Source organism: Mirounga leonina, unplaced genomic scaffold (genome assembly GCF_011800145.1).
Source record: "Mirounga leonina isolate KUSES-001 unplaced genomic scaffold, KU_Mleo_1.0 Mir_115, whole genome shotgun sequence".
NCBI classification, from domain to species: domain Eukaryota; kingdom Metazoa; phylum Chordata; class Mammalia; order Carnivora; family Phocidae; genus Mirounga; species Mirounga leonina.
Window position 1 is genome coordinate 62106270 of NW_023270268.1, and position 119271 is coordinate 62225540.

The 119271-nt window shown below is 38.7% G+C and overlaps 2 protein-coding genes across 4 annotated transcripts in view; both read left to right on the forward strand.

Moving 5' to 3' along the window:
* The first annotated feature begins 1294 nt into the window (after positions 1-1294).
* On the forward strand, positions 1295-69207 carry PRKCI (protein kinase C iota). The gene is made up of 18 exons (XM_034998795.1): positions 1295-1583; positions 18000-18121; positions 33195-33284; positions 34952-35002; positions 38418-38503; positions 40004-40144; positions 42628-42682; positions 43755-43813; positions 50428-50604; positions 51035-51132; positions 52130-52216; positions 54041-54176; positions 57486-57573; positions 58835-58960; positions 59515-59594; positions 61899-61988; positions 62370-62485; positions 66582-69207. The coding sequence occupies exons 1-18, from the start codon at positions 1483-1485 to the stop codon at positions 66667-66669; spliced, it is 1791 nt and encodes a 596-aa protein (XP_034854686.1). The 5' UTR covers positions 1295-1482; the 3' UTR covers positions 66670-69207.
* Positions 69208-99024: 29817 nt separating this feature from the next.
* SKIL (SKI like proto-oncogene) overlaps positions 99025-119271 on the forward strand; it is a 30107-nt gene continuing 9860 nt past the window's right edge. Inside the window, exons 1-4 of one of the 3 annotated variants that reach the window (XM_034998801.1) lie at positions 99025-99175; positions 100782-102530; positions 117189-117286; positions 118915-119147. In XM_034998801.1, coding sequence (XP_034854692.1) covers positions 101433-102530; positions 117189-117286; positions 118915-119147 — 1429 coding nt within the window. In that variant the 5' untranslated portion in view covers positions 99025-99175; positions 100782-101432. Of the gene's footprint in view, positions 99176-99457; positions 102531-117188; positions 117287-118914; positions 119148-119271 lie in introns of those variants that run through there. The other 2 variants (XM_034998805.1, XM_034998800.1) reach the window with 2 other exon arrangements.

Consider the following 119271-nt stretch of genomic DNA (forward strand, 5'->3'; position numbering starts at 1 on the left):
TTGGTTAAGCATCTGCCTTCAGGTCCCAGGGACCTAGGATCTAACCCCCCCTCCGAGATCTCCCTGCTGCTCAGCCGAGAGCCTGCTTCTCCCTCTCCATCTGCTGCTCCCCCTGCTTGTGCTGCTCTCTCTGTCAAATAAATACATCAAATCTTTTTTAAAAAGTGTTCATAACCCAAGTTTGTAGCAGTTGAAGGACATCATGTCAGACCGTCAGACATAACTGATGAGTCAATCCTCCATCCCTATTTTATCATAGTGAAGTTATTTCCTTGATTATTCCAGCCTTTTTAGCATGCGTTGGTGCCAGGACTGATACAGAAGCTGGATTCCTGCTACCTGTAATTTCAGTATGTGACAGAGCCAAGATCACTGGAAGGTCAGAGACTAGGCTACAAGGTCGGATCCTTTATACTGTAATCTTTGGCAAGGCAGTGATAGAAAAAAAAATGCTGATGGATGGATTGGATAAATACTGTGCACCTGTGCCATGAGACGGCCCTATACAAGGGCCTAGGTATGGGGGCTGCAAAGAAAGAAATGTCGGTCTTTCATCATACCTTCTAGTTGAGTTTCCTCCTTTATTACGTTATTACATTTGTTACATATGTTATTAAATTCTTTCCATAAAAGAGCTTGTGCTGAGCCGGTAACCAGTCTTGTTTCCCAAAAAGGCACTCTATTATGGAGATGATTTATGCAATTGGAAGGGAGAATTCATCAGGCAACAAACTGTAGATCGTGACGAAACCCAGTCATTTCCAGTGACCTCAGATGCCCAAGCTACATTCAGGATTTCCAAGCCGAACACTCCCGGCGGCGTGCAAGCTGGAGACAGACTCGCTCGGCTAGAAGGGGAGGATGGTTTCCTACGTAAAGAACCTCCAGTCCCAGAATCCCATCGGGACTCCAAATCCCAGAAAGCCGGCAGGGCAAATCTATCCCAGTCCCTAGGCGGCCGACCGCGGACGCGACCAAGTTAGGAAACCGGGGTGAGATGCCGCAGCCTTTGTCCCCTAATGTTTTCCCTGCAGAAAGGGGGCTTTTTAGGGAGAACTTTGGCATTCTCTCGTCACAGCTCCCAGGAAAACCTCCCTCCCGGCCTGCTTGATACGAGAGCCAGCGTCTCCCATCCTCTCTCCCCCTGTTCCTAGCCCCCGTAAGAATGGTTCGGCCGGGCGGCACGGCGCCTCGAGGTGGATCGCTGGTGGCGCCCGCCCTCCCCCGGAATGTGGGCCTTTGGAGCGAGCGAGGTGGGAGGGGCCGAAGCGGGGAGGCGTGCTGGGCCCGGGCGGCGGGAGGAGCCGTGCGGTTCCGGCTGCCCCGGCGAGGCGACCCGTGGGTCCGCGCCGCGGGCGGAGTGGACAGGTAAGCAAGCGGCAGCCGCGGCTCTGGGAGAGGCTCGGGCAGCCGAGACCCCCACGGCGCCCGGCGCCCCCCCCGCACCCTCGGCCTCCGGCGTTGAGGCGGGGGAGTAAGGAGATGCCGACTCAGAGGGAGAGCAGTACCATGTCTCACCCGATCGCAGGCGGCGGCAGCGGGGACCATTCTCACCAGGTCCGGGTGAAAGCCTACTACCGCGGGTGAGTGTCTCAGAGAAGGGGTGGGAGGGGAGAGGAAAGGCCCGCTCGACCTGGACTGGAGGAGGGGAGGGTGAGGGGCTGGAGGTGTGGTGGGCGAATTGCTCCGGGCAGGCGCCTCTAGGGACTTGGGATCGGTCGGGGTGGTCGGGGGAGGAGCATGGGGCGCTACGTTGGGGCACCCCAAGGTGTGTTGCAGGGTGCCCGGGAGTCGCGCGGCTGATGGTCCCGCCTGGGGTCCGAGGGAGGAGTCTTGGAATAGAGCAGGTCCACCTGGTGGGTTCGAGAGAGACTCGCCGACTAAGAGATTTACAAGGGCTTTACGTCATCAAGTCTGGGTGTGTTTGGGGTTGAGAGTTGATTCCGAGTGATGCCTCAGTGAACTAAGTTTGCCATGGGCTTAAAAGACAGTACTACCTGTTTGCTGGCTCTTTTGATTACCAGAAGGCCTAAAGCCTCTGGTTTTCTAAGTCAGGTTTACCTTCCTCGCCTAGAAGAGTTCACAAAGTGCATCTGGACTATGGTCAGGCTGCCTGTGTATTAGACATAGGAGTTATTATTTAAGAGTAAAGTTGAACCGTTTTTAGGGATGTGCGTTAGGTACTTATGTTTCGCCAAGATTAAGTAGTATATGTGTAAATTAAAAATTTGTGAAAGGACCATTTGATAGGGGGAAACACTGCAGGAAGAGAAGAGGACGAACGGAGGCATAGTTTTAAAATCTGATCTGATCTTTACTCATATTGTTACCCAAGTTATAACTCCTGTGCTTACCAGGAATAATCCAGTCCTAATATTGTTGTATTAGATCATGTTCTATAATCAGTGACCTGAAATATTCCCCTTCCCTTGAATTCAGTTGTGGTCTGAAATATGGGATAATTACATTTAGTAGCATTCGTAAAGGTGAAATGTTAGTGTGAACATGAAGATTTGAAGCTAAGGGTTAACTGAAAACCCAATGGCTTTGGCCTGTCTTACTATTTGTCCAAGCAGAAGTAAATTGCTTAAAAAAAACCTCAAGCACTAGGAGGTTGAAACTGCAATGCATACTTTTACATTCCTGAGGGGATCAGTGAAGATAGCAAACTTTCAAAACGCCTCTCTTGTTTTGATTTCAAGGGACATAGAAGGCCTAAATGTGTTATCGATTTATGTAACGACTTACTAGTTCGCTTGCTGCCATGTAGCCTCTGACCTCTTGTTTATTAGCTTGACTGTGTTCAGCAGTAGTTTATAAGAATTATTTTGGACAGTGTCAGTGTTTTTGCTTAAATCGATCAAGGAGGTCTTCTTTTTAAAACAATACCAAGAAGTGTGTGTGTTTTTTAAAAGTTTGTAGTGGTCACAAGAACTGTTTTGACTTGAATATGGTCAGCTATGAACTTTGGACTGTGGGGGAAAGAGAAGCTTTGCTTCCTTTACCTTACCTTTAATTTGAGAGATGAGATATTTCACTTTCCCTTTTTTTTTTTTTTAAGAATATTCATTGGTCATACAGGCTTTTTTTTTTTTAAATAAGATTTTATTTATTTGACAGAGAGTGAGGGAGCACAAGGAACAGCAGAGGGAGAGGGAGAAGCAGCTCCGCACTGAGCTGGGAGTGGACTTGGGGCTCAATCCCAGGACCCTGGGACCATGACCTGAGCCCAAGGCAGACACTTAACCGACTGAGCTACCCAGGAGCCCCTCACTTTCCATTTTATAAAGTTGACAGTCCATGAGTTATAAGGCTCAGAGAATGAAATATATAGTGGGTGTTTCTTTCTTTTTTTTTTTTGAGGTGTCTCATTATTGACAATTTAAAAAAACTGGATTAAATGAATATACTCACATGGTAGGAATGTGCAAATTGTACAGAGGTATAAAATAAGTGTCTTCCATCCCATCGTCCCAACTTCCAGAGGTATCCTGTTGACAGTTTATTTCTGGTCTTCTGGAGGTTGCCTTTATTTAAAAGTTATACTTCTGTTTCATGATTCAGCTTTAGATAGTACCTATTAATCCCATCCTCTCAAAGATGAGAAATTGGGTGAATACTACCTTTTGCTTGCTTTTCTCCTGGTTGGTGTATCTCAATTTTTGATAGTTAAACTATTATTTTCAGTTCTCTGGTTTACATTTATGACTTTAAACAATGTAAATTCTTGTCTTATTAAATTTAGATAATTTCCAATGATTTTAACTATGAAGAGGAAGAAATTTAGTTCCCTCCCCCATTTTTGCTGGTTTGATAAATGTAAATAGGCCTAGTTAGTAAATTAAAATTATTATAAACTTCTCCTTTGGAAAGAAATCAGTCTGATATATATTAATAATGTAGGTGTCATATTGTCTTGGCTTATTGCTACAATTATTTTTATAAAAGAGAATAAAAAAGGACATATAACCCTTTTAGTGCCTGACTAAAATTTCTCCAAGACATTCAAGTTAACATTTTGCTTTTTAAAATCAGTGAATTTTTGCTAAAGAATGAAACAATCAAGCCCTTGCCCTTTATTGCTTTTTATTCATTGAAAGCTTTCTAACAGTGCCTTTATTTCAAGCCTCATTTAAAGACAACATCAGCACTCTCTAAATTGTACCAATTTCTGTCCCCTGAAATTAGATCTGTTAAGATTATATGTTTATTAACAATAGTCTAACCTGTTGGTTTTGATATTAGGTAGTTAGCTGCTCATTACTACAGATGAAACTAAAATGAGTCACCAATGAGGATAGCTAATAAACAGGTTGGCTAACTAGAACACCTACCTGATTTTAAAATAGAAAATCCTTCCTTTATATCAAGAAATGTAAGGACAACGTGCATTTGAAAAAGGTTTCTTTTCTTTCAGATCTTATGAAAGGTCATTATCAGAAAGTTTTCTCCTTATCCCCTTCTAACAGTATTTCTTTCCAGTGAACATTGAATCTTGGAATAGCCAGAATTTTTTTTTTTTAAGATTTATTTATTTGTTTGAGAGAATGGGAGAGTGAGAGGGAGAAGCCGACTCCCTGATGAGCAGAGAGCCCGATGTGGGACTCGATCCCAGGACTCTGGGATCATGACCTGAGTCAAGGGCAGACGCTTAACTAACTGAGCCACCCAGGCGCCCATAGCCAGAATTTTTTAGTGAATAAATTGCCTTCTTTCAAAGATGTGTATAGTGTTCTCTCATTCAGTTAAATTTGTTCTTAGTGCAAATGTGATGTCCCTCTAGATATAACAGAGATTTAATTAGATTTTTTTCTAGTTTTTAAGCAGGAGATTAATAACATTGAGAATCTGACTGTATTGGGGTGCCAGTTGGTTAGTTGTCGGACTCTTGATTTTGGCTCAGGTCATGATCTTGGGGTGGTGAGATCGAGCCCAGCGTGGGGCTCCATGCTCAGTGGGGAGTCTGCTTGATATTTTCTTTTCCTGTCCCTCTGCCCCTACCCCCAGCACGCACTTGAGCTTTCTCTCTAAAATAAATAAATAATCTTAAAAAAAAAAAAAAAAGAATCTGACTGTGTCACGGCCTATACACCCTTCTTTCCTTGACATGGGAGCTTGTCAGTGAGTGGCCTTCCTTCTTCAATCATTACCTAGTAGTGTTAGGAGGAAGAGAAACAGGTTTTGTTGGTTAGGGATAAATTGCTATTGTATGTACTTTTCCTTATATTGAAGTTACTTGGTATTATGGGATAGAGTTTAACAAGGAAATGTCTGGACTACTTATTTCATTTTACGTTATAAATGTATGGGAAATTTTGCAAAAAGTTTGTAAAAATGCTTTTTATACCACTGCCATTGAACGGTTATAACAATCTAGAGGATTCTTTCTGTGCACATCTACAAATAGGAGGAGATTAACTCCTTGTATATTTGGATTGTATAGCTGGTTCAGTGAAGCAGTATGCAGGATTTTTCTGTGAACAAGTCTTGGCAAGACTTGTTTTTAAAAGTATTGCAAAATAATTTCAGTAGTATAAAGCATATCTCTATAATGTTCTAAGGAAATACAAATAGTATATTGAGTTGGGAGTTGAGAGAATGTTAATTATTGGTCCTGGAGCTTCTGGCAGGGTACCTAACCACAGGACAACTGATCATAGCTTTATCAGAGAAAGAGAAGGGACTTGGTGGCCTGGTGCCAAAAACCAAAACAGCTCACTCAGAAATTTGAATCAGATAATATAGAGATAAATTGCTTGTTAGCAGTGAAGACTGGAGCTGAAGAGTTAAGGGAGAGGCTAGTGAGGCCAAGACCAACCCTGTGCAAACGTCAGGTCTGAGAAAGCAGAGGAGAAGGAAGCAGTTTTCTGCAGAAAAAATTCTTCCTGGAGGTCCATAATAGCTTTCTAATACAACTCCCAACCCTCTTGTTAAGGTAACTTGAGTGTTTGGGTTTGTTTTTTTTTTATGGTTGAAATGAGCATAATTAAAACCTGAATTTTTAAAATTCCAGTCTTGCTTAGGATTCCACATATTACCTAAAGTGTGTTTAAACTCACTTTAATAAATATTGTTGAATACCTACTGCCTACTCTAAGGTAGGCACATGGTGCTAGGGTGGACACAAAGGGTGTAGAGATGAATAATCTAAGGCTCTGCCCTCAAGGGACTGAGAAACTTCTAGGAGGAAAGACATAGAAGAGTTAATAAAGGAGTGTGTATGTGTTTATGTGTAAGGTGCTTGCAGGGATGGGTATTGGGGAGGTGTTTGGGTTTGGGAACCTTCCTAGAGGATGAAATGTTTGTGGCTTTTAAAGGATAAATAGGTTTGCCTGGTTGATGAAGATGTTGGGTGGGGGTCATTCCAGGCATTGCACAACTGCGTGGTATGTTTGGGGAATTCAGATCAGTTTAGTTGTTAGTCCCATAGTCATTCCTTATTAGGACATAAAGTTTGAAGTGGGCACTGATAAGAAGTGAGGCTAAGAAGAAGGCTCACAAGCACTACTCATGAAGATTCTCGAATATCATACTTTGGGTTCGGACTTTTTTTCATTGGTGAGGGTTTTAAGTAAGAGATTCATGCTTACATTTTCATCTTAGAAGGATCACTCTTGGAACCAGTATGGGCGATGAATTAGCAGTGGATGAAGACTAATTTGGAGGCTTTGGAAGTAGTTCAGCTGAGAGATTCAGAGGAGGAGAAGAGAATATAGATTGAACAGCGATTTTAGGGGATAGAATCAATGTGAATTATAGATTGATTCCTGTGGGGAAGAGGAGTCTGACAATAATAGGTTTCTTATTTGAGAGAGACTAGGGAATATAGGAGGAAGAGATTAGTGAGAGGAGGTAATTCATTACCTGGAACAAGTAACCGAATTTTGAGTTCATCATGCTTTGTGGGCATCCAGGTGGAAATGCCCAGAATTAACTGAACAATCATTTATTGTGTGCCTGCTGTATGTCCCAAGCCCTGTACCTGGCAGCTAACCTATGTAGGAATGTGGCTGAGAATGATGACAGAAACAAAAATGTCACCAGTGACCAAATGCAGATGACAAAGGCAAGACACTAAAACTAAATTTTAAAAATACAGACGTACAGAAAGTGGAAGGTTCCCCTTGTAGCCTCTCACCCCCACTTCCTAATGGTACCCATTGTTAATAGTTTGGGGTAGTCTACATCATATTAATATATCTATAAGTATAGATATTGTGTACACACATACCCTTTTATTTTTCAAGTAAACAGATTCTATTTCTACACATTTTTCTGCAACTTGATTTGTTTTCATTCATGATCATCTTTCCATGTTAAGGTAGACAAGGATAAATAGATACATATATAGAGAGCAATCTGCTTACTTTATAATTGATATATAGTGTTCTATAGTATTGTTATACCATAATTTAATCTTTTTCCTGATTGATGAACATAAAAAATTACTTTCATTAAATCACTATTTCAAATTATGCTGAAGGAACCTCCTTTTTATTTAATATATATTCTTGCAAACATGGTCCAAAATTTGCCTGTTTTAAAACTTGATATTGTCCTCCAAACACTTATCAATTTATGTTCCAAACAACAGTGTACAAATGAAGTGTTTTCCTTGTGTTCCCATTGCATATTATTGGTCTTTAAAAATTTTCCCAGTAGGGGCGCCTGGGTGGCTCAGGCAGTTAAGCGTCTGCCTTTGGCTCAGGTCCTGATCCTGGAGTCCTGGGATTGAGCCCCACATCGGGCTCCCTGCTCAGCGGGGAGCCTGCTTCTCCCTCTCCTTCTGCCCCTCCCCCCCCGCTTGTGCGTGCTCTCTCTCAAATATATAAAATCTTCAAAAAAAATAAAAATTTTCCCAATAGGCAACACATGCTAACTTTTTTATAGCTATCTTTTTATACATTACTGATCATTTGTAGTTCTTCTGTAGTTTGTTTATTCATGTCTTTTGCCCAGTTTTTCTCTTGGATTCTGTCTCTCTATTGTGCTCTCTTTTCTATCTCTCTGTCAAATAAATAAAAATATTTTTAAAAATTTTATTTTTTCGTCTATTAATTATGCAGCTTTTCAAGTGATTATCTTTTCAATAAATCTGATATTTGGGGTTTAATTATTTGTGGTGTACTGATACAGCTTAGTTTTTTAAAAATGTATTCTAATATTGTTATTAAATAGGTTCTTTCACCACTGAGTTGAAGGACAACTTTGTTCTATACTAAATTTCTCAGATTGAACATAAGTACTTTTTATTCTGTTTCATTGATTTTTTTTTTTTAAGATTTTATTTATTTGAGAAGCGAGCACAAGCAGAGGGAGAGGCAGAGGGAGAGAGAAAGGGAGAAGCAGACTCTCCACTGAGCAGGGAGCCCGACGTGGGATTCTATCCCAGGACCCCGGGATCATGACCTGAGCTGAAGGCAGACACTTACTGACTGAGCCACCCAGGTGCCCCTGTTTCATTGATTTGGGGGAAAATCTGTTTTTGCACATACCACCATTGGTTTAATTATTATAGTTAGTTTTGATATATACTATGGAAAGGCCATTTCATCAATTTTCTGTTTCTAAATTTTCTTGGCTATTCTTGTACATTTATTTTTTCTTTCAGGTCAGTTTTTGAAGGTTTTTCTAGGTTTCAGAAAAAAAATCTTTTATTTTTATTTTTTTATTTTACTTTATTTTTTTTTTTAAAGATTTTATTTATTTATTCCAGAGATAGAGAGAGAGAGCAAGCAGGAGGAGGAGCAGAGGGATAGGGACAAACAGACTCCCATTTATGCATGGGACCCAATGCGGGATTCGATCGCAGGACCCTGAGATCATGATGAGCTGAAACCCAAGAGTCAGACGCTTAACCAACTGAGCCACCCAAGTGCCCCCAGAAAAAAAAATCTTATTGGTATTTTGATTTGGAATTGCTTTGAATTTATAGGTTAATGTGAGAACGGATAGTTCTATAATATTGAGCTTTGCCTTAGAAGTATAATACCTATTTATTGATCTTTTTCACGTTTTTCAGTAAGATTCCTGTCCCTTAGATCTTACACATTTCCTGTTAAATTTATTCTTAAATGTTTTATAATTTTATTGCTTTTGTGAATGGGATCTTTTGTTTTCATAGGCTTACTAAATACCATCTATTTTTGAATATTTAAGTGGTCACTCACCTTATTCTAATAATTTCTTAGTTAACTGTCTTAGAATTTATAGCTAAATAATGTCATCTGCAAATAACAATTGTGCCTCTTCTTTACTATATATCTCATTTAATTTTTCTTATCTTTACTATTTGGCTAGGGTTTCTAGACAGTGCTGAATTTTAGCAGTGATTCTTTTATCTTTTTTTTTTAAGAGAAGGAAAGGGGGAGCGGCGAGGGGCAGAAGGAGAGAGGGGGAAAGAGAATCTCAAGCAGGATCCATGCCCAGCATGGATCCCAGTGCGGGGCTGCATCTCAACACTGTGAGATCATGATCTGAGCCGAAATCAATGGTTGGACGCTTGACTGACTAAGCCACCCAGACACCCCAGCAGTGATCTTTTATCTTAATGAAATATTATCATTAGTTAGAAAAATTTCTCCAAATTATCTTCAAACATACCCAGTCTCCTTTCCCCCCTTTGAGATATGCTAAAGAACATAGAAACTAATCTTTATAATGTACTCAGTTGTTCCAAGAACTATGATAAGTGTTTTTTTTAATTTAATCTTCATGACAGTATTCAGAGGCAGATATCATTATCTGCATTGTGTGGATGGTAACATTGAGTCTTACCCTTCAGAGAAATTTTTTTCTCCTTTTACTGTATTGATAGGGTTTTTAAAAATCACTTTTTTGCTTTATTGTTAAATTCATACTTCACAGTTCTTTTTGAGCTAGTTTTCTATTTTTTTTTTTTTTTAAGATTTTTTATTCACTTGAGAGAGAGAGTGAGTGAGCACAGAGAGGGGCAGAGGGAGAGGGAAAGAGAAATTCCAGCAGACTCCTCCCTGAGCTCAGAGCCTGACAGGAGTGGGGAGAGTTGGGGGGAGGGTGGCTTACCTCCATCTCAGGACCCTGAGATCATAACCTGAGCCGAAACCAAGAGCTGGACACTCAACCAACTGCACTACCCAAGGGCCCCGTCTATCGTCTTGATCATTAAAAAATGGAAGTTGCTTTATGACTTTCTTATGAATAACAATTAATTTGAGGAGTAATACTATGAGATTGTATGAATATTCTGTTTCCTCAGAACCTTTAACCCAGTGATTTTACCATCCATGGATAATTCTGTCTAAATCTATTGTATCAGTGATTACAAATAAGACTTTTTTCTCTTTATACTACATTTAATTTGGGAGAAAAGCTTATTTTGAGATAGCAGAAGGACTGAACTGGTGGTTCTTTTTTCAGGTTTATTTTTAAAAGCAATCCTACAGAAAAACTTTAGAGTCTATATTTTAGAACATAGGAACATAATGAATGCTTAAAGCAGTTTGTCTTCTGAAGCCCAGTAGCAAAATTAAAACTGCCTTTTTTTTCTACTTTTTAAAAAATTCAGCTAAAACTATATCTAAATTTGCCATTTTGGGAATCTTTGTGGTGAAGCAGACTATATTCTGTCGAAGACCAGTGGTAAGATAATTTATGCTAACACTGAAGTTAAAACCAGAAAAAAAAAATCTTTCATGCATAATTTGTTTTATACCTTTAGAATGTAATATCTTTATTTTGCAGCTCATTTTTAGCTTTAGTGCTGTAATAAGGATCTGGTGTTTGTAGAGGGTATGAACATGGTGCTTTCTTAATTACTTAGAGAAGTGTTTATATAAAACTCCCTTAAATGTTTTAGTTCCTGGAACTTAAGGAGTGGCAGTTGTTAAAGCATGACTCCTTCAGTGAGTCTCTTTAGGATATTTGTACTTATGTTTTTTAAGGATTATTTAAAAAATATTTGTTCTGATAAATATTTTTTAGCTCTTGAAAAGTAAGATTTCTTAAAAGTCCCTATTGTTTACAGACATGCTTACGTATGTGTTAATTGTAAATTCATGTGGACTTTAATAAGGAAGTCATATTTTGATGATATCTGATACTAATTTTTTCCCCTTGCATTCAAAAAACATAATGCCATACTTGTTCTTTGCCAGAGAAAGTCTATGGAAGCCTTTCCTTCTCTCATTTTATTCTAAAATACATTCTCTCAACCCTTACTCCCTCATACTAATACCCTTGAGGGTATTTTGAAAGAAAAATTGCTGGGGAGGTGGACAGGAGGATGGGCTAATTGGGTGATGGGTATTAAGGAGGGCACTTGTGATGAGCATTAGGTGTTATAGGTAAGTGATGAATCACTAAATCCTACTCCTGAAACCAATACTACACTATATGTTAACTAACTTGAATTTAAATAAAAACTTGGAAGAAAAAAAATAATATAAAAAACTAAATAAAATTGAATTAAAAAAACAAAATTGCTTTAAGGTAAGCATATTCTCTTATAATGTTGTTAGAAGAAAGAACTATTTTCTTTTTTTTCTTTTTTTTTTTTTAAGATTTTATTTATTCATGAGAGACAGAGAGAGAGGCAGAGGCAGAGGGAGAAGCAGGCTCCCCAAGGAGCAGGGAACCTGATGCGGGACTCAATCCCAGGACCCTGGGATGATGACCTGAGCCAAAGACAGACACTTAACCATCTGAACCACCCAGGTGCTCAAAGAACTATTGTCTATTTTTATTTTCTTTTTTAAAAATAAAATTTTAAAATATTTAAAACAATTTTATTCATAAAATTCATTTTAAATTTTGTAAATATTTTATTTATATTTTTTACTAGAAAGTAAATTTTATAATAAAATCATACCTTTATGTGGTAGATAAATTAATGATAATCTATACCATTTAGAAGAGTCTAAATTCAAAGTACATCTTCTTTCCATCTCTAATCTCTCCCCAATCCCCAGTTCCACCACCCAGAGTTAACTACTTTTAAAATTTTGTTTTGTTTTGAGGTGGCTGGGTGAATCAGTCAGTTAGGAGCCCGACTCTTGATTTCAGCTCAGGTCATGATCTCAGGGTCCTGAGATCGAGCCAGCGTTGGGCTCTGCGCTGGGTATGGAACCTGCTTAAGAGTCTCTCCCTCTCCTTCTACCCCTTCCCCACTCCCCATGCTCACTCTCTCAAAAAAATGAATACAAATAAAAACCTATAAAATTTTGTTTTATTATATCCATTGCTCAATACGAAAGATGAGGAATTTAGTACTTCTTTATCACCGTCTCTCCTATTTTTAGTTCCAATGGTTATGTTTGTAACTTAAATAATGTACCTTCTTCTGCTTTTCTTTTTAATTGTGGTAAAAAAAAACCCACTAAATTTACATCTTAACCATTTTTAATGTACAGTTCAGTAGTGTTAACTATATTCACTATGTTGTGCAACCAATTTCTAGAACTTTTTCATTTTGTAAAACTAAAACTGTACCTGTTGAACAACTCCCCATTTCCTTCTCCTCTCCCCAACCCCTGGGAACCACTGTTCCAATTAAATGGAGTCATACAGTATTTGTCTTTTTGTGACTGGCCCATTTCACTTAACATAATGTCTTCAAAGTTCATCCATGTGTCAGAATGTCCTTCCATTCATTCATTCATTTATTTAAGTTTATTTATTTAAGTAATCTCTGCACCCAATGTGGGGCTTTAACCCAGGACCCTGAGATCAAGAGTCGCATGCTCCTCTGACTGCTCCAGCCAGGTGTCCCATAATTTCCTTAAAGGCTGAATAATATTCCTTTGTGTTTATATATCACATTTTGTTTATCCATTCCTGTTAATGGACACTTGGGTTGCTTCTACCTTTTGGTTATTTTGAGTAATGCTACTATGAACATGGGTGTACAAATAATTTGTCGGAGTCCCTATGTCTGGTTCTTTTGTACCTGTACCCAGAAGTGGAATTATGGGATCAAATAGAAATTCTGTTTTTAATTTTTTGAGGACCCTCCATACTGTTTTCTGTAGCTGCTGCACGTTTTACATTCCCACCAACAGTGCACAAGGCTTGTGTTTCTCCACATCCTTGTCAACACTTGTTATTCTGTTTTGTTTTGTTTTGTTTTTGATAGTAGTTATCCTAATGGGTATGAGGTGATATTTCATTATGGTTTTGATTTGTATCTCCCTAATGATTAGCGAAGTAGAACATCTTTTCATAAACTTGTTGGCTATTTGTATATCATTTTGAAGAAATGTCGGTTCAAATCCTTTGCCCATCTTTTATTTGGGTTATTTGGTTTTTTCTTTTTCTTTTTTTCAATATTTTATGTATTTATTAGAGAGAGAGAGAGAGAGAGAATGAACGGGGGAGGGGCAGAGGGAGAGGAAGAAGCAGACTCCGTGCTGAGCAGGGAGCCTGATGTGGGACTCAGTCCTAGGACCCTGGGATCATGACCTGAGCAGAAGGCAGATGCTTAACTGACTGAGCCACCCAGGTGCCCCTATTTGTTTTTTTCTTGTTCCCTGTTTTTATTTTTAAATTATTAGTTTTAGACAGAGTATTGACTCTCTACTAGGAAAGAAACATTTTGAATTTATACTTTTATTTTCTCCACATCTTGATTTTTCTTAGTAATTTTTACATTCTAAAAGTTTGTAACATTATTCTGTTCTTTAACTTACAAATGTTTAAAGCAATTTTAAAAAGCATTTATGGGGCACCTGACTGGCTCAGTTGGTGGAGCGTGTGACTCTTGATCTTGGGGTTGTGAGTTCAAGCCCCATGTTGGGTGTAGAGACTACTTAAAAATAAAATCTGGGGGGCGCCTGGGTGGCTCAGTTGGTTAAGCGACTGCCTTCGGCTCAGGTCATGATCCTGGAGTCCCTGGATCGAGTCCCGCATCGGGCTCCCTGCTCCGCGGGGAGCCTGCTTCTCCCTCTGACCCTCCCCCCTCTCATGTGCTCTCTCTCTCTCATTCTCTCTATCTCAAATAAATAAATAAAATCTTTAAAAAAAAAAAATAAAAAAAAAATAAAATCTGGGGCACTTGGGTGGCTCAGGCAGTTAAGCATCTGACTTCAGCTCAGGTCATGATCTCTGGGTCCTGGGATCAAGCCCTGCATTAGACTCTGTGATCAGCAGGGCGCCTGCTTGTCCCTGTCCCTCTGCTTTCCTCCACCTCCGCCCCCCACGCTGGTGCTCTCTCACTCTCTTTCAAATAATTAAATAAAATCTTTTAAAAAAATAAAATCTTAAAAAAAACAAGCATTTATAATGAATGCTTTTGTAGGTGTTAAGCACTTGAAGAGCCAAGTAGTATGAGTAGATGCTTAAAGAAGGAAAAGTAATCTTGTGTAAATAAAACTTTTCTCTTTTATTTATTTATTTATTTTTTTAAAGATTTTATTTATTAATTTGACAGAGAGAGACACAGCGAGAGAGGGAACACAAGCAGGGGGAGTGGGGGAGGGAGAAGCAGGCTTCCCGCCAAGCCCGACGCGGGGCTCGATCCCAGGACCCTGGGATCATGACCTGAGCCAAAGGCAGATGCTTAACGACTGAGCCACCCAGGCGCCCCAAAACTTTTCTCTTTTAAAGATTCACTTAACTTCGTTGTTTGGGGCTGGTATGTTTTCTTCGTCACTCTTATGGCATCTGTTTTCAGTCATCTGGGATTTTTACTTTCTGTTCCGCTGCTGCTGCCTTTTCTGATTTCTAAGACTTAATTTGCCATTTCAGTTTTCTGTTGTTTCCATGGGCCCTTCAGATGAAGGGATATAGATATGTGTTCCCTCTGCCATATTAAACTAGAAGCATCTGTTGCCTCTGTGTATTGCTTTTATTTTTATTTATTTATTTATTTATTTATTTATTTAAAGATTTTATTTATTTATTTATTTTTTTTTAATGTTTTTTTTTTAAAGATTTTTATTTATTTATTTGAGACAGAGAGAATGAGAGACAGAGAGCATGAGAGGGAGGAGGGTCAGAGGGAGAAGCAGACTCCCTGCCGAGCAGGGAGCCCGATGCGGGACTCGATCCCGGGACTCCAGGATCATGACCTGAGCCGAAGGCAGTCGCTTAACCAGCTGAGCCACCCAGGCGCCCTAAAGATTTTATTTATTTATATGACAGAGAGACACAGCGAGAGAGGGAACACAAGCAGGGGGAGCGGGAGAGGGAGAAGCAGGCTTCCCGCGGAGCAGGGAGCCCGATGCGGGGCTCGATCCCAGGACCCTGGGACCATGACCTGAGCCGAAGGCAGACGCGTAACGACTGAGCCACCCAGGTGCCCCTCTGTGTATTGCTTTTAGAAGGTTAGATGGGGAGGGGGAGCGTCAGATCACAGTGTCCACCACAGGTGTCATTAGATTTGGATTTGAAGTCATATTCTATTTTTTTAACTGGGAGAGACTGGCAAATATTCCTTTGTGCTTTGCTTTTTAAAATCTGTAAAATAGATTAGTATGTCTGGTTTGACAGATATTGTGAAGGTTATGCAAGATAAAGTTTGTTTCAACACCCAGAGTACACTCAGTATTCTATAAATGCTTACAGGCAAAGGAGACATAAACCATGATATTGCCTTGTCAGAAGTGCATTTTCTGGAAGATGGGTTTCTTCTAGAGAGTATTTCTTCTGCATTCAGTTAAGAAATGTTTGAGTCCTTATTATGTTAATAGTTATGTGAATCTATGAAGAAGTCCGAGAATTTTTGTCTTCCAGTTGTGTACACTTAGTTGAGGATGTGTTATCAGCATATGAGTTAAATAACAGAAAATTGAACATAAGATACGTGTTGGGCAGGTTTATAAGTATAGACCACTGGGCTTGTGTGGTTGAAAGAGGTTTAATGGAAGTTGGTGTTGAAGCACTTCTTAAAGAATTGATCCCCACCTCCCTATATAAACTGGGCCTTGAATTGCAGAAAGGTCAGAATTAAAACTTGGATCATCAAGGTCTTATGTGTGGAGGTTATGAGTAAACCAGATGTCTGTAGAAGAGTATTTGTTTTGGGAATGGTGGGTTCAACTTGAAAATAGAACCAAATTATCAAAAGACTTAAATACCACACAGAGAGCTAGAATTACAGATTTAGAAGACCCCTACACAGAGATAGTAGTTAAAACATTGAATGTGAATTAGGTTTAGAGAGAAAGGAAGAGTGACAGAATGAATGTGAGCGAGGGTGTAAAGAGTATCTTGTGATTGAAAACCGAAGGAGACTTGAGTTCAGAAAAGCAGACAGAGAGCCAGGGCAACATACTATTATGAAAGCCAAGGCAAGAGAGTTCTGAGGCAGGGGCAGAAAGCTATGAGATGCTTAGAATGATTATCAAGAAAAGGCCAATTTTCATGTCCTGCTCTCTATTTACCTTTGACAGCCCCTAAAGACTATAGTTTTTTAACTTTTCTTTTTTTACAGATGACTTAAAATTCTAAATTCCTTATTTCCCACTCTATGTTCTGTGTTCTAGCTACCCATGTCTGTTCACAGTTCCTTCCTTTCTTCAGTGAGTATTTGTCAAGAATCCATTCTGTGCCAGACACTGTGTCTAGGTGCTGTGTTGGCCACTAGGAATATAATGGACAAAACAAAATCCCTACTTTCACCAAACTTACATTCTAGCTGGGGTAGATGGTAGACTATAAACATTGGTTTACCTGTTGAAGTAGTAGAAGAGGTTGGTCGGAGAGGTAGTCAGGGCCTGGTAGACCCTGCTAGGGACTTTGGATTTGACTCTGCATGGGAAAGAAAGGTACCTGAAGAGTTTAAAACAGGAAGGATATGAACTACATTATCTTTGTAAAACCGTTAGAACAGTCTGACACCCAGAGACCACTCTAAGAGTTTGTTAAATTAGAGTCATTCAGTCTATCTGACTTAACGTTTGAAATGATACTGTAGCTGGCTACTGGGCAGAGATTGGATCATAGGGAACCTTCTCCTGGCTCCTTCGAGGAAACCCCAGGCCTCTGCTCTAAACATTTGGGGCGCCTGGGTGGCTCAGTCGTTAAGCGTCTGCCTTCGGCTCAGGTCGTGATCCCAGGGTCCTGGGATCGAGCCCCACATCGGGCTCCCTGCTCGGCGGGAAGCCTGCTTCTCCCTCTCCCACTCCCCCTGCTTGTGTTCCCTCTCTCGCCGTGTCTCTCTCTGTCAAATAAATAAATAAATAATCTTAAAAACAAAAAAAAACATTTTGTTACAATTTTAAGTTTTATAGTGAGTAGCTGCTAGATAGATTTATTTGAATACTGTTGCTTATTTTACAATAAAACAAACATAAATACACATTTATGTCTATTCCTATGTATTTTGGGTATCTACCTTAAAATATTAGTCATATTATAAAACCAATGTGGCAAATGGGAGTTTTTTGGGAAAAGGTGAAAATGAAGGTGTGAGGTCTAAAAATCATGCTGTACAAAGAATGGGTGACAGTCTTATGGGTGGTTAATCTGTGGAAGTGAGGGCTGAGGAAGAGGACATATCAGATCTTTGTCCAGTTATTGAAGAGCCATCTCTTAGACGAAGGATAGACTTCTTAAGGAGGGGAGATCTGGGACCAGCGATTGGAACAGATTTCAGTTAAATATAAGGCAGAAGCTAATCAATAACTGAGCTATTCATCTGTGGAGTTCAGTGCCTTACAAGAGTGCACTTCTGAAAACTAATATTAAAGCAAAGTGGGATGACCATCAGAGCAGTTAGGGTGGGCTTCCTGAAGGAAGAGGGAGATTGAATTAAAGTTCCTCACAAATCCACTATTTTTATTTTTTTACTTTTAAATTTTTTTATTTAAATTCAATTTAGTTAACATTCCACTATTTTTATTTTTAAACATTATTAATACGGCTTTTTTTTTTTTTAACTTTACAGGGATCGTTTACTGGAATCAATGCAATGATATACTCACAAAATATCTGACATTCTTCGGATTGTCAGGCATTTAGTAGTATGGAGAGCATCATTAGTTTCAGTCATCTTCAAACTTAAAACTATTTTTCTTTTTCAGGGATATCATGATAACACATTTTGAACCTTCAATCTCCTTTGAGGGCCTTTGCAGTGAGGTTCGAGATATGTGTTCCTTTGACAACGAACAGCTTTTCACCATGAAATGGATAGATGAGGAAGGTGAGTGATAAAGAGAGGGCTATGTGTGTAAGCATTTGATTTAAGATACTATTTTGTCTTTTTTTTTTTTTAGATTTTATTTATTTATTTTTTGTCATTTATTTTTAAAATATAGTAAAGGTCCTAATTAATTAAATTAGGACTATTAGGTAAATTAGAAATTTGATGCCATTTTAATTTTGCTTCAAGTACTTAAATGAAAAGAATATCAAAGGGTACAATCTTTGTTTTGTCCTTTTTACCCCAAAATAGAGTGAAATTAAGGTGACTTTCTTCCACCATTAACATAAACATCTCATCAAATTGTGTTATATTTTACTTTAATTTTGAAAGTGAATGTTAGAGATTACCTTCAATAATTGGGTAGTATTTTTTGCTGAATATTACTTCAAAGAAAATGTTACAGAATAAAAGTGATTGTGACACCATGATTTCAAAGATGGTGGCGCTGATGCCTTAATGACTTGGACTCAGAAAACATTTATTGACTATCTGTGTGCTGAAGATAGATATTTTCTATCCTCAAACTCATTGTCTCATAGGGAGATGGACATGTAAATAACAAATGTGATAAGTTGAACATAAATGCGTAGGGATCTTGGAATGCAAAAGAAGTAGCATCTACATGTGCCTGAAATATTTGTGACATTTGGACTAAAACAGTAACAAAGAATAAAAGTTTTTGAAGTAGAGGTGAAGGGAAAACCATTTCTGACGAAGAGTAAGACAGAAAAAGGACAGAGTTATGAACAACATGGTGTGTGTGGAAGAGCGGTAATTCACTAAATTAAAGTGTGGTGAGTGGTGTGGTATCAAGACTAGATCCTTGCTCCTGAGTGTGGTCTGCAGAACTTTTAGAAAAGACCCCATCACAGACTCCTGGATCTGAACCTGTATTTTAACAGGAATTACAGGTAAGTCGCATGAATATTAAACTTGGAGAAGCTTAGGGTTGACTCAATCCTGGAAGGCTTTGCAAACCACATTAGACTTTATTTTACATGATAGAATGTCATTGAAGTATAGCTTAAAGATACCCTAAATACGCTAGCTTTGTATTATGGCCCTCTATTAATTGTAATGCGAATGGAATTTCTTTTTAAGGAATGTCATTATAATATGTAACTCAATATTTGGGGCCATTTCTATGTTTCCTGATAAGAAGAGGCCTGGAAAGATATTATCCCAGATCCAAGCTATACGTAAACTCAAAACCCATTTGCACTTTTGAAACACATTTTTTTTTTTTAAAGATTTTATTTATTTATTTGAGAGAGAGAATGAGAGAGAGAGAGAGAGCATGAGAAGCGGGAGGGTCAGAGGGAGAAGCAGACTCTCTGCCGAGCAGGGAGCCCGATGCGGGACTCGATCCCGGGACTCCAGGATCATGACCTGAGCCGAAGGCAGTCGCTTAACCAACTGAGCCACTCAGGCGCCCGAAACACATTTTTTTTTTAAAGTTTTATTTACCTAATCTCTGTGCCCAGTGTGGGACTTGAGCTCATGAACCCGAGATTAAGGGTCACATGGTCCTCCTCCTGAGCCAGTGAGGCGCCCCTTTAAAGACATTTTTAAAAGTTTCCTAAGTAATCCATGTTTGCTATTTGGGAAAAGAAGTAGTACAGGTGTTTTGAAATTTTAAAAGAAGTCTTCCGTTTGCCCTTTCTCTTCTTTCCTTCCTCATCAATCCCAGGCGTAAGAGAGAAAACCACTAGTAACAACTTAGTATGTATCCTTTGAGATATTTTCTCTGTATATACAAATATTTTTGCTTCTGTACATTATTTATAAGTGTACTTTTTTTATACAAAAAGAATTAAATCATACAAACCATTAAATGATATTTTCCTTTTACATTGTGAATTGGATATTTTTTCATTTCAGTGTCAATGAAATTATATCATTACCTTTTTTTTAACGATTTTATTTTTTTTAAGTAATTTCTACACCCAAAGTGGAGCTTGAACTCACAACCCCAAAATCAAGAGTCACATGCTCCACTGACTGAGCCAGCCAGGCGCCCCTACAGCATTACTTTTTATTATTTTTATTTATTTTTATTTTTAAAAATATTTTATTTATTCATTTGAGACACAGAGATAGAGAGAGAGAGAGCATGAGTAGGGGGAGAGACAGAGGGAGAGGGAGAAGCAGGCTCCCCGCTGAGCCAAGAGCGCGATGTGGGGCTCAATCCCAGCACTCTGGGATCATGTCCTGAGCCAAAGGCAGACGCTTAACCATCTGAGCCACCCAGGTGCCCCTACAGCATTACTTTTTTTAAATGCTGTATATTATACCACATCATTGTAGGTATTTCATGATTTATTTATTTAATTCCTTATTGATGGATGTTTGGACTATTTCCATGGGTTTTTTTGGTACTATAAGCGATACATAATGAACATCTTTGTATGTAATTTTGTGCTATTGTATGGGACTTTGTATAGCACATTCATAGACTATGCACATCATAAATTTTGATAGCCAGTGACAGTTTGCTATCAAAAAAAGTTTAAACCAATTTATGGCACAATTACTTTGAATGAGAGCATCCCTTTGCTCTTGCCCTCAGTAGCCTCAGATATTAGGAGTCTTAAAATGTTAAGACTAAAAAATGTTTTGAAGTCTAGTAAGGGAAATACTAACTTGGTATTTTAAATTCTGTATTACTTACGGATAAGACTATCTTTATCTATTCATCCACTTTTGACCACAATGTTAGTTTAAATATTGTTAATTCTAAATGGTGTGGATATCTCACAGTATATCTTCAGCCTGAACATGAGACTATATAATTTAGCACAGTATATACAATATAGTTAGCATCAATAAATTGATTCTTATCATGAACTAATGTTATTCTCATTTTTTTGAAAGTAAACTCTATACCTCGTGGGGCTCGAGCTCACGACGCCAAGATCAAGAGTCTCATACCCCACCAACTGAGCCAGCGAGACACCCCAATGTTACTCTCATTTTAATCCTATCCTGATCATTTCATGCCATTTATTTGCCATTTAGGATTTTTTTCAATTGGTGGTTTTCAAGCTAGTGCACATAGGAATCATAGATAATGCATTTTATTAAATTGATCTAGAGATAATCCATTAAAAATTGTTATAGTATTTGGTGTGCGTGGGTGGCTCAGTTAAGCATTCAGTTCTTGATTTCGGCTCAGGTCATGATCTCGGGGTTGTGAGATCAAGCCCCAGATCGGGCTTAGAGCCTGCTTAAGATTCTCTCTTTCCCTCTCCCTCTCCCCCTCCCTCCATCTCTCTCTCTCTCTCTCCCTCTCTCTAAAAAAAATATAAAATAAAATTTATAGTACTCTTATACTTTGTATTGCCGTTACCTGGGCCAAATTGTTATATTGTTGTCTCTTTCCTGTCATTCAGGTTACTCAAATGTCCTGTCCTCCAAGAAGCCTTTCACTCCTATTCCCTTTATGTCTTACTTTATGGTAGAACGTAAGCCCCATGAGAACAGAGATCTTGTCTTTGCCGTGGAGCTCCAGTGCCTAGAGCAGTTCTCAGTAACAGTAGGCTCAAAACATGTATGAGTTGTAGAAAAGACTGATAGCAAGCCTTTCCTGCAGTTTTATGTTCATTATTGAAGATTTAAGCATTGGGACTTGTGGCTTATTCTATTTTTTCTTAACATTATAGCATATTTTAATTAACAGATTCACATAGTAAATTAAACTAATTCTCTGGTGAAACAGTCTTATCCTTTTATAATGCAATTCAAAGTTCTTTGTCTCTAAATAGCTATTAAGTGTCCTAATTTTCTGGGGAAAACTATAAAACTATAGCCTCATTCAAGGAAAAGGTTAAACTTTCTATTAAAGTCTGCTGATTCCCATGTGATCCTTCTTACCCTGGTTAATTTTGATACTAGTCTCTTCTTAATTTTAGGCATATAGAGCCAGTCGTAATTATTTTTAAGCTCCTTGCAATTATTTTTCAGTTGTAATTTTGTTACCTTTATTTTTAGCCAGGTGGGCATTGGGGCATGCTTATCTAGAGAAAAAAATTCTCTCTAGAATCAGTGGAACAGAGGACTATGATTTCTCTGGTTTATGAGCAACACTGTGTAGAAGCTAAGCTTTTAATTGTGGGATTTTTTTATTTTAGAGCAAATAGTGATCATAAACTTCATTTCTTTAAATAGATCTATGACAGTCGTTCTTTTTCCTTGTGTTCAAAACCAGTTTTACTGATTTGTTTTGATGTGCCTGTGGAAAAACTGGTTTGCTTAATCTAAACATTTTAGAGTGAATAGTAATTTTGTAACAATTATACCTCCCTTTTCAGGTGAGAAGAGAGTATGGGACAGAGAAGGATAAATGACTTTTTAGTTCATCATATTTTAATTGTGACTGTTTTTCCATAAGAATATGCCTTTTTATATTCACAGTCTAATATTAAGTATTTTCTAAATTTCTAATTCTGTCAATTTCTAATTTATTCAGAGTCTGATTACCAGGTTTATATTTAACTGCTTGTATTCTGTCACTTCTCTTTTTTTTTTAGATTTTATTTATTTGTTTGATGGAGAGAGAGAGAGCACAAGCAGGGGGAGCAACAGGCAGAGGGAGAATCAGGCTCCCTGAGGAGCAGGGAGCCCAATGCGGGGCTCGATCCCAGAACTCTGGGATCATGACCTGAGTTGCAGTTGCTTAACCCAACTGAGCCACCCAGGCACCCAGTCACTTCTCTTTTATTAGAAACTAGCCTTTTGATATTTTATTTCTTAGTTAAGTTTTCATTAAGAGTGGTGCTTGCTTTTTAACAAAAATATTGATTTGTTTGAAGGAAAAAGTAACTCTGAGGATCCTCAGATCCCCCCAAATAACTCCTATAAACAAATTGATGATGTCTATTTTGGTGAATATACAACTAGAAGGGATAGGGTAACAATTTTTTTCTTTCTTATAAATAGCCAGGTATCATACAAGCTGTTATTTAACCCACCTTTTCACTTAACATCTTGTGGATTATCTTTCCATATCAGTGTATGTAGATTTATATAACATGGTTTATATAATGTTTATATAACATGGTTATACCATAATTTATTTAACCAATCCCCCTTTGATGGATATTTGGATTATTTGTAGCATATAAAAATATTAATGCAGAGAATATCTTTGTGCATATGTTTTTTGGGACACCTGCGCTGTATTATTTATAGGGTAAATTCCCTGAAATGGAATGTGTCCTTGATAATAGGTGGTACCAAATTGACCTCCAAAAATATTGTACCTTTTGTTATACTTCTCACCAATAACATATGTAAATTATTATTTCATTTACACCCTGTAAGAGACTACGTGAGAGAAAAAGTAGGTGATTTGCAGAGAGTGGGAAAGGATTTTATTCGGATGTAGTTCTTTAATTCATTTCCTTTTGGCTTCAGTAGGTGAGATTCATGGAAATTTGAAATGCATGTAAGCATTCTTTGATGTAAAGAGTATGTGTGGAGTGTTTCTGAATTCCACAAGGTTAAACTTCTTCCTGTTTGCCTTATTAAATCTGATGTGTTCACAGGGGGGATAATTGAGTGTCAAGATGTAACAAAACCACACTTAGGATGGTAAGAAACATACTTCTCTTATGTGATATTTTCCAAACATCTTTAGTCTGATGTACTTTTAGCTGGTGTGTAAGGAACAATCATTCTTCATACTTTTTCTTTATCACCTAACACTGTTTACTGACAGTGTCAGAAGAAACAGTGAGGAGAAAATTTTTTGACTGAATTCAGTGTGACTTCACTTACTTAGATAGCAGTATTACGGATCAAAACTGGGAAATTAAAAAATGAAAATTGATATCAATAAGAAAAAAATCTACTCATTGAACAGATCTTGTTTTGTAACTGGTATTTTCCTTTTAGAGAACTTTTTTTAACATATCCTGTAGTAGAGGTTGGTGTTTGATTAATTCTTTCCTCTTTTTCATATCTTTATTTCATCTTTTTTTTTTTTAAAGAAAAAACAGCTTTATTGGGGTTCCTAGGTGGCTCAGTTGGTTAAACATCTGACTCTTAATATCAGCTCAGGTCCTGATCTCAGGGTTATGAGTTCAAGCCCTTCTGTTCGGCTCCACACTAGGTATGGAGCCTACTTAACAAAAAACAAAAAACAAGAGGCACACCTGGGTGGCTTAGTCGGTTAAGCATCTGCTTTTGGCTCAGGTCATGATCCTGGAGTCCCGGGATCAAGCCCCACGTCGAGCTCCCTGCTCAGCGGGGAGTCTGCTTGTCCCTCTCCCTCTGCTGCTTCCCCTGCTTGTGCTCTTTCTCTTTCTCAAATAAATAAAATCTTAAAAAAAAAATTAAAAAACAGCTTTATTGAGGTATAATTGACATACGATATACTGTACATATTAAAAGTGTACAATTTGATGAGTTTCGACACCCAGGAAACCATCATCACAAGCAAGATAGAGACCATATCCATTACCCCCAAGTGTTTCAGTGTGCTTTGCAATTCCTCACTCCTACCCCTCCATGCCAAGTAACTAGTGATTTGTTTTCTGTCACTATAGATTAGTTTACATTTTCTAGAGTTTTGTAGGTGTGGAATCATACAGTATGTATTCTTTTTTGAGGGGCGGGCTAGTCTGGTTTCTTTCACTGGGCAAAATTATTGATGTGTGTGTTGTGTTTATCAGTAGTTCGTTTCTTTTTATTACTGAGTGGTATTCCATTATGCAGATATACCACAATTTTTTAGCTGTTCCTCTGTTGATGGACATTGAGGTTGTTTCCAGTTTGGGGCTATCACAAATAAAAGCTCTGTGGCAATCACGTATAAGTCTTTGTATAGATATATATTTTCTTTTCTCATGGGCAAATATTTAGAAGTGGAATGGCTGGATCATCTGGTCGGTATAGATCCTTTTTTATTTATTTATTTTTCTTTAAGATTTTATTTACTTATTTGACAGAGAGAGAGATCACAAGTAGGCAGAGTGGCAGGCAGAGGGAGAGGGAGAAGCAGGCTCTGCACTGAGCAGGGAGCCTGATGCGGGAATCGATCCCAGGACCCCGGGATCATGACCTGAGCCGAAGGCAATCGCTTAACCAACTGAGCCTCCCAGGCGCCCGGTCACCTTTGTTTTTGAAAGATAATTTTGCTGGGCAAATAATTCTAGGTTGGCATTTTTTTTTTTTTTTTGCATTCTATATACTGTCTTCTAACTTGCATTGTCTCTGATGCAAATCTGTAGGCAGTGACCTTAGTTCTCTATGTAATGTGTCTCTTTGGCTGCTTTTAAGATTTTTCTCTTTATTGTTAGAAAAATTTTGGCCATTATCTCTTCAAATTTTTTTTTTTGGTCACCATACCCCTCCTTTAGGGACTCAATTACATGTATATTAGGCTTCTTGAGGAGTCCTAAAGCTCACTAATGCTCTGTTCATTTTTTTCCCAATCTTTTCTCTGCATTTCATTTTGGATGGTTTTATTGCTGTCTATTTAAGTTCACCAGTCTTTTCTTCTGCCATTAATCCCATCTAGTATAGTTCAATTTGGGCCTTTTAAAGTATCTTCCATCTTTACTTGACATGCTCAATACCTACAGCTTCTTGAGCATATTGGATATAATTATAATAACTTTTAATATCCATTTCTACAAATTCTTTCATCTTTCAGTTCAGGGTCAGTTTCAATTGATTGATGTTTCTCCTGGTGTGGGTCATATTTTCCTGCTTCTTCACATGCTGGGTATATTTTATTGGATCCTGGACATTGTGACTTTGGCGTTATTGGGTGTTGGATATATTTGTATTTTTCTAAATATTTCTGAGTTTTGTTCAGGGATTCATTTAAGTTACTTAGAAACAGTTGATCCTTTGTTGCTTATTTCCAGTATCTTGAATCATTTTTTTCACTTGTTTTGTAAAGTTTTTTTGTGTGTTTTAGGTGGAGGGTTAAATCAAGTTCCTATTACCTCATCATCTCCAGAAGTGGAAGTTGAGGATGGGCAACTTGATAGAATAGCATATGCTTCTGTAACCGCTGATTTCCGCCTCCTAGAAAAAAGGAAGCGAGAAGCCAAAATCCACTACTATTGTGCCTGGGCCTAATATTGAAAGGATGGCCACTTAAACACTATAGCGTTCTTGGACAATTTTTGCAAATCTATATTTTAAGCAATGCAACCCTTCAGAGTGGGGAGTGCGGGAACTTTCACAAGTGGTATGTAGTGTTCTGAACCCAGTTTCCAGAGGTGGGTCCAGTGGGAACAGGCTAAGTCTGTAAATCTGTGGCAGACTCAGACATCAGGGAGAGGAGTGTGGTGATGCTATCTCAGACAAATGTTAAAGGTTGCCAATTTTGGTTGTATGCCGTGTTGATTCTTTCAAGTGTGGGGTACTGAATTGAGTCATATGCTAAAATACCCAATATAACTAGTGTCATATATGTGTTTTAAGTTCCGCATCTTGTCAGGTTATCGCATAAATAACTGAATCTTGCATACTTATCAAATACTTGAGGTCCAGTGCCCAAATTTGGCTCTTTCTTTTTATAGCTGGAAGAAAATATAGATGCACTGAAAAAAAGACATGATCTGCTGGTTATAATACACAGATTTTATTATCTTGAAATGCATTGACCTGAGCATATCTCACTCTGGCTGTATGCCTTTCAGGATGTGAATTTGGACTTTAGTAATAGAGTGGGCCTTGAGAAATAGCTTTTCCTCCTATCTTTGTTTCATGACTCTTCATGGAATGTTTTACTTCTGAGTTACGTGTCCTGCTTTATCAGGCATTAAACAGTTGGCCCAGAAAGGTAATACTTGAACCACAGACATTCAGTCCAATAAAAACAAGATAGATTTGAGTATAGGTAATGTCAGTAATTAACTCCCATTTTCACACTTCTTTGTGATTATTCAAAAGTATCAATCTCTAGGTAAATACTGAATACAGGTACTTTCTTCACCTGGTCTAGGTTTCAACCAACAGCAAACAGGTACTAGTCTGGCAAAAAGACAATGTCTAGCAGAAGGGAAAGATTGATTTTTTAAAATATAGTTATAATGATACTTTTAACAATAGTTAATTCCATTCATGGCATTTAGTCAAAGCACAATAATAAAAGCCACATGTTTAATGGACCAAGCATACTATGAGTCACTTTCAGTATACGATCTTTAGTTTTCCTATCATCCTCACAATATAGATAATAGGCATGCAGAGAGCGATAAATAGATATGTATACACACACACACACACACACATGCATATATATACATATGAATGACATATTACACACGTTCATATGTGAAAATTTCATTATTTTTTATGTTGCTTTTTTATTTTTGGCTTATACGTAAATCAACTTCTGTAGAAACAAAAGTTTTTTTAACCTATGTAAAAAATGGTATGTAATTATATTGACTTTCACTTTCATAAATGTGGCAAAATGGGAGAAATTTGGGTAACTGAGAAAGTGAGTCTCTGAATGAATTACTTTATTTCTTTGATGCAAACTAAAACTTTGCTTTTGGACTAGAATGTTACTTTGCTATCAGACTCACTTTTATAAAAATGCTGCAGTAAACATTTTTTCTAAAACATCTTCATTGAGATATAATTTATTATTTAAAGGGGTTTTTAGTATATTCACAGAGTTGCACAACCATCACCACAATCAATTTTAAAACATTTCATCACTCAAAAAATAAGTCCCGTGCTCATTAGCATTCACTACCTATTTCCCCCTAAGCTCTTTACCCCCCACAGCCCTTAGACCTAGGTAACCACTAATCTACTTTGTGTTTCTATAGATTTGCCTAATCTAGATGTGTCATATTGGTACTTGTTCAATTGATGGACATTTGGGTTATTTCCATTTTTTGCCGGTTATGAGTAATATCACTATGAACATTTAGTTACAACTTTTTGTGTGGCCATATGTTTTCATTTCTCTTGGGTATATGCCTAGGTGTAGAATTGCTGGGTCATATGGTAACTATGTTTAATCTTCTGAGGAACTACTGAACTGTTTGCCAAAGTGGCTGCACCATTTTACATTCCCACCAGCAGTATATGAGGAGGATTGGTTCCAGTTTCTTTACATCCTCACCAATACTTGTTATTATCAGTGTATTGAGTGTTGATCCAAAAATGGTGTATCTGTGTAACCTGACTGAATCATTTTGACTCACTATTTTTCATGTAGCATTTTAAAGATATCAATAACACTAAGTTATAAAGTGGGTATATGAGAGAACCAGTCTTTCTTTTATGTAGATTATACTCAGAAAGTATATCAGAAGAAAAGATTTCATCCATAGTAACAACAAAAATTTTTTTTTAAATCTAGAAATAAACTTTAAAGAAATGTGAAGAGGGATGTCTGGGTGGCTCAGTCAGTTAAGCATCTGCTTTCTGCTTGGGTCGTGATCCCAGGGTGCTGGGATCGAGTCCTGCATCGGGTTTCTTGCTTGGAGAGGAGCCTGCTTCTCCCTCTGCCTGCTGTTCCCTCTGCTTGTGCTCTTTCTCTCTCTGGCAAATAAATAAATGAATAAAATCTTTAAAAAAAATAAAAATGTGAAGAAACCATGTAAAGAAACTGAAACAAAAACAACTGGATGCCATAAGCAAAACTTAAAATGAATGGGGTTAGGAAGAAGCATCGTGTAAAATGAGAGCTCCCTACAGATCAATCTATAAAGAGCATGATACTTCCAAAAAATTCTAATGGGAATTTTAAAAAACTGGAAAAATAAACAGGAAAATTCTGAAAAAGGAAATGTAAAAAGGGAAGAATTTTCCTAATTTTGTGTGTTAGAAAACACCATAATCACAGATATAAGAATAGTAACAACTGACAGAAAATATTTGTAACATTTACAAAGGATTGCTATCTCTAATACAAAATAATTAGGTCAAAAAAATAGATGAAAAATCTACTTAAACAAGTGTAGATAGCTAATTCATAAATGACCCAAAAAAGCTCAAAAATTACTAATTTAAAAAACCAAAGATTTAAAAATAAGACATTTTCACCTATCAGATTAGAAGAGATTTAAAATTTAGTAATTATAGGGAGTTAGGAAAGATATGCTGTTGATTGTGTATATGATAACCTTTTGGAGTTCCTGTCATTCTAAATTTTGGAATAATTGTCAAAATTTTAAATGGGGGCACTTTATTTTATTTTTTTAAAGGTTTATTTTAGAGAGAGAAAGAGCACGAGCAGGGAGAGGGACAGAGAGGGAGGGAGAAGGATAGGGAGATAATCCCAAGCACACTCTCTGCTGGGAACGGAGCCTGTTGCATGGCTCGATCTCACAACCCCGAGATCATGACTTGAGCCGAAATCAAGAGTTGGAAACTTAACCGACTAAGCTGCCCAGGCACCCCAAATGGGCACACTTTAAACCAATCGATCCTACTTTTAGGAAATCATCATGAGAAGTTATTCAAACACACAAATACTTCAAGAATATTTGCTATATTATTCACTAATAAAAAGGATTGAAGTACTGATACATTGTACAACGTGGATGAACCTTGAAAACATGTTCAGGGAAAAAAGACAGACATGAAAGACCACATTCTGTATGATTCCATTTATATGAAATGTCCAGAAAAGGCAAATCTAGGTACTGAAAATAGATTAGTGGTTGCCTAGATCTGGCAGTAGGAGGAGAGTTTGGGGGGAAATGGAGAGTGACCGCTATGGGCAAGGGGCTTTTTTGAGGAGGAGATAATGAAAATGTTCTAAAATTAATTATATTGATAGTTGACAGCTCTGTGAACATACTGACAACCACTGGACACTTCAAATGGGTAAATTGAATGCTATGTGAATTATATCTCAATAAAGATATTATTAAAAATTAGGTTATCCTTAAGCTTTTCATAAAATGTGAAATATTACCTCCTGAGGTAAGGCTGTTCAGAATAGGTGGCATTTGTCCTGGGTCTTGTAAAGATTCACAGAATTTCACGATTTGACTTAAAAGTTGGTGGTAAGTTGTTGGTTCCATAACAACTCACCTCAAAGTGTAGTAGCTTTAAAAAACCCCCACCACTTTATTTTATAATCTCTCACACTTCTGTGAGTTGACTGGCTCTGCTGGTCTCACAAGAGGTCTCTCATGCAGTGGCAACCAGAGGACAGCTGGGTCTGGAGTCATGCACGCTCACCAGGGACGCTGGCCTGGTTGGTTCTCTCTCCCTCTCTGTGTAGTCTCATCACAAGGAGGAGGTATCTCATTGATTTTCATTTTCTTAATGATTGGTGATGTTGAACATCTTTGTGTGTGCTCATTGGCCATTTGTATATCTTCTTTGGACTAATGTTCATTTTTTTTCTTGCCTGTGCTTTTGGTGTCAAATCCAAGAAATCATTGCCAAACCCAATGTCATGAAGCTTTCTCCCTATGTTTTCTTCCAAGGATTTTATAGTTTTAGCTCTTAAATTTAAGTCTTTCATCCATTTTGAGTTAATTTTTGTGTATGGTATAAGATAAAAGTTCAACTTTATTCTTTTGCATATGGTTATGTTTGGATATTTTATAGTGAATTTTTGTTAGTCTTTATAGGTTTATAATGGTATTGTGATTATAGGAAGGAATTTTATTTTATTTTTTTATTTTTTTAAAGATTTTATTTATTTATTTATTTGACAGAGAGAAACAGCTAGAGAGGGAACACAAGCAGGGGGAGTGGCAGAGGGAGAAGCAGGCTTCCCGTGGGGCAGGGAGCCCTTGGAGCAGGGAGCCCGATGCGGGGCTTGATCCCAGGACCCTGGGCAGACGCTTAATGATTGAGCCACCCAGGCGCCCCTATAGAAAGGAATTTTAATCTAGAGTTACAGATTTTTGTTCAGAATGATAAGGTAGAAGGGAATAAGTGAGTGGATATGTAGGGGGAATCCAGATTTGGTAATATGTTTGAAAATTTCCCAAATGAGGGACACTTGGGTGGCTCAGTTGGTTAAGTGCCTGACTCTTGATATCAGCTCAGATTTTGATCTCAGGGTCATGAGTTCAAGTCCTGCACTGGGCTCCAGGCTGGGAGTGGAGCCTACTTTAAAAAAAAAAAAGAAAAAGAAAATTTCCAAAATGAAAAGTTAAAAAGGAGAGTTAGTAAACCAGGAGAATGGTGTTTAGAAACCTAGGTGCATGTTGGTGGAGGGATGGGGTAACTGGGTGATGGACATTAAGGAGGGCATGTGATGTAATGAGCACTGGGTGTTACATGCAACTGATGAATTACTGAACTCTACATCTGAAACTAATGATACACTATATGTTAACTAATTGAATTTAAATAAAATAAGTTTTAAAAAAAGAAACCTAGATGCAGAGTTTCTATAGTCAGTGGGCAACTTTGTTAGATGCTATAGAGAGGTCCATTAGAGTAAAGACAGAAAAGGTCCTGTTGATTTTAGCGGCTCTTTTCATGACCTTGGATATAGTAGTTTTAGTAGAGTGTGTGGACTAAAACCGGTTAGCGGAATTTTGAGAGGATAGGAACATGGAGAAAGCAGGGTGGGGTCACTCTTGATATATATATATATATATATTTTAAAGATTTTATTTATTTATTTGAGAGAGAGAGCACATGAGAGGGGTTAGGGTCAGAGGGAGAAGCAGACTCCTTGCCGAGCAGGGAGCCCGATGTGGGACTCGATCCAGGGACTCCAGGATCATGACCTGAGCCGAAGGCAGTCGCTTAACCAACTGAGCCACCCAGGCGCCCGGGTTGCTCTTGATATTAAGAAAAGTTATTTCTAATAAGTCTAAAAGATTATAAACCTCTGACTAAACTCACGAAAGAAAAGTATGAGGTCAAAAACCGAAGGCCCTTCTTCCCCTTCTTCTCACCCACCCCCTCCAGTTTCAGTCTTCAGTTTGCTCTTGAGACATGTGGCTACTGAATGAATGGCATGGCAGCCTGAGTGTGAGGGAGATTATTGAGAGGGAGACTCAGACATGCCTTTGCCTGAGAAGAGCTAGTGGAAGGAAAGAAAAAATGAAAACGGAACTGAAGGGGACTAATGGGATAAGGCCCAGAGAAGATAAAAGGAAGAGATTCAATAAGGGAATCTCCAAGTTGGAGAAAGGTATAGAAGCACTCATTTCTCTGGGACTGCAGGAAAGGAGATGGCTTCATTTTTCTCTCTTGAGTAATAGACATAGTTCTCTGCTGAGAGTGATTGAGGTTTGGATAAGGTTGGTGGCATCTTGTGTGTGGTCACATTTGGTGTAACCACAGGAATGTGCAAAAGCATTGCAGTGTGGAGGACCCAGCTCAGGCCCCAACTGTGATCAAAATGACTTTTTCATTGAGGAATGCCATCATCTGGGGAGATGTGCCATCTCATTGTTTACCAGGGATGACTCAGTTCTTTGGCTGGTTGACTAGGGAGGTGTTTCTCCCTTGGCCTTTTTGTGGGTAAGTTTACTAAAACTATGCATTCACATTTAAAAGCAGCTCAAGCAGGACTGCTCTTTAGTCCAAAGTACTTTAGTAGCTGTGCTTCCTTTCTGTGAGCCTCTTGGGTGAAGAAAGGCTCTCAGGTGAAGGAAAAAATGGACAGAATGATTACATGGAGGCCTCTAACCAACCATATTATGGCAGTGAAACCACTTTCACTTCCTCCTTTGAAGAGGTAGGTAACAGAAAGCTTGTCCCTGGCCATTAGTCATATTGTAGTAACAGTCCAGATGTGGTCAGGGTAGATTCCGTTTGCTATATTTTGAATATACATGTTATTGAGAATTAAATGGTTTTTATATGTATCAAATTTGGTATCGATGAGGCTCATGTAATATTTTGTAGTGATAGTTACACTATCACTGTATATGTTAGGGAAGTTATGTTACCTACTTTAGAAAATAGAATTGTCTAAATAAGTATCTAAAATTTGTCCTTGTCAGATACTTCTCTATGTATATATATATATTTGTTTTTCTCAAGATTTTATATAATGGAAATTGTTATTGCTCAAGATTTTATGCAATGAAAATTGTTTATTAAACATTACATTTTAGAGGATTTAAAAAGTGAGGTTTGCTTTATTTTTTATATTTTTTAGGAGACCCGTGTACAGTATCATCTCAGTTGGAGTTAGAAGAAGCCTTTAGGCTTTATGAGCTAAACAAGGATTCTGAACTCTTGATTCATGGTAAAGGAGTAGTCATTTCTTACTCTTCTAGAGCTATAATTTTTTTTAAATAACGCTATATTCTTGACCATTTTAAAACATAATTCTGATGTCTTTTTCTTAATCTCTATCCCTCACTGCTATGTAATTGTTCGTATTTAGTAGCTTCTCAAATGCTAGAGAAAATAAAATCAATTGTCTTATAATATTGGGGAATTTGTTATTTGGGTATGCCTTCATGGATATTAAGCTGCTCATCTCTCAAGTGTTTCACAGCAAAGTTTAGGAGAGAATTTAAAATTGAGTGCCTAGTAGAATTTTAAGTCATTCCCTTGCAGTTTGGTAATGTATGCAAATAATAATCTCCAAAGAGAAGGTATCTGAAATGTCCTTTCTTTTATTTGAGGGTTAACAGTGAAACTACTTACATAGTTATAGAGATCAGTGTGTTAAACATCTGCGGACCCACAAGCTGGATAGTGGTATAGAAGAGACAAAACTCAGCCATCATGTAATGGTGCATTGTAGACCTGGGTATAAAATCTAGGTATTCTGCTTCCAAGTCAATGTTCTTTTCATTCTACTATGCTACCCCTCAAATTTTTTATGTCATGTAAAACCCACTTATATATTGCATTTCATTGGCAATATTTCATGTAACATTTTTAGGAGACCAGACGTACAGAACTCTTTAAAACTTGAACAAATATAAATCTCCCATAAGTATAATGAGTCAGCTCCTTGTTATGATTCCTATGTACTTTTCTTTATAGTGTGTTTTTTAAAAATCAGTAGCTTAATATTTTTCTACCTTCAGAGTTTGACATAGTGACTCCTAAGGGATCCATAATCTAACTTATTGAGGTCCTAGCAGAACTTCAGAAGTCATCCATTTTTGGAGTCATCTCTTTCTAGAATAAAACTACAGTGAATGTTTAAAGAAGTGAATTTATCAATAGTATTAACAGTTTGTTTTAAGTTTTTATTATTTTTATACCATATCACAGAACTGTTTTTAGAAGTTAGCTTATATTTCAACTTTTAAGAATATATTGGGACCTGAGCTTCTCCTCATACATCGTGTTTTGTGTTTTTTTTAAGCCATGTCCTTTTGTACATCATAGACTACAAATAGTTGGCTAGTTCATAAATACACTATGTCTTTATATTCTCTTTATAAAAATGGTCTGAATTAGCCTATTTATAAATTTATAGTTCCTAAGATAAAACTTACATTTTTTGGATTTGAGTACTCTTAGTGGTGTAAATTTTTTCCTAAATTCAGTATACATCATTTAAGAACTGTAATGGTTTATGTTCATATTTGTATATATTTTTGTAATTCAGTTTTAATTTTTCATTGTAGCAAATTTGACAGTACAACAAAGATTTAGGGAAATAGTAGTTAATGATTTCTCTAAGGACAAAAAAAAATCAATTGGTAACATAACAGGGACTAGCATGAATAATTTGAGCTTCTAGTGTGCTTGATTTTGGCTGTTCACTTTTCATGAAAACTTCTTTCATATAGCCTTGATAAATGAATCCCTTGAAAAAATATTACTGACCACATGCTAAGAGAGAGTCAGGTTGAAATTTGGGTCAGTTTTTTTGATATTAGAAATTAAAATTCTTTGTAATTTGTATGTTTTTAATTTGCTATATTAATTTAATTTAATTTCTTTCAGTCTTCCCTTGTGTACCAGAACGTCCTGGAATGCCCTGTCCAGGAGAAGACAGTGAGTGTGTATACACTTCACATCTTTGAGTGTAGAGTTACTTACGGCACAATGGCACAAGTGAAAGGAAACCAGAAATAGAACTTTTAGTCTATTTGATTTCTTTTGCATTCTTTAGTCTAATTTAGACTATCTTAGCAACTGCCTAAATTCTCTGCTTTTGCCAGATGAAAATCAGGCAGTTCTTAGTTACAAGTTACTGACGTAAGGGTCTGTTGTGCATTTGAAAGGAAAATTAAGTGAATTTTAAGTCATGTTCCTTTCTGGTTTTTAATTTTGGAAATTTTCAAACCTATGGAGAAGTTGAAACAACATTGAAAACAAAGACACAAAGATATCCTTTGCCTTCATTGACCAATTATCAACATTTTCTGTGTTTGCTTTATCTCTGCATCTGTATGTGTTCACACATAGGCATACATGTATATACGTAAGAAACATGCTTGTTTTATTTTTATTTTTTTAGTGTACCATTTGAAAGTAACATGATGCTTCCTCTCTAAAGACTTGAGCATGTGTAGTTAGAAATTGTTAGGGATTTTCTTTTGAATGTCTAGGCTGATAGTTATCATTAGTGAGAAGAACTAAAAGAGTCAACTCTCTGGTCTGATGGAACTTAAATACGTAAACTTACTTATGATCATAAGTTACTGCTTTTGATATTCAGTATAACTTATTAGTTGTGGATATTACTCATTTTCATTTCTGGTTTCTGCACATGGCCATGACTTTAGAAAGAATAGTGGTGTTTTCCCTTGAGTTAAGTAAAGTAGTTCTAAACTTTTAGTTCTGTGACTCTTTTGTTGTTGTTTTTTAAGATTTTATTTATTTATTTGAGAGAGAGAAAAAGAGAGAGCGCACAAGCAGGGGGAGCGGTAGGCAGAGGGAGAAGCAGGCTCCCTGCTGAGCAGGAAGCCTAATGTGGGACCCAGTCCCAGGATCCTGGGATCATGACCTGAGTCGAAGGTAGACACTTAACCGACTGAGCCACCCAGGCACCCCAGTTCTGTGACTCTTCCTGCAACTTGGTGAAAAGGAAAAATTAAAGAGCTATGAATATTTATATAGAGTTGAATGGGGGCCATGTACTATATAGGAAATGGGGAAATTTAAGGAAGTAGGTAGAACCCTGAAGCAATAGTAAAAAATTTAGGTCTGGATTCAGTTAAGAATATTTTGCCGGGGTTCCAATGATGGATGGATCAAAGACTGAGCCACCCAGGCACCCCTAGGTTAAGATACGATTAACAGAAACTTTCTGCTTTGGTTACTCCTAACAGAGTAAATAAATAAATAAAAATAAAAGCATCTGTTTTATTTATTTATTTATTTCAAGATTTTATTTATTCATTTGAGAGAGAGAGAGCACAAGCAGGGGGAGAGGCAGGGGGAGAGGGAGAAGCAGACACCCCACTGAGCAGGGAGTCCCAACGTGGGGCTCGATCCAGGCTCCCCAAGCATCTGTATTTATAGTTCTGTATTATGCTATCTTAAGATTTCTAATTCAGAGCATTTCAACTCGTTTTTTCTATCTTAATTTTAAATGATAAACCCAGTGCTACATCTGCTTTAAAATATGAGTTTAGAAACCTAATGGACTCTTTCTACCAGTATATTAACTATTGCTGTGGAATATTAATGACTAATAGACAGTATGTATAATAGTGATTGACTTACTTAACCAGAATTACACAGGTCAACTAGATTTGGTCTTATGGAACCTCTTAGTTTGTTTAGAAAAAGTATTAATATAAAAACCATTGGATTAAAGATTAATGGGGAGGGGCGCCTGGGTGGCTCAGTTCGTTCAGCCTCTGACTCTGATTTCAGCTCAGGTCATGATCTCAGGGTTACGAGATCAGCCCCACCTTAGTTCAGTGCTGGGCGTGGAGCCTGCTTAAGATTCTCTCTCTCCCTCTCCTTCTCCCTCTCCCCCCCTAAAAAAAAAGATTAATGGGGAAGGTATTCTTGTGGTTGCAAAGTGTCCCTTTTATTTTATTTTATTTTATTTTTAAAGATTTTATTTATTTATTTGAGAGAGAGAATGAGAGAGAGCAAGCACATGAGAGGGGGGAGGGTCAGAGGGAGAAGCAGACTCCCTGCCGAGCAGGGAGCCCGATGCGGGACTCGATCCCGGGACTCCAGGATCATGACCTGAGCCGAAGGCAGTCGCTTAACCAACTGAGCCACCCAGGCGCCCACAAAGTGTCCCTTTTAGAGCATCTATGAAAGTAAGTAAAATATACCTTTACAATGAAGAGAAGAAACAGTCACTGCCTTTAACAGAGTGGTTGAACTGGGAGTCAGCAATCTGACATTTGTTTATCTCTTGATGTGATACAAGCAATACATATCACCTATATATTATTTTTGCCAAAAATATTTGATACTGATTCTAATGAGGAAACAGACAAATCCGGAATGTAGGACATAATATAAGACAACTGCCTGGACTCTTTAAAAAAAAAAAATCAATATCACAAAGAATAAACAACAGCAAATATGGCAGCCTGACCGTTTCAGCATACATTCATGAGACAAAAAAAGTATAGCAACCAAAGGCAATACTTAGTCTTGATTGGATCCTGGAGAGAAAAAGAAAGCTATGAAAGATACTTTGAGGGCAAACAGGGCTATTTGCATTTGAGCTGTCTATCAGATGATATTGAATTAATGTTGATTTTCTAAGACATGGTAATGGTATTAGGGTTAAGTAGAATTAGGGGAAACGCCCTTAATCTAAGGCAGTGAGTGGATACTTAGGTGTTTAAGGGTGAAGTGTTATATCTGCAACTTACTTTTAAATGATGCAGACATAAAAAAGGCACGTGTATAGAGAGGAAAGCAAATGCGGCATAATGTTAGATATTGGTAAGTCTACGTGAAGGATGCAGCTGTTTATTATTCTGTTCTTTCAACTTTTCTGTGGGCTTAAGATTTTTCAAAATTAAAGGTTGGGGGAAATTTTTTTTTTTTTAATTTTATTTATTTTACTTTTGTAAGAGTGAGAGAGTGAGCATGAGTGGGGGCTGGGGGCAGAGGGGGCAGAGGGAGAAGCAGACTCCCCCACTATTCAGGGAGCCCAATTCGGGACTTGATCCCAGGACTCTGGGATCATGACCTGAGCTGAAGGCAGACGCTTAATCGACTGAGCCACCCAGGCACCCAAAAATTGGGGGGAAAATTAAAAGACAGAGAAGACTGAATAGTAATTTTTAATACATTTTTACTCCATGGGCTTTGTTTTCATTTAGTCCCTTGGTGAATCTATTTTATTTTTTTCACTTTCAGGTTTTTATCAGGGTATTTTTTTCTTGAAGTGAATATCATGAAAAAAAATCACAGACTTAATTATAAAAAGACTTTTATTCACAGTTGCTCTTTTTTCTTTTTTTAACTTTTTATCTCTCTTTAGAATCCATCTACCGCAGAGGTGCACGCCGCTGGAGAAAGCTTTATTGTGCAAATGGCCACACTTTTCAAGCCAAGCGTTTCAACAGGGTAAACCTTAGTTTGTTAAATATTAATAATTTGAGATAACTATTTTTTTCCTCACTACTGTGAAAGAAAAGTAGTCTTGTTTTCCCTTTTAAAGGAGTCAGTAGGGTGACAACATTCCCAGTTTGCTGGGGCAGTATTCCTGTTATCTTCAGGTAATTTTTAATAGCATCTCCTTTCACTCTTAAAAATACCCCTGACTGGGGCGCCTGGGTGGCTCAGATGGTTGGGCGTCTGCCTTCGGCTCAGGTCATGATCCCAGGGTCCTGGGATCGAGTCCCGCATCGGGCTCCCTGCTCACCGGGGAGCCTGCTTCTCCCTCTGCCTCTCTCTCTGTGTCTCTCATGAATAAATAAATAAAATCTTAAAAAAAAAAAAAAAAAATACCCCTGACTGAATTATATAGTTACCTTAACTAAAAGAAAGTTGGCTTTTTTACTATAATTCCAGACAACCAGAAAATAAGCAAAGTTTATTTTGCAAACCTTTTAGTGTAATTTTAACTTCCACTGTTTCAAAAATAATAATTGCAAACCATTTACCTAGCTTTTACTATGTACCAGGTACTTTTCCAAATGCTTGACATCTATTGACCCATTTAATCTTTACAACAACCTTGTGAGATAGGTACTATGTATTTCTGTTTTATAGATGAAAAAGCTGAGGTGTGGGTTGGTTAAATAACTTGCCCAAGATGACACAGCTAGTAAGTGGCAGAGCCAAGGTTTGAAAGAAGTCGATTGTTTTTAACTACTCTTGATATCTACAAATACATGGACCCTATTTCCATTGTAAAAGTAGTGCCATGTTCTGAATTCATTCACGTAAATAAAAGCTACGACCCGAGGTTCCCAAAATCCTTTTCCCAGTAGCCCTGATATTTAAAAAGCTTTGAAATGAGCAAGTCACTTCAGGAATTGCTCTGAGAGCAGGGCTTTGGTTTGACCTCTGGAAGGTTTATGTTTGCTTGGGAGTCCTTGCATAGCTTTTTCTGCCTATATTTTTCAAGTTTAATTCACTTTTACTATTTTCAATACTCTGAGTTTATGTGAAGACTAAAAATTCTTGAACTTATAACAAAACAACATGGTTGCAGATTTCATTCTTGCAAATAAAACTCTTTTCTGTTTATTTTTCTGTGACCATCATAGCTTTGGAAAAGTTATGTTTGATGAAGGGAATTGAGTTAGAGAAGAAAGCCACTTATTTTCACTTTTTTTGTTTGTTTGTTTGAGAGAGCGAGTGAGTGGATGGGGGTGGGAGGGGCAGAGGGAGAGGAAGAGAGAGAATCCCAAGCAGGTTCCACACCCAGGGTGGAGCCCTGACCCAGGGCTAGATTCTCACCACCCTGAGATCATGCCCTGAGCCGAGATCAAGATTCAGGCACTTAAACTGACTGAGCCACCAGCCACCCCTTATTTTCACTATTTTATCAGCAAACTGTTGGCAAATGATTATGACTTTTTATTTGTTAATAAAATACTGTTGAATTACTCTTTCCAGCGTGCCCACTGTGCCATCTGTACTGACCGAATATGGGGACTTGGACGTCAGGGATACAAGTGCATCAACTGCAAACTCCTGGTTCATAAGAAGTGCCACAAACTTGTCACCATCGAATGTGGGCGGCATTCTATGCCACCGGTAAGACACAACTGTCTTATTTTAATAGAACATTTTCAGTAACACTGCTAGGACAGAGAGCTAAAATACAGAGGTGGTAAGGAATCACAATTCAACAGTGTTGTTACAGAATGTAACTTTATAGTCCAGTTGACATATTGTGAGTTTTGGAATTGTTATTATAAATTTGTTTATGGTATGTAGTTAACTTCTTGATTTAATCTGCTACAAAATCTAGTTAAATTAGGAAGAGGTAGGGAGAACTATTTAAGAGACTTTTTTTCTCTTAAGATAAACTCAATAGTTTGTAGCTCTCATTGTTTTAGCATCTACACTAAACAGATCAGGTAAGAACAGTCAGAGGCTTCATGTTTGCTATTTAAAGTGTGAGATTACTGGGGAGTTTTTGAATTTAAAATTTTTATTTTCACTTTCTATTTTATTTCTTATTTTTTAAAGATTTTATTTATTTATTTGACAGAGACACAGTGAGAGAGGGAACACAAGCAGGGGGAAGTGTGAGAGGGAGAAGCAGGCTTCCTGCTGAGCAGGGAGCCTGATGTGGGGCTCAATGCGGGGCTCGAACCCAGCACCCTGGGATCATGACCCGAGCCGAAGGCCAGACGCTTAACGACTGAGCCACCTAGGCACCCCTCGCTTTCTATTTTAAATATGCAGTTACAACATGTTCATAATAGAAAATATAGATAAAGAAAGAAAAATTACATAAAAATCCCCCATGAGATCTACTGTCTAAAGGTAATTGTCTTCTGGTGTATATCCTTCCAGAACTTTTTCTTTGCAAATTTATATGCATAAATACTTGAAATTTTCCATATAGAAAATTTCTATATGGAAGATTTTCTATATGGAAAAATTTTAAATATTTTTGTAGATATAACAGTATAATGAACTTCCGTATACCAGTCACCCGGCTTCAGTAGGTACCAGCTCATGACCAGTCCTATTTCAGTTATGTCCCCACCCATATAACCTGCTTTCATCCTGTATTATTTTGAAACAAATCTAAAAGATAAGGACTCTTTAAAAACTAAAAAGAGAATTCCTTGTTCAATGTTCAAAATTTAATTTGCCTCATAAATGTGAAAATTTTGTTTTTACAGTTTTCATTCTGAATCAGGATCTAAATGTAGTCCATATCTGCAGTTGACTGATATGTGTCCTAGATATTTTTTAACTTACTGATTCTTCCTTCCATCTCTCTCTCTCTCTTTCCCCCACCCCTTAAAATTTAAATATAGCAGAAATTATGTTGTCATTTAAAGTGTTACAGTATTTTTCTCTTTGCTTCTTTATGGTTATGTTTAAAATGTTCCCCTGTCCTCTTTAATTTCTGTGTATTACAGTTGGATCTAGAAGTTTTGTAGATTGTTTTTGAGACTGCTTCATAGAAGGTGGAGTGTTTTTCAGAATGTGCATAATGTTTGAGTCTCATTCTTTTACATAGTTTTTAACAAAAGTGAGATATATATACTGTTTTCTAACCCATTTTTTTCACTTTATATCTTGGTCATCTTTCCATATCTATCTATATCCTTATCAATTTTAGAATAATTTGTTATATATCTATGTCATAATTTACTTAACCTGTTCCCCATGATTGTACATTTGAGTTGTTTTCTACATTTTCCTGTAACAAAAATCATAAATGAACTTTCTGGTAAATAAATCTTACTATTTCCTTAAGGATCCAGAAGTAAATTATTGGCTTAAAGGATATGCATTTTTAAAAAGATCTGAATGCAGGGGCCTGGGTGGCTCAGTTAGTTAAGCATCTGCCTCTTGATTTCAGCTCAGGTCATGATCTCAGGGTTGTGAGCTCCATGCTGCGTATGGAGCCTGCTTAGGATTCCCTCTTTCCCTTTCCCTCTGTCCCTCCCTACCCCGCCTGAAGAAAAAAAAAAAAAGATCTGGATGCATCTTTCTAAATTGTCTTCTAGAATGAGTACACCATATTTATTCATAGTATCTTCTTTGGACATTGTGAATGTAGGTTATTATTGGTGGCTCTTTGGCATTAGAATTATTTAGCTAGTTCATATAAACTCGGGGGGGGGTTTGTCGTTAGGGAGGTGAAAATCTCATCTTAAGGAAAAAAACAAGGCCAAAAATTGTGAACATTATTTAGGTTACTGTTGATATTCTTGAGTAGTCTTTTTTTTTTTTTTTAAAGATTTTATTTATTTATTTGACAGAGAGACAGCGAGAGAGGGAACATGAGCAGGGGGAGTGGGAGAGGGAGAAGCAGGCTCCCTGCTGAGCAGGGAGCCCGATGCGGGGCTCCATCCCAGGACCTTAGGATCATGACCTGAACCGAAGGCAGATGCTTTTAACCTACTGAGCCACCCAGGCACCCCAAGTTATATCCTTTCAAGTTTAAATTTTGATATGCTGTGTCGTTGAAATAATGTTTCTGAATTTATAGTGGTGTTGGGATTTAGAAAGAACCCACTAAGTCACTGTGTCTTTGGAAATGTTTGCAGGAACCAATGATGCCCATGGACCAGTCATCCATGCATTCAGACCATGCACAGACAGGTAAGAATACCATTGTTCATCAACAGAGTATCATTTAAAGACTTCTTTAGGTGATTCTTTAACTTAAGTTTAAAACCAGTTATGTTCTTCCCAAATTAAAAGTTAGTTAACCCTATTTTGTAGTGGTACTGTCAGTCACAATATTTAACATATACCTTTGGCGTTTTAAGAAGACAACTGTGTAAACTACAACAAATGACTCTTTTCTCTAATTCAGATAAATTTCTTCTAAGACTTTTTTTAAATTGAGCAAACCAGTTTTTTTCAACAATGAAACATACGGATTTTGTGGGTCATGTTGAATGTTCGGGTGATCTGTTTTTATTAAAAGCTTTATTATCAGAAGTGAAATTATGTAAAAGACACAGAGATGCAGTATTGAAAATTCAAAATAGATCATGTGACCTCAGATGTCAAATAGATACAGAACCTTAAATATATATCTGCGAAGTTTGGGGAGCAATTAACTGGGCAGAGCGTACTGATCTCAGATGAATCCAGAAAGGGAAGGTGAGGGAGTTTTTCTGGAAGGACAGAATATAGTTTCTTGTTCATGCAAGAAGCTGGTTATATGAAATGTGGGGGGTTTTTTGGCCTGAAGTAGCTTTAAGGAATAGATACCTAGAGTTCAATCTTTGTCAGTTCTTTACTTGACCTATGTGGTTTGGTAGTTAGGAACATTTTGAGTATGAAGGAAGTGAGGAGTAAAAACCAAAGGCACCTATCTCTATGCCTTAGTCATATTAAAATAACTGAATAAGGTTTATAGAGTCACCCTTACAGAAGGAATTGATTAATTTGTGAAGAGGAGAAATATTTTCAAAATACCAGAAATATTTGTTAAGATCAGTACTTGGCTGCTAATTGGTTCTTGCTCTCCCCTCTCATTAAAGATTAGGATTTAACTCACGAATACATACAATTTATTACTAGTAGACAGATACTCAATTTTAAATAATGAAAACTTATTCTGAAAAACTTAAATCATGAGAACATTTTAAGTCAAACTCAGTTAATGGGTGCTATGTTTTTCTTTTCTTTTTTTCCCCCATGTTTGGGATTGTGTTTTCAGTAATTCCATATAATCCTTCAAGTCATGAGAGTTTGGACCAAGTTGGTGAAGAAAAGGAGGTAAGATAATTAGTTTTATTTTATATTACATCATCAGCTTTTTAATAAGACTTGACAGTTAAAAAATATGACAATTAACTTGCTTAGATTTTAAATCATAATGGTAAAATGCAGGAATGATGTTTAATGATGCTAAAGTTCTATTCTGATTTAATCTAATAATTATTAATTTCATTTAAATTAAATCTGGTGAGATAACTTCTCTTCTTTTTTTAACAAGAGAAAATAAAATTTAATAGCATACAGGGATAACTTATTTCATTTTAAGATAGCATAACCTAAAAAATATAATTAAGAATGAGGTTTAGAATACTTGGTAGTATTGTTAAGATATATTATAAATCCTTCCATCTTATGAGCTAATTGTTTATTTAAAGTATAAATGATAAGCATCTTAACTGCTATTTTTTCTATTAAACATTTGATCAGCTTTTAAAGCAATAGGTTTTTTAATTAAAATGTGTAATTAAAATTTTTTTGTTTTGTTTTGTTTTGTTTTTTTTAAAGATTTTATTTATTTATTTGAGAGAGAGAGAATGAGAGACAGAGAGCATGAGAGGGAGGAGGGTCAGAGGGAGAAGCAGACTCCCTGCTGAGCAGGGAGCCTGATGTGGGACTCGATCCCGGGACTCCAGGATCATGACCTGAGCCGAAGGCAGTCGCTTAACCAACTGAGCCACCCAGGCGCCCTAAAATTTTTTTTTTTTTTAAAAGCTTGTAGTAAAAAAGATTTATCATGCCTCACACCTTTGACTCCCACTTTGACTTCTGCGAGGCAACTCTTTTTAATCATTTGCAGTTGTGCCTATAATGTTTATACCTTTGTTTTTCGGTTTTCCAACTTTATATATTTTAGGCCATCAAGATTTAGTTCACAGTACCTCCCCCTTTTCCCTTCTCTTTCGTTTGATAGGTGCATTATGTTTTACTCATGGTTACCTTAAAAAAAAAAAAAACCCAACGTTTTATTATGGAAGATTTCAACTGTAGTTAGAAGTAAACAGAATAGTATAACAAAGCCCCTTTATCCATTACCCAGAAAAAACAGATTGTCAGTGTACAGCCAGTGTTGTTTTGTCTGCCCGCTTCCTTCACTCCTGTATTACCTTGAAGCACATCTGTTGATTCCGTGTTTAATCTCCTATCCTAGTTTTTTGTTCTGTTTAAGTCAATACCTTGACTCTCCTTTAGCTATTCCTTCTCTTTCTTCCAACTTTCCTCTTTTACATACATACATACATATTTATTTATTTATTTAATTTTTTTTTTTTTTTTAAGATTTTATTTATTTATTTGAGACATAGAATGAGAGACAGAGAGCACGAGAGGGAAGAGGGCAGAGGGAGAAGCAGACCCCCTGCTGAGCAAGGAGCCCGATATGGGACTGGATCCCGGGACCCCAGGATCATGACCTGAGCCGAAGGCAGTCGCTTAACCGACTGAGCCACCCAGGCGCCCCATTAAGATTTTATTTATTTATTCAGGAGAGACAGAGAGAGAGAAAGAGGCAGAGGGAGAAGCAGGCTCCCAAGGAGCAGGGAGCCCGATGCGGGACTCGATCCCAGGACCCTGGGATCATGACCTGAGCCGAAGGCAGCCGCTTAACCCTCTGAGCCACCCAGGCGCCCTACATACATATTTATTTTTACATTGCCAAGGTTGTTAACGTTTATAATCTGTCCTGCAACCGTAACTACATCTTCCGTATTTTGTTCACAAGTTGAATGAATCATTCAAAAGAAGAAATTCCTAATGATAAGGAAAGAATTCTCTATTCTTCTAGCACCATGAATTGCTAATATTTCTTTTCAATCCTTGACACTCTTTTACAGCTTTTTGTTCTTTTTGGAGTTTCTCATTGCCTTTATTGTTATTGTTTATTGGTTTGGTTGTTTACCAAAGACTCATTTGTTTGTATCATCAAGATTTGTAATATATTTTAAAATTGAAGAATGACATACAATGAAGTACACAAACCATGAGTATATAGCTAGATGAATTTTCAGAGTGGACACTGTGTAATGACCACCGTGATCAGGAAATAGGATCTACTAATATCCCATGAGCCCATCATGTGCCTTCTCCCAGTCACTAACACCCCCTTCTCACTATGGTCTTTACACCAGAGATTAATTTTGCTTTTCCCCCAAACTTCATATGAATGGATTCATACAGTATGTAGTTTGTGTGTGTGTCTGGTTTCTTTTGCTCAATATTGTGTTTGTGAGATTCAGTCATGTTTCATGTAGTTGTATTTCATTTATTTTCACTGTTGTTTCAATTTATGTATTTTACTATTGATCCCCCTCCCCCCCCGATTAGGATTATTATGATATGCTGTTATGAACATTCTTGTAAGTGGAGTTTGGCACACATACATAAACATTTCTGTTAGGTATATAATTAGTGGAATTCCTGAGTCAAGAGTAACTGAACTTTAGTAGATAATACCAAACAGTTTTCCAAAGAGCTTGTATCAATTTATACTTTCACCAATAATGTGTGTTCGATTGGCTCCACAAATCTGTCAGCATTTTGTATGGTCTATCTTTTTAATTTTAGTGAATCTGTTGAATGTGTAGTGGTAGTCATTATAGTTTTTTAATGTGCATTTCCTTGCTGCACAACTTTTCATATATTTATTGACCATTGGGTATCATTTTTAGTTAGGTGTCTTTTTTTTAAATGAGTGGTCTTTGTTGTGTTGATTTAAAGGACTTCTTTGTATTTCTTGACATTATTAGCCTTTTATCAGTTATATTTGCAAATATATTCTCCCACTCTATGGCTAGTATTTTCACCTTGTTAATGGTATCTTTTGGTGAATAGATGTACTTGATTTTTAATGTAGTGAAATACATTCATCTTTTCCTTTTTGGTAGTGCTTTTGGGCCTTAAGAACTCTGTTTTTCCCAAGGTTATTGAAGATATTGAAAAGGCTGTACCTTTCCCCATTACTCTGCAAAGCTATCTCTTCATCAATTATATGCTCATTGCATGATATAATTCTAGATTCTTTTATTTTTTATTTTATTATTAGCGGATATCATGCTTCATGATTACTATAGCTTTATAATAAGTCTACCTAGTAAAATTCTTCTACTTTGCTGTTCTGGGGCTTATCTTGGCTACTCTTTCTGGCTTTTTGAATTTCCATGTAAATTTTAGAATCAGTTTGCTGGTTTCCACAAAATCAAGCAAATAAACCAAACCTATCGATACATTTCAGAAAAAGTGACATCTTTACAATATGAAATCTTCAACCATGAGCATGATATATTCCTTCACTTATTTAGGTCTTCCTTAAATTCTGGCAATGTTTTATAGTGTTCAAAGTCTTTGAACTATAGGTATTGGATGTAAATGGTATTATTTTAAAATATAATTGTCTATTTAATACTGTTATATAGAAATAAGGTTTTTTTCCTAAATTGCCTTTTTTCCCGACACCTTGCTACCTATTAATTCTGATAGCTTATCTATAGATAACTTTAGATTTTCTACATATATAATCATCTTATCAGTGAATAACAGTATCATTCCTTCCTTTTCAAATCTTATAGACTTGTAGTTTTCTTGCCTTATTGAATCAGCAAGGACCTCTACAGATGACCAAAATGATGTTGACAAGTAGTCATCAGATATCATTGTCTTGTTATATATATCAGAGGAAATCTAGTATTTCATCAATAAGTTTGATGTTTGCAACAGATTTTTATTTTATAGATACCCCTTATCAAAATGAGGGAGTTTGTTTCTAGTTTGCTAAGACTTGTGTCTTTATCATGACAAGACAAGATTTTATCAAAAACATTTTATGACATTTCTGGAGTTGATCATATGTAAATTTCATTAATTTTCAATTGTTGAGCCTATTTTTCATTTCTGGAATAAACTCCATGTGTGTCATGATATATAATTCTTTTATATACTGGTGGATCTGATTTGCCAATATTTAGGTTTTGTTTTTTATTTTCTTTTAAAAATTAATGTGAGTCATTGACCTGTAATTTCCCTGTTTTAAATTGGATTGCCTAGTTTGGTGTCATAAAACGATTTTGGAATTTTTTGTATTCCTGAAAAGAATTCCTATAAGATTGCATTCGTTCTTCTTCTTTTTTTTTTTTAAGATTTTATTTATTTATTTGACAGAGAGAGGGTACAAGCAGGGGGAGTAGGAGAGGCAGAGGGAGAAGCAGGCTCCCCACGGAGCAGGGAGTCCAATGCGGAACTCGATCCCAGGACTCTGGGATCATGACCTGATCCAAAGGCAGACGCTTAACCGACTGAACCACCCAGGCGCCCTGCATTATTTATATTTTTTAAAAAGTTCATCAGAAAAGCACTCTGGGCTTGGAGTTTTCTTTTTGGGAAGGATTTTAATTCTGTAATTTATGTCTGAATAGATCTGGGACAGTTTAGATATCTCTATTTTGTCTTGCGTTTATGTTATTCTTAGGAATTTGTTTAACCTAAATTTTCAGGTTTTTATTGACATAAAGTTGTCCATTTCTGAGAATATGAAATGACATCCTTTTTTATTCCTGATAAAATTTATTGTGCATTCCCTTTTTCTTCATCATTCTTGGCAGGGGGATATCCATTTATTAGTCTTTTCAGAGAACTAACTTTTGGTTCTTCTCTATTGAATGCTTATTTACTATTCTAGTGCATTGATTTCTCCTCTGATTATCTCCTTATGCTTTTTTGTCATTCACTGTAAAGTATATCTTAATCTCTATTATGATTTCTTCTTTGATCAGAGCATAACTTTAAAGTATACTGATTTTTACATATTTGGAAAATTTTTTAACTTCTAACTTAATTCCTCTACAAATCAGAAAATGCATTGGGTGTGATTTCTGTCCTTTAAATTTTGTTGAAACTTGCTTGAAGGCCAAGCACATAGGCATTGGTATATGTTCCATACGTATTTTCAAATACAGTATGTTTTATAGTTATTGGGTGTGGTGTTCTGTACAGGTCAGTTAGGTCAAGATTATTAACAATGTTATTCCATCTCTGTGACCTCACTGACTGCTTGCTCTTTCTCAACCACAAGGTTACATTATAGCTTTGTCTGTTCCTTGTTTGTTTTGTTAGCTTTTGCTTTATATATTTGAGGCCATGTTATTAAATACATACAAATTTAGAATCATATTATCTTCTGTTGGATTAACACCTTTTCATCATGAAATATCCCTTTCTGTTTATAGTAATGCTTTTTGCCTTAAAGTCCTTATGTTAGATAATTGCTATGTAACAAATAATCTCAAAATTTAGTGACTTAAAACAACAAGATTTATAATGTCATAGCTTCTATGGGTCAGGAATCTAAGCATGACTTATCTGGGTCCTTTGCCCCAGAATCACATACAGGTGCTGGCAAGGACTGCTTTTATCTCAAAGCTTGACTGGGGAAGAAGCTGCTTCCACACTTACCTAATTGTTGGCAGGATTCTGTTCCTTGCCAGGTGGGCCTCTCTGTAAGGCAGCTTACAACAAAGTAGCTTGCTTTATTTCATCAGAGCAAGTAAGCAGTAAGATCCAGAGGGAGTGAATGCTAGCAGAACAGAACTCAGTCATGTCATTCTCTTTTATAGTTCCCAGTTAACCATATTTAAAGTCTGTATATTGCCTTATCTTCTTACCATTCTGTGCTTTCTTAATCTGCTCTAATCTGATTTCTTTCACTCCTCTTTATTTATCCTTGTTACCACATCGGATTTTTGTTTCTAGATTTTTGTAAATGACCCTTCTCTTGAAAAATCATTCTCCTTCAGTTTTCATAATTTTTTTTTTCCGATTTGTGCTTACTCGTTTTTCTTAAAATTTGTTCTTTGCTCTTCTTGATACTCTTCACTTGAGAAAATTCATACTTAATTCTTATGGGTACATCTGTTGATTGTATGTGGAGGATTTTGCAGATATGTTTAAAAAGATTATCTTCGGTCTTCTCTATAAATTACCAGAAGCCTAAGTTTTTAGTTGTAAATGAATTAAAAGGCTAATTTTCTCATTCCAAAGGAGCCTGGATACTATGTAGAAAAAAATGTTTTCCATTAGTTAAGCTGCCTCATGCTTGTTTTCTGTCTATAGCTTCTAAAAATGTCTCTGAATGTGTCCTCCCATTAGTTCAGATGTCATATATCAAGCTTCCAGTAGACTCTTTAATCTTGATATCCCATTGTAGCTTGTATCTTCAGGATGAAAAAGCAAGCCTATTATCTCAACAGCTCTGTCAATCTTATCCTGTGTGCACACTTTGTTTTTCTGTCAGTAGTACCTCCAATCTCCCGGTCATCAAAGTTAGTGTCATTTTTTAAATTCATGTATCTTCATTGCCTCCAGACCCAAAATTTGTCAGATCTTAAGATACCCTTTAACACTTCTCAGATGTCAACTTCCTATCATTATCCCTCTGACCTCAACTCATGAATTCATCCTACCTGTTGCGTAGTTAGATTATATTGTATGATGTAAGAAAAGAACTATTAAGAACTTAAATCAGAAGATATTTTAAAATCATCTTAGGTATAACCAGGGCTTAGAAATATAATGTATTATGCAAAATTCCTCTAGGTATAACTCTTTGATGTAAATGTTCTCAACAGGCAATGAATACCAGGGAAAGTGGCAAAGCTTCATCCAGTTTAGGTCTTCAGGACTTTGATTTGCTTCGGGTAATAGGTAGAGGAAGTTATGCCAAAGTACTATTGGTGCGATTGAAAAAAACAGATCGTATTTATGCAATGAAAGTTGTGAAAAAAGAGCTGGTCAACGATGATGAGGTAAGCACAATGATTTATTATTTCTGAACTGTTAAATTGGCTTAGGTGTACTATTTCAGAGAAAACCTCAATGTTTGTGTCTTATAATTTCAGTCTATTCTAAATATATGCTTCAAACAGATTACATAAGATAGATTTAATGTAATGTGATGATTACTAGATTTTTAAAAAATAAAAATCAAACCATATTATTATCAAGGGAAAGTACAGGAGCTTTGTAAAAGTTTTTTAGACTGTTTCATAATACTGAAAGATTTATTGGTGGTGTTTCTCTATTTGTATATAAGCTCTTGTTTCATGATTATCAGTGCTTTTGGTATTTAGCCTAGTTAGTAATTGCGTATGTGGTAAATGAATTACTAAGAACAAATTTATCATAGTTTTGATGATAATTCAGTTTGACATAGATTTCTTCCATATTTTGAAATAGGATATTGATTGGGTACAGACGGAGAAGCATGTTTTTGAACAGGCATCCAATCATCCTTTTCTTGTTGGGCTGCATTCTTGCTTTCAGACAGAAAGCAGGTAAGATTGAAAGATAATGGAATAATTACTGGGCTTTACACATTTTGGTATATTAGACAATGACAGTTGCTTTCTATTGTAAGCCTGAAGTGGAAGACGTGGAGATGGACACAACAGTACTATGCTTAAAATTTCCTACTACTCAGACTCCAATCAGTGATACCATTTTAACATTGGAGTGGCATTAGGAAATTACCCACTTTAGGCAAAAAAAAAAAAAAAAAAAAAAAATCAAGTCATAAATATCTCCAAGATTCTAGTTTTAGTACTTAAAGTTTCCTAAAGTTTAACTAGAGGGAGAAATCCTAACTTCTTTACCTTAAGTGACAGTTGAAAATGACTTATCTTGCAAATGCTAAAATTGGGGTGAGAGTGAGAGGCTCTGGATTGCTAGTGGTACTACTTTCAAATAGAAGACACAGTTTACACAATTATGCTGGTTTATTTTCTTGTATCTTCTGTGATTAAACAGCTTTCGACTCCAACTACCCTTTGTTTCCACCAAATTCCTGGAATGTTTGTTAAGGGTAAATCTATAGAATGCTCTCTATGTTGTAACTGGTCTCTGTAGTATTTAAAATGCAAAGTGACAGTGCCTTATTTTGGATCTTGGTTTCATGTGCTCTCTCCTGTATTTATTTATTTTTTTTAAGCCTGACATGTAAAGTTCCTGGATTTAAGCCTTGCTGATTTTCTTTTCTTTTTTTTTTCTTAATTAAAAAATACTTTTTTCCTCTAAGTTTTTATTTAAATTCCAGTTAGTTAACATACAGTGTGATATTAGTTTCAGGTCTATAATATAGTGTATCAACACTTTCATACAACACCTGGTGCTCCTTGCAAGTACCCTCCTTAATCCCTACCACCTCTGCCCCTGCCCACCTCCCCTCTAGTAACCATCACTTTGTTCTCTAGAGTTAAGAGTCTGTTCCTTGGTTTGCCTCTTCCCCCCACCCCACATTCATTTGTTTTGTTTCTTATCTCTCCTGTGTTTTAGATTGTTCTTTGTCATAGAGTATGTAAATGGAGGAGATCTAATGTTTCATATGCAGCGACAAAGAAAACTTCCTGAAGAACATGCCAGGTAAATATGTACTGTTTGTGTTAGATTTTTGCTGGAGGTGGGGCTGGGTGGGGGGAGGGTTGGGGGTAGGGAATGCTATGGGACTTTTTATGTGCCACTGGTTGAAAAGATTAGATAAATTATTTATTTTGATGCTAGTTTTTTGTAAGTCATGTAGGGGCTAAGCTAAAAGTTAGTTTACATTATAATATATATTAATATAAGCAGTTGAAAAGTATAAACAGTGTTAAAGGGAGAACCTTTAGTTTACTAAACCCAGTTATTTGAAAATACTTTGTCTATTCAACGTCCACAACTGAAATAATTGATGAATTTACACTTATTCATCTAGGGTTTGCAGTGATCTCTGACAGTTTTTCATTGATTCTTATTCATATATACTAGAGTAATAGAACAATTCCTTTTAAGCTATTATGTAATTCTGACTATTCTTCCTGTAATTATAATTTCTGAATTTTTCTGCCTTTGACTTGTTTTTTCTCTCATCTCATGCCTGTCGATAAAAAAGAGAAAAGATCATTAAATATTATTTACTTATTTATTTTGTGTCTTTAATTTGATATTATTATATAAGACTGTAAATTGCTTATATGTTGGAGGAGTTAGGTGGGGAAGGATCATGGCCTTGGATAAGTTTAATTCATCTGTGCCATGTATTGCTTTGTTTTTACTCAGAATTAGGAATAATCCTCACCCTTTTGTGTTCCATAAAAGTAATGCCAAAATGAAGCATATGAGTTTGTATATGCATGTAATAGGTTAAAGATATTATTTTTATAAATACTTGTTTCATGGAAATCTTGCAAGGACGTTGATTATTTCTTGTCAAAAAGAGATAATATCCTTCAATTTTATAAGGTAGAAATTGTACTAATCTAATCTTGGACGAAACTGTGTTTTGTTTTGTTAATTTCCTGTATTTAGTCTTTATTAAATGATCACCCTTTATAGCAGAGCCACAAATGATATTTCTAATTGTGACCATAGCCTGTATTTGTTCCTTGTTTGTTCAGTGGGACTTGGGGAGAGTAGTTTCTACTGTATTCAAGTGCCAGTTCTGGTTTTATTTCATCTTTACTTTTCTGGGAACCAAAGTGCAAAATAAAGGCTTAGGTTCTCTATGCATAGAATTAAGTAGCTGAGAAGGTATGTGTTAAGCACCTCGAACCATGATCATGGTAACATTCACCAAAGTAGCCATAAACCAACTTGGGTGTTTCGTTTTCATTATTCAGGTCAAAAGTTCTCATTATCACCAATGAGTTAGTTAGTGGCAGTTCTAAAAAGCTCTTTAATATTAAATGGTATGGTTGTAGAATAATTTAATTCCCTCTCTAGAATTTTGGTATGGATTTTATAGTTTGAGTAGAACTTTTAGTATTTTTTCTATTCTAGACCAATCAGTGACTCTTAGCATTTGGGGAGAGCATTGGTCTCTTAGAGAAGTGATGAAAGCTGTGGAAACCCTATAGAAGCGGTATAAGTACTCATGTACATACCACCGTGCCTCTGGTTGTAGCAGCAGAGGTCTGGCCAAGGACCCAGATTAAGAACTTCTGTTCAAGACTTGCAAATTAATAATTTTATGACAAGTACGAGTTTCATGTAGACTGGAACTTTTAATTTTAACTTTTAATTGTCTTCTGGGCTTAGATGTTTTAAAGTGGTACTTCAATTTGTGTTTTGGTATTGTTTCTAAAAACATTGGGAGAAAAAAAATCTTTTGACATGATTTTGGTGTTTTCATCTGCAGGTGGGGGTAGGACTTCTAGAAACTTACCACAATTTAAAAATTTGAATCAAATAAGTTATTTTTCATTTTAGATTTTACTCTGCAGAAATCAGTCTGGCATTAAATTATCTTCATGAACGAGGGATAATTTATAGAGATTTGAAATTGGACAATGTATTGCTGGACTCAGAAGGACACATTAAACTCACTGACTATGGCATGTGTAAGGTGAGGGAAATTTCTAGTTAATCAGAAGATCTCAGCAGCTCATAAAATTGTTTTGGTAAAATAACAGTATTTAAAGTTGAGGAAATGACTGCTACTTTGGGATACTTTTTGGGATTTTAGCACAAGGACAAACATACATACTTTCTAACCATTTACAAAATTCCGTATTTTCTGTGAGTGTTATATGTACTATAATAATTTCTTTTTATTGTCTGTAACTTTTTATCTTGAATGTTGTGATACTATAGAAGAAAATTTGGAAATAAAAATTGTCTGCAATCCCATGACTTTAGCATAACTACTTGCATGTCACCTTCCAGTCTTTGACATTTAATTGTAACTCTTGATAATGCATTCAAGATTTTCCCAGGAAGTCTATCATTTTTTATATTTAAGGTTTAAATATCTGACATAAGGTACAGTAGAACAAAATAAGAATTTCAGTTACTGTCAGGACAATATCCTTTATTTCTTGGTACTTTATTCTTTTTGTAACAGTGTTTCATTTAAGGGTCGAGTGTTTTTGCACAAAATGTGTAGGGAGCTACTCTCCTTGTTAGAAGTAGCTGGGGCAGAATTATCCTCACACAGTAATATGGCAACAAGCAGGGGCGCCTGGGTGGCTCAGTTGGTTAAGCGACTGCCTTCAGCTCAGGTCATGATCCTGGAGTCCACATCGGGCTCCCTGCTCGGCTCAGAGTCTGCTTCTCCCTCTGGCCCTCCTCCCTCTCATGCTCTCTCTCTCTCATTCTCTCTCTCGCAAATAAATAAAATCTTAAAAAATATATATATATATATATGGCAACAAGCATGTAAATGTATGAATTACACTCCCCCATTCACCTGAGGGAAATGCCTCCAGAGGTTGGAGATTATTTAAATGTTAACATTAAGACACTCTAATAGTATTGAAGATTTGACCTTATTATCTGTTCAGCAACATTAGAAAAGAAAATCTTTACCTAAAGTGTTTTTGCTTTTAGGTACAAAACTCAGTCATTTATCTTTTTTTTTTTTTAAGATTTTTTTTATTTATTTATTTGAGAAAGAATGAGAGAGAGTGAGCATGAAAGGGGGGAGGGTCAGAGGGAGAAGCAGACTCCCTGCTGAGCAGGGAGCCTGATGCAGGACTCACTCCTAGGACTCCAGGATCATGACATGAGCCGAAGGCAGTCGCTTAACCAGCTGAGCCACCCAGGCGCCCCTCTCTGTCACCTTTTTCCCCCAGTGGATTTTTTTCTTATTTCAAAAGAAAAATGACAATAATATAAAAGTCTTATAATTTGTCAAAGGAAAATAAAGCTGAACCACAACAAAAAAACATGAAGAATGCTAACCTTGTTACAAAGTATACACATTAAAACAATAATGAGACTTCATTTTTGCATGTCAGATACTGGTTTTTAAAATTATAATAGTCTACTTACAAGAGTTTAAAGAAATGGGTATTCTCCTGTATCAATGGTGAATGTATGCATTGTTACAATCTTTTGGAAAGTAGTTGGTGGTGATGTATCAGAAATCTTAAAGATGTACAGCCATACTTTTTTATCTAGTACTTCTGCCTCTGGGATATTCTGAGTGAATATTTTGGTCTATGAGGAAAAGTTTATGACCAAAGTTTTTTATTATAGTTTGTGATAAATATTATATATAATCTACATGGCCACTGGTAAGGAGAATGATTAGGGAAATTATGGCATGACTACAGAACAGAGCATTATGAAGTCATTAAGATGTTTACCAAAAGTTCATAACAATGTAAAATGTTTATAATATCACATTAAATAAAGTTCTAAAGTAGAGCATTGTCTAATTCTTTATGTGTTGTTCTGTTATGTAGCATTACACATTTGTTTACTTTTACATATTTTTTAAGTTACTATAATGGGCATGCATTACTTAAACAATGAAACTCATGAAAATGAATTGTCTTTCTCTTGCTTGTTTAATTGTATATTTAATATTATTTGTCTTGTTTTTAAACTATCTTTTTATTGTTGATTTCTTATTTAATTGCCTTGTGGCCAGCAAATGGTATGAATGATACAGGTTTCTTTGAAAATATATTGAGGTTTCCTTTGTGACTTAGCATTTGATCAGTATCCCACATGTACTTAAAAAAAGATATATAATCTCTTGTTTCCATGCAAGGAGTCTCTCTGTCCTTCACTCTCTTTCTTTCCCTCCTCCCTTTCTCCTCACATGCACATAGATTATACATATTCTCTAAGTATATATATTATATTTAGCTCTAGCTTTTGTCTAAATCTTTTTCTGCTTACTAAATTTTTTTGTCTGTATGATATATCATTTTCTGATACAGATGTGTTAAAATCACTTGTCATGATTGGGGATTGTATTATCACTTCAGGCTGCTGTATCAATATACTGTAGACTAGGTGACTTAAGCACCAAACATTTATTTCTCACACTTCTGGAGGCTGGGAAGTCCAAGATCAAGGTACTAGCAGAACTAGTGTCTGGTGAAGGCACTCTTCATGGTTTGCAGATGTGTCTTCTTGTTGTATCCTCACATGGCAGAAAGAGAGAGAGGGAGCTCTCTTCTTCTTATAAAGACAACTAATTCCATCAGGATTAGGCTCCAACCTAATGACCTAATTACTTCCCAAAGGCCCCATCTCCCAGTGCTATCACATTAGGGCTTCAGCATATGAATTTTGGGGGCATACAAACGTTCATTCCATAGCAGGGATTGTGAAATTCTCCTAATTTATCTATTTTTACTCTTTGTGTTTTGAGACTGTGTTGTTAGGTGCATGCAAGTTTCTTATAACTTTTTGGTGATTTTTCCATTGTCATTGTGTAGTTTCTCTATTTATACACATTAGTATGTTTTGCCTTAATTTTTTCAATTGAAATACAAAACAAAAAAATGTATGCCTTAGGAAAAACAACCAGAAGGAAAACATCATTATGGCAGCAGTGCTTGTGTTAGGAGATGGGATATACAGTGCTTCTTTTCTTCATAAAATATGTTGATTCCTTTTACTCATACAAGTTAAATTTTTGTATTAAATTTTTACTTGATTATAAATTATTTCAAGTGCAATTTTTATCTTAACTGAACTCTGCCAACATCTAATGAGGACAGGTTTTCTTTAAGCTATTTAGTGGCAACCTGTGATTTTAATAATATGGAAAACTGCTAGTGGTATTTTATTTAAGCTTAATATATTACCTATAGATGCTGAGCTTATATAATAGATGAAATAAAAGAGATGAATTTAGAAGATAATTTTCTATCTTATTATATCTTTTTTTTCTTTTCTTTTTTTTTTATAAAAGGAAGGATTACGGCCAGGAGATACAACCAGCACTTTTTGTGGTACTCCCAATTACATTGCTCCTGAAATTTTAAGAGGAGAAGATTATGGTAATAAATAAATAGGTGGCATTTTAGCTATGTGCTAGATGAGTGGTTAAATGTGGTACCAATTGCATTATATTATACTGTAGTATTTAAATACTAATCTTATTAATATAAACTTTCTTGATCCCCTTAAAACCTACATGAAAACCCTAGTATGAAATTGGAGACAGTAGGATCTTAGCAGTATTTGGGGGTACAGATTTGAATAATATCTTATTAATGGCAACACTAAAAGTACTAGGCACTAATATAAGCAGTTTACACATATTAATTAAGCCTCTCAATAATCCTAGGAGGTAAGCACTGTTAATTCCCATTTTACAGAAAGTTTAAATAACTTGCCCGAGTTCATACAGCTAGAAAGTGGCAGAGTAGGGATTTATATTTTAGCCATGTGACTCCAGAGTCATGAACCCTTAGAAGATTGTTCATATTTCCTGGGATGTTTCCTCCAGGAATCTGAAAAATGAGGGAAAGATTGTGAGGGTGTTATAGATAAGAGGGTGACTGCTTGTCAGGAACCAGAGGATATATTTATCTTAAGAACACATTTGACTTCTTGGGTTCTGGCCCTCTGATTTCAGCAGATGTAAAGGAGGATGGGTACTTCTGACAGCTGTTCATAATCTCATTCCAAGGTCCTTCAAGGATCTTTAAGCAGCTAGCAGAAGATCAGGTTTCAGACCAATGAAAGTTATTCTCAAGTACAATTTAATTATATCCTCAAAAACAACATGTTAGAAACAGATCATGAGTCTGAAATTGCAGGCATATTTGGGAAAAGAAATTTATGTTTCATTTCCAATATTTTATTTTTTTAATTTATTTTTAAAGATTTTATTCACTTATTTTAGGGAGAGTGAGAGAGAGATAGCCTATGCAGGTAGGGGGAGAGGCAGAGGGGGAGGGAGAGGAAGAGGGAAAGAATCCCAAGCAGACTGCACTGAGCCCGGAACCCGATGCAGGGATCAAACCCATTCCCTGAGATCACGACCTGAGTTGAAACCAAGAGTCAGGTGCTTAACTGACTCTTGGGTGTCCCTCCAATATTTTATTTTTCAAGTTATCTTTTAGTTACCTCCCCTTGTTGATAAGTGAATTATTCCTGTAATCTTCGGTGCCTACCATGATAGTTATAATGCATTTAGAGTTTAGGTTTTCATTATGTTTATTTTTTCATTATATAATAAAATGAATCTCAAGTTACTGACTTTCAAGAATGCAGAATAGATAATTTGTTGCTTCAAAAATTTCTTTTTTGAAGGTTTCAGTGTCGACTGGTGGGCCCTTGGAGTATTAATGTTTGAGATGATGGCAGGAAGATCTCCATTTGATATTGTTGGAAGCTCTGATAACCCTGATCAAAACACAGAGGATTATCTCTTCCAAGGTAATTTACAGTATTTTACAGAGATTCTCTGTGAATAACCTATTCTAGAGCATGAATGAGGATGGCTCACGTTTTTACTTTGGGTAAGAAAAAGGAAAATAATTTGGACAGTGTACTTCTTAATATGTGAGTCTTAATTAAAAAAAAATATATCTTCCTACCTCTGTACTTTCAGTCCATTTGCCAACTATTTTCTCATACTCAAAAATATAACAAAGAGGTTCATTCAGATTTTATACCACAGAGATTGGAGGAAGGAATCCTGTGGCTAGAGAGGACAGTCTTTTCACATGGACCCTGTGAGTGCATAAGTCCAAGAACAATATGGAGAAAAAGTAGGGTACCAAGAATATAAGAGGATCAAAAGGTGAAAAAAAAAAGGGCCCACGATTAGAAATACAAAGAATCGTACTGGATAAAAACAAGCAGACGCTGAAGTGATATATGTAATGTCTTATTTTTTCTGCTAGAATGCCTTATGCACCTCATAATAAAAATGTAAAGATCGAAGCCATGTAAAAGTTAAATATAATGCCATAATTTTATCTTTCTAGTTATTTTGGAAAAACAAATACGCATACCACGTTCTCTGTCTGTAAAAGCTGCAAGTGTCCTGAAGAGTTTTCTCAACAAGGTATAAATTGTGTATAACAATCTTTAGTGGTTTATCTGTATATAATAAATGAAACTATAACTAGAGGTTCAGGCAGTGTAACATTCCAGAACATCAGAGTATATAATTTTTAGATCTAGAATTTGGCTCTTCACCAGAGGGTAATTTGACAGCATTAGATCCTGAGATGAGTTGTCCTTTCCATTTCGGCAATGTAATTCACCCCCAGCTATATACTACGTATGGTGTTTTTAATGTAAATGATATATATCATGTACACAATTAGAGAAAAATTACAATCTTTGGGGATAGCCGCAATCGTACTTATAGCTCTATTATTCAGTTTTCTCTGGGTTATTAGTCATAGAATCTCATTACTTACTGAGCACTTGGCAGTAGTGTTTCCCGTAGATTATCATGTCAAAAGCCCTAGATAAAATTCAGAAGAAATGAAATGCTGTCACTGGTCTTAAAAAATCTGAAGACCATTCAGTTATTTGTTGTGGTCAGTAGGTTAGAAGAGTTTTAGGACCTAAGATTATGATTCTGAACAGTTTTTACTCACAACACTTCTAACACCAGATGTGTAGGTTTTTTCCACACCAACAACCAATTCTCCCAACTCTCCAGACATAGTGGGGGTCCTACACAATTCATTTTTTTTTCTGACACTAACTACCCAGAGTTACCATCAGATTCCAGGGGTTTAAGGGCTCAGTCCCACAAGACTGTCTTCACTTCAGATGCCAGTCACAAGTACCGAGTACCCACACTTCTGTGTGACTTGGTTACAAAATTGGGGGTTCCCACAGCCCTCCCACTTCAGGTTCAGTAATTTGCTGGAACGGCTTACAGAACTCAGGGAGATAGTTTACTTACTATCACTGGTTTGTTATAAAGGATACAAATGTACAACCAGATGGAAAGATACCCAGGGTGAGGTCCAGAGGGATCCTGAGCACGGGAGCTTCTGTCCCTGTGGAGTTGGGGTACACCACCCTCACAGCACATGGATGTGTTCACCAACCGAGAAGCTCTCCAAACCCCAGGGTTCAGAGGGTTTTGTGGAGGTTCCGTGACATTGGCATGATTGATTAAGTCACTGACCATTGGTGATTGAACTCAATTTCCAGCCCTTCTGAAAATGAAAGTTACAACTCTAATCACATGGTTGGTTCTTCTGGCAACCAGATCCCATCCTGAAGCTATTGCAGGCCCACCAAGAGTCACCTTACTAGCATAAACTAAGGTATAATCAAAAGGGACTCGTTATGAATAACGACACGTCTGTGACTCAGGAAATTATAAGGGTTTTAGGAGCTCTGTGTCGGGAACCTGGGACAGACCCCAGATATGCTTCTTATAGTATCACAGTGATCTTGGCAGTCATAAATCTTAGTTTAAATAAATTGTAGGTTAGACAGTAGGTTGGTGTGCATTTACCTTCTAAGGTACATATAGATAAGATAATGATGAATTTTAATAGAATAAGTTGAAGCTTTTGAGTACTTTATATGAAGAAAGATTTAAAATGGAAATCTAAGTATTAACACACTGAGAAATGAAGGTGAGAGGTTTTAATATTAAATATCTTTTATTGGAAAGGAAAATAGTAACATGTTCTCATTCACAGTAATGAATAAGCTATGACTTTTTATAAGTTGCAGCCCCTTCTCAGTCCAATGGTTCACATAATGGTTGTATCACTGTTGTATACAGATTATGGTTTGTTGCTGTAATTGGGCATTGGGCTTTTAAAATGAGCCAAGAACAAACTTGTAAAGTTTGGGGTTTGTATATTTTGACCAGCACTCTAATCTCTGCCAAAGAAATATCAGGGTGCTGCTCAAATGATTCTGCTGCTTTTCTTTTTTTTTTTTTTAAGATTTTTTTTTTTCTATTCATGAGAGACAGAGTGAGAGAGAAAGGCAAAGGGAGAAGTAGGCTCCCAAGGAGCAGGGAGCCTGATGCGGGACTCGATCCCAGGACCCTGAGATCATGACCTGAGCCGAAGGCAGACGCTTAACCATCTGAGCCACCCAGGCGCCCAGATTCTGCTGCTTTTCCTCCCATTTTCTTTAGCAAGGAGTAGTGACCTATGTCCACTATAATCACATGATAGCTAGAGAGAGCCATGAGGAAATCTTGTCACAAGCTTCAGATACTCATTTAAGTCTAGTGTTGTACTATGTAGAAATGAAAGGTAGACCATTCTGATTTCAGATATAAGGTATCATGTAATAGACACGAAACCCAGGTCACAAAGATGACTTATTCTAAAACATGATATCCACCTACTTCTTGAAACATTTCTTCCCACCGTAGGACCCAAAGGAACGATTGGGTTGTCATCCTCAAACAGGATTTGCTGATATTCAGGGACACCCATTCTTTCGAAATGTTGATTGGGATATGGTATGTAAATTTTCATTGTTTTCTATGTTAGGTTTCATTATTATCTTGGGCCAAATTTTATTATCTTAAAAGAATGTTGAAAAACAAATATATCACAGCTTTAGTAATAACTTAAAACCACTCTCTAAAGTGCTTTTTTAAAAAGCTTTTAAAACAGTAAAAGCTTAGAATATTAATTTAATGGAGCAGGTTGTAATATTAGTAAGGCCTGCGTCAGTGTTCAGTTTTGTAAATGATTTTCATCCTTGTGAATACTGTAGAGCCATGGCTGAGAACTCACGGGGATAGGCCGAGGAGGCATCTGAGGGCAGAGGAGAAATGTAGAGGTGGAATTTTTCTGAGAACGTAGGCTTGAGCTGTCATCTAATATGTCTTTCCTAGATGGAGCAAAAGCAGGTGGTACCTCCCTTTAAACCAAATATTTCTGGGGAATTTGGTTTGGACAACTTTGATTCTCAGTTTACTAATGAACCTGTCCAGCTCACTCCAGATGATGAGTAAGTAATTCTATAGACTGAAATATTTCTAAAGTTCTTTGAAAGTTTCATTGTTAGTGGCTACACAGTGCTTCATTATGAGATTATAATATACTTTACTTAGCCATTCAGTTACGGGATTATTTGAATCTATGAGACTCTTATAAATTATAACAACTGCCCTCTTCTACTTTCCCTTCCGTGCCTTATCTCGAATTCTCACGACAACCTTGTGAATCTACTTATTGTCCTCTTCGTCTTACAGGCAAGGAAACTGAGGCTCGGAGAGGGGAAGCAGAGTTTTAGAGTTGCCAGGTGGCTGCCAGGCAGCGGCGTCAGGACGCAAACCCCAGTCTGCCCAAGTCCACGCACTTGCGCTGCCCTGGACTGCCCTGTTGTGCAGGCCGCCATCTTTGTCAGAGTCCCTGCGTGTTACCTTGAGATAGATTCCTCGAAAGGGTGTTAGTCCAAGGGGATCAAATGTTTCAAGCTCTTGATATGTATTGCCCGACTGCTTTTAAAAAGATTACATTACCCTACCAAGTCCAGCCAGCAGTGAGCTGACATATTTTTTATGTTTATGTTGAATCTTTTAAAAGTAGGGTTTAGAATAATTTGGGGACATTTGATCATTTACCTGTCATTACAGATTCGTTCTCTGATCTCGAGGAGGCCCTTCCTCCTCGGCAGTATTTTTACTCACATCTTGTTAATTCCTACCACATTCTTCGTGCCAACTGTTCCAGACTGTCTCGAAATTTCAGAAGCCTTCAGTCCTACCCCCACGACCCCCACTGTTAGTGGATCAGCCTTGCCTTAACCTTGACTGCAAGGATGGGGACCCCGTCCCCCTCCGGTGGGAGCTTGCTCCCTTTTCAGATCTCACCAGACCACCTCGAGGCTCACAATTGCTCTCTTACCTCCTCTTCCTTCTTCCCTGCGCTTGGGTGTCCCTCGCTTGCAGGGGGTGCCCCGTGGCCCTAATCTGTTTCCTTAGCTTCTGCCAGGATCTCATTTTGTTAGTTACGTCCATTCCTCTACCTCCTTTAATTTCTCTTTCCCTGCTGCATTTCTGCTACTTATCAACATGCCCAGAAATCCTAGTTTTTCCCCTGAATCTTAGCACATCTTTGAACCATCACATTTTCTTCCTTCATTTTTTCAAAATAGTTAATAGAATCTCATGGTAAAAGAGAAATAGATAAGCAGTATCTCTCTCAGACTCCTTGAGAATAGTCAACGTTGACTGGGGCTTTCTTACTACCGGCACTTTAACTCCTTACAGTTTAACCTGTTCCTTCAGCGTCTGAAGGTTGCATTGACTGGTTAATTTCTGACTTTTAAAGCATATTCGGAGCAGTCCTCATCTCCCCTGATGTCTGTACGGCATTTGGCACTCACGGCCTTGCTTTGTTGGCACTACCCCTCCTGGTTTTGCTGCATCTGTGTGACCACTTGTCACCCCTTTTTCCCTGTCCCCAGTGAGACTGGGATGTTCCACAGTTCCGTTCATGACAGCCTTCTCTTTGCTATATGCAGTTTGTGCCTTGGAGAGTTCAGCCAGCCCCACAATATTGATACCAGCTATTTAAATGACGCCCAGCTAAACTGGGAAACAGTTGAGCAAAAGGCAGTGTACTAAGTACTAGACATTCAAAGACGATTAACATGTAGGTGGGTCTCACAAAAAGCTTACTATTTACTAAAGGAGAGAGAGGTGTACCAATATAATTACTTCTGACAGCGTCATGTATTAGAAAGAATACCAGATTCGATCAAAGGACAGGAATTTGAGTCCTGACACCACCTCTTACCAACCGGGTAACCTGGGTTTGAATTTCTTTCTTTCTTTTTTTTTTTTTTTAAGATTTTATTTATTTGACGCAGAGAGAGAGAGAGCACAGGCAGAGGGAGAAGCAGGCTCCCCACTGAGCAAGGAGCCCGATGCAGGACTTGATCCCAAGACCCTGGGATCATGACCTGAGCCAAAGGCAGATGCTTAACGACTGAGCCACCCAGGTGTCCCTGGGTTTGAATTTCCTAACTTCTCTGAGCCTGTTTATTTTCTTACTGCCTCCGTCACAAGGCCACTGTGAAGAATAAATGAACGACGATTCTGAAGCACCTAGCCTCCACCCAGTATCTCTTCTGAGCTGCATTTCTGTCTGCTTGTGTAAACATCTCCCCTAGGTCGCCAGATAAGCACCTCAAACATACAAAATCTAAAATACCTTTAGTAATGACTCTTGAGGTTCCTAGCTGGGTCAGCCAGTGGAGCTTGTGACTTGATCTCCGGGTCGTGATTTCGAGCTCCATGTTGCTTATAGAGATTAAAAAAGAAAGAAAGAAAAGAAAAGTAATGATTCTTTATGGTCTCTTTTTCTGTTGTTCTCAATCAGTTCCTTGTTTTTATTTACCCTTTTCTGCTCATTATGCTATCACGTATTCGTTCAGATTCAAAATGTCCGTGATTATTGACTCTTCCTTTTTCTTAACAAACTGTAACATACTCAGCTGCCAAGTCCTTGTCTCTTTTCCCTTTACTTCATTACTCGCATCAGATCCTTCATTTCCATTCCCATTGCCATGAGTCTAGTTCACATCTCTTTTAGATCATACCCAGAATATTACACTATCCTCCTCATTGGGCACCTTCTTTGCTTTGCCACCCATTCCACACATCTCAGTAGCACTCCCTTGTCGGAAGCCTCCAGGAACCTCCTGCTTACCTAGCAGATAAAATCTGTCCCCTTGGCCAGCAGTGCTGGCCTCCCACCATCTCCTGCCTGACCCCCCGGTCGTCTCTCGCTGGCTCTAGCACAGATGCTGTGCTCTGACCAGTCTCCGTTACTGTGTGTCCTCTGGTAGAGTGCTCTGACCTTCGCTCATGCCGCTCCTCTGTCAGCACCCTTCATTTTTACGTACGGAGTCTTCATCTGTCTGAGCTACCTCAGATGCAGCCACATCTTTGATGAATCAAGGTGAACCTCTTCCGTGTAAACAGCACCGGCTGCTTTGAGCTAGCCATTACCTTCCTTCCAGATCATCTGTCATTTGACATGCTTCTGTTCCTGTGCTTTCAACTCTAATAAATTACTTGCATTTTTCGCAGACCCAACATCATCTTTCATAATTCCGTTTGGTAAGTGTTTATACAATGAATGCTGGCATTCTCGATTTCTCTAACTAGAAGTCACCCCCCCCCCCTTTTTTTTTAGAACTGTGGTTAGATCAGGACTTAGCTGTCCTGTATGAAATTTAGCAGGTACTGCTTTCTCTTGTAGATTTTCATTATACGAGATACCTTCCCTCCTTAAAGGAGGGGACTATATCCTGTGTAACTTTGTGCTCTGCAGTACGGTGTGTGCATTTAAGTATTAAAATATTCAATAGTACTACTCTTATTGCATATTAAAGTAGAAGCTTAGTGTAGCAGAATGCCAGCGTCTCTACTACCTCCCTGCAGTATCCGCTCCTTATTTCAGGTCTGTGTACCTGTCCCTATTGCCTTTTCCTTTCAGTTAACTTCTCCTGGGCCTTGTCACCATCTTCCTGTTGAGGTGATGACTAAATTGAATGCTAATTCAGACCTGGATGTTTACCTATAAATACGAATGTTCAGGTCAAAAGTTAAAATTAACTAGACTTGTGACAGTTTGTGACTTTTTTATTCCTAGCCTCCAATTTTGGACCACCTTTTAGTTCCAAACTTGCCTGTGGGATTGTTAGTCTTATTTTCAGTATTCTTGATTCTTCTAGAAAATGTTTTGGAACTAATCTAAACACTTAAGAGATTTTTTTCCCCCATAATCTATGTAAATTAGCCTTATTTTTTTTGTTTTTTTGTTATTTTTTTTTCTAAGATTTTATTTATTTGACAGCACGAGCTGGGGGGAGGGGCAGAGGGAGAAGCAGGCTCCCCACTGAGTAGGGCGCCCAACGCGGGACTCAATCCCAAAACCCCAGAACCTCATGACCCGAGCAGAAGGCAGACGCCCAACCAACTGAGCCACCCAGGCGCCCCTGCTTTTTTTTTTTTTTTCATTTTATTTTACCAATTAAGTAAAAAGTTGAAGAAATCTAGATTATGAAAATTAATTTATTCTTCTCTCAACAGTGACATCGTGAGGAAGATTGATCAGTCTGAATTCGAAGGTTTTGAGTACATCAATCCTCTTTTGATGTCTGCAGAAGAATGTGTCTGATCCTCATTTTCCAACTATGCATTTTGCTTGTGTTGCCATTTAATGCATGAATAAACTTGTTACCAGCCTGGATACCATGAACCATTTTATATTTTTCACCTACAAAAAAGCACTCAATATCTTCTGTTATTGGCTGTAAGAGTCAATTATTACATCTAACTATGAAAAAGAAAATGAAACTAGTTTCCAGACAGTCGTGTCAACACTTAACTATACTGGTAATCCAGCAGCCTACTGATGAGTAATGAAGTCGTCCTTTTGTTTAAAGGAAATACTTACACTGCTTTTAAACAGCATATCCGTTGCATTAAGGCACCTGGTGGGATTACGTCGTAAGCCTCCCGTGATTTTTTTGTCATTCTTCATTCACTTCATCTTGAAGTGTTTAATTTTGATATAAAAGAATAATTCAAAAAACAACAATTTATTATATTACCTATTACTTTCTGAGTTGTGTTTAAAAATTCAGTTGTAAATTTTATTGCCTTGGATAATTAAATTATTGATTTTTAAGGCAACAGTTATTAAACTGGTAATCAAAGATGTCGTTGCTTGCTTAGAATTAGGGATACAAATTCTCCTTGAGGGAAAAAACAGGCATATTGTATTAAGTATCAGATTCCAAATCATTAGCTGTTTTTGAAAAACTGATTAGAGTGATTTCTTTAGTATATGGGCATTAGCTTCTGAGCTTACCCCTTTAGCCAGAACTTTAACTGGAATGTTAATAAATGTCACTCAAAGAGCCCAGGATGCATTTGAATGTAGCATTTTTCAGTATATAGAAAGGAAAAAAATAGAAATTTAAAATAGATACCGAAAAGTAAGATTGTGAGATTTATTTCCTTATTAGCAAATCCCACAGTTATTTTTTGTGATTTGGTTTAGATAATAAGGAAGCAGTCATTATCAGACTTGTAAAAGCATTCCATTATCCAGTGGAGACAGAACGTATGCTATTTTTTCCTTATAATTTAGTATACAGAAAAAGTATTTATCTTCCAAATAGTGTCTTAACCATACTCACTTAAACATACTCACTTCTTCACCAAAGCCCCATTATCCATACTTTTGGACCCTGCTTATGGAGTCTTCAGTGAAACTTTTAAAAATAAGGTACACATGAATAAATATTAAGGACATGCACATACATACCCCACAGTTCCAGCTCCTTAAGTGAGTTTTTATTAAGTAGGTAACACATGTAAAAAGTAGAATACATTTCAGGGGCAGAGTTCTTCAGATTATTTTTTATTAATATTAGTGTTTAGCAATTTATTATTTAAAGGGATGCCAATGATAGCATCTGTTTATTTTGAATATTTTTTTAATATAAAGGGATGTAAAAAGTAACCATAATCATCTAAGTTACTGTCTAATCTTAGTAAAATTGAATTTTGGGGAAAGCTATCTAGTCTTAAATTTAGAATGATTTAAAATTTATAGGCATTTAATAAATTATCTCTTTTGGATGCTACATTTTATTAGAAATGTAATTTTTCTGAAGTTTCTGGCCATATACTCATTTTTCTTGAAATAACTAAATCTGAAAGCAATGAAAACCTCAAAGGAAAACGTTTATATACATTCCCATGTTTATGTAACAGGTATATATGTTTTTCTTAATACCTGAAACTTGTTTAAAGAAACAGAATTCACTGCAAACCATAAACTCATAGAAAATTCGGACATATCAGAAGTATATTTATGATCTTGCTTTTAAGTGGTACTGTTTCCCTAGGGCATTAGTTCTCAAATTTTAGAATGGGGAACAATCACCTGGGATATTTGTTTAAAATGCACATTGCTGGGCCCACCTTAGAATTCTTTCGGGTCTTTGGACCTTATTTTGAGAAACACTTTCTTTGAGCTATTCTTTTATTTTGTCCTGTAGTTATATATTAGAATATTCATGATAAGTGTTGAGAAAGGGGTAGGCAGTGAGTTACTATCTTATCTACAATTTTAAATAAATTTTGAATGACTTCTTCAAGTTAGATATCTCCCCTCCCCCCAAAATCCCATCTATTTTCTATCAGTAATGTTACAAATGATGAACATTTTTCTGTGATGAGGTTTTAACCATTATTCAGGGTGGTCTTTTGTTTTTAAATATTTTTTTTAACAAGATTTACCATGTATATTTTATACAAAATTGCATTACAAATATGTTTTTAATTGTGTTCTGTTTTTTGTAGTTTTTAAGTGCCATGCCAATTCCTTTTATATTATATAGAAGTTCTTTCAAAATACTCAACGGGAATAAGGCAGTTGACAGAATGGTTGGAATTTTGGTGTTCTAAGAAAAAAACTTATTTTGCATAAGCATGTCTGTGGTCAGATCATTTTATGTGTATGCAGCCTGAATTGCATATCCGGTATTATGCTTGTTTGGTACCTGTATATTTACTTTTTAAATTTTGTTCTGTTTTGATTTTTGTCATGTAGAATACTGCCTTGGTCATCATAATGTAATCTGTATTTGTGTACCCTTTTTTTACTTTAAAATCTTTAAATAAAATGTTTAATACTCACCAAGACTGGAACAGGTTTAATATGTAGCATTTCAGAAATTTGCGTAAGCACAGGGTGCATCAAAATTTGTTCAAGGAGGAAAGTAGAAATTTTAGAGTTTGGAATTTTGCTTTACTTAAAGTAGCATTCTGGTAGTGCTAATGCCATATCACAGACGTTCATTCATAAAATATCGTTCATTGTATTTTTAAACTCACTCTTCTATGCATCCCTGCTTATTGGGAAACAAATTAGTAAAAAAATCAGCTGTGAACATAGAGCATTTTAACTAGCTTTAAAACTGAAGCGAATTTAAACAGATTCAGAACAGGTTATTCCCAAATTATGTTGTACAGTGACTTAAAGTTCCAGAACTTCTCCTTTCTCGGATGTACCTGGTGTCTATAAATAAAAGGTATGAGCCTGGCGCCCCACACTTAACAAACCTCTTTACCATAACTTAATGTCTCCTTCCCTTCACCAGGAGAATAAAATCTTAAGTGCCTTTACTTTTTTTCTTCAGTGGACTTCTCAGAGAGCTAGTGCTTATATATTAAAACCACCAAAGACTGATCTCCTGTGTCTTATTTTTTTAAAGATTTTAAAGTAATCTCTACACCCAACATGGAGCTCAAACTTACAACCCTGAGATCAAGTCACACACTCTACCAACTAAGCCAGCCCCACACCTCCTGTGTCTTATTATTTTATCCGAATTTCAATTCTTCCTTAAAATGGAGTTATAGACAGTATTAAGCTCTGCTCAAGCTAGCCCCTGTATCAAATCATAAATTTGGTTGTTTTCTTTGAAATAGTAAAATCCCAAAGCAGAGTCCAAAGAGGAGTTTGAAGCTCTAGGGAAATTGTGCAGTAAGGCGACCAGTTTCTCCCTGGTAAAGCCAATCTCCAGTTTTTAACATTCAGCAGCTTGGTTTCTGGACAACACCCAACAGTGAGTTGTTTGGTATATTGATGGCCTGTATCTCCCTAGATTTACCCTCCTCTGCCCTAGTGCTTAAGGGATCAGTTAAGACCCAGATAGTCCGAGTAGTTGGTATCTATAGTTTACTGTTTCAGAATATACTGTAATTTACTATGCACGGCACTAAAAAAGAATCTCTGGCCTTGGCATTCAAGACAGAGCATGGACATGCTGAGAAAGATGTTCGTGTCTACAACAAATAGTCCAATGAGAGGAGCCAAATAAATGCAATAAAATCTACTCCTAATAGTTTATCAGCTTCACCAATGAAACTTGTCTGAGTTTTACTTGACATTTGTATGTGATTTATGCTAGACATTTTTCAGATGTATGGTAGATTCCACAAAGCTTTCAGAATTCATATATACACAATAAGAATTCATTTATAAACACTAAGAATCCATATATATACATATATGCACTTGTATATTTACATTTGATTGTTTTTGGCTCTTGTGCCCAGAAATATGAATGGGAATGGAAGACAAAATTGTTAAATGCTTCTGCTTAGATTGGATTTTGTACAATTCATCTTTGAAATTTACGATGAAAATGAATCTGGCTCAGAATTTGAGAGTGATTTCCGGCAGTCAGTCCACCTTCATGTAGCAATTTGTGCCTTACTGGCATTGACATGATTTTTACTCTAATTACTATTCTTAATGTTTTTATTGAAGAAAATGAAATTCTAATTTTTCTAAGAGTTAAGTGATTAATTACTTGGTGTGATCTTTTATAGGATGTCTGAAATTTAAAACCCATGCCAGATGGATTTGAGGTTTGAGAGAGCTTTAGCTTTTTTTTTTTTTTTTAAAGATTTTATTTACTTATTTGACAGAGAGAGGGAGAGCACAAGCAGGGGGAGTGATAGGCAGAAGGAGAAGGAGAAGCAGGCTCCCTGCTGAGCAGGAAGCCCAATGTGGGGCTCAATGTGGGGCTCGATGAGGGGCTCGATGAGGGGCTCGATCCCAGGATCCTGGGATCATGACGTGAGCTAAAGGCAGACGCTTAACTGACTGAGCCACCCAGGCGCCCCAAGAGCTTTAGCTTTTCATTGACAGTTTAGCTGATCAGAAGCAAATTCTAATTATATGGGAAAATCCGTTAGAAAAGAAAAAAGCCAGTTGAAAAGCTCTACCAAAATCCATGAAAAATTAGATGCTGCTTTTTTTTTTTTCCATAAAAGGTAAGTGCTGGGTTTCTAGAGGTAGTGACACGAAATGAGATTTAAAACTTACATGATATAAACTGTCTGCAATGTGGGTGGTTATACTTGGTGACTTTTTACATTATTCATAACATATTTAGGGGAAAATCAGGTAAAGGTAGTTAAGTACAGGAACCTATTTTAACTCACATTTTATGGCCTTTTACAGAACATTTTCTTTCTAAGCCAAATTTTTTTCTTGGCACTCTAGGTTTTTATTTAAAAGTCAGGTTTTTAAATTTAAAGATCATGAAAGGATGTGCATTTGTGAACAGTTCGAAAGTTTACCCAGTTTGAAACAATATTTCAGTGAGGAAATCTAAGTCACTGTGGCAAAGACTTGATATTTTGCTAAGTTATTCCTTCTTTAAGTTTAAATTTTTAATTATATTTATCGGAGGCGTTACAATGTGTCTAAGCACTCTGTCAATTCCGCAGGATTTAGAAACATTTTATTATGAGGAATTTTTTGTGATCTAAAGAATAAATGCGTTCAGAAAAGTTGACGTAAGTTCAAAAGAAAAGTCTGTGTGCATGTTATCCCTTTAGGTAGGGGATATTTCCTATGATTAAAATAAAGTTAACATTCTCCCCCAGGCAGTGAGGTCTGAAACACATGGGAGGGAGAGACAGCCGTATATCCGTCTCTCAGAATGGTGATTCTCTTTGCTTTACCACCACCAGGGGCCAGTCTGTTGCTGTAATCAGGTCAGAGTTACCAGCACCTTAGCCCTCTGGAAGAGGCAGTATGTTCACTGCAAGCCAGTGAACAAGAGGTTCCAGGATTTCATTGGTGCTAAACATGTGTATTGTGACTTTACAGAACTATCAGAAATCAACATTTGAACTGCTCTTCTGTGGGAAGTCTCAAATATGTTATCTGGGAGGCTGGTAAGTTTTCAGAGAAGTGCTTTGCCTCCTGGTGTCAGAACTTTTAGATCTATTAAACACAAGTGAGGACCTACTATGTGCCAGGCACTGGGGATATATCAAGCAAGAATTTCGTCATATCATATCTCATGCTTCCCCTCTATGGAGGGTACCTTCAGCTGAAAATAAAACCAGAGCTGTTTTCAGCCACTTAAATGTTGAGAAATTCAGTGAAAACAAAATCCAAGAAATGGCCCACATTCTTTAGTTGTGGAACTTTCTATATCAAATATTGGGTGGCACCACAGATTTAACCCATGAATGTTTGTAGACCCTCAGATTGTCCATTAAAAACATGATTTCAGAAGAATTTTGACTCTGTTGCTATTTCAAAAACACTAAACACTTTTGTACTGGAGGTAAATGGTTGAAAGCATCAGTTTGCCAAGAAAAGGCATTTTCTTGTTAATCCTGTTGAAAATTAATTTCCACCATGCCTCAACTCCAGGCAGGTATTTACTTCATTGCCCAAAATAACTGATTGGATGATGTGCGTAAGTTGCATTAAACAACCTCACACCTTCTCCTTCACAACTTTTCATCAACAAGTTTTTTTAAGCCTGCTTGTGTTGTTGACACCACTTTATAATCTGCACATTGTAACTTGGTAGTAAGAGTAACTAGGAAGTATGATAGCCGTCCACTTGCACAGTATTCTTAGAAGTACAAGAATTCCTTTCTGTTTTTTAAAATAGTTTTTAAAAAAGCTTGTACTTTAGAATGAGGCCTGGCATTTTTTTGTTTTGGTTTTGGTTTTTTTGCTTCTTCGTTTTTTTTTACTTCTGTTTGATTTTCAGTGATGCCAGAGGAAGTTACATTTCCCGAAGAAAGTTGCTCCTCCATGTTGGGTCCACCCAAAAAGGAATATTATTTATGGATTTTAATAGCTGACGTGGGCCAGGCATATGCTAAACATTTTGCATTCAATCCTAAAAATCCTCTGACAGTGCATCCCACCCCAGAGGTACTAAACTGAAATCTCTGGAGGCGGCACCTGAGACTAGCATCTCAGACAGAGTCAGTTTAAATTTTGAGAACCACGAGCCTGTATTAATATGTACTACTATCACTACTCAACAGACGCAAAAAAAAAAAAAAATGGAGATTTAGGAAGTAACTTGCTCAAGGTCCCTATGGCTCCAGTACCTACTGCTTCTCAAGAGAGTTTATGTAAAGTTTGCTCTAAAATCTCAGTCTCCTTCTGAGAAATGACACACAAAGAATACACTGTCTTGCTAACTCGAAGGCCATCTCTGCGGGTCTGTTTAAGGCCTTAGTCTGTTCTCCGCAACGGTGTCAGCTCAAGCCTCCCAGCCTTTCCCATTGCTGTACTCTGTCTTTCCGTAATTTGAGCCTCCCACTTCATAGACAGCCCAGGACCCTTTCCTTTCAAGCATGCAGAACCGTGCGGTAGTCCATCAGAAACTGTTCCCATATCCAACATTGGGTGTGAGCCTGCCTAGTGAAAGAATCCTGTGGCTGGCCTCCTCACCCAACTCGGACACCCTCAGATCAAGAAGTCCAGGATGCTGCTGGTTTCTGGGAACTCAAGGTGCCCTCTGAAACACACCCATCTTTAATGCACTAGGTGACTACGGGGGTTCGTTCTTTTAGCTATCTCAGAGTTCATTGTGCCCATATGCCGGTGATCTGTGCTGACCGCCCACCTTGTGACTCCAGTGAGGTAGCCTGCCCCATCCTCGCTTTCCCATTCTCTGTTCTCACCCTTCCCAAACTCAACCTTCCCTCTTCCCTGCCCTCCTACCATTTCTCCAGTGCCCACTGGGACCCTCCTTCCTGGGTCATGGAACATCATCAACGTTCTCAGCCTATTCGTCACATTTTCCTTCTCCTTCTGACCCCCCTGAGGACATTGTTTTCCCTGCCACACTCTCACGTGGAAGCTGCTTGTTCTCTGGATGGCTCTTAGCGCAGGGGTCAGCATTCTTCTGGATCCTTAATGCCACTGCCTACTATTACTCCTTCACCCAAGTAAGAAAATCCCACTTCTTCGGGTTCATGCCATGTGGCTCAGCCTCTTTGTCCTGTAACGTACTCCTGCTTATTCCATTTCAACTGAGGAGGATTTGGCACCTGGTGCATTGCTCTCTCTACCCTAAGGGCTGCCTCCATCCCAGGACCAGAGATCATGACCTGAGCCGAAGGCAGACGCTTAACCGACTGAGCCACCCAGCGCCTTGTTCGTTGGCTTATTTTATTATCATCTGTCACTTCCACCAATCTGGGAGTTCCAGAGGACAGGGGCCGTGTCAGTTTCATTGACCACTATAGTCCCAGCACCTGGAGCAAAGCTTGGCACACAGACCCTCCAGAAATATTTATTAAATGAATGAATAAATGAGCGAATGAATAAACATTAGCCCTGTACTTTGGAAAGAGGAAGCTCCCGGTGGCTTGTGGTTTCCCTCTGAGTGGAGACTGTCAGGGTAACTTTCATTGCTGTAGCAGAGTTGAGGCTAAGGAGCCAGGACTTTGAAGAGACCATGCAGATGGCTTTTATGCTTTAATAGGGACTGGAAAGCTGAGCTAGGAAAAAGCCTTCACCCACACACTGAATGCTGATCTAGGCTAAAGAAACGTTTTGCTACAGTTGGGAAGGTGAATCATTCTGGGGTTTTGTGGGATTCCCCAGCACTGATGTCAACGGAAGCTTTTAGAGAAGGCCCTAAATTTCTCAGGTAATACATGGAAAGGGGCCTTCTGAAATACTGTAGAAACTGCAAAGCATAGACCGGTTTAGTTGATTATTAGTTTTCTGTTTTGTAGGAAGAATTTAGGAGAGGAGAATTTCAGTTTATAGGTTGCCTCGATTGCCTTAACCAGGTGAATCCCATTGAAAATCCTCAGTGGCAGCACATTTCACACTTTGAAGATGGATTTGATTCTCAGAAATACTCAAAAGCTATTTGGAGCCAAGTCCCATGTGGGTGGCAAATCTGGGAAATATCGTTCTGGAAACTTGGACCTTAATTCTGCCTCCTTTCTACCCCCTGATGGAAGAAGCTCTGCTGGAATGACTTGGAGGTAAATAGGACATTGTACTTCTTTTCTTTGGCCCACAGAGGAAGACTTACATTCTCAGGGGAGAAGAAATGATGGCCTAGAGAACATCTTTTTTTCTCTCCAGCACAATGATTCCCCAAAGCTGTGTCCTTTGTCTTTGTGTTCAGCCCACTGGCAAAACCTCAGGTGCTTGGCCGGGACCCGGGGGGTGGAGAGGGTGTACTTCCAAAGCTCTTCTCAGTCTATATTTGCAGAACCCAGATGAATATTTAATTAGTTCTGTACTCCAGGCTACTCATAACAGGATTTCACAGGGTTGGGATGTGGGGATGAAAAGAGAGGCCTTGCACCTCTAGTTTAGAATCCTTGTCCCTAGAAGCTTGCACTATCACAGGGTCTCGGCCACAGGCCTGGAGGTGTTCTCCCATGGGTGCTCTCTATGATGGCAGAGAATGTCCCACTCAGAGTCCCCCTTTCTCTCTTCTCGTCCCCCATCCTTAATCTACCTCCTTTACCACATGAGTAACTGCTATTCTTACCCCACATCCCCTCTCTGCTGCTCAGATGAGTAGGGGAAACAGGCATTCTGGGGTTGGAGGGGGGCAGAAAAGAATTGCCTTGCCTTTGTTTTCTGTGTTGTTTTGTTTTGTTTTGTTTTGGGTGACTTCTAAATTCCTTTTTCTAAAAAATCGGACATCTTGCATCGTGAGGATTAATACCCTGTGGCTACATCTCCAGGTTTACAATTAAGACTCATACTCTCTCTGCTCACATGGTTCTTGGGCCTTTGGGACTTAAAAGAGCATCTGCCTCCTTTTAAAACCTGGAGTAACATTACCAAGTCCCTTTCTATTAATGTGAGCTTAACAGAAACCACGTCTGATTTCCCCTTCTCAATTTCCTGTTTTCTTCACCCTCCGACATCAGACAGAGATGTTATAAATGATGGTGGCCTGTATCGAATTACTGCTTTTGGTATTGTAGTTTAAGCAAGCCTAGGTGTGAGGACCTACCTGCCATTTCTAACACCATCTACATGGGGGAAGATCTTCTATGTTCCAAATAAGGACAGACAGGCAAACTAGTAGACCTAGTGTTACCGTGGAAACAGTCTCTATGTGTATGCATGGGTGGTCATACACATAACACACATAAAGGCAATGCTCTGGGCCATTCTCTCTGTGACAATCCTTTTGGGGCCTTGGCGAATCTGTGGCCTCACTGAGTATTACTTTAAGGTAGGCTACACTGCTCTACCAAGTAGACTCGTAAGGTAAGGGAAGTTTATTTCTTCCTCTCTTAAGAGTCCAGGACAGATGCTCTGGGTCTGGAGCTGGAAGGATGGGGTTCTGTTTCCACTGCCACTCAGGGGCCCAGGCTGATGGTGGCTCCGCCATCTTCAAGCCATAGGAAGGGGAAAGGCTGGGAGGTATATTCACGGGAGGTGTGATGGCCCAGGCCCCGAAGTAGCTTGCCTCACTTAGGCTCACGTTACTTCGGTGAGAACCCAGTCCTTTGCCTTTCGTAAAGCCTGGGAGGCTGCGGATTGCCAGCCAGCGGTGCGCCTAGCAGGAGGAGGTGGATAGATAGCGGTGGCCGCAGGCTGCTTCTGCCTCGCTGCGGCAGGACTTCTTTCAGACTGAGTCACATCAGGCGAGAGGCCCTGAACTGACCCTCGGCAGGACATCAGCATATGTTTCAGACTGTGACAGATCGGTGGGAAGTCCTGAATTGACAATCAGAGGGTCACCAGCACGGCCCCCTCTTGGGTCCTGGTGGCTGCAGGTGCTACGCTTTGCCTTCCTTCTTCAATCCCTGGCTCAGCTGGACTTCCAGGTCCTTCCTTGGCTCTCCTCCTGTGCCCTGCTCCCCGGCAGTGTGACCTCAGGCTCACAGTCTCTCCTTGCTACCCAGGATCTGCCAACGGAGCTTCCTGGTCCCTTATTCAGCTGCCTGCTGGACTCCTTGGCTTTTGGATCATGTACCTTGTGAGTCCCCTTGTGTTCCTTCTAGTGCAGAGAACAGCTCTGGGGCTCTGAGTCCTTGTCGTCATGCCCCACGCCCGGGACACTGCGCTTCATGGCCTCCCATTGGCTTTGGCACTTTGGTTTCCTCCTTTTTTCTCCTCACCTCCATCTGACCTCCCTCCGGGCTGGTTTGGACTTCTTCTCTCTTCTATCTTCTTCTCCTTCTCCTTCTCCTTCTCCTTCTCCTTCTTCTTCTTCTTCTTCTTCTTCTTTCTTTTTAAAGACTTTATTTTATTTGACACAGAGAGAGAGACAGCGAGAGAGGGAACACAAGCAGGGGGAGTGGGAGAGGGAGAAGCAGGCTTCCCGCTGAACAGGAACCCGATGCGGGGCTTGAACCCAGGACCCTGGGACCATGACCTGAGCTGAAGGCAGACGCTTAATGACTGAGCCACCCAGGCGCCCCTCTGGTTTGGCCTTTTTGAAGTTGTCTCTTTCACACTGAAACATGCTCAGCTTTTTGCTCTCCCAAGCTGCAGACTGTGTCTATATTGAGGGCCTAGAGCTGAGGCCCTAGCTCCTCCTTCCTGTGAGGAGCCCCCTAACTGGAAATCTTCTGTGGCCCAAGCAGTTCAGAAGACATAGAGACATAAAATGCACTCAGTAAGAATCCTCACTTCACATATATCAACAGCCTTGTAGTGGTGGGATTTATTTATTTATTTATTTTAGATTTTATTTATTTATTTGACAGAGAGAGAGCACAATCAAGGGGAGAGTTAGAAGGAGAGGGAGAGAAGCAGACTCCCTGCTGAGCAGAGAGCCCGACCTGGGGCTCAATCTAATAACCCAGAGACCATGACCTGAGCGGAAATCCAGAGTCTGACACTTAACCAACTGAGCTACCAAGGTGCCCCAGGAAATTCTTTTTATAGTGAAGATTTAGATGACTTAAGCATTGGCTACTCAGCCCTTAAAATAAATACTATAAATGAAGCAATGACAGAATAGACAATAGGAAAGGCTAAGCATATAGCCCTCCTGAGGAAGATTTTATCAAAAACTAAAGAGAAAAGCAGTTTAAGAACTGTATATACTAGAAAGATGTAAAGCTAGATATTTATTGCACTATTCTAAAGCTTGCTTTGTCATTGTACTTACACTGTGGCTTGCTTGTGCTTTTCACAGCATTATAACTACATGTTAAAATGAGGATCCGTCTCAATAAAAATATGGCAGCCATAAAGAGAAATATCATCTATGCAGGCTAGAAGTTGACCTGCTCAAGAAATTCTTCGGACACTCCTTTGTATCATCTGGCTAAGTGAACCTGGAGAAGGAATTGTAAATTATGGAATAATAGTCAAAATTCCAAAAGGGAAATCTGCTAGGTAGGAAATGAGTGCTTTTTTAAAGAAGCTAATTTATGTGAAATGAAGGAAAAAACTGATGGATGGTTTAAAAGGAAACGTTTGACTGAAGCCTGCCTGCTGTACCCATAGCTACCTGCCCACAAGAATGGGGCTCCCTGGTGACAGCTACACTAATTATAGAAAAACAAGTTGAGTGGAAGAAGATGAATTATGTAAATTTACATTGACTGAGAATCCTGTGTTGGAGCATTTAGGAATTTTGGTTATTAAAAATAAACCTAAGATTTTCTTACATTGAAAAACATTTGAACTGAAGGATAATTTGCTAGAGTCTTAGCATGAAATCTGGATCAGCAAAAATAATATCTATTCACATTACTGTAAATTACTTGCAGGTAACAGCCATTTTGTGGATGTGAGGGGGAATTTAAAGTTTTAGGTTCTAACTTTACATGTGATTTTTTGTTCATAAAAAAAATAATAGGGACCCCCCAAAATCACCTTTTTAATAAACCCTTGCTGTTAAAATAGAAGCCTGCCACTTTCTCTGTTCCATTTCAAGCAGTTTTCTTATTCTAAAATATAAATCTATCTTGAGGGCTGAGGATTAGAAAACAATAAAGAAAGGAAAACCACTCAATCTTCTAAAAGAAAACATTTTTTATTTGTGTTCCGAGATGGGCCATTGAAATCAATACCTTCATAAGGAGGATTCTTTACACATTTAGAAATTTGATAAAGTCAGTTTTAGCGACTGTGTTCACAAAAGCAAATGAAACTGGTATTTAAAAATTTTTCTTAGTGAAACATTACTCAACACTTAATTCAATATGCTGTAATTTTAAATGAATCTTTTTTTCTACTCAGACACATTGAAGATGCAGCTACACTGTTTCAGTCACCCACACTCTGAACCAAAAAATGACTTATTGCTTGGTGCATATCAGGAAGGTGGAGGCCTACCACTAACGCAGCCCAATTCACACGGCAGGTTCCTTTCTCACTCACTCCCCACCATCATAGCACTTTGACTAAGTGGGGCGAGCACTGTTACATCGGGGTCGGAAAAATGTGTGAATGCAGATAGCCCTGTATTTCTTGCGACTCTTAACTCTCAAGTATGTATAGTTTAATAAAATCTACAGTTCAGGAGAGAATACCCAAGCTTTTTTCCAATACAGATCTTTCATGATCTGTCTTACAAACGAAAACCCCTGTGCAGACAGACAAAGGACAGCTTGAGGATACTGAGCGTTCGTATTTAGCACTGACACAGCATTTTCATCTGTAACGTGCCTTACAAACATTAACTAATTAAGAAGAACAACACCCCTGCAAGGTATTTAGCAAGATGCAAAAATGAAAAGCTACAAGCAAGACAGACAGGATGCATAAATCATGAAGTGTTAAATCAACATGACCTGAAAACCAGCAGGACTCCCTCCCCCTTTTCTTGCCACCACCGTCTTTTGGGACAGGCAAGAAGTCAGATTTTATGCCAAGTGATCGGGGTGGGGGTGATGTCTGGGTAGGGGTGGGTGGGAGGATGGTGAGATAGTTCCAAGTATCACATTTCCAAAAGGGAAATGTTCTACTACCTCAGAGAAGGGGTTTCAAGAACATAACCCTTTTAGAAATACCCCAGAGAATAGAAAATCAATACGGTGTTTAATTAATCTACTGCAGATCGACTTCACATAAAGGAGCCCCAACCAGGAAGGTCCTCTGCTAGGAAATCTGACAGTGAGCAGTTGGAGAGTCTAAGAGGGCAGGAGAATGCCCTGTAGTATAATTTTCAGTTTTTGTTCTTTAAGGGGTGGGGGAGGGCATCCTGACTACCCTGTGGTCCTCCCACAGATTTTGCTCACTTGCTCTCTGAAAGCGTTCTCAGTAGGTAATAGCATTACACAACAGTGAGGGCAATCAGTTCCGTAGCTTGTAGAGGAAGGAATAGAGGGTCATTCAGAAGAATCTGCCGGCCAGGGCTTTGGATGAAGAAGACTAGGATTCTAAATAGCGCCATGATGCAAGTCTCTGTCTCGTCACCTCGTATGGTTTAATAATCTCTATCTCAAACAGGATGCTAGAACATGAAATAGGATGGGTGGAAACAGCACTTGAAGTGCAGAGCGGGTACTCCATGAACTGCCGTTCTCCTTCCTGCCTTGGGTGTGCTGCAGATACGAAGCAGGTGCACTCCTGTCTCAACCACAGGAGGTCCCCATCTTAGACGCAGTTCCTAGAGTCTGGTCAGATGCCCTTGAGTTGCACTGTCCATCTAATGCGTTGGCCAGGAGCCACACGTACTACTGAGCATTAGGCTAGTTCAAATTCAGACGAGCTGTCAGTATAGACCACATGCCAGATTTCTAAGGCTTAGTTAGAAAAAAATGTAAAAGTTTATATTTATTACATGTTGAAATGAGAATATTTTGGAAATAAGGTGTTAAACAAAATATATTTTAATATATTTATATAAATATATTTGCATATTTATATTTTTACATAAAAAGTAAAATACTTTTTACTTTTTAAAATTGTGGTTATGGAATACTTAAAGTTACATATGGGGCTCACATTTGTGGTTCACATTACATTTCTATTGAACAGTGTTGGCCTAGAACATAACTCTCAAGTATCTTAGATCACACAATTCATCAATGAACTGAGCCTGCGTGGCTCAGTTGGTTAAGCGTTTGCCTTTGACTCAGGGCACGACCCCAGGGTCCTAGGATTGGGCCCCACATTGGGGTCCCTGCTCAGTGGGGGTCTGCTTCTCCCTCTGTGCTCCTTCTCTCTTTCTCTCTGAAGTAAATAAACTCTTAAAACAACAACAATTCATCAATGAAAAAAAGTTTGGGAATGCACCCCCAAAATGTAAATTTTTTGTTAGAAGTTTACTTTATGGGGTGCCTGCGTAGCTCAGTTGGTTAAATGTCTGCCTTCAGCTCAGGTCATGATCCGGGGTCCTAGGATTGAGCCCCGCATCGGGCTCCCTGCTCAGCGGGGAGTCTACTTCTCCCTCTCCCTCTACCTCCCTGCCCTGCCCCACTTGTGTACCCCTGGGATGTGCACATGCTCCTTTGGAAATCGCTACCTTAGAATTGGCTCTCGATGAGGCAAAGGACCCATTTATCACACTCCTTTGGGGAGTAGGGGAACTGGGTGCTTATAATGGGAGAGAAACAAAATTACAATAAAAATTGAAACAATACACAGATTACACAAGTACAACCAAAGTAAAATATTACAAATGTTACACCTTGAGTTAAAAAAAAAAAAAAGGCTAGCAGGAGGCTCTCCTCAGTTGCAGCTGCAGAAGTTAGTTGGTTGGGGGGCAAGTGGAGGAGGGGCCAAGTGAGAGGCAGTGAGATCTAACCGGAAGCTATCTGTACACAGAAATTTACATAAGATTGCAAAATTGTCAATTGTTGGAATCAAAGATTATGGGGAAGGGACTAAGGCAGATGCTGCTTATGATCTTCTCTCCCTGCCCATGACCCTCCTCCAACCCCCCAATATTCCCCCACCCCCTTACAGTAAAGAGGAACAGGCTCTGAGTTTCTAAAAGTTTATTAAGAAGAGAAGGAAAGGAAAGAACAAAGTGGAGAAGGAGCCAGTGCCTATGTTTTCAGGTTCTATGAGCAGGGGCGATGGAGTCCCACTCCACATAGGGGCCCCAGAGGTGACAAGACCTTTCTGATGACAAGTGTAGGGAGATGCTAAGATTTGAAGGTAGCAGTGAAAGACTCCTCTGCCCAAGTTTGGACCAAGAACCAAAGAGATTATGGGATTGGACATGGCATGGGAACCTATGTACACTAGAGACCAGAGGACCTGCCCCACGTGTTCTAGAAAACATGAGACCATCTGGGACTCTTGAATGACCTAGGGAGAGAAGGATTCCAAATCATGCCTGAGATTAATTTCCTGGAAGTAGAATTATTTGAAATAGAAATGTGACAAGTTTTTTTTTTTTTAAAGATTTGATTTATGTATTTGAGAGAGAGACAGAACATGAGGGGGGCAGGGAGGGGGCAGAGGGAGAGGGACAAGCTGACTCTCTACTGAGTGGGGAGGCCAATGTGGGGCTCGATCCCAGGACCCCGAGATCATGACCTGAGTTGAAATCAGACGCTCAACCAACTGAGCCACCCAGGCGCCCCTGAAATGTGACAAGTTGTTAATGAAAAATATCTTAATTTATAAATGTACATAGTTACATAATTTGAAACGTCAAATAGAAATGAAAATAAAAGTCCCTCACCCCACCTCCACACTTTAGATTCCCACTTCCCAGGAACAACCACCTTCAACTTTTTTAGCTACTTCTTCCCACATTTACCTCCATAATTCTAAATAAGGTAATTCATACTACTTCTGAAGTTTTTGAGTTTTATATATTATCTAAGGACTTCTCACTATGGAAAATAAAAGTTCAACTCCCTTACACAGACACACACACACACACACACACACACACACTCTACCTCCCCTCCATCCTCTCAATATAGTTATATCACAATTTCACAATTTTGGTTATTTATAGATGATTTACATTACTATATCAGTTTTATTTATAGGGGAACCAGGTAATACATTATGATATCCTTTCTTGAATGACTTGTTTTCTAGAGTTAGTTAGTACCTAAAAACACAAAACCAAACAACTTGGCTTAGTTTTCTGTATACCCATTTATCACTCATTCATCTTCAAATTTTCTCACTACACACTAGGGCTCTCTCAATTTGTTCAAACATGAGGAAATGTGTCATTTTCTGTCATTTCTCATTCTCCTGCACTCACCTCGCCTGGAACGTGCTTGTCACCTGGGGCTTCCCTCCCACATCAGTCCCATCTTTCTGTCCCGTGTCCTTATCTCTGGCATTTGGTCAGCTGTTCTTGTTTACTCATTTAGTTCCCGTTTAATGAGGGCTCAGAAAGACGCACAGATCATTTTTAGAGGATGGCTGCTTGTCGGGTAGTAGGAATGTGGTATTTCCCCACCTCACTCTTGTAGGGTACATGATAGCGCCACACAGAACCAGGAGCACCTGAAAACCGGGAGCAGCACAAGACCAATGACACACCGAAGTGAAGTCCCTTTTCGCAGCTGGAGCTGACTCCAACTATCATCACAACCGGTGGACTTCACAGAGGAAGGCAGAGTCCTCATACCCTAGGAGCACAGAGATTTTGGTCTACAAATACTGGATTTAAGTAATTCATAACATGTCATTTTGTAAGTTCTGCAAAGTAGCTCTTAGACATATGGGAAAGTAAACGCTTAGGTGACTGTGGGCCATTCACCTCTAAGAACCAAAGCAGCTCCTATGGCCAAAATGGAACTTTTTGGGGCGCCTTGGTGGCTCAGTTGGTTAAGCGACTGCCTTCAGCTCAGGTCATGATCCTGGAGTCCCGGGATCGAGTCCCACATCGGGCTCCCTGCTCGGCGGGGAGTCTGCTTCTCCCTCTGCCCTTCCCCCTCTCACGCTCTCTCTCTCTCTAATAAATAAATAAATAAATCTTAAAAAAAAAAACAAAAACAAAAGTGGAACTTTTTGAACAAAAACACACTGTAATAGATTGAGATATGGAAAATATGCTAAAATGTGTGAGTTCATAAGAACACAAAGATTAAAACCTAAAATATTCCTTGGTCATCTTTGGAGGATGCTCATTATCCTGAAAACCAGCAAATAAAAGGCAAACATCCTGCGTTCCCTGAAACAAACAAACCCTATACCTCAGGGTAACCAATAGATGACGTGGGAGAGTTCTTTTTTTTTTTTAAAGATTTATTTATTTGACACAGAGAGAGAGAGACAGCCAGAGAGGAAACACAAGCAGGGGGAATGGAAGAGGGAGAAGCAGGCTCCCGGCTGAGCAGGGAGCCCGATGTGGGGCTCGATCCCAGGACCCTGGGATCATGACCCGAGCCGAAGGCAGACGCTTAACGACTGAGCCACCCAGGCACCCCATGGGAGAGTTCTTTTAAAAACACATTCTAAGGGCACCTGGGTGGCTCAGTCGGTTAAGTGTCTGCCTTTGGCTCAGGTCATGACCCCAGGGTCCTAGGATTTAGCCCCGCATCTGGTTCCCTACTCAGCAGAGAGCCTGCTTCTCCCTCTCCCTCTGCAGCTCCCCCTGCTTGTGCTCTCTCTCTCTGTGTCAAATAAATAAATAAAAACCTTTTAAAAAATAAATAAAGTAAATAAAATCTCATTCTAGCTAATACATGAGGAAGGAGTAAATGATATTGCAACCTCTAATGAAATAACAAATCCAGGCAATGTTCATCAGTGGCCTCTGAAATCATTTGTTGAAAACTGATGGGGAACATTATAATAGATGGATCAAGCTGACAACACCTGATCGGCTGAGAACAGGCTGAAAACCATGATTGATCTTAATCTTACAAAAAAAAGAGTCAAGCAGACATTGTGTGTCTCTGGTGATATAAATAGGAAGCACACAACATTGCCAATAAACTCTTTTTGCCAACAAATCACACATAATCTGATTGAGTCTCTAGATTTTACTACCATTATCAAAGAAAATGGAGGGTGCAGGAACATGAAAGATGGACATTATAGGGATGCAGTCAACAAAATCAGGTTATAGGCACCTGTACAGGCCAAATGGCAGTTTCTTCCACAAATAGATTGCAAAGAAAAAGGAGTACCTGTAGATTTAAAGACTCAGAAACACCCGAATCATACCAACTATTAAAAGAAGCAAACAAACAAGACTTTACTGGACAACCAGGGAAATATGATCACTGACTGCATATTTGATGATATTAAGGAACTGTTATTAAGTAGTTAAGGTATGGCACTGGTGTTGTGATTATGTTTTAAGATTTGTTGTTTAGGGGTGCCTGGGTGGCTCAGTCATTAAGCGTCTGCCTTTGGCTCAGGTCATGATCCCAGGGTCCTGGGATCGAGCCCCGCATTGGGCTCCCCGCTCCACGGGAAGCCTGCTTCTCCCACTCCCACTCCCCCTGCTTGTGTTCCTGCTCTCACTAGGTCTCTCTCTGTCAAATAAATAAATAAAATCTAAAAAAAAAAAAAAAAGATTTGTTGTTTAGAGGTACATACCAGAGTAAAGAGAGGCTTATTTTTTTGCTTGTCTTCTTTGTCCCACCAACTCTTATCCCGCGGGATTGGCTCTCTTTACAACAGAGTCAGAAACCTAGTGTAGATGCCCAGGCCTCCTCTGGCTTGTCACAGAGCCCACGCTGTGTGGGCCCTTGGAATCAGACTGGGTCTTCAGAGCCAAGGAAGATCCAGCATGGCTGGCACTGTGAGTGGTAGTAATTGCTGAGTGTGAAAATGTGTGCCAGGGCCAATGCTAGGGAGTATTGGGGCCATGGTAAATTGAAGAGCGCATGCTCTATCTGAAAGCATTCAAATTCGATGACACACAGAAAGAGAGAGAACACTGGAGACCAAAGAGCACGGTCTAAGCTATAGACTTTCGTCAAATTCATGATCCCTGCAGTAGACCCAAACCTTATCCTATACTTGAGCTTTGAATCTAGACTTTTCTTGGAAGCACAACTTTTGGCCATATCCATTTCTTTGACAGCCCATAGAGAACTCTGACTAGCTATCGCCTGGTCAGAGTAGATTAAAAAATATTTCACTTATCAAACTGACAAAGCAAGAATGGGTAGGAAATGCACGACCAGGAAAAAGGCTGTCCCATAGGGAGCCTGTCTGTGTTGACCTAATGATAAGAATCTGTACACCAAGGGTGTGAGCCAGACAGGAAATCCATCCTGGTGGAGAGTCAGAAGTGCCCCAGTCAGGACTGACAGGCTGTGGCCACATTGATTGGCTCCAAAGGGCATCCATTATACACAAAGGCAAAGGGCATGTCTAGACTTTGCAGTCACCAGAGATTTTCTTGGACACTGTAAGGGAGTAAAGGGCAGTGGGAGGAGGATTAAGGGCCTAGGAAAGAAGCAGAAACCTACTTCTTTCCTCCCTGTGACTGGTTGATTTTTATTCAATTTAAAAATAATTCTGAGGGGCTCAGTCGGTTAAGAGTCTGCCTTCGGCTCAGGTCACGATCCCAGGTCCTGGGATGGAGTCCCACATTGGGCTCCCTGCTCAGCAGGGAGTCTGCTTCTTCTTCTGTCCCTCCCACCCATTGTGCTCTCTCTCTCTCAAAAATAAATAAATAAAATCTTTAAAAAAATAATTATGAGATTCTCCCTCCCTAAGTATTAGAGAAATATCTGTGGTAGGACAGTATTACAAAAAAACAGGATTTTTGGTGTGTTTTAGGATCTTGCTGATAGGATTAGCTCATGTGGTGGGTTAATAGGAAGGCTGACCATATCAACTTCTGTGTTGTCAAGAACAAATACTTACTGAGAGTACCCTGTAAAGGAACCGTACCAAACCCTGTGGGAGATATGGACATGAATAAGATGCAGTTCCTGCCTTGTCAGATCTTTCAATACAGATGATGATCTAAGATCATAAAATTACATTCTAATACATAATGTGGTAAATATCAATGGCTGTGAGATCAGGAAAGGCTGAGATAGAAAGGCAAATCTTCACAAAAGATCTGGGAAATGATGCTAGCTTTGAAGGATGGCCCAAATTTTAGTAGATGTTAAGGCGGGGAGAGAGCCTTCTTATCTAATTCTTTCATGATATACTAGATGTTGTTTGCATTCCCTCTAAAGAAGCTGACTTGTCCAAAGGCTCTTCTAGGCAGTCATGTTTTAATACCCATGACCTCTGTTCCAGCAAGTTAGGTGAAAGTTGGCTACATGACCCAGGAATGTTATTCCCAGGTGTGGCCTGACCAGCATAGCCCGGCTTAGAATGACCTTCTGAGCCCTTGAGAGTCTCCTTTTTGACAATTTAAAGGTAGAGACATGAAAAGAGCTCAAATGAAAGGATGCCATGTGTAAGTCAAAGTTCTGAAGAACTTTGGTGGTGGTACTAGGCTACCTAGGAGCCTGAGGACTTTCTGGTTCCAGTTGAGGGTGTCCTTGTAATCCTCCACCTCTAAGTGACTTGAAGTAAATGGAATGGATATCTGTTTAACCAAATCATCTGATTAAATTACATGGACAAGATGAATGGAAATGGTAACTTTTTGCCCTCTCTCTTAGCTCTGAGGCTCTCTTGGTACAAATACCTTGAAAGTCATCTTAGAATTTTTATGGTAGACATTACCCTTACATTTGCATGCAACAGGAAGTGAGAAGTGGCATGAGTTAACCAGAACTTCCAGTTTCTCTTTCTCTTACTTCCAACTTCTCTCTCCCCCTCCCTCCTTGTCTCACGGATGAAATGAGAGCGATGAGAAATTTAAGGTGAGAAATATAATCAAACCTGGTGTAGAGCCAGCACACGACTGTGACTGGATGTGGTCTACAAATCTGATTCTGAGCTTGTAACTAGTTGGGGGGAAATGTGGTTAATAACAACCTTTTTAGTATTTGTAAGACAGAAGTAAAGCAGTTGAGGCCCAATGGAAAGACCTCTCACGGGTCCTCATGAGGGAAACCCCACGTCATCCTCAACCAATGAAAGACAGGTGGCTCTTTCTTCGAATATCCATTACACCAACGAAGAGCATAACACCAAATTTGGCTAAGGAAGGGAACTCTCCTTGTTTTAAGTATGAACATTGATGTTTGATTTGATCCCAAGAAAAAGTCTAAGGAGGGAAAATATAACATGCCTAGAGGAATGGACAGCCTTCCAGTCCTCCAGGAAATGTTTGATGAATAGCATTCCTTGAATTAAAGAATAGAGAGGTTATATCCTTCATGGCAGAAATTGGATACAGCTGTTTCACAGTAGATGCATATTTCTGACATTTTGATATGCAAATAATCAATGGAGCAGGTGTTTGGCATCAAAGAGACAAACGTGGATAGGTGACACCAGAAGATCTTCCAGTTTAGGTATGGGTCTCAATAGAACATCTGAGCAGGAGTGGGGTTGGTAGGTCCTAGAGGCCTGTGGGAATTACTATGGCCCACCACGATCCCTGCAGCATGTATTTCGTGGAGGACCTTAGAAGTTCCAGTATGGATGATTGCTTACAATGGAATAATTTTGTAACGTTTATTGGCAAGTTGTTCTCCCTTTGCCTAAAATCATGGTAATGCCATGTTTATTTTATCTATTTTTAAATGTGTAAAACATACTGACTGCCTGGCACTTGTCCATGCAGAAGAAAGTGGCTAGAGCACAAGAGGAAAATATTATATAGAGCTTTATTTGACAAGCTGATTTATTTAAAAATCAACAAAGTGGCTAGTGGAACTTCAGGGTAGTAATTTCACATTTATATTAACCTTTAATGAGCCCCTGTGGTTTCTTTAAAATCTATATTACCTGTGTAAAAAAAACCTATTCATTAGAAATCCAGTCTCTGATTTTGGTAACAGAGCCAATATTCATATCCCACAGAGGCCAATTCTAGCGAGCTTCAAAATCCAAGATATTTAACTTTGTGAATATAAGACTTTAGTATCAACACTTATTTCCTATGCTGTCAGTTGAAAGAATATGCTGACCACCTACTGTAACTAATTTAACTGGTAAATGGTTGAGACATTAATGGATAAAACAACAGTGTTGTTAATATTTTCTTAAGAAAATAACTTCTATACTTACATTGGGCATATTTTCAAGTAATCATTTTCTTGCCTGACGTTTTAATATATAACTTTATAATTTATTTATAAAGAAAAATGTGTTTGTCGATTCCAATTGCTAGTTCTGTATTTTTCTCTGAAACTGTAAAAGGAGAAAGTCTAATTGGCCTAATTAATTAGTGTCAACCCCTCTGGGCCAGGACTTTTGGGTCAGGCTAAGTCTAAGTTATTGGCCAGCCTATAATTCAGGCCCCACTCCTGATCCATTCAGTGACCGCCCTTTGCTCAAGGAATAGTCCAGGTCATAGCAAAAGACTGAGCAGGGTGGGTTCTGTTAAGAGGATGGAGGGGTTGCTGGCATCATGGTTGATGTGTTTCATATCAGAAGTTTCCAACCTTTCTTTATTGTAAACAACACTGACATACACCCTTGTTTTATATCTTTTTGCACTTGTCCATTAACTCTGTTAGGATAAATTTCTAGAAGAGTAACTAAGTCAAAGGATCTGAAAACTTTTAATTTTGTTACCTATCCTGCCATATTTTACCATATGTTCATCTCTTACTGAACACCAAGAATATAATACCCCTTCTTTCCATGTGGATAGACATAAAAGAAATACAAGTTTTACTTCTGCAATCAGCTCACAAAAATGGTTGAGCCTTACCACTTGGCTCTCCTTCTTGTTTTTCTGTGAAACTGTGACGAAAGACTTTTAATGTTATGTTTTGGGAAATAGTCACATCTCTAGAATTTTCTTACTTCAAGGAAAGGTGAGGGCAGCTTGACTGCTGCTAGGGAGGCTAGCATCCAAGGGAATGAAAAAGATAAAATTCCAGGTGCTCTTTTTCACTTAATTTTGCAAGTTCTGTAAAAGAGTAAAACAAAAAACAGAAGCCAAACTGCCCTCAGTGTGGGGGTACAGCTGACAGAGTCTGGAAAGTGAGTCTGGCTGTTGTCTCTGGAAATGCTGCGTTGGTATTCAGCTCTATGGGCCACAGTGCCTGGTCTGAGTGGTTCTGCTGCCAGACTGGTTCAAGTAGAAGAATTCTCCCCTCTGCCTTTTCTGGATACTTTCCTTGGTGTAGAGCTTCTCAGACTTGAGAGGGCAGAGACATGCCTGGACGTTTGTTGAAAATGCAGATTCCCACACTCCAAGCCCTGAGATTCTAATTCGGTAGTTCTGGGGCCCAAGAGTCTAGATCTTTAACAAGTTCCTCAGATGACTCTGGTGCAGGTGCTTGGTAAACCCCACTTTGAGAAAAATTGCTTTGGGGACTTAATGGGTACTTTTTGGGTGGGAGGAAATAAAAAGTAAAAATTGTCTATTTAACAAAATTTTCCTATAAAAAATGGTTATGCTACTCTTTGTTTCAGTAAGTCAGATCTGGATGCATCTTTTTTGTTTTGTTTTGTTTTTAAGATTTTATTTTTAAGTACTCTGTGCACCCAATGTGGGCCTCAAATCTGCAACCCCAAGATCAAGAGTTGCATGCTCCACTGATTGAGCCAGCCACGCACCCCAGATCTGGATGCATCTTAAAGAAGAAATTGAACTCTGTTTCAAACCCAGTACTTCCCTAACAAGAATGCTGCTGGCCCTTGCTTTCTCTTACTATCCATCCTTTTTAATTAACTCATGTGTCTCACAGTCTTCCATTCCTAACCTCTCTGGTTCTCCTGTTCTTATTGGCCCCTGCCAGAATCCACTGAGGAGCTCTAGAGTTTCTTCTGATTCAACTTTAGGAATTAATATTTTGAGGACAAGTCCCTGGGACAGGTCAGAGATTGTGTGAGGAGGCCATTTGGCTGTCCGCCAAGGATAGACCCCATTATCTGGATTAATTAGAACCTGGTTTTTGGTCTTGAAGGTTCATGCCCTTGATTTTGTCAACAAACAAGGTTGGATCTGTTTGTGAGCAGGTTCACTTTAACCAAACTCACAACATCTGGTGCACACAGTCAGCATGACATGCATTTGTTTATAGTTAGAAAGGAACTGCACATTTGCATTGACATGGACTTCTCCACATGCCAGTGGTTTGGGAAGCTCAAGTATAATCAGAAGTTTGCTTCAGAATAAGGAAGGTTAAATACACAATTTGCTCTCTGGATGCCTCAAGGCTGATGCATTCATTCATCTCCACAATTGAGATAGCCTTGCTAATCTTGCTGACCAGTTATGCCTTCTGAGGGATACATTTATTTTGTAGGTTTGTTAATACAATCAGGTAAAGTTTTTGTTTTGTTTTTTAGGATTTATTTTTAAGTAATCTCTGCACCTAACGTGGGGCTCAAAGTCACAACCCTAAGATCAAGAATCACATGCTCTACTGACTGAGCCAGCCCAGCACCCCTGCCATCAGGTAAATTTTTTTCTGACCGGAGAATTATTTTATTTTATTTTACATTATTTTATTTTATATGTTTATGTTTGTTTTTTATTTTTTTAAAGATTTTATTTATTAGAGAGAGAGAGAGAGAGTGGGGAGGGGCAAAAGGGAGAGGGGAAGAGGGAGAAAGAATTTGAAGCAGACTCTGCAATGCTGGCTCCATCCCAGGACTGCAAGATCATGACCTGAGCCAAAACTAAGAGTCAGACACTTAACCAACTGAGGCACCCAGGTGCCCCCAGAGAGCCATTTTACGTCTTCAAAGTGTTTTTGCCTCTCTCTGCTTTCCTCCTTTCTTCCTTTTTTTTTTTTAAAGATTTTTTTTTAAATTTATTTGTCAGACAGAGAGAGAGAGAGTGAGCACAAGCAGGGGGAATGGCAGGCAGAGGGAGAAGCAGACTCTCGCTGATCAAGTTGCCTGACACAGGGCCATCCCAGGACCCTGGGATCATGACCTGAGCCAAAGGCAGATGCTTAACTGACTGAGCCACCCAGGCGTCCCTTTTCTTCCCTTTTTTATTCCTTTCTTTCTTTTTATTTGTTTTACAAGTAATTCCTATTATCCTTTTCTAGCTCAATATGGATTGGGAGGTAGGGATGTAGTTTACAATGACTGAGTTAGGCACTTCACAGTTGTTCCCTGGTATTTCTGCACTACTCCCAGTTTTCTTTTGATTCTCATCTTGACACTGCAAACCAACTGTACTATTTGTATTTTATCACAGCAGAAAACCTATTTTTAATTACTAGAGAGCTATGCTGTCCATTGTGAGAGTCACTAGACTCATATAGTGGCTATTTAAACTTAAATTTATTAAAATAAAATTAAAAATTTCTGTATCTTAGTTGTATTGGCCACATTTTAAGTACTCAACAGCCACATGTAGGTATGGGCTTCTTATCGGACAATGTCAATAGAGAATGAATCCATCATTGCAGAGATTTCTATTGGACAACACAGGCCTGAAGACCCCTACATTTAAAAGAAGCATGAAATTCTTTAAATATTTTATATGCCAAAGGCAAAAAAGATGAGGCGTTTTATTTTTTAATTCATTTTTTATTTTTTAAAGACTTTATTTATTTATTTGTCAGAGAGAGAGAGAGAGAGAGAGAGCACACAAGCAGGGGGAGCGGCAGGCAGAGGGAGAAGCAGGCTCCCTGCTGAGCCAGTGGCCCGATGTGGGGCTCCATCCCAGGATCCTGCGATCATGACCCGAGCTGAAGGCAGACAATTAACCGACTGAGCCACCCAGGCGTCCCAGATGGAGTGTTTTAATAGTTGATTTTTTGTTTTTTGGTTTTGCTTGAGGAATCTAAGTCTAGTGAGATTTGGTAATTGAAACTAAGTCCAGTGATATGTAAAACTGACGTGGGCAGGTCTTTCTGCCACTACCCCATCCTTCCACTTCTTTCTGACTCTCGGTTGCAAGGACTTGGGACTAGCTCAAGCGTAAAAGGGGATTCAGTTCAGAGACACAGGAGCATCCAAGGACAGGAGTACAGCTCAGGATTGGAACACACTGGAGCCTAAACCTCAAGTCTTATCAGCATTCTATCTGCTCTTCTCTTTATACCTGCTTCATTTTGGTTTCTCCCGGCAGACTGGCTTACACTGCTTTTCCACTCCACGATACAGCAAGCATGACCACCAAAAGTTCTGGAGGTTATATTTTCTCCATTCAATACACCAGCCAGGTTGAGGTTAGACTCTTTTTAGTGCTCATTCCAAACACTTCTGGGATGGTGCTCAGTGGTCTAACTTGGCTCAGGTGTCTATTCCTGGTCCAGCTGGCTATGATTGCGGGCAGGGTCAACCGTAGCGGCAGAAGCCCTGCTGTTGTGGCCATGTGGTTCAGAGAGTGGGACAGGAACCAGGAAAAGACACAGAACTGGGCAGCCAACCCTATGGGAAGCCACTACAATTCTCAATCTACCATTTGGTGGCCCAGAACTCCCTGCTTTGGTCCTTTACCTGCGCTTTCCCTCCCTGAGCTATACATGAATACCTTGTATTTCTACATCCTCCTCTAATCAAAGTTTCCCTATCTTGTGTACCAATATAATAGGATTCTGCTAGGTGACCAATGAATCTGATGTAGACAGCAAAGCAGAGCAAAGATTTCAGATAAACCCAGAATATCAGTTTTCTCATCTGATAAGTAGGGGTAATATTACCTAAACTGAGACAGTGTTGTGAGATTAATAATTATATACTAATAGAGATAAATAATAATAATGTTTATTCCCTTCTATGTAATACATTTGCAGTTTAACCTGGATCTTAACGAAAATAATATATCATGGGAATCTCAAACACTATGTCAGAGAGGCAGTGGGGGCGATAGAATCTTTGGGACCGTCAGATCATATAACATAAAACTTAATCCTGTTTCTTACATCCAGATTGATCTTACATAGAACTCAGATTTGAAAATCATGTATATAATATTTTTTACAATTTGAAGGGGAGGATGTATATGATCTTGAGCACAACTCTGTGCCAGTTTCTTCATCTGTAAGATGGGGTAATGATAGCTACTCTTTCATTGGGTTGTTTTGAGGATTAAATGACTTATACATAAAATGCTTAGAACAGAGCCTAGCAATAATAAATACTATATAAATGTTAACACTGGTTATTATTCTTTAATGGATTGTTTCCTAAATTGTAGGTTGCATGCATTAGTAGTGAAATATAAAGTAGTGAAATATAAAGATTCAGAATAGAGAGTAGACTATCAGAGAACATTACTCCATAGTAAGGGTATTACTGTGGGTTGTGATAAATATTCCCCAAAGCTTGGTACAATGCTACCAACCTGTAATTTCAATATTTGCTTTTTTTTTTTTTTGGCTAATTTGAATCTGTCCTTACAGCTTATGAGCACCTTATTCTTGGTGCTCACACCAAGAAGAGTGAGGAAATGAAGAATGGAAACCCCAGTGATGTGGGTCAAATGCATGTCCTACTAACCCCTGTTCTGCCACTGATCAGCATAGTGGTTTGGCTTGTAACCTAAACTCTGCCTCAACTTCTCTTTTGTTGAAAAGGGAATTTCTTGTATGTATCTCATAGGAAAATGTGAAGCATTTTGAGCTACTTATAGTCTAGCACCACAATTACACAACACCTCTTGCCTCGCAGGTTTCAAATCATAGCTTGGCAATATCATAGGGCTAATTATGACTTTTTTTCCTGGAAAAGAGAAAAGGTCTCGGATTTGCAGTAAGTCAAACTTTGCCACACTTTCTAAACACTCATGAAATTCCTAGAATTGACAATGAAATACACTTCATGTGTCTGTTACGTTGATTTTAGAGTTTGTTGCAATTTATACACTGAAAATTCAAATACTTCTAACATGATCTTTCTCTGTTTTATCCTTTCTGGCTATTCCTTTTTGCTTTCTTCCTCATACTTCCTTTCCAGTTTCACAGAGCCCAAGTGAAAGCCTGAAAAGAAAAAAAAAAAAAAAAACACAAAGAAAACAAAGTGCTGCATGAAACTATTGGGAAGAGGAGGTTAATAGTTTTTAAGTATCTAGTTCTCATCTTATTTAAGGCATGAAAATAGGGATTAGGATCTTGTAGATATAGTATTGATTTGGCAGATAAGAGAAGCAAGACTAGGCAATGAGGTGAAAGAACTCTGCACCAGCAGGGACAGTAGCATTAAACTAATATGGGGCTTAAAGTGCACTGGGTTTGGGGGGTGAAGGGGGTGGGGTGGGAGAGTGTAGGTACGGAAGGGGGGAGGAGGGATAGGTAGGAAAAAGAAGAGAGTGCTGTGAGGAAGTTAAAGAGCATCAGCATTGTCATAATTCAGACAAGCAGAAATAAATGAAAAGCTACAGAAAACAATGAGGTGGAAAAGGAAATAGTTGAGATTCTTTTGTGAAATTGAAGGACCTTGTAGCATCTGATTTGCTGCTAGAAAATATGTCAAACAAGTTTTTTTTGTTGAAGATCAAGGAGAGGGGCACTAGAACCATCAAGCTACAACTGGTTTTTCTTCCTTGGAAAAGAGCACAAGGGGGTGTAAACAAAAACACAAGCCAGTGTTTGTGTGCTCTGTTAACATTTATTTGACCTTTCTTCCCCCTCCTTCATGAAAATAAAATTACTTTACATTGAGCGTTTGCACTTTACTCTATCCTTTTCATTTTCATATTCTTCATAATTAATATTGGCAGGTCATTATCAATAGATGGGTAAATGGAGACAAGAGGAAAGCATTTGCCCCAAATCATTTATCAGGTCACAGGTCAGAACTAGTCTTTGAATTTATAACCTTTGAATTCTTGGTTTCTCTTATTACCAGAGAGTTATAACGAATGAAGAAGTTCTAGACCATCTAGTACCAGTTAGTTTGGATCTTCTAGCTGTACTGCTTAATGGAAGATGAGACAATGGGTAGGCTCTCCCCTCCAATCATTTGGAATTATTATTATTATTTTTTTAAAGATTTTACTTATTTATTTGACAGAGAGAGATAGCGACAGCAGGAACACAAGCAGGGGGAGTGGGAGAGGGAGAAGCAGGCTTCCCGCGGAGCAGGGAGCCCAGATGTGGGGCTCAATCCCAGGACCCTGGGATTGTGACCTGAGCCAAAGGCAGCTGCTTAATGACTAAGCTACCCAGGCTCCCCTGGAATTTTTAAATGCACACAGGCACACACTCTCACAGTGGTCTTGCTCAGCTCCTGCTGGCAGCCAACAAGGTGAGGTAGGAGGCCACTGGAAACCTATCTAATAGCTATTTACTAACCAATACTTGAGTTGACTTTTCAACACTGATGAAGACCATCAGTATATGGGAATTATAACATTCATTACCTTACAGTGCTTATTTTTTCTACGGATTGTATTCTCTGTGTCCACTTCATTCTGAGATAGAGAACCATTATCATTTGCTTCTGTGTTCTTTTTTTCCTATTATACAATCAATTTTGCTGATAATTCCTGAAAATCTTTAAGTCAGCCTGCAAAAATTTGGCTTAGAAAGAGCCTCCCCATCTGCATGAGACCTCTGTAAATGTACCCTGCTTAGCTTCACTTGTATTCAAAACTGTACCTTTGAGGCTGAGATGTTGGGAATTCGAGGGCAAAGTGAATTTTAATTTGGTACGTTTTGTACTTTGATGAATAATGAGGAAAAAAAATGCCCTCCAAGCTTGACTGGTTCTAGCTACATTTGCCTGTCACTATTTCTCAAACCATTGTACATAAAATAACAGGCACAAAAGATCCTTCCCTCAAAAAATAGATTCCTGGGGAAAGCAAATCAAAAGAACAGTAGAGGGGATAATGCGTTTGATTTCTCAAAAGTCTATTTACTGTCCAGTTTATTTTGGTCCTTAGGCCTTTGGACATACTAGCAAGTAATTATTTTTATGGCTGATAAAATGAGTACTAAACATTTATCATTAATTGCAGTTTGGAATCACTTTTTTAAAAATCTGTCATTTTCGTTCCCCAAAATTGTTTCTTCTCGAGAGACACCAGCCAGGTGCCAAGAGTTGCCCGGATGCCAGGTCCCAGGACTGTCCAGTCTTCCACACTGGGTCTGCAGCCGGGCCTGCTAAATATTCTCGCGGTTAGAAAATCTATCCCCCAGACTCACAGATGCTGTTCTCCCCCCACTGGCTCTGCACAGAACATCATTATCTTTGCCGAGCTTCTGTCTCTATGGCAATAACAGATGGGAAGTGCTGCGGAATTATTCATGTTCCGCAAAGGAGACAGTCAAGAAGGAGGGGAAGGTGGGGGGTGGGCGAAGGGGCACGACCCGGGAGCACGACGTCGGGGGCGTAAGAACGGGAACGTGGGAGTGGGGCGAATGAGAGGTTTGTGAGCCTTTGGCAGGCCTCCTGGGAGGAAAAGAGGGGAAAAAGAAAATCTGTGAGCACAGGACTATTCCCAGTCGGCTAGCTCCAAATGCGCACCCCGTAGGAGCGACCTCGAAGCAGTCAAACCAGGAGATATTGGACAAAAATGGGCGAAAAGGGGGGGGAAAAAAAAAACCCGAGACGAAGCTCGAGTCTTCTGAATTCTGTGCAGTGTAACTCGGTGGACTATTTCGGTTCCTGATCTTGCGGTGGGGTGGAGAAAAGGGGATTTCTTGGTGTTTCGAAATATGACGGAGCAACTCGGCAGAGTTTAATATGCTAATTGGCTATCCTGGGAACACTGACCGAGAAGACCACTCTGCTCGCCCCTGAGGGTCAAAGCCGAAAGCTCCTAGGTCGTACCTTTCCTCATCTCATTTCGTGTTCCCCGCTAAAACAAAACCCAAATAATAAGAAGCCCTCAGTAAACACTGTAGAAACCTGTAATTTCTAGCTCCTTTTTGGAACCGAGGGAGAAGCCTAGTGGGGAGAGAGGGTGGGGGGAGGGAGGCTGAGAAGTAGGGACAAAAATGTTTTCTCTCGGTTTTGCCGGAACTTTGGCCAGCTCTCCAGCCTGGCCGGATGGCGGATGGAGGTCAGCCGGGGAAGGCGTCTGGGCGGAGGCCGCCCGAGCAAGGCGGGGGCCGCCGAGGTGGGGCGGAGCGCAGGCAGCTGGCAGGGCGGCCCGCGGGCGGGAGGCCCCGCGGGGGCGGGGGGGCAGCCCCGGCGCGCCCGGGAGAGCAGGGCCCACACCGGGGGCGCTGCAGGGCGGCCGCCACCCGGCTGCCTCCAGGGCGGGGCGGCCCAGCTGTGGCCTCGCGGGGGCGGGGGGAAGGTCGCCGGTGCCTGACCTCGGGCGGCGGCGCTCTGCCGGGCGGGCCCTGCCGGCTGCTGGGGTCGCGCACAGTGCACCGCGCGGCCGCCCTGCCCCCTCTCTCCCCGTCGCGCGGCAGCCGAGCGGCCAGGGCGCCCCGGGGTCTGGCCCGTCACCACAGAGCAGCGGGTGGGGCGGGGGCGGGGCGGTGGCGGCCCCAGACAGCCGGCTGGGCGACTCGAGGAAGGAAGGAGGGAGGGCGGCGGTGGGGGGTGGGGCGGGGAGGGAACATCCTGTCTGCGCCGGGTGCACCGCAGACAGCGCCGCGCGCCAGCCGCCCAGACGGCGCGCGAGGCCAGGAGCGCCGGGCGCGCGCTTGGGGGGAGGGGCGCGCGCGAGGCGACGGGGCGAGGGGGGAGCCCTAAGGAGCCACAATAGGCCAGACGGCGCGCGCGTCCCCGAGGGGCTGGGAGCCGAGAGGCGGCGGCGGCGGCGGCAGCGACGCCAGCGGGGCCGCGCGCGCGGTGCCGCCGCTGGCTCCGTTCCCCACCCCTCCCCCTACCCGCCGCCCTCGCTCTCCCCCGGGCGGCCGGAGACGGCGGCGGCGTCTGCGGGAAGCCGTGTGTCTCCGCAGTGACGTGGGCGGGCCGAGGGCTCGGTGACGTCAGAGGGCTGTGTGTAGCGATGTGTGTGGGGTTCGGAGCGGCGCCGGCACAGCCGAAGGGAGCGGGCGAGCGGCGGCGGCTGGCACAGGTGCGGCCCCGGCTCGCGGTGAGGACGCGGCGGGCGCGGCGGGAGGCAAGGGGCGCGCGGCCTCCGGGGAGCCCGACGGCGGTGCTGGGGGTAGTGGGGAGTTAACAAAGCTCGTTGAGCTACTCCGGGCGCGGAGGCCGGAGTCTGGGGTCCGGATGCGCGGGTCCTGGGTGGTGTCGGGGCCACAGAGGGCGCGGGGCGGGTGTCCCACGGCGGATCATGCCTCGCTGACCCTAGGCGGTGGGCGCGGACGCGGGAAGGGCGCTGCACTTGACCGGAGCCGTCGGGACCCCGGAGACCCGGACGCCCGTCACTCCCCCCACCCTCCCCCAGCCGCCTGTCTGCACTCCTCGGGGATGCCCCGGGCGTCTGTCGGCGCCCAGCGGCGCGGGGATCCCGACTAGGCGCCCCACCCGCCTGCAAACCCTTCTCCCTTCTGGCCCCGGGCATGCGGGGGAGGTGCAGTCTTAGGGGTGCTGGGGTAACACCCGAGAACTTCCCGGGGAGAGGGTACGCGGGGGATTTCCACAGTCCTCCCCGCGACCCCCGCAGTGGGGCAGTGTTGGGAGGACACTTGAGGTTGTCCCGAGGCTGTGGGTGGGGGTTGGGGGACTCCTCTTCCTCCACTTCCCGCCCCCCCCCCTTGCACAGCCTAAGGCGTCCCGGGTCCCTTGTCCACCACTCCGCCCTCCCCCTCGGGTTTGTGATGGGTGGGTGGATTTGCGTGGGCTGAGGATTTCAGGGTTTGGGGGCTCCCCATTGTAGGTCATGCCTCCTGCCCTCTTTCTCGGCCTGCGTTGGCTGAGGTGTTCCTGTGGTGGGCGAAAGTCAGAACATTGGCTAGTGGCCTTGGTCCGTAACCCTTCGGGTATATTTTAAGGTAAACTGCTGGGAGTTTGGGAGGCAAAAATTTCTGTTTATTGGATTTCTTTCGGAAAAGAAGGAAGGAAGTGGAAGAAGAATCTTTTCTTTTTCCCTCTTCCTCCATTTGCATTCTTTGTGAGGTCTGTCTGCCTTGTGTTTTTTGTCCGGGATTAGTCTTGTTAAGGATGGAGATTCCCAGGAGTGGTGTCTATAGCTTTTGGCTTCCATTAAGCAAATTCACTAACCTTTTAAAGGGAAAGTTAATTTTTGCCTACAGTCATTCCAGAAAAAATAGCATACACTGACTAGGTGAATTAATGCACTTAAAATTGTAACTTAGTTACATATGGTAGATATGTTAACTCCTATCTGATTTTTTTTTTTTTTGGATGAAACTGGTATATTTTTTTTAAAATTAAGGGATGAAGTAAGGGATTATTGTAGTTAAAATGGCATAACTGAGAAAGCCTCTGGTACTGAGTTTTGGGTGAGATGATCTATTTAAGGTTCTTCCTATTCTGAGTTGGAGTAGCCCTTTCTCTTTTGAGGGATGTTATTGCTCCCTTTACTCATTCGCCAAGTTGCTTTCCTGTTTAAATGAAGTTCTTCTAGTTAACTGGTGTTAGATTTAAAGAAATTGCTCAAGTGTCACCTTTGGTAAAGTGAACTCCGTATAAGATTAAGAAACTAGTTTCAAACTGACCCTTTGGCCTCTGGAGCAAATTCAGATGTAACTCTCTCCCACCCCTTTCTCTTCCAGATTAATTAAAAGAAGAATGAACAGTAATCCATGAAGATAGCTGGGCAGTTTTTCTTTAGGTATCATTTTTAATTGTAGAAGTTCAAGTGGAGTCAGAAGCTCTTCTTACTGGTGTGAGCCTTCAGTTTGTCAACACAGACCAGAGCATCACTTTTAGAGAAGATACTTTTTTTTTCCCCCTTTTTTGGTGTCTCTGGTGCCAAAAACTAAATTTGGGTTTGTGTCTAGGTTTTATGACACAAGTAATCACAAACTTTTCACATGTTTTGCTTAAAACCAAACCAAATCATTGCATTGATTCTGGACTTCTTGAATTGAGAGAATTGATAAGGTTTATTTTAATGCATATATTTGAAGAATTAAGAAAGAAGGCTTCCTCAGAGGTGTGCCTCACAATTATATTCTTTATTTTTAGAGACAAAAGAAGAAAGTTTATAGCACTGGCAGTGAAATTATACTAGAGTAGAAGCAGAACCAAATAAAGTTGCAAAATCTATCAGGTAATTTAGGGAGATTTCTCTTTGAAAATTTAAATTTTCTGGGAGTAAGTTACCATAAGTACTGATATACGTTGGTTTTCTCTCTTCGAATGAGTGACTAAAGAACAATGCAAATTTCAGACTTACTTATTTAACCTAACCGTTGTTAGCCATGGCAAACCTACAGACAAATTTTTCCTTGGTTCAAGGCTCAAATAAAAAACTGAATGGGATGGGAGCTGATGGCGGCCCTCCAGTGAAAAAAATGATGACAGACATTCACGCAAATGGGAAAATGATGATCAACAAGATGCCAACAGTGAAGAAGGAACACTTGGATGACTACGAAGTGCCAATGGAAACTGATGGGGAACATGTGAAGCGAACCTGTGCCTCTGTGCCTGAACCCTTACATTTAAATCCCAGTTTGAAACACACTTTGGCGCAATTCCACTTAAGTAGTCAGAGCTCTCTGGGTGGACCAGCGGCATTTTCTGCTCGGTATTCCCAAGAAAGCATGTCACCTACTGTATTTCTGCCTCTTCCATCTCCTCAGGTTCTTCCTGGCCCCCTGCTCATCCCTTCTGATAGCTCCACAGAACTCACCCAGACCGTGTTGGAAGGGGAGTCTATTTCTTGTTTTCAGGTTGGAGGAGAAAAGAGACTCTGTTTGCCCCAAGTCTTAAATTCTGTTCTCCGAGAATTTTCACTCCAGCAAATAAATACAGTGTGTGACGAATTGTACATCTATTGTTCACGGTGTACCTCAGACCAGCTTCATATCTTAAAGGTCCTGGGAATACTCCCATTCAATGCCCCATCCTGTGGGCTGATCACATTAACTGATGCACAAAGACTATGTAACGCTTTATTGCGGCCACGCACTTTTCCTCAAAATGGTAGTGTACTTCCTGCTAAAAACTCATTGGCCCAGTTAAAGGAAACTGGCAGTGCCTTTGAAGTGGAACATGAATGCTTGGGCAAATGTCAGGGTCTGTTTGCACCCCAGTTTTATGTTCAGCCTGATGCTCCATGTATTCAGTGTCTGGAATGCTGTGGAATGTTTGCGCCCCAGACGTTTGTGATGCATTCTCACAGATCACCTGACAAAAGGACTTGCCACTGGGGCTTTGAGTCAGCCAAATGGCATTGCTATCTTCATGTGAACCAGAAATACTTAGGGACACCTGAAGAAAAGAAACTGAAGATAATTTTAGAAGAAATGAAGGAGAAATTCAGCATGAGAAATGGAAAGAGAACTCAATCCAAGGCAAGTTTTGTTTTGTTTTGTTTTTTAAATAGTAATTTTGAATAATGGCAGTAGTTTACCTTGAAATCAAGTCTATATTTAGACTATTACTTAACCTGTGCGTTAAGAAACTGTTACTGCTCATGCAACAGCAACAAACAATACTGATCTATGTAATGTGTTATGTTTGTATTACACATTTTAGGCTATAAAGTGCTTTCCTGTGTGTGTGCTCATTTGATCTTCCAAACAACCTAGTGCAAGAAGTAGGATTATTCCCATTCTACAGATAAAGAGAATGAGGCTCAGAGAGACCAAGTGGCTTTCCCAAGATTATATAGCCAGGGAGTGGAGGATTTGGGGCTTCTTTCTCAAGTGATGTTCTCTTTCTTTTTCACACATCCTGCTTTTTGATGACTAGATCTGTTGTTGTCCCAGGACTCAAGATAATTTACACTTTGGTGTTATTTCCATTTGCAAATGGTATAATAGCTAGCCAAAACAATTCTGACTGTGGGCTTCAAACAGCATTTTTCAAAGGTAGATCTTGGATTTCTGACATTGTTTCTCTATCTGGATATTCAGGCTTGATCAGTATTGGAAATTAATGGAAAAGGTGGCTTTATCTGAAGAATTTGTGATTTTCTTTTTTTAAAAGAAAAATAACTTTAAAAAATTGTGACAGCTAGAATAAAAAGATTATTTTAGACTAAATATTAACATACAAACTTGTCAGCAGAGAGATCTTAAGTAGTATATTTCCAACACATTATCTGGTAACTAAGATCTTTATTCTAAGAGTTTGAATGTCTGGGTAAAACAGGATTTGGATTATTAAATATACAGTTTGTTGATCTGGTTTTTATATGTATTTTTCTACTTGATTAAAACCAGATACTAGCTAGCACTATTTAACACTTAAAAAGTGGCAGAGATTGTTCTTGAGCAGTTTTACATGTATAATTTTATTTGATTCGTACAACAAAAGATTCGCTATGTTTCATCTTAAGAGTCTAATTTTTCCACTATTAGTTTTTATTTCTTGAAATCATCTCTGCCTTTTCTACTTCACAGAAGACATGAATGAGGTGTATTAAATGACTGAAGCTTATTCACAGCAACCTTAGAACTTGGGCTAGAATCTAAGATTTGGTGTCGTGTGCTTTATTACAGTTCCTTTAAGGTTTTGAGGGAAATTTAGTTACAGTTTAGTTATAAAACTGTGATTTGCTTCTGAAGCTCAAGAAGGTAATTTTAGACTCTAATTCAGGATAGTTTGCTACTTGCTGCTTCCAAAGGGTCAACACTTGGAAATTCCGTGTCTGTGGCTCCTAGATAAGTTTATATTGTTCATGTGCAGTTATTGACTGATTTTGAAGCAGGATTGACCTCAAGCCGGTTCTCAAATTGCTGGACTTGCTTACCAGCTGGATTGGTCCCACGCTGAAGCTTGAGCTTGGAAATTATCTATATTCTCAAAATGTGGAATGCCCCTTTTGATATTTATGATACCTTGCCCTAAGCTAATTAGAGGCCCTACTCTTACGTGTCCGTAGGTGACCACATTATTTGCCAGATATTCTTGCTCCAATCTTCATTGCTCTGACATAAGCATTTTTGGGATGAACTACTTTGCCTGATAGTCCTGCTCTATGTTTGTGAGAAAAACATTTGAGAACCATCATAAAGGTTAAAAAGAAAAAGATGATGAATTTACTTAACTGAAACTGAATGTGCTAGGGTTGGGGTAAAATTGAAACCATTCTTCATCTGGATGTAGCCCTTTATTGTCTCAGAAATTATTAATTTGAATTCATTTTTTAATTTGAGGAAGGTGTGAGATTTTTCTCCCACCTTTTGGCTATGTTATCTTTTTGCAGGATTTACTTCAGTGTTTTAGGTATTGGTTGGTATTATTTCCAGTTTTATGTGAATTGTAAGCAATTTAAGGGAATTTAAGAAAATTTCTAGCAATCAGGTCTTTAAGAAAGAAGACTTTTGGGTTCACGTGTAATACATACTTGAGTGGTTTATTATGCTTGCCACTTCATATTTTGAAAATTTACTCCTTAAAACTTTGTGAGGTAGTTCTTGCTTGAAGGTCTGTGATCAAGGTTTCTCGTATGAGAAACCAGTCCCAGATGTGTCACATGTTCCTGGTTGTATAACTATTGGGTGATAGAATCAGGAGTTGAATGCAGTTCTTCTGACTGAAGTCTAGTAATTTTCAGTGCTTTTTCCTAAAGCAAACTTAGTAGTAGAAACTGAATTTTGAGAAACATTAACTTTTCTTATCAATTTCCCTTAGTATATTGGTTCATAACCTCTATATTAACTTGAATTAAAGACTGAGGTATTTAACTGGGAGGAGGGCTAGGAGATATCCTTGACTGGGGAACATTTATTATTATCTTCTGTGAGTCAGTGAGTTGGTTGCCAAATAAACCAAATAGACCCAGAGGAAGCTCATTTGAAAAAGTCAAGACAAGCTTTCTTCTTCTTTTTTTTTTTTTAAATAGAAGAGTATACTAAATATATTAATCTCTCATATAAAGAACATTAATGTTTAGTGTAAATACTAATGTAATTCAATATGTTTATATAGTTAATATAGTCAAAGTATTGTTTTAGATTTAAAAAACAAAATTATGAAACTCAATAGGCAGTTGATTGAAATGTAGCAACTGTTAAAAATTATTTCCAAGGATGGAAATTTATTAGTAATGATCACCGAACTATTTGCATGACTAATAGCTACATTTAATTTGCATGGTTAGTAGCTGTATTTAGATGGAAGAAATAAGTGGTATAAAGTCAGTATAGAGGAACTGGCTCTATGTAGAAACTAAAGGTATATTTTGAACTCTTTCTTACTTAGGTCATGACAAGAAACACATTTGATTTTAGATCTGCCTAGGTGGCTTTGCAAAATGGTGTTCTTAAACTGTTTATTTCTTCATATCACCAAGCTTTTTGTGCTTTTTGTTAGAAATAAGGTTATTGTATTTTACAGTGTGTGGATGTATGCAAGAATGTTATATTTCTTTTCCACATCTTCAGTGGGTATTATTTATTTGGTCTAATTCTGATTTTGTTGTTTGTACATTTTTGTCTATGGAAAAAAGGTTGCTAAACAAATTGCCCATTAAAAAAAAAATATTTGAGAGAAAGAGAGAATGAAAGAGAGCACGTGTGAGTGGGGAGAGAGGCAGAGGGAATCTCAAGAGGAATGCCAAGCAGACTCCATGCCATGCCCAGAGCCCAATGCAGGGCTTGATTCCATGACCCTGAGATCATGGCCTGAGCCGAAATCATGAGTGGGACGCTTAGCTGACTGAGCCACCCAGATGCCCTGCAAATTGGTTATTTGTAAATAAAATTTGAAGGGTGATATTTACTTAAGATTATTTTCAAGCATAGTAGAAAAGTCCACTTGTAGTCATAGGTGGTTCTTTACTGTTAAAGAATGTGGTTGACAATCTTTAAGTTAAGGATGGTGTATACCCTTATATATTTTTTTGAAGATTTATTTATTTTAGAGAGGGAGAGAGTATGTGTGTGCACATGAGCTCATGTGCACCTGTGTACAAGGGGCGGGGAGGGGCAGAGGGAGAGAATCCCAAGCAGACTTTTTGCTGAGTGTGGAGCCTGATTTCAGCTCCATCCCACAACCCATGAAATCATGACCTGAGCGGAAACCACCAGAGTCAGTTGCTTAACCGACTGAGCCACTCAGGTGCCCCATGTCCTGATTTTTTTTTTTTAAAGTAAAATTTAGATTCTAACATTTAGACTGGACTACTCTTAAGTAAGTAAAATAATATGGTTTTTACTCTGCTTAGGGAAAAAAACCCCCTACAGATTATCTATGATGCAAATAAATAGATGATCTAAAGATACTAACTAGATCGTTTTTTTAAAACCCATTAAACATTTTCCTACTTTGAGTTTTGCCTTTTTCTTTCAGTTCATCATTTCTGCAGAGGTCATTGGAATAATAATAGTACAAAAAAATTTTCCCATCTTGTAAACTGTTTTCTTCTGTTTAGGAAATGCGTTTCTTAGTCCAAATCTAAATGAGGTAAGGAAATACACTAGAGAGAATGGGCAACTACAAACAGTAGTGTTGAGACAAAATGTGTTCCAGTAATAGTTGGGGCAGATTTGGTGGTAATTTTTATATCAGTGATATAGTGTGCATTTTGTGATTAGCATAAATTTTGATTAAGTGGGGATAAATAAGGTTAGAATCAGATGAAGTGTTTGTGCTCATATGGAGGACCAGTATGAATATTTTTATCTGACTTTCTAAAATTAATAACTAACTTCCTGAATTTAGAGACTATCTTTTTCTTATTTTCCCAGGACATAATTTAGTGCTTGGCACGTCAAAGGCACTCAGCGAATTCCTTTTTTTAACTGAATAAATTTTTTTTTGAAGATTTTACTTATTTATTTGACAGAGAGAGACAGTGAGAGAGGGAACACAAGCAGGGGGAGTGGGAGAAGGAGAAGCAGGCTTCCCGCTGAGCAGGGAGCCCTATGCGGGGCTCCATCCCAGGACCCAGGATCATGACCTGAGCCAAAGGCAGATGCTTAACGACTGAGCAACCCATGCGCCCCATTAACTGAATAAATTTTTGAAAAGCAACACTGCATTATATTTTAGAATATGTGGAGTTTTTTGGAAAAATGATGGTTTGATCTGGAAATAAACACATAATGTAATTTGCAGATAAACTGTTGAATGAGATAACTGATCCAATACGAGAATGGAAGTGAAAGCATTTTGGAAGAGTCTAGGAATGTAGGGTGGTGCTTCAAACTATTATTGAAATATTTATTAATGTGTATTTGGGGACTTTTCCTTTCTCCAAACATTTTTTTTTTAAGGTTTTATTTATTTATTTGACAGAGAGATAGAGAGCACAAGTAGGCAGAGAGGCAGGCAGAGGGAGAGGGAGAAGCAGACTCTCCACTGAGCAGGGAGCCCAACGTGGGGCTTGATCCCAGGACCCTGGGATCATGACCACAGCCGAAGGCAGCCGCTTAACCAACTGAGCCACCCAGGCGCCTCTCTCCAAACATCTTTTTGACTTAACTTAGAATTATGTGAAGATATTTCTAACACAAATAAAATAACTGAGTATTGGGTTCATATGTATCTCACTCTTAGTTATTTGTACACAGTAATTATACTAGTTGGATATTTACTTACTAAAACAAAGTTACGCAAGAAGAAAAGTGTGAAACAGGTCTATTATAAGAATTATGTTAAGGACGGTCCAATAAAATCTTTAGAATGGCTTTGGGAATAGTGCCCCCTTATGGTTTAGAAAATACAGAGCCTATATTTGTTTTTACCACTAAAAAATGATAAAAGTTATAAATGTTAACATTTTTCAAAAGGCTTCTGATAAAAAACTTAGAAGTTTATTCTTTTTGGTCTGAGAAATTGGAAAAAATTAAGAAACTTGAAGAAGAAAAAGGGTACACCTGAATTGATGTGTAGGCAGCCAATAGTGTTCTCATAGCTGTGCATACATTATGATTTTGCCACTGGGAGAACAAGGAAGTAATCAAGAATTGGGTTAATTTCAGTCCTTTTAGAGTTCTGGGAGAGGAAAGTGTGGAGCCAGAACTCAATTTGTTCAAGTAAAGAGGTGGAACTAGTTTGGGAATAGCTTTAGTAATAGCTGGAACCTGTATTTTGTCTACATGCAGAATTTTGGTCTAATGAAGGTTCATACATAAAATAACTTAGTGATTTCATTAGACTACAAGAAGCAAAAAAAGAAAATATATAATTAAATTCTAACCTTAAGGTACGGTTTGCCTCAGTCACTAAATAAAGTTGTGTTTTGTTTTTTTTTTTTTAATTCATGAGAGACAGAGCGAGAGAGAAAGGCAGAGGGAGAAGCAGGCTTCCCGCGGAGCAGGGAGCCCGATGCGGGGCTCGATCCCAGGACCCTGAGATCATGACCTGAGCTGAAGGCAGACGCTCAACCATCTAAGCCACCCAGGCGCCCATCAGTGACTAAATAAAGTATTACAGCACCATGCTAGGCAGAAGAAGGAATGACTAGGAAAAATATAAAATTACTTTTTTAAAAAAAAGATTTTATTTATTTATTTGACAGCACAAACGGGGGAGCGGCAGGCGAAGGGGAGGGAAAAGCAGGCTCCCCGCTGAGCAGAGAGCCCAACTCAGGGCTCACTCCCAGGAGGATCATGACCTGGGGATCATGACCTGAGCCTGTTTAAGCTTAACTGACTGAGCCCCAGGCGCCCAGTTTTATAGGGGGTGGAGGGTGGAGGGTGGCTCCACCTATTTCTAGACTTAGAAGTGCGTCACAGAAATATGTACATAAAGACTAAATGCAGGCCCCCTAGGGCAGGAATTTATCTTCTGGTTTCTGAATCTAGAATGTGGTAGATGTTTAATAAAGGTTTGAATAACTGGATGAAAAGTCTTACTAGCCCTATAAAGTTACCAGTGATTTTCTAGGAGAAAACCAGGTTTAGTTTTAAAGCAAAGCAGCATTTTGTTTTTATTTATGGTATTGAATTTATTTTGAGATTTCAGATAGCACTAAAAGTGCATATTTTGTCTGTGTTATGGGGACAAGGAATACAGAAGTTTAGGAAACTCACTAAAGACCATTTTGGTAACACTAGGGCTTTTATTCCATATTAAAAAGTTTTTTTGGTGTGATTATGAAAGCAGTATAGGCCCATAGTAGTAAATCCTAAACAAGTGCAAAGAAGAAAACAAAATTTCATAATTCATAATTGCAACATAGAGTGGTAATTCCTTTACATACGTAATGCTTTGTAAATCTGCAAAAGCACCTGCACAGTACACAGGTGTTATTAATACAGGACCAGTTGTTGAAATAATACTTTCGAACCAATTATAAGACAGTTCACTTGGAGCAAGGTTTTTCAAATTGGAATTTTTCACTCATGCACCCTTTTTCATCCGGGCTTCCACGAGAGGAAAATTAAGCCCTACAGAAAATGATCTGAGTGATGGTTTCATCAGTTCTCCCAAAGATGGTATATAGTACGGTTCTAAATGCTTTGGAGTGAAGTTGATTCGTTGCATACAATGGATGCCTTGGGGCATTTGGGCTTGTCTCTTGAGAACCCCAGTTGAGAAGGGCCAGGAGGGTTATGAAATCAATTTAGTGGGTCACCAGCATTCAAATAAAATGAAATAGAGTAAAATAAAAAATAGACTACATTGCACATAATAAAATTAATCTACATTTTGATATTGTCAATATACATTAATTGAAGACCAAAATAATCCGAGATCATCATTTTTTAGAAAGAAAAGCAAAACCTTAGACTTATACAGATATTTTAGTGAAAAGATGTATATGACATGGAGATTGCTAAGTTATTGTAATATTAAATGGATTGGACACTGTAGAATTCCAGTATAAAAAAACTTTATTTTTAGGGGCATCTGACTGGCTCAGTTGGAAGAGCATGTGACTCTTGATCTCAGGGTTGTGGGTTTCAGCCCCACATTTGGTGTAGAGATTACTTAAATAAATAAATAAACTTTAAAAATAATTTTTAAAAGTACCAGGAATTTATTAACAGGACTTTTTATCAGTTTGCTCCTTTTTCCTTCACATTGTAAAGGGAGTGGTACTATACTACTGACTTCACATGGTTTTGTTTCCATTTAAGATAATAGTTGCACGTTATAAAAATGTGAGCCTTTGGGGCGCCTGGGTGGCTCAGTGGTTAAGCGACTGCCTTCAGCTCAGGTCATGATCCCGGGGTCCTGGGATCAAGTCCCACATCGGGCTCCCTGCTCGGTGGGAAGCCTGCTTCTCCCTCTCCCACTCTCCCTGCTTGTGTTCCCTCTCTCTTAATAAATAAAATCTTAAAAAAAAAATGTGAGCCTTTGCTTTTCCTGTGCCTTTTTAAGCACGTTAAATTTAAAATTGGCTTTGTGAGGTAGGTGGTATCTTTCAGTGCTGGGGAGCAGCAGACATTGCTATAACTCCTGAAGATCCGTTTTTGGGCAGTTAGTGCTTATATTTCAGTTTTCATTGGGTTGATTAATTCTAATAATTATAAGGAAACAAGGCACAAGACTAAGCCTTAAAATCTCTTTAAGTAGCTATTTGCTACCTTTTAACACTATTCCTGTTTCATTTGTTGAAACACTCATTCACAACATGTTGGAAGTATTGAGGAAACTTGATCCTTTAGTGAGAGATTCAGTTTCTTTCAGTAACTGTTGTTGGCAGCTGTGTGGTAGGGTGTCTTTGTGTCATTCTGAAATCATTTATTGGCCACTTGAATGTCTTAGTATTATAATAAAACGGTAAAAAGACCCTGACAGGTATATTCACTTTATATCTAAGGAGCTATTGCTTAATCATGTGTTTTGTAAGGTTGCTAATGACTTATGTTGGGCTTGTACAAAGTAATGATTATTTAATATGCATTATATTTTACTTCTTATGTAAGCACATCATTAGGATAACCTGTTAAATTTACCAATCTGCTAATTCTTTGTATGCTTACTGTCTCACGAACACCACAATGTAAAAATCTGTATCTTTTATAGCTCTTTATAAATTCTGTTTTTAAAATATTTTCCACATATTTAAAAAAATTTAATTCTGATTTTTGGTGAGATTTTGGAAATCCCACCAATATCTTGAGGTATTGCCTTGATTTCTTTGGTTCATTAATATTTGTCATTCACTAAAGATAATATTAATCTGATATTGTAATTAAAAACTAGAGTGCTACTTAAAAGCAAAGTTTATTATTGGAGATAAGTCTAGGAATTGTAAAGGGTTTTTATTTATTTATTTATTCCAGTACAAATTGGAATGCTTATATATGAATAGTGCTGAGTGGGTGGGATTGTTTTGTATCTAGAAAGTGGCAACTAAAATGTTTATTGTTTTTTTTTTGTAAATGAAATCAAGTTCTCTAAACTATTTGCCATTGTGAGACTAATAAGCATTGTACTACCAAAATACAATAGTTCTTTATTAAGAAATCTGATTATCAAAGGATCATGTGTATATAACACAGTAAGTTGAAATTTAGAGAAACTCACATAAAACATTTCCTAATTTTTACTTATTTAAGATGAATTCTTCTATAACTCTTTGGGATTGTTTAAATTTTGCTTTCTTAGACATTATTTGTTGTTTTATGACTTAGAGAAAGAACCTTTGAAATGAAATAATATGTCTGAAAAATTTCCTATGTGTTTCAGATGAGGATACCATCTGTTCATTTTGTCATAGATAATGGTGGGGAAGTTGGGCAATAAAAGCATTTAAAAATGTTTAAGACTCCAACTTAAGATACTAAGTGATCTATTTCTCTCCTTTGCCAAGTAATGTAATGTATTCTGTTTTAATGTTTAAATACACAAAGTGAATAAATTTTTCCTACATTGAAAGCTAAGATAAGAGACAATAGATGCTCGTATCTTGGTATCTAATTTTTATTCCTGATCAGTAGTAGCATTACTGCTGTGCCATTTAATTATATTGTTCTTTTTTTGAAGACCTAATTTGTATGTTGACACAAATGCAGAATAGATGAGAAAATCTGGCATGCCTGTGAATGTTCTGTTGTATAATATGTGCTTTTCTTAATTGTTTTTAACACACAGTTAGGATAAGTTGTTATAAATGTGTTTATGGCTCACCACATGTTGGATAAAATTAAATCCCATCATTTTATCATGGTTAGTGTTGTATATTTCCCCATCAGTTATATTATTTAATTTGTAGATTTGATTTCTAAAAATATGCCCCAGAGACTGTTGGGCTTCTTTGGTACTTCATGGAGTAGAAGGATATTGAGTGTGAAAGAGACTGTCTTCTCAGTTTCAGGATAGCAGAGTAACCTGATAAAAGGCCACTCTGGGAATTAATGAGCTAAGCTGTCATTCAGAATTCATTCAGCAAATATTTATTAGTATTAGGAATACTTTATGCCAAGTGCTAGGTACTGAAAATACAAAAGTAAGGAAGTTGGTCCTTGACCTCAAGCTGCTCTGTTGAATTGGAGGCTGGATAGCCTCTGGTTAGGGATTCTGAATGGGGAACTCAGACATTGGCTAGGGGATTGCACTAAGTGATCTTTAAGGAAGGTTTCTTTAAAATCTCTAGACTGTGATTTTGTTAGGAGGATGGTGTGATATTAGAAAAATAAAATAAAGGACAGAAATTAGAGAGGGATGGGTGTTTAACATGCTAGCAATTATTTATGGTGGCATCTGAAGTTTAGAGACCTGGAAATAAAGATACACAGAGTTTGGATCATGAATAGTAGTAAAACAAATCAAGCTGTAGAGTTTTGAAATGAATGTGATCAAAATTGAGTTAGATTTTTTTTTTTTTAAACTGAGTCAGAGTTCAAGTCAAGATCTTTGGGTGAAGAAGTTTAGAACTTGCTATTTTGAAGATTTGAGATTCCAGATATGATAGAAAAAACTTCTGAATATATAAGTCAATTTTAGTAACTTGAATTTTAAAAAATCTGGAAACAGTTGACATTTTGGGCAGTACATCCAGAATTGTTTTGGATATAAAACTCATTTAAAGTGGAGCTTGCTTTATTTTCTAAACAATGAGTTTAACAAATGACTTCTAGAAAAGAAATTCTCATTTAATTCAAGCTGATGTTATATTTCATTGATTTGTTAGAGTGAGCTTATCCCATGCTTATTAACACCTCTTGTCATACAGTGTTGTGGTGAAAAATGTTCTGCCTAAGTGAGTTTTCTGGATGATGAAGCTACTCTTCAGCAGAGTGTTTTTTAAAACTAACCTTTTTCATGAATTCTAAAATGTCTTAGTTTTCAATCTTTCTAAGTGGTAGGTATATAGTTATGGTATATATGTATATAGTACGCTATTTTTATCTGGCATAAATATAGAATATAATTCAACTATGTCCTGTTAACTCAAGACTTCTTTAACATCAGTTACTGTACATGTTGTGATGAAGGTAGGGGACAATTGAGATATATTAAATTATTTGCCCTGGTCTGTGATAAAGCCCTCAGATTGTCTTGCTTTTTGAATCAGGTTTTTGGTTTGCATCTTGTAATTCTCCTCTCTTTAGGCTATCAGCTGTCACCTGGCATCTATCATTTAGTGTTGCCATTACCAGCAATACCCTTTCTAATTTACTTGTAGAACTGAGCTATAGGTTGAGAAACTATGGGAACAAGTGATTGGTTTATTTTATAAATAAGCATTTGATTTTGCCTCAGATTCTGAACTTCCTTAGAATATTTGATCTAGATTGTGAGTTTTTTTTTTTTAAAGATTGTATTTATTTGAGAGCGAGCTCATGTGCACAGGGTTGGGGGAGGGGGCTGGATAAGGGGGTTGGGGGGGAGGGTTCGGGAAAGGGCAGAGGAGGGAGAAGCAGACTCCCCACTGAGCAGGAAGCCCAGTGTTTGGGGGGGGGAGGCATGATCCCAAGATCCTGGGATCCTGACCTGAGCCCAAGGCAGAGGATTAACCAACTGAAGCCCCCCACCCTGCACCCTGAGTTTGTTTTTTTAATTGTATAGAGCCTAGAGGCCCCCACTGAATACTCTTAAATCCTTTGAAAATCTCATTATTTTCCCTAATCTTGTGATCTCATTAGTTTTTCAAATTCCTTGTTCATTCTTAACCAAAATGTTGATTTCCCACCAATAGAAGTTTCCATATTTTTATGTTTGGCTTTTCATTGGTCTTAAATCTTCTCCTGATTGATCAAGTTGTGTAATGTTTGCCCCAGAAGCGGTTTCCTTTTAATTGTCAACCCATTTTGTTGGGGCTGTGGGTTGTCAGACTTCTCCTGAGTTTCTTCATCTTAATTGTTTTCCCCCATTAGCGGGAACCCCCCCAATCAAACCATGGACAGTTTACAAATTGATTTTGCTTTAATCACAACTGCTTAGCATCTGGAGATCTGTTTCTATTCCATTTTATGTAGTTTCTTGGTTCTGAACTGGAATATTGGGACATCAGGCAAAATAGTTTTTCTAATTTATTAGTATTTAGTCGCTGTCCCCTGAGTGCTGTGTTTATGAATTATTGGATGAGGATGTCATTTCCCACACACCTTACCTAGTTGCAGAAGGGAGTGGAGACATTCAGAGGAATATCCAGCTCTCATTTTTGTCTCATCTTTCCTTTATCTCAATCTCAATTTCATCCTCTCTTACTCCACTGGGGTTGTCCATTAACCTCCTCGTGTCTTTATTGCTCACGCAAACCTTACCTCCTTTCAGCTCCCTCCTCTACCATGTGAATCTTATTCCCTCTTTAAGATACTCTTTTCCCAAAAGAGCAGGGTAATTACTGTGATTTGAAATATGGTGTGTGTACAAAGTGGCGCTGGTTGGTGGTGGTAGTGGGGAGACTGTAAAAAACAAACAAAAAAATAAGGGAGAAGTTCGTGGTCACAGGTTATTCTTTTCTTTCTCAGTTTCTGAACCTCAGTTTTCTAATCTGTAAAATGGAGGTCACAACACCTATTTAATGAAGTACTTGTTAGAATTAAGGAGGGTTTATAAAGTACTTATCAGGTATACAGATGTTCATTAAGTAGGGACGCCTGGGTGGCTCAGATGGTTGAGCGACTGCTTTCAACTCAGGTCATGGTCTCCAGTTCCTGGGATGGAGCCCCAAGTCAGGCTCCCAGCTCAGCAGGGAGTCTGCTTTTCCCTCTCCCTCTACCTCTCTCCCACTTGTGCTCTCTCTCAAATGTATAAATAAAATCTTAAAAAAGATGTTCATTAAGTACCCACTTACCTTCTTTTCCTTTATTCACATGTATAGTTTATGAGGAAATATGGTTTACTGGTAAGTGTTAGCAAGCAAAGTATTTTCAAGGTTAGCCTGGTGAAGTTTTTTGTTTTGTTTTGTTTTTTGTTTTTTTTTGGTGTGTAAGATGTTTGTTAAGGATCAGTTACCTGTTAAAGGAAGGCAGTGGAGGCGAGACTGTAGAGGGAAGGTAAAAATGTGCAATGCAGTCCCATCAGTGTTTCAGCCAAGTTGGCAGGGAGCTGTGGAGTGAATAATGCCCATTTGAGTTTACCATGTTAGGATAAAATGGCTGCTCCTTTGGACTCCTGTCTCCCTCATATCACTCACCATATCAGCTGCCCAGAGAAAGGCACTACTCAGCTTTGAGGCATTTCCTCACAAGCATGTGCTGCTCAGGTACTATGCTGAATTCTTGAGGTGGATCCTCCATAGATCTGTAGAGTTCTCTCTGGGCAGCTTCCTCTGACCTGCAGACTTGATTTGCCTTGCTCTTTCTGGATGTTCTATCCTGTCTCCTCCACTCACGCTACTCTGTGAGGCTCTGACTGGGTTCCCTTGTCAGCTCCAAGTTTTGTTTTTTCTTTTCTTTTTTTAAACATTTCACCATACTTCTTTTATTATAAATCTACCTATTCTTCTGTCTATCCACCTTTTTTCCCCTCCAGTGTTGTTGAGAAATAATCGACATACATCACTGTGTAAGTGTAAGGCATACAGCATGATAGTTTGATTTACATATATTGTGAAGTGATTACCACAGTAGGTTCAGTTAACACCCATCCTTGTAATGCAGTCTGTCTTGGTCTCTGAGGCGCAGTGGGGTGCTTCAGCCTCCACCTCCACACTCCCATGTTAAAGGATTCTCTCAGTGGTGTCTTGTTCTTGAATAGATGTTAGTTGTTTTTCTTGTGAGGGGGCGTGAAGTCAAGAACAACCTGTGTTGCCATCTTAGTGACATCTCTCCCCTGGCAAAGTATTTATTGCTATAGAATGTTATCTAATCCACTAACAAATACCGGAGGGAAGGGGTATATTCTAGCTGATTGTAGCAGCAAGAAGAATCCAAACTTACCAATGTTGTACATTTGCAAGGTACTATTTAAAATGGATTTTATTATTTATTTATTTATTTATTTATTTATTTATTTATTTATTTAAAGATTTTATTTATTTGACGGAGAGAGACACAGAGAGAGAGGGAACACAAGCAGGGGGAGTGGGAGAGGGAGAAGCAGGCTTCCCGCGGAGCAGGGAGCCCGATGAGGGGCTCGATCCCAGGACCCTGGGACCATGACCCGAGCTGAAGGCAGACGCCCAACGACTGAGCCACCCAGGCGCCCCTTTATTTATTTTTTAAAAAGATTTTATTTATTTACTGGAGAGAAAGTGAGTGAGAAAGAGTGCACAAACGGAAGGAGGGGCAGAGGGAGAGGGAGAAACAGACTCCCCACTGAGCAGGGAGCCAGATACAGTGGGTGCTTGACCCCAGGACCCTGGGATCATGACCTGAGCCAAAAGCAGACACTTAACCAACTGAGCCACCCAGGTGCCCTTAAAATGGATTTTAAAAATAGATTCTTCAGTATGAAATTTTATGAAATCATTTCTGGTAATCCATGTTAATATGCATACTGAAATTTTTCTGTTATAGGATAGTTCACATAGTTGTGAGTGACTAGATTTGGTACTTTAAGGGAAAGCTGCCTCGTTAGAAGAGGACTCTCAAATAATGTAACTCTTATTAGTCAGGGTTCTTCAGAGGCATACACTGGCCCTGTCAAGTTGACATGTAAAATTAACTATCACATCTTCCCTCGATGAACTTTTTCCTTTCTACATTTTTCTACAGATAGATACACCATCAGGAATGGAATTACAATCATGGTACCCTGTTATAAAGCAGGAAGGTGACCATGTTTCTCAGACACATTCATTTTTACACCCCAGGTGAGTGGGTATTGACTCATTTGTTTGTTCATTCATTCATTTGTTCATTCATTCATTCGACATCTATATGTCAAGTACTGTTCTAGTTCCTGGGAATTCATTATTTAGTTTTAGGCTTGTTAATGAAATGAATTGTAAATTGTGTTGAATATTTGAGATAACCTTTTCTTGGTGTTTTTATGTTCTTTCTAGGAATTCATCATTTCCTTTTCACCCTAATTAAAAATTGGAAGTTTTCCTTTAATTTCCTTGCTTCCCTGTAAGAGGTAAACCAACTCTTTAAGAGTTTGGTATGCGACTTTGGTATTTTACAAAGAAATTTTTTGAAACTTAGAAGCTTTCATAGTAACCACGTCCTTCAAAATCCAGTTTCCTATTTTTAATAAAAATGCACCTTAGATGATAAACTTTTTATTGATTCCTAGGTTTTTATTGCTGTAGATATATATTCCCCCCAAACATGGTGATGAAGAATCTCAGTCTTACTTACATTTGCACAGTTCCCACCATTCCTGTTGTATTTGAAGTAAATCTTTGGGCATTATTAAACCTGTCAGTTTTCTTAGCAGAATACTTTTTATCCTCAGAATTCATGTAATTAGTAAAGAGGAACAATATAGATTATTGTATAAAGAAAATAAGACGTAAGAGGAGATCATTTAGAGTTTAGGGAACGAAGTAGTACATCAGTTAAATGGTTGCATTTTTTGGCTAAAGGTTATGCAGATTATAGTTAATAATACAGTGCTTCAGTATTTAGCTCAGATTTGTCCCATGGGTCTCTCAGATAATCTGCTGAAAAATTTTATGTGAGCTTTGAGCAAAATTGGTAGTTATCCCTTCAATCTTAGTTTTGCGCAATTTATCGAAATTGTATCAAATTAGGAAGTACTAAAGTATTTTAGGAAGATTGCTCTGTGGGGTTTGAAACAAGTAGGACCAACTGCCCAGTAGCAGTAGCTGGGCGGTATTCAGAATGCTATGTAAGAAGGGCCTTGGGAGCTCCTCATTGGGCCTGTGGTGAATCAGGCCATAGCCTTGTGGTGTGGGACTGAATCAGCCTCTATAACAAAGAGTGAGGATTCCTTGCTTTCACCGGGGGGGGGGGGGGGGGGGGGAGTGGGCAAGAAAATAGTTCTCCAAGTAGCATATGGTCTGTGTCCTTTCTGGCATAAGCCTTACCTATTCAGGGCTATTAAACAGCTCTAAAGTGCTTCATGCTTCTAGTTCTCAGGTGGTTTTGAGGGAAGGAGATGAGACTATAGTTTTCTTTCCCAGTGAGTATCTCTTTAGTGCCTAGAAATTACTTTTTGCAAAGTAACAAAAATTACTCATAATTTTATACTTACTGTCTAAAGTACTGAAGTCTTAATTCTTTTCTATGATCCTTCTTTTCTTTTTTATTATTAACATATAATGTATTATTTGTTTCAGGGGTACAGGTCTGTGATTCATCAGTCTTACACAATGCACAGCACTCCCCACAACACATACCCTTATGATCCTTATTTTCTGAGTTATGTTGTCTATTTTGGTATAAAATTTTTTAACCATAGAAATAGATTTAACGTATTTTACTTCTTACCCACATGTAATATATGTCTTATTTTGCCTTTCTTTCTTTTTAGCTACTACTTATACATGTGTGATAAAGTGGTTGCCCCAAATGTGTCGATTACTTCTGCTGTATCCCAGTCTAAAGAGGTCACAAAGACAGAGGCAAGTAGATCTATACCAAGACAGTCAGAGAAGCCTCATAGTAGTGGGAAACATCAAAAAATGGTGTCTTACCCAGATGTCTCACTGGAGGAACAGGAGAAAATGGATTTAAAAACAAGTAGAGAATTATGTAGCCGTTTAGGTAAGTATTCAGAAATTATTTTTTTGAAATCATACACTTAATAAACACATTTATTCAGCATTTTCTTTCTTTCTTTTTCTTTCTTTCTTTCTTTCTTTCTTTCTTTCTTTCTTTCTTTCTTTCT

Bases quoted from the DNA above. Each gene is read 5' to 3' on its own strand.
- PRKCI (XM_034998795.1), top strand. From the start codon at position 1,483: ATGCCGACTCAGAGGGAGAGCAGTACCATGTCTCACCCGATCGCAGGC. The intron at 38,504-40,003 runs GTAAACCTTAGT...TACTCTTTCCAG, and splicing joins AAGCCAAGCGTTTCAACAGG to CGTGCCCACTGTGCCATCTG. The intron at 51,133-52,129 runs GTAAGATTGAAA...CCTGTGTTTTAG, and splicing joins TGCTTTCAGACAGAAAGCAG to ATTGTTCTTTGTCATAGAGT.